The sequence below is a fragment of the Populus trichocarpa genome, chromosome 15, assembly GCF_000002775.5.
Source record: "Populus trichocarpa isolate Nisqually-1 chromosome 15, P.trichocarpa_v4.1, whole genome shotgun sequence".
Taxonomy (NCBI): domain Eukaryota; kingdom Viridiplantae; phylum Streptophyta; class Magnoliopsida; order Malpighiales; family Salicaceae; genus Populus; species Populus trichocarpa.
In genome coordinates, this window is record NC_037299.2 from 5,526,964 (window position 1) to 5,671,142 (window position 144,179).

General features: G+C 37.0%; 2 protein-coding genes and 1 pseudogene across 5 annotated transcripts; 1 reads left to right on the forward strand and 2 right to left on the reverse strand.

Moving 5' to 3' along the window:
- Positions 1–41,245: 41,245 nt before the first annotated feature.
- On the reverse strand, positions 41,246–73,021 carry LOC18105528 (transcription initiation factor TFIID subunit 2). 2 transcript variants are annotated; one of them, XM_024586988.2, is made up of 25 exons: positions 72,794–73,021; positions 72,277–72,613; positions 70,896–71,041; positions 70,734–70,800; positions 67,296–67,495; positions 67,031–67,184; positions 62,206–62,290; positions 61,999–62,090; positions 60,993–61,118; positions 60,860–60,913; positions 60,556–60,621; positions 59,447–59,544; positions 58,308–58,646; positions 58,139–58,226; positions 55,747–55,872; positions 55,609–55,665; positions 55,181–55,260; positions 55,051–55,093; positions 46,227–46,313; positions 45,265–45,354; positions 44,212–44,270; positions 44,014–44,104; positions 43,763–43,928; positions 43,445–43,628; positions 41,246–42,651 (listed from the first exon to the last, which is right to left on the reverse strand). In XM_024586988.2, the coding sequence occupies exons 1-25, from the start codon at positions 72,907–72,909 to the stop codon at positions 41,424–41,426; spliced, it is 4,179 nt and encodes a 1,392-aa protein (XP_024442756.1). In that variant the 5' UTR covers positions 72,910–73,021; the 3' UTR covers positions 41,246–41,423. The 2 variants fall into 2 exon arrangements, with proteins under 2 accessions (XP_024442756.1, XP_024442757.1); XM_024586989.2 differs by lacking the exon at positions 72,794–73,021 and having other exon boundaries at positions 70,896–71,058; positions 72,277–72,422.
- A 14,313-nt stretch (positions 73,022–87,334) lies between these two features.
- LOC18105526 (uncharacterized) lies at positions 87,335–95,289 on the forward strand. Of its 3 annotated transcripts, XM_006374087.3 has the most exons (10): positions 87,335–87,581; positions 87,737–87,859; positions 88,107–88,227; positions 88,814–88,939; positions 89,068–89,177; positions 89,294–89,477; positions 90,470–90,667; positions 93,076–93,300; positions 93,414–93,624; positions 94,870–95,289. In XM_006374087.3, the coding sequence occupies exons 1-10, from the start codon at positions 87,559–87,561 to the stop codon at positions 94,965–94,967; spliced, it is 1,419 nt and encodes a 472-aa protein (XP_006374149.1). In that variant the 5' UTR covers positions 87,335–87,558; the 3' UTR covers positions 94,968–95,289. The 3 variants fall into 3 exon arrangements, with proteins under 3 accessions (XP_006374149.1, XP_024441714.1, XP_024441713.1); XM_024585945.2 differs by lacking the exons at positions 87,335–87,581; positions 87,737–87,859 and adding an exon at positions 88,378–88,426; XM_024585946.2 differs by lacking the exons at positions 87,335–87,581; positions 88,107–88,227 and having other exon boundaries at positions 87,731–87,859.
- A 48,764-nt stretch (positions 95,290–144,053) lies between these two features.
- Positions 144,054–144,179, reverse strand: part of LOC127903950 (uncharacterized) — a 10,084-nt pseudogene continuing 9,958 nt past the window's right edge.

Here is a 144,179-nt window from a genome sequence, read left to right on the forward strand (position 1 = left end):
TCCGAATCTCTTCCAACGCGATTCCTGTCTTTTTAAGTACCAAAAGGATAGGCGCCACCCATTTACTATCCGTGATGGGGTAAATCACTCCTACATAATGGGGAACAATTTGCAAAGCTTGCAAAGCCAATGCTGATCCATGCACATTTTGGGGAACACATATATATGCCTCTCCATCTCTTCTATCTTGGTAAAATCATAGCCATAGCTCAAAGCTACGCTTAATCCATCTTCACTATCAAAATCACAAACTTGCTGCACACACTTATCAACTTGGTCATAACATGTGATAGAATAAACATTGCTATAAGGTTATGTCATTGCATCATGAAAATTAAATTCAATTTTTTCATCTCCTACCTCCATAGACAAAGTATCCTTGCCACAATCAATTTTTATATTGGCAGTTTTCAAGAATGGTTTCCCAAACAATATAGGAGTGTTGTTTGATAAATCACAAGAATCATGTTCCATATCAAGAATATAAAAGTCACATGGAATGCCCAAACTATCAATCTTGACTAGGACATCTTCTATCACACCAAGTGGGTAAACAAAACTACGATCCGCAAGTTGTATTACAATGCTAGATTTATTCAAAGGCTCAAGACTAAGAGAATCATAAACATGTTTAGGCATAACGCTAATGGATGCACCTAAATGGCACAAGACCCTTTTGAAACTAGCATTACCAATAACACATGGGATAGTAAACGCACCTGGGTCTTTTTGCTTCAAAGGCATATTCTTTTGAACAACAGTAGATACAACTTCACCCATACTTACCATTTCATGACCTTTCAGTTTGAAAGCTCTCTTGGTAGTACACAACTCCTTCAAGAATTTGGCATACTTGGGAATTTGCTTGATAGCATCAAACAAAGGAATGTTGAGTTCTACTTTCTTGAAAACCTTTAAAATCTCTTTTTCTTTGTCCTCTTTCTTTGACCTAGAAGAACTCACAAGAAAAGGTGGAATTGTTTTAAAACTAGAATTCATTAAGTGGGGAGTTACCTTTGGAGTGTTGATCGATGTTTCAGTTTGTGGAGGAGGAGGATGTTCCTTCTTTGTACTCAATTCGGTTTCTATCTCTTCTTCTTTCTCCATCTCAATTTGTTTCGACCTTTTCTCTTCAAGTTCTTTCCCACTTCGCAGCATGATCGCACTAACATTCTCTATTGGATTCAATGCTTGGGAGGGCAATTTTCCATTCATTTGTGCTTCCAATTTCCCCACACTTGAAGCTACTTGCCCCATTTCCTTCTCCAAGTTGTGAATACGTGACCTTGTTTCTTGTTGAAAAGATATGACATTTTGTTGCAAGGTCACAGTGTTAGAAGCCAAAGTTTTCATCATCTCATGAAGATCATCACTGGATGACGATCCCATAACATTGGAGTTTGTGAATGGAGGGGGTTGTCTCGCTTGATAATTCTGTTGGGATTGAAATCCATGGGGATGGAACTGTCGGCCTTGATTGCCTTGTTAAGGTGGGTTCCCATAGCATAAGTTTGGATGATCTCTCCATCCGGGATTGTACGTGTTGGAAAAGGGATCATATTTACGCTGGGGTTGTCCGTTGAATCCTCCATCAACTTCATGAACTTGTTCAATGTAATCTTTTTGCATTGTTGGGCACATATCTAAGGTATGTCCTTGTAAGGAACATATGATACAAACTTTCACCTACTGTGCATTTCCACAACCCAAAGAACGCACAAGAGAAGTAAAATCATTAACTTTATTTTCAAGGTTAGAAATACTTACCTCATTTACTCGTTTGTTTGCGAAGTCTCCACACGTGCCAAATTGTTTCGAGTTGGTTGCCATATTTGAGATCAATTGGCGTGAGCCTCGGGTGTCTTATCTACCAATGCCCCTCCACTTGCCGCATCAATGATACTACGGTCAGTAGGCATCAGTCCTTCATAGAAATATTAAATGAGCAGTTGATTAGGTATCTGATGGTGAGGGCATTGAATGCACAGTTGCTCAAATCTTTCCTAATACTTGGAAAGTGTCTCTCCATAAGATTGTCGAATCCCACATATTTCTTTCCTTATGTTGGCAACTCGAGATGCTGGGAAATACTTTTCAAGGAAAATCTTCTTTATGGCATTCCAAGTTCCAATGGAACCTGGGAGAATAGAGAAAAACCATGCCTTTGCTGCCCCTTTTAAAGAGAAAGGGAAAGCTTTCAACTTAATCTGTTCTTCGTCAACTTCATTTGGTTTCATGCCAACGCAAACCATATGGAACTCCTTGAGATGAGTATGGGGATCTTCACCTGTAAGACCATTAAATGTTGGTAGCAAATGTATAAAACCAGATTTGAGCTCGAAGTTTATATTATTGTCGATGTTGATGCACAATGGTTGATTTTCCACGTTAGGAGCAGCAAGTTCCTTGAGTGTTTGTTGTTGTTCAACATCCATGGTGTTGACGCGAGCTTCCTTTCGTAACCTGCATAAAGTGTTTTCTATTTTGAGATCCACCTGCACTTGACTCTGGTTAGTAGAATAGGTTACAGGCATAAATCGTCAAGAAAACTAAAAAAAAACCAGCCACACAAGAGATCGAAAACAAAGCAAATTGTTCGAAAATGCTACGCTAGAAAACTAAAACTGCCTAAAAACCCTAGAAAACAGTAAAATTCGGTTGATACCTAATTCCACCAAAAAATCTATTTTGAACAGTACCGCTGTCGTAAATGAACAGTACCGCAACAAGAAAAAAAATATGTTTCTCTTTTTTTCTTCAGAAAAATAAATAACAATCACAGCAAATAAAGATAATAGAACAAGAATCAACTAAAATTACTTCCCCGACAATGGCGCCAAAAGTTGTTTCGCTGATTAATTACCCTTGCTTCAAACACAACACACAAGATAGTATAGAGCAAGCAAGGGGTCGATCCCACGAGGAAGGTTCAAGTCAGATTTTTATGCTAGGTGATATGCAATTTGGGGGGGGTTTGGACGTTATCTAGGCTAAAGCAAAAGAAAACAGAAAACTATCAAATGAAATTTAATAAAATCAGAAAATTATCAAGAGAACAAACCTTGGTTGCAAGCACACATCCACCTACGGAAATCAGAACTGATCATGGAAACAAAACATCAATTTATATTCTGAATATTTATCTCTTCTTAACATTAGTTAGTTGACGGATCCGCCGTATAACTAACCCTAAGCATCAAACAACCACAATGTCCGCACTACTAATTTAATTCAATGGCAGCCTTAAGAACTAGATAAGTTGATTAATCAAGAAAACATAAATGTCCGCAGTCTATGTTTGATTTGATTGAATGTTCTCCCTAAGATTAATAACGTAGATCCACCACAATTATTAAACTCAGTTGCTTCACAAGTTCATATACCACAACTTTGGTTTTGATATCAAACTTAGTAATAGATTGTTTACAATAATAATTTAGAGTCCGCTCTAACAATTAAAATAAAAAATCATAGGAAAAATAAGCATAGGAGAACAAACATATTCATCATATAAAACTGAAAAGAAAAGGTAAAATAAATCTCACAGTTCTTGAAATTCGAAGGTTTTCGTGTCCTTGCAACCAAGAAAAAAGAGTTTAGCCGTGCATGGTTGTTGAACAACTAATAAAAAAGAAGGAGGAATGCATGATTTTGGGTTTCTTAGAGGAAGGGGGTGTTTTTCTCTTCTTAGCTGGCTGCCCCCCTTCTCTTCTCCCATTCTTTTTATATCCTGGGAAACCCTAGTCTCTATTTTACAAAATAGTCCTCCCTTAAGTAGACAATTTATATTTAAGTAGTTCAATAACTATTTTCCTAAAAAAAAAGAAATAGCCTTGCATGAAATCTTCAAGCTTTGGCTTAGAAGAGCTAAATTGCTGAAATAAAAACTTGGATGTCGGTTTAGATGCTTCAGAACGTAATTTGGACTCGTTTCTTCACGAAACCTGTTTGCTCGTAAAATTCAGTTGTCATCTTTGAAAAATCATATCTCCCTTATATGACATCATTTTTGGCTGAAATGTTTTGCGTTGATAGGCTTTGAGTAAGGAATCCAACAAAATTGATTTTGCATCAATTGGACTTCTGTAGCTCCAGATATTCAAGTCGGAATGGCCGAAGGTCAACACTGACAGATTGCAAGATTTGACTTTGAAGGCTGTGATTTCCATGCTCTTCCTTATTATATTTTCTTGCCTTATATGTCTAGAAATGTATGGATGTTAGCTTTTTAATTCCACCGAAATCACTTCATTTCGATCTTTAAAGCTCACGCTATGCACAAAACATTGACTGACGATCAAATCTGCCAATTACCTCCAATTTACTTCTTTTTGCATCTTTCATCCAAAAGTGCCTTCAAAACATAAAACAAAGAATATCAAGGCATTTTATATATAAAACATAGGCAAAACACTAGTTAAATGTGGGTGAAACTATCGAATAATATGGTTGCATAAAAAACACACCTATTTATAGAGGGTGAAAGAGGGATATTTTATCTCATATGGTGCCAGATCTTGGCCCTTGATTTGACCTGAAAGGATCCCAACCATTGGTTTCAAAGTGGTTATCATGGGCTGTTAGATTTTTTGTAGGAAAAGGCTGGTCATCTTGGCCACTTCGAGGCGGTGTCACAACCATTGTGACATCAATCAGCTAGAACATACCACACTAGGGTGTAGTAAGATGTCAGACCATCGTTTGCATGCACGTTTTGTCAAATTTGGTGGAGAGATGAAACATTAAATGTCTTAGAAAGGAGGCTACTCGAGCAACTTTTCGATGAAAATATGAAGAAAAAGATGAACAGTTAACCCAAAATGGCTCCATTTTGGTAAAGTTCATTTTAATCCTTCAATTTATAATTTCTCTTAATTACACCCTTGATTTATTTAACCCCTAATTTCTCTTAATTCCTTAAGTAGACAAACTTCAATTTCAACCCTGGATTTTAGTGTCTTTTTCCTTTTGGTCATTGGTTTTGGATTTCTTCAATTTAACCCCTAATTGACCATTAAACTTTCACATCTCTTCAATTTCACCCTTGATTTCAGCCAATTGGGTCCCCAGAGTTCGGTGCCTTTTTCAAAATGGTTCTTGACTGTGAATTTCTTTAATTTAGCCCTTAATTAACCTCAAAACTTTGATTTTCTTGCAAATTTACCACTGATTTCAATCAATTGACTTGGTAAAAATTAAATTTGGTCTTCTAAAATTTCAATCTTCTTAATTAAGCTCAATTTAGGCTCCCAAACTTAATTAAGCCCCTAATAAAATTAATTTGACCAATTTAAAGTATAATTAAGTCCTTGCACCTAATTAAGTCCTTTAATTATACTAAAATTAATTCTCAAACATAATTAAACTTTAATTTGGCTCATGATTAAATCAAATTGGCCTATTAAAAATCTAATTATGTTCTTAGGCTTAATTGTTATGCTGATTCGACCAATAATGATTTAATTTTCCCTTGAATCTGCATTGTCTCTTTAGTTTTGGGTAAAATGGGGTACAATTATTTTCCTGATTCCTTCTAAAATTCCAGTTTGATTTTTTCTACATTTGAAATCCTCCCAGCTTGTTTTTACCAAAATACTAGTCTTTACTTTATTTTTTTATTTTGAAAAGAAAAAAGATGAATTTGAGAAATAACCCAGAAATGAGTTATGATATAGTTGACGCCTCCCGTTTACAATGCTTACGATAGAAAGTCTCACAAGAGACTTTACGTTGTAAGCTTTGTAAAAAAGAAAAAAGAATGGTGATAATGGATTCACCATGTTGCTACCCAATTTTTGACCCATGTTTTGATAAATTTTTAGAAAAAAAATCCAAAAATACCGAAAAACAATGAAAATCCAAAAATTAAGTTTTTTTTAATATATTTGCATCGTTTTTTTTAGCATTTTTAGCATCGTCTCAAAAGAATTTAAATTTTCAAAGATCTTTGGAACGCGTTCGACTTTTAACGCGTCATTTTTAAAAATCATTGATTTTCCTCATTGAGTCAATGTTGATATTGCTCATTTTCAAAAAAATACAAAAAAATAAGAAAAATCAAAATTTACAAAAAAAGGAAGTTGAGGGACCAAGTTTGAGACCTAGCAACATTTTTGCTTATAAATAGTAGCCTTCAACACACACAAAAGAGGGGGGTAATTTTGCACATTTAGAGAAAAACACAAAAAACCCTAACCCTAAAATCCATCTCTACCCAACCAGCCGCCCCCCACCTATCCTGCAGCCGCACCCCCCTGCTTGAATTTTTCTCCCCAAAACAGCAGCCCCCGGGGCCATCTCTCTTCCCTCACACCACCGGAGCCAACCAATAAAAAAGGCCGCCGTACCCATTCATTTCCCCCCACAGACCGACCTCCATTGTTTCCCCATTTCCTTTCGCCATCAGCACCAGCGTCTCCTTTCACCGCCGAACACAGCGACATCGCCTCCAAGCCACAGCCACTAGCCACATCTAAGGCCCTTGCTCCTAGCACTTTCCCTTTTCTTCTTGCTCTCTCGGCCAGCCACCGTTCTTCCCTCTCTCGGCCGACCCAGCTTCAACAGTGCCCACAAACCAGCCTCCAGCAACACACCACAGAGCCGTCACCCCCGCTTCCCTCGACCCGCTCTCCTTTGCACAGATCGACCACCAGTAGTTGCGCCGCTGTAGACAGAAACCCATTCGCCAGCCGGCCACCTGAAACAGAGAAGAAGGCGAAACCAAGAGAAAAACAAATCCAAAACGGAAACAAACAGATCCGTGAACAAGAAAGAAAAAAACTAAAATCAACTGCTTGCTGCGTTTTTGGTTGTTTTGCAGGTCACCGCCTGCGTAGGGAGACAAAGAAGAGGAAGACGTTCCCGATCCACCGGTTTTGTTGCCTTCATCGGAGGCAGCGCGTGAACTCACGCGTCGCCAATGGCGGCGGCGCATGGAGCAACGAGCCGCCACTGTTCCAGCACTGTTCCTGCGGTTCCAGAAGGCTTCCCAGCACTGTTATGGATTTTTAAGGAGTTTATTTTGTAATTTTTTAAATTGTTTAGTTGTTGAATTTTTATAATTTGTAGTGTGTATATAAAAAAAGGAAAAAAAGAAAAAAAATATAGTAAAAGTGAAGGTGTGTGTTTGTATTTGTTTTATAGATGTTTTATTTATTTATTTTATGATAAAATCGCAAAGGCAAAAGAAGAATTTAATATTTTGATTTGCTCACGATAAAGGATTACGAACTTATACGTAAGTTGTATTTCTAATATTCAATGAAAAGATAAAATTTTTAAAACTTCTTTAACACATCAAAGCCACGAAGCAGCTTACCTCAGGTAGGGTGCGTTAGGGGTGCTAATACCTTCCCTAACCACAACCAGTCCCTTACCCGTGAATCTCTGACAAGACCAGTACACCCGGGTTTCCTAGTAGCCCCCAATTTAATTACTAGGTGGCAACTCCCAAAGAACAAGCAAAAAAAAAAAAAAGCCAACAGAAGTCGCGCGGGTGACGTGCGACAGAATGACGACTCCACTGGGGAAGATACTGTTTCTAACAATATTGGACTAAGCTTTGCGTATTTGATGTGTTTATGTTTTTGCATTTTTATCTTTTTTTTTTTGTTTTATCCATGCATTTTGTAGAATTGTCTCATGCATCACATGCATTTATTTTTGAAAGCACACACAAGCTTTTAGGTTAGGTGGAGAATTAGCGATCTGCCCTATAACTATTGGTCAGGGTTCAGATATGTGAAACACCCAACTCAAATCTGAGTGCCTGCTTGGTAATGGTGGGTATGCGTACCTTAACCATTTCTCGCAACGCCCATATATTGTCTTTACGAAGATCGTCACTGGACAGATATGAGACCCTTTTAAGACTAGATAGAAAAATCTACCCATGTTCATATAATGAATAGAACTTGTCCTTAGGTTGTATGTGTTATCGTTATTTGCATTAGGGCAAACCCTTCTTGAAGCATCTTGAACTCAAGACTTGTGGGTGACACAATGGTCGTCACTCAGAAAATTTTCATTGTAGAGTTTGGGCAAGAATCACGATTCTTGTTTCATCATACAAGAGTTACGACCATATGTCACCCCTCGAAGGGCGAGTTCATCATATAGATTACATGCTCATACATTTGTCATGCATGCACTCGGATGAAAAGTTGGTTCCCTCACCCGAGGTCTACTATACTGGAAAATAAAGAAGGGGGTCCAATAAGAGGGTCATTGTCTAAAGGAAATTGAGAGCATCAAATGTGAAGTAGCTAAACTCGATCTGCTTGAACAAGCGCTGAACTTCAAGAGTGGAAGGGGAATGTCTGCACAACCTCTTGTGGAAGCACTGTCAGTCCATGTCCCACACAAGGAAAAATAATGAACTCTTTTCTCCTCAGCACTCCACCAGTAGGGGCCATAAACACTGAAGTGGCACCACCTCTCCTTCATTTCGGTCATAAACAGCAACAACGCCTTCAATAATCAACAAAAGACAATCTCTTTTTTGGTTCAGCTGCACTGTTAATTGTTCATCGACTCCACAACTTTCAATAGCACCCAATAGCTGTCAACCTTTCACGCCATGAGCAGAGGCCTTCTTTCCAGCCACATCTGATGTGAACTCCCTTTTCCAGTCCAGCAACACATGATGTTGATCTGAAAAACATGATTTGGCATTAAACTTCAATGTAGCAAAGCTCTCTTTGCAGAGATCTGTTTATGGATCTGCCAGTGGAGAATCCAAGAAGGAATATAGTAGTTTCAGATCATCTATGATTTTTCTCCTACCAGTGTTAGCATTGAAACAGAGAAGTAAAGAGAAGAGACATGCCTAGACTAAAAAACATGAAGAAGAATGAAACTTCAACAGAGCAGAACTCCCTCTACAGGTGTCTGTTTGCCGCACCGTTCAAGAGGAATTGAAGAGGAAATAGAGGAGATTCATGGTCATCATTTTCTCCCTTAGTAGAGATAATGTGTGATTCCACACGTCGGCAGTGGTGGTGTTGTGCGCTACTAAGATTACCTAACAACCTTGAAAGGTTTCCAACAATCCTCAGACAAGTACAACAACATTGAAAGATTGACATGATATTGTGAGGATTGTCGAAGAAATTGAGCAAGCTATAAAGATGGGGAAGATTGAAGGTTATACCATGGGTGCTAGAAAAATGATGAGAGATGAATCAGAAGATGATCCTGAAGCATATGTCAGACTCCAGACTTGTTGCCTCGATTCTGTTAAATCCCATACAACCACTATTTCTAGGTTGTATGGTCCACACAAGAGATGTGAATATCATGGTGGGGTCTTGGGCCATTCACTTGAATATTTGCAAATTTTCAAGAATCGAGACTGGATGATGGTGAGCAAGAAGCAAGTTGAGTTTGTGAAAGATGATGTCATCAATCATATGGTCACCAGAACATCCTTAGATTGACAAAAGATAAAAAATGCTTGGCCAAGCACAAATATTGCAAAAAAAGATGATCCAAGAATGATGCTGAATTGTCAATCATTTTGTTATGGATTTTTGCCATTTTGCATTTTGTTTTGGGGTCACATCTCATCCTTGAACGAAACATGTCTTTCCTTTGTCTTCCTGTTGTTTTGAAATCAAGAGATGCTTCTTTCAAAGGGTATTTTGACAAAATATTTTGATCAAACTCCATCATGCAAAATTAAGGCTAATCAATCTTGAAGATTAAAAGTATTTTGATTGCAGAAATGACTCGATGTTCGTTAAAATGGTATTGGGTGACCAAAAAAATTTTGAGCTCACAAATAAAATTGAACAACCCACCGTGTAGCTAAATTTTAGCAGTATGCATAATGACATGTAGTGAATTCAGTAGTTATGAACTCGCGAATCATGATTCTTATAAGTCCAAATCATTACACTGGATGAGGTCTAAATTTATCGGTTCTAACCGACCTTGCTTGAAATGATAAAAGGCCATCTTTGATATCCCCTCACTTTCTAAAGATATATATCCCTTGTAATCCCCATTTGAGCCTAATAGAATATTTCTTTTCAAAAGAAACCCTGACCAGGATCACACCCCACATTGGGGGCAAATAAGAGATTTTTGTTAGCAAAGATAAGACAATGTTAGAATCAATGGATAAGGGGAAGGCTAAGAACAAAAGTCCAACAATTAAGAGAGGGCTAAAAGAAAGAAACCATAGACTGAGGGCATGTGAGAAAACTTTGAGGAAGGCTAAAAAAAAAGAGAAAGAAAAAGAGTGGAAATTGCCAACACTTAAAGGCAAGTCAAAGATTAAGGGAGGAAAACGCCTATCAAGTCTAGAAAGAGCAAAAGAGGTTTCAATTAAGAAAAGACACAGCATACGCCAAAAGTCAATACTAGAAAAAAATACCGAGTTACAAACATTATCTTTTGGTATCAATGATAAAGCCTTTAATGAGTAGATTGGTTATTCATTAAGGAAGAAGTTGGATTTGCTTTATGATCTAGGTTAAGAGAATTCTGATATTTGAGGTTAACAAGGTTATATGTCACTTTCCCTACAAAGACAACAAGAGAAAGAGAATTGATGAATAGTTGATGTTGATCGTAAGTCTTTGAAACCCTCAAACACCTTTTTGAGCTTGTGAATTTCCCTTTCTTTCATAGTCATGAACCATAGCCTGCATTACATGCTTTTAAAAGCCCTTTTCGATCAAGTAAGCAATCTCAACCGATAAATGGCGCTCTCAAAACTTGAAGAGCTTTTCTATAAGGGTCGTGACTTCATGAATTAAGCTATTGGTTATTATGCATGCTGATAAAATAAGTGCTAAGAAGAGAAACAACCTTTCTTGATAAAGCTTGAGTTTTAGCCTCAGCATCTTGTTTTTGAATTTCATAAAAATGTCATCTCATCACAGACCATAAAAAAGATATACCCAAAATCAGAGTTTAAAGTGGACACAAAGAACTATGGGAAAGGCCATTTTAATCTTACAGCAGGTCGATTTCTGTTTTCAAAATACAAGACAATTAAGGGACTACATTGAATGACATGTGTTGGGTCTTTGACCAAAAAGCTTGATTTTAAAAGATCTTTTCCAAAACTGATATCTCTTTGATTTCATTTCAACAATTAGACTTGAATATACATGACCTTTGAAATATGAGATTTGATTCTAGAACAAGAAAGATTGTCGAACAAATAAGAACATCGATTGAGTCTGCGAAATCCTTGACATGAAATGACATCAACTCTTCTCAACATTCCTTGAAAAGTTGAGACACCATGGGGCAATACAGTGGACTCTAAGAAGGAAAACAAACAGTATTCAGCTCAGCTGGGGGGCAAAGAAAGATGATTAAAAGAAGAATCAGTGAACGGAGGACAATGTGGTTCAAAGAAAGATAATCAATGAACGAACACATTTAGATCACACCGGGGGCAATATTGTTCAAAAACATTCCATGATCTAGTGAACTCCAGCAGCAATTGAAAACAACATTGCACTTGAGGGACAGCTTCATATCTTCATCTTGGGGGTTACCCTTTGAAACATGGCAATGACAAATGTTATCGCATAGTTATAGTTGAATGAATGTTAGAAAGATGCACACTACCAAGACTGACTGTGGGACCATCTGTTTTGGAGCTCAAAGGTGCACTTCATCGCATGAATACGGGTGATAAAATAAACATCATTGATGATGCCAATGCATTTCTTTTCACAATCTGATTCGACAAGATGAGACAAATCCATGGAGAAGAACATTGAGCTTACAACGATGAGCCTTGTACTGCAAGGTACTGCAAGCTATAAGATACATGTCTGGACGACTAGATAGTTTCCAAGAAGACTGGTGATAACATATACTTGAAGAGTATTGTTTCAGCTTGAGGCAAGTTTATGACCGATTGACAATCTTGATGGTTGTTGGCACGATGCGCACAATCAATGAAAGAACAATTCTCAAGATAATCTAGAAGATGAATGATCGGTTAAGTTCATTCATGATGAATCAAGCAACACCACACTTGGGGGCACGATCACGCTTGATAAGAAACGAGAGCAGTAATCATCGAGGACAGCCTGAATAAGCACGACACTTACAGCTGAGTGGTGGCTAGCACACGGATAAGCCAATAAATCAGAAGGACAAAGAAGGCTTTGGAATGCAAACAAAGGCACCTTTTGACGATGGAACATCAAAGAGGAGGGATTTATATTCCAAATCAGGTGAGAATACATGCATGTCATCTAACCTCAAAACATTGCACCATTTGTTTTTGAATTGTTACAGGAAAAATCCTCAATGAGGTCTAGCAAGATTGTGGAAAAAGAAAGAAGCATTGCGTAGATGATAACAAAGAATCGGTTTTGATCATGGAATAAAAAGAAGATGAGATGAACCCTACCATTAGAAAAATCTCAAAGAAATGAAAAGATCAACCTTGCCATCGGTAAGCCCCGAGTTTTCAAATCCTGCGACCGGGAATTATCAAGAAGCACCAAGTTTTCCAGCCCTTCTCCTGTCATCCCTTCAGGACTTTGCCAGGTAAGTCCCATTTTTCACACTTGTCACATGACATCTTCCACTTGGGTAGGTCACCCATTACAACGAGACCACACTTCATATTCATTCCAGCTAGGTAAGTCACCCATTACAATGAGACCACACTTCACATTCTTTCCATCCGGGTAGGTCACCCATTATAATGAGACCGCACTTCACATTTTTTCCATCTGGATAGGTCACCTATTGCAACGAGACCGCTTTTCACATTCTTTCCACTTGGGTAGGTCACCCATTCCAATGAGACCACTTTTTACATATTTTTTAGTTTTGGTTAAAAGGAGGTCGCCAGATGGGATCTCAGGTAGCTTTGGTTAAAGGGAATCGCCAGATGGGATTTCAGGTTGATCGAGCTACACATATTTTCTTTGGTTTTGGTTAAAAGAGGTCGCCAGATGGGATCTCAGGTAGCTTTGGTTAAAGGGAATCGCCAGATGGGATTTCAGGTTGATCGAGCTACACATTCTTTGGTTCTTGTTAAAAGAGGTTGCCATATGGGATCTCAGGTGGCTTTGGTTAAAGGGAATCGCCAGATGAGATTTCAGGTTAACCGAGCTACACACATTCTTTGTTTCGGGTTAAAGAAGGTCACTAGATGGGATCTCCGGTAGCTTTGGTTAAAGGGAATCGCCAGATGGGATTTCAGGTTGACCGAGCTACACACATTTTATTTGGTTTTGGTTAAAAGAGGTCAGCAGATGGGATCTCAGGTAGCTTTGGTTAAAGGGAATCGCCAGATAGGATTTCAGGTTGACCGAGCTACACACATTCTTTGGTTCTAGTTAAAGGAGGTCGCCAGATGGGATCTCCAGTAGCTTTGGTTAAAGGGAATCACCAGATGAGATTTCAGGTTAACCGAGCTACACACATTCTTTATTTCGGGTTAGGAGGTCGCTAGATGGGATCTCCGGTAGCTTTGGTTAAAGGAAATCGCCAGATGGGATTTCAGGTTGACTAAGCTGCACATTTTCTTTGGTTTTGGTTAAAGGAGGTCGCTAGATGGGATCTCAGGTTAACGGAAAAGAAAAGAGAGAGAGAGAGAGAGAGAGAGAGAGAGAGAGAGAAGTTAGGTCTTTAGATGAGTGAATATTCAACAAGTTAGGAAGACAAGAAGACAAGTTTTCTTTACAAAGCTTACTATGCAAAACATTGAGGAGTTTTGCTTCGTAAGCATTGTAAAGAGAGGGCATCTGTTGCTACCAAATTTTTGACCCATGTTTTGATAAATTTTCAGAAAAAAATCCAAAAATAGCGAAAAACAATGAAAATCCAAAAATTAGGTTTTTTTTAAATATATTTGCATCGTTTTTTAGCATTTTTAGCATCGTCTCAAAAGAATTTAAATTTTCAAAGATCTTTGGAACGCGTTCGACTTTTAACACGTCATTTTTAAAAATTATTGATTTTCCTCATTGAGTCGATGTTGATATTGCTCATTTTCAAAAAAATACACAAAATGTAAGAAAAATCAAAATTTACAAAAAAAGAAGTTGAGGGACCAAGTTTGAGACCTAGCAATATTTTTGCCTATAAATAGTAGCCTTTAACACATAAAAGAGGGGGGGACAATTTTGCACATTTAGAGAAAAACACAAAAAACCCTAACCCTAAAATTCATCTCTACCCAACCAGCCGCCCCCCACCTATCCTGCTGCCGCACCCCCCTGCTTGAATTTGAAAACTCGGTGCTTCTTGATTGTAGGATTGACCTGAAAACTCTTCCTGATGACATGGTTGATCTTCTCATTTCCTTGAGAAATTGTTAATGGTAGGGCTTATCTCATCTTCTTTATGGCAGGCTTTTCTTGTTTTTCCTGGTGATAGGGTTTGAACTTTATTTTTCTTTGAGAATTCCATAATCTTGCTGGACTTCATTGAGGTTTTTTCCTGTAACAATTCAAAAAATATTTGATGCAGTGTTTTGAGGTTAGATGACATGCATGCATCCTTACCTGATTTGAAATATAGGTCCCCCCTCTTTAATGTTCCATTGTCATAGCGTGCCTTTGTTTGCTATTCAAAGCCTTCTTTGTTCTTCTATACACTAGCTCGTTCGTGTGCCAGCCCTTCACTCAAATGTAAGTCCAGTGCCCATCATAGGCTATCTAGGATGATTATTGCACTCGTTGTTTATCAAGCTCGACAATGCCCCCAAGTATGGTGTTGCTTGATTCATCATGAAAGAGCTTAACCAATCATTCATCTTCTGGATTCTCTCGAGAACTCTTATTTGATTAGTTGTGTGCATCTTGCCAACACCCATCATAGATTGTTAATCAACCAAAAACTTGCCACCAATTGAAACAATACTCTTTAAGTATATGTTATCATGGAACCATCAATGAACTATCAAGTCGTTTAGACATGCATCTCATAGCTTGCAATAAAAGGCTCATGGTTGTATGCTCAATGTTCTTCTTAATGGTTCCTCTCAGCTTGTTAAAACAAATTGTGAAAAGAAATGCATTGGCATCATCAATGATTTTCATTTTATCACCTATATTCATGCGGTGAAGTGCCCCTTTGAGATTTAAAATAGATGGTCCCACAATCAGTCTTGGTGGTGTGCATCCTTCTGACTTTCATTCAAATACCCCATGTGATACCATCTTTCAGGAGTCATAGCCATGTTTGAGAGGGTAACCCAAGATGACGATATAAAAATGTCTTTCAAGCTCAACATTGTCTCATAGTCAGTCTTGGTGGTGTGCATCCTTCTGACTTTCAATCAAATGCATTATATGTGATACCATATTTTAGGAGTCATAGCCATGTTTGAAAGGATAAACCCAGATGGAGATATGAAGATGTCCTTCAAGATGATCAAGGAATGTTAGTCATTCATATCAAGGATTTTGCAAGCTCGATTGATGTTCTTCTTGTTTGACAATCTTTCTTGTTTTAGAATCAACTCTCATATTTCAAAGATCATATCTATTCAAAGTCTAGTTGGTAAAATGAAATTAGAGATGTCAATTTTTGGAAGTATTTTTAAAAATCAAGCTTATTTGGTTAATAACCCAACATACATCATTCAATATATGCAATCCTTTGATTGTCTTGTATTTTGAAAACAGAAATTGACCCGTTGTAAGATTAAAATAGCTTTTTTTATGGTTCTTTGTGTCAATTTAAATCTTTGATCTTGGTTATATCTTTTGATGGTACGTGATAAGGTGAGCTTATATGAAATTAAAAAAAAACAAGATGCTCAAGTCAAAACTCGATGTTTTATTAAGAAACATTGTTTCTTTTGAGCACCTATTTTATCAGCATACATAATAATCAGTAGCTTAATTTATGAAGCCACGACCCTTATGAAAAATCTCTTCAAGTTTTTTAGAGCACCCTTAATCAGTTCAAATTGCTTACTTGATTAAAAAGGACTTTTTAAAGCACGTAATCCAAGTTATGGTTCATGGCTATGAAAGAAAAGGAAATTCATACGCTCAAAAGGTGTTTGAAGGTTTCAAAGATCTAGGATTAACATCAAATTTTCATCAACTCTCTTTCTTTTGTTATCTTTGTAGAGAAAATGACATATAACCATGTTAACTTCAAAAATCAAAATTCTCTTAACATAGGTCATAATACAAATCCAACTTTTCTTTTGATGAATAATTAATCTAATCTTTTAAAGACATCAGAGGCTTTATTATAGATACCAAAAGACATGTCTGTAATTTTTTTTGGTGTTGACTTTTGGTATTTGTTGTGTCTTTCCTCAATTGAAACTTTTTTTTGCCCTTATTAGACTTCATAGGCGTTCTCCTTCCTTGCCTTTAAGTGTAGGCAAATTTCACTTTTTTGGCTTTTATATAGCCTTCCTCAAAGTTTTCTTATATGCTCCCCAGTTTATAGCTTCTTTTTTTCTTTTAGCCCTCTTTCAATCGTTGGACTTTTGTTCTTAGCGTTCTTTTTACCATGGATTCCATTTTTCTCTTCATCTTTTTCTAACAAAAGTCTCTTATTTGCCCCCAGTATAGGGTGTAATCCTAGTCAGGGTTTTTATAAGCAAGAAAATCATTTTGGCTCAAATAGGGGACCATAAAGGATATATCTTTAGAAAGTGAAGGGATAACAAAGATGACCTTTCTCATTTCAAGCAAGGTCGGTTAGAACCGATAAATTTTGACTTCATCAAGTGTAATGATTTGGACTTGTAAGAGTTATGATTCGTAAGTCCATAATTATTGAATCCACTACCTATCATTATGCATATTGCTAAAACTTAGCTACATGATGTGTGGTTCAATTTCATGTGTGAGTTCAATTTGTTTGGTCACCTCATGTTGCGATTTTAATAAACATCAAGTCATTTCTGCAATCAAAATACTTTTAATCTTTCAGGATTGATTAACCTTAATCGCATATTTTATCAAAAATGAAATGCATAACAACAAAGAGACAAAGAAAAGACATGTTTCATTAAAGGATGAGATGTGATCCTAAAATAAAATGCAGAATAGCAAAATTCCATAACAATATGATTGACAATTCAACACCTTTTTTGGATCAGCTTTTCTAGCAATATCTGTGTTTTTCCAAGCATTTTCGATCACTTATCATTCTAAGGATGTTCTAATGACAATATGGTCGATGACACCATCTTTCACAAACTCAAACTCACCTATTGCTCACCAACCTCTAAACTTGTTTCTTGAAATTCTTGTAACTATTCAACTGAATGGCCTAGGATCCCATCGTGATATTCACATCTCTTATCTGGATTATACCACTTAGGAAACAGTGATTGCATGAGATTTCATGGAGTCAGGGCAATAAGTCCAGAGCCAAACAGATGCTAGTAGACAAACTCGAGTGACAGAGGTATGTCAATCTTTGACAATGACAATTAAGTAGTTAATGTTACAGCGAGACTTAACACAACTAAGGTTTCCCAATTGAAAGTCATCTTCAGATTCATCTGTCATCCTTGTTCTGGAATCCATGGTAGGACCTCCAATTTTTCTCATCTTGATAGCTTGTTCAATTATTTTGGCAATCCTCACAATTTCATATCAATCTTCCAAAGTTGTTGTGGTTATCTGGGGACTGGTGGAAACCTTCTAATGCTGTTAAGTAATCATGGCAGCGCATGAAACCATGCAGCATGGCCATTACCGACACATGGAATCATGCGTTGTCTCTACTAGAGGAGATCTTGATGAATTTGAAACTCATTTGTCTCCTCTTCGATTCCTCACTAACAGTGCAGTAAATAGACACCTGTAGAGGGAGTTCTACTATGTTGAAGTTTCAATCTTCTTCTTGTTTTTTAGTCCAAGTCTGTCTCTTCACCCTACTTTTACGTTTTAATGCTGACATTGGTGGGAGACAATTATAGATGATCTAAAACTACTACATCCCTTCTTGGATTCCCCACTAGCAGAGCCACATACAGATCTCTGTAGAAAAAGATTTGCTACATTGAAAGTCAACATCAACTCTTGTTTTTCAAACCCATATCCTGTTCTACTGGACTGGAATGAAGCTCACGATAGAGGTGGCTGGGAAGAAGGTCCTGACTCATAGCACAGAAGGTTGGCAGTTGTTGGATGCTACTGGAAGGTGATGTGAAGGTTGTGAACAACTAACGGTGCAGCTAAACAAGAAAGGATGTTGTCTTTCGTTGATGACTGAAGGCGTTGCTACTACTATTCATGACTAAAAAGGAGGAGAAGAGGTGCAACTTCGGTGTTGTTGCCGCTGCTAGTGGAGTGCTAAGGAGAAGAGTTAATTATTTTTCCTTATGTGTGGGAAATGGACTGACGGTGTTTCCACAAGATGTTGTGCAGACGTTGCCTTTCCATTCTTGAAGCTTAGCATTTGTTTAAGCTAATTTGTGAGTCTAGCTACTTCACCTTTGATAGTCTCAATTTTCTTTTGATAGGTTTTAATCTTTATGTGGGACAAAGGGTATGTTGACTATTTAGTCTCGAAAGGGTCTCATATCTGCCCAGTGACAATTTTTGTAAAGACAGTTTGGGGGCGTTGCGAGAAATGGTTAAGGCACATATGCCCACTGTTACCAAGCAGGCTATGTCCACTGTTACCAAGCAGGCACTCAGATATTAGTTGGGTGTTTCACGCATATAAATCCTGACCAATAGTTATAGGGCATATCGTTAATCCCCCCACCTAACTTAGAAACTTCTGTGTGCTTGAAAATTTAAGACGTGATGCATGAGGCAATTCTATGCATAGTACTAGAAATTCAATGAATACAAACCATAGTTTTGAAACCCAGCCCGGCCCGGGACCCGGCCGACCCGGGGCTAGAACCGGGCCGAGTTGATGAAAAAATAGGAAAAGTCATGACTCGGCCGACCCGGCGGGTTGACCCGGCAAAACCCGGTCAAAAACCCGGTTGTAACCCGTTGACTTTTGTTTTTTACTAAAACGACGCCGTTTTGAATTTTTTTTAAAATAGGGATTGACTCGGCCGACCTGATGACCGGGCCGGGTTTAAAAACTATGATACAAACGAAATTGTCAACGGAATGTTTCTGTCGGTATTTTGCGGTGATATTTACCGATCGAATTTTTTCCCTTGCTAAAATTATCAGTATATACCGATAGAAACATTTCATTGGTATATACTAAAGGAATCACAGACAGTATATAAAGAATTTTAAAAAACAAATCAATGCGATGACATGGAAGTTTTTGTGGATGATTTTACCGATGGAATTACAGTGGGATTCAAATAGAGATATTTGTACAATGATGTGTCTACTTCACCGACAGGATGGCCGATGAATTTACAGACATGTATATTTCGTTAGTAATTCCATCAGTAATAGTTAATATATAACAGCCATCAACCTTCCCCTCCCCTCCCCTCCCCTATTTCTCCTTCTTCTTCCCCCCTACATCTAAACAACCTCCCCCCACTATTAACAACCCCCCCCCAAAATATCCCCCTTCATCTCAACACAACTCATAGTTCTTTAACTTTTGTAGTCACAACATCCGTGTTCTGATTTATTATGAATTTTAATTTCATTTTTAGTAAGTAAATCTATTTTCTTCTTCTTTTTAACATAATTTTAAAATGTCAATTTTGTTATTGATTGTTTTTTTAGTAAATGTATTTTGTTGGGGTGTTTACTTGTTTTATTGTTTTTTTTCAAACAAACTTGTAGTATGGATTTCTAATTTTATACTTGTTATGTTTTGTTTTAGATTTTATAAAATTGTATTTGTTTGTAAATTGTTGAAACTTATGTCAAATTACCGTCTTAGATGTGTTGTGATGAAATAAATAATGACTTGTTTAACGAGTCTGTTTTAATTTTTGTCAATTTTATTGCCGAGTTGTAATTTCCATAAATTAATGTGTAAAAATTTGTATGTACGTAGATAATTGATAATGAATATTTTAAGAGAAGTTTGAAAGTAAGTTGGATAATCTTGAGCTAAACCAATATTTTTGCAATTTTATTTACTTAACGTAGTTAATTAATACATGTTGTCATCATTATTTTATAGAGGTTCGATAGAAGTCATGGATGATCGTTCATGGATGTATCGAGATTCATCACAAGGATTGTGGAGGATGGATTATTGTAATATGGTTCAGAGTTTTATTAATTTCGCAACATCTATTCCGAGAAATATTAGTGGAGGCGGTATTAGGTGTCCATGCAGGAGGTGTAAAAATAAAAAAGTTTCTTCATCTAGATGTTGTAACGATGCATCTTCTACACAAAGGGTTCATGGAGGATTACATGTGTTGGTATGCACACGGAAAACTATTTGTTCATAACGAAAGGATGGTTGGGTCACCTTCTAATGCTAGCAACGTGCATGGAGTTGTAAATGACAACAGTAATCCTTACAGGAATATGGTTATGGATGCAATGAGAATGAATCAAGGTAATGTCGGTCAAGGTCCAATCGTAGAAGAAGAACCTAATACAGACGCGACCAGGTTTTTTGATCATTTGAAAGATTCTGATGAAACATTATAGGATGGTTGCATAAATCATAGTAAATTATCGGTCGTTGCACATGTGTTCACCATCAAGTTAGATTATGGGTTGAGTGAGGCTGGTTATGACAGAATTGTAAAATGGCGAAAAGCATTTTATCTAAAGGGAACAGGCTGAAATAAAACTTCTCTACTAAATCCATGATGAAACCCCTCGGTTTAGGATACCAAAAAATTAACATGTGTCCAAACTTCTGCATATTGTACTACCTTGAAAATGTTGAGCTAACTTAGTGCATGACATGTGGGCATTCCCGTTACAAACCCAGAACTGACATAGGAAAGACTCTTGTAGTATTTAAAAAACTTAGATACTTCCTAATCACACCTAGATTGCAGAGGTTATTCATGTCACCAAAGACTATTGAGCACATGACATAGCACCAATCACATGATGTGATGGATGGAATGATGGTGCATCCTTCTAACGGTGAAGCATGGAAACACGTTAACAGTGTGCATCCTCACTTTTCAGTTAAATCAAGGAATGTGCATCTTGGGTTGTGTATAGACGGATTCAACCCATTCGGGTCATTTGCTACTCCTTATTCTAGTTGGTTGGTTATACTTATAGTTTACAACTTACCACCGGGGATGTGTATGAGGCTGGAGTTCATGTTTTCATCTACGGTCATACCCGATCCTAACAGTCCGAGTTGGAATATAGATGTTTGTCTTCAACCATTGATTGATGAGCTGACACAATTGTGGTCCTTTGGGGTTTGACTTATGATTTATCGAGAAAACAAAATTTTCTTATGAAGGCAGCTTTGATGTGGACTATCAATTATTTTCTAGCTTATGGAATGGTTTCTGATTGAAGCACGCATGGAAAACTAGCATGTCCATACTGCATGGAAAACAACAAGGCATTCACGCTAACAAACAAGGGTAAAGCGTCTTTTTTTTTACTACCACTAGCGTTTCTTGCCAACAGATCACAAGTACAGAAAAAATAAAAAGGATTTTTTTGTTGGCATAGTTAAAAAAGATGTTGCACCCCCACGTCTTTCTGGTGAAGAATAGCATGATGTAGTGTCAGAGTACAGTGATATTGTGTTTGGTTTCTAATCTGGTAAGTAGAAGTTTCTTGGTTTTGGTTTGACCCATAACTAGGTAAAACGAAGTTTTTTTTTGGGAGCTTCCATATTGGAAGACCAATCTCCTCCGTCATAACTTTAACGTCATGCACATAGAAAAGAATGTGTTTGAAAACATTTTCAACATGGTCATGGACGTGAAGGGGAAGACAAAGGACAACATCAAGGCTAGAATGAATATAGCATTGTTTTGTCACCATAAAAATAAAGAGTTGGTTTTTTATGGGTCATGGGTCGCAAAGCCGAAAGCAAACTTCGCCTTAAAGAATAATCCACAACTACTAGTCTCCCAATGACTTAAGACTCCCGATAGACATGCCTTGAACATATCAAGGTTGGTTAATTTGGAGGAATGTAGATTATATGGAATGAAGAGCCATGACTGCCACATGTTTATGCAAACACTCATTCCACTAGCATATCGTGATTTATTGGCAAAAGGAATATGAGATGCACTAATAGAAATTAGTCATTTCTTTATAGATATATGCTCCAGCAAGTTGCAAACACAACTAATTGAGAGGCTTGAAACGAATATCATCGAGACAATATGCAAACTTGAGATGATATTCCCTCCATCCTTTTTTGGACTCTATAAAGCATCTACTCATACATTAATCATATGAGGCCAAAGTTGGAGGCCCGATCCAGTATAGATGGATGTATCCATTCGAGAGGTTAGATATTATAAATGCAATGTATTGCTAATGTATTTTCATTGATTTTTATAATTTAAAATATTTGTTTAATTCTATGCAGGTACCTTTTCAATCTTAAGAAAAAAGGTTAAGAAGAAGGTGCATGTTGAAGCTTCAATATGTGAGGCATATATTTTTGAGGAGATCTCAATATTTATCTCATACTATTTCGAGCCTCATTTGAGAACAAGAATCAACCGCATTCCATGACATGATGATGGTGGTGAAGTGCCTTTAAGTGGAAACTTGTCAATATTATCCAATCCTAGACAACCCACACCTAAAAATGTTGTAAGAGGAAGATATTTGTCTAAAATAAAATTCAAACAAGCACATAATTATGTGCTATTTAACTGCGATGAACTGACTTTTTATTTGGCAAGTATATATACTACTTAAACTTGGTTGTGAATTGACTATTTATCTATTATAATATCACAAACTCATACATTTTTTAAAACCTTGTAGGCAACATCAACAATATTTACTGTCTAATAACTCACAGTTAACGGAATCTCAAATCTTTTGATTACAAGATGAACAATTTGCCACGTGATTCAAAACACATGTAAGTACTATCACTAACTCATTATCTATCATTGTACTTAATTTTGTTACATAATTCTTGTTTAGTGTTCATTATTGTACTTCATGTACAAGGTTTATCAAATGGGAAGGAATGCTAGTACTTCATTGTCTTTACTAAGCCTGGATCCTGAAAGAAAAGTGAAGTGCTACAACGAGTATTTTGTCAATGGATATGTGTTTCATACTAAAGAATACGGATATGAAAGAAAGACATATAATAGTGGTGTTGATGTTAAGGGATCGACTTGTAGGGAGTTTGAAATTGACTATTATAATAAATTAAAAAAGAGGTCGTTGAATTGCAATATCATAGTGAGTATTGTCACATGTGTGCGGCGTTGCTGCGATCGTCCACTCTCGCTCAAGTATTTGTATCTACCTGGCAAATATGGAGAGACAAGGAATTCTTGTCTTTTATTAGTGGAAAATTAGAACGGGAGTCGCCACCTAGTATTTTGGTCACTAGGAACCCTAACTGGTCTCAGAGATCAAGCACAGAGACCGATTGCGTAAAGGGAATGTATTAGCACCCCAACTACGCTCTACCTAAGGTAGGCTGCATTGTTTGATTGTCTAATGAAAAAATAAGGTCTTGTCGTGTTTTCTAATTGTTGGTCTGTCTATGGTTCAAGAAAAGCCCTTATTTGTAAGGAGGTTCTTAACTTATCGGGTAAAACCTAATCATTCTAACGTCAACAAAAGAATTTAATATCTGAAATGCATCTTACGTATAAGGTCATAACCCTAGATACTAAAAGAAAACAAAATAATTTTTTTTGAAAATTTTAAAATATTGGCCTAGTTCTCGTGACTTTAATAAACTGGTTATTAAAGTCAAAATGCATGCTAAAATGTATTTTTTGAAGTTTTCTTTGTTGTATGAAAATACAATATGATTTTTTTTTTGCTTTGAGAGACTTGGCCGTATGCATGAAAACAAAAACATGTTTTTTTATGTTTTGATGAAAACCGGGTATTTTAATACCGGATTTGTATTTTTACGATATAAAAATTCAAACCAATATTAAGCAAAATTTAGTAGAAAAATACGTGAGGAAATCACAATTTTTTTCGGAAATGTTTTTTTGAATTTTTTTATGGACTGGGCTGGACCCGACTCACTTATTTTGGGTTGCGCCGGACTTGTCAGGCCCAGTGAACAGTAGAGAGTGAATTAATTCACTCTCTATTGTTCACACAGAACAGTGGAGACGGTGCAGCGAAGAAGAAGAAGAAGAAGAAGAAGAAGAAGAAGAAGGAACAGGGGTGGACCTGCGGTGGCTTCGAGGCAGTGCTGCTGGCGGTTGCTGACCGGAGAACAGCTTGGATGGTGGTCGGCCTTTCTTCTTCTTCTCTGTGTTTTTTCTTCTACTCTGTTCTCCTCTGTTTCTGTTTTTCTGTGTTTCTTTTTCTCCCCACTTCTGTCTCCTGCTTCTCCTTTCTTCTTCTATTTCTAATGGTGGCTGCTGTTGTTGGTTGCACTGCTGGTGGCGGAGGAGTTAATGTCGTGGCTCAGTGGTTGTGGCAACCAGTGCTGCTGTTTTTCTCCTTTTTCACATTGTTGCAGCAAGGGAGGAAGATGGTGAGAGGCTGATGGTGGCACTGCTGGAGGTTGCTTCCCAGTGGAGTCGCCATTCTGCTATTATGGTCTGGTTGAAATTAACTCAAAAGCTAGACTCCGCAACGTAAACGATGTCTTTGTTTTCGCCAAGCAATGCCAGCAAATTTATTACACATACACATCTTCCTTTAGAAATGATCGTTCAAGAGTTGATTGATTATCCATTTTAAAAATGAAACCCAGGGGTCGTGTCGAGGTTGTTCAGGATGAGAACGAAGACACAAGTGTGGGAGATGATGTCTTTCAAGTTACTAAGTTGGTTGAACCATATCAATTTGCTCCATTGATTGACTTAGAAAAAAATTCAATTTTTTGCGTCTTCGATAATAGTCTTGTTGATGTTGAGCTGAGGAGTTAAATGTTGTTCTGAGCTTCAATGAACAAGCACAAGTCGATGAAGATGATGATAACAATGTTATCAACGTTGAAGATTGCGATGGAGCTGATGACAATTCAATTGAAGAAGAAGAATAAGAAGAAGAAGATAATTCTAACTAACTATTAGAACATATAATATTTATGGATGAAATTATATACAAAGAAATATTTATTTTATAATTGTTATGTGAATTCCTATTATAGTGTTGTGCGTGCAACTTTCAATTTAAGTATTTGCAGGGCGGATATACAGGGAATACAGACACAATCTGTCATCACTGTGCATATTACCGATGAAAACATTGATGGTTTGTGTTCGTCGGTGTATTCTAGATGTGAGGGAACCAGTGTTATTAAACCCAGCCCGGCCCGGCAGGTCGACCCAGGACCCGGTTGACCCGGTGGCTGGACCGGTTCGGGTTTACTAAAAGAGCAGCTAGGGCAACAGCCCGGTTAAACCCGAGCGACCCAGGCGAGACCCGGTTTTTTTTTTCAAATGTGGGATTTGAAACCCATTAGTATATAACTATATATACTCTATGTTCCCAAGAAAAAAGTCATGTTTTTTCAATGTGAGATAAAAAAACCTTTTGGTTTAAATACTTCAACTTAAAAGGATAACATATTATCTTTTCAATGTGAAATTTGAAGCCCTTTCGTATATATACTCTATGTTCCCAAGAAAAAATTCATGTTTTTTCAATGTGGGATAAAAAAACCTTTTGGTTTAAATATTTCAACTTAAAAGGATAACATGGTATCTTTTCAATGTGGGATTTGAAGCCCTTTCGTATATATACTCTATGTTTCCATGAAAAAAAATTGTGTTTTTTCAATGTGGGATTTGAAACCCATTAGTATATAAACTCTATGTTCCCTTGAAAAAAATCATGTTTTTTCAATGTGGGATAAAAAACCTTTTTGGTTTAAAAACTTTAACTTAAAAGGATAACAAATATCTTTTCAATGTGGGATTTGAAGCCCTTTCGTATATATACTCTATGTTCCTGTCGCACGTGAGCGACGTCGCGGCGATCGTCCACCCTCGAATGTATGGGGGGATATATATATCTGGTAAATATGAGGAGACAAGGAATTCTTTGTCTCTTAGCAGTGAGAGATGGTATGGGAGTCGCCACCTAATATTTTGGTCACTAGGAACCCTAACTGGTCTCAGAGATCGGGTACGGGGATTGGTTGCGTAAAGGGAAGGTATTAGCACCCCAAATACGCCCTACCTAAGGTAAGCTGCATTGCTTGATTGTATGATAAAAAAGCTTAAGGTGTTATTGTATTTCTAGTTGTGGGTCCGTCTATGGTTCAAGAAAAGTCCTCCTCAATAAGGAGGTCCTTATCTTATCGGGTAAAACCTAACCGTTCTAGCGTCTATGTAAAAAATCATATTTTTAACATCAGGAATATGTTTTACGTCTAAATTTGTAATCCCATATACTAAAAGAGGACAAAAAGATTTTTTAGAATTTTTTGAAATATTGGCCTAGTTCTCATGGCTTGAATAAACTGGTTATTAAAGCTAAAATGCATGATAATACATATATTGTTTTTGAAATTTCCTTTGTTGTGTGAAAATATGATGTTATAATATTTATATATATATGTTGGAGAGACTAGGCCGTATGCACGAAAACAAAACATTTTTAACTTATTTTTATTTTTTATGTCTTGACGAAAACCGGGTATTTTAATACCGGATTTGTATCGTTATAGTATAAAAATACGAACCGGTATTGATCAAAATACAGTAATAAAATTACAACAAAATCACATATTTTTTGAAATAATTTTTGAAGAATTTTTATTTTTATTTTTATTTTTATTTTTTGGGCCGGACCTAGCTCGGCCCATGTGGCTGGGCTGAACCCAGCAAGCCTTACCAGGTCGCGAATTATATTTCACGTGAACAGTGAAATAGCATTTCACTGTTCACGTGAATTATATTAGACATGAACAGTGAAATAGCATTTCACTGTTCAAGTGAATTATATTTCACTTGAACAGTGAATGCGAGAAAATGGTCCGCACAGCGACGAGAAAGGGGACAAACCTGGTGGCGGAAACAATGTTGAAGACGATGGCGAACACTCCTAGTGATGCAGAAACAAACCTGGTGGCGGAAACAATGTCTTCCGGTGGTTCTGACGGTGGTTCCAAGCGGCGGCTTCTCCTCCTTTCTCCTCTGTTTCTGCTTTTCCTCTGTCTGTCTCTGTTTTTTTTTGCTTCTTCTGCTTCTTCTCACGGTACAGGGCTGTTATCCATGACGGGGAGGGAGGCAGCAGCTGGCAGTGGCTCTAGGGTGGCGCTGGTGGCGGCGGCCTGGGAATGGCTTGGACGGTGGTGAGATTTTCTTCCCTTTCTTCATTGTGTTTTCCCTTACTCTGTTCTCCTCTGCTTCTCCTTTCTTCTTCTGTTTCTCACGGTGCTCTTCCCTCTCGCGGTGGTTCTGCTGTTGTTTGGCAGCTTTGATGGTGCTGGTGGCAATGGAGAGGACGCCCGATGACATCAGCTGTTTTCTTCTTCTTCTTCCCCTGCTGCTCGCGAGGCAGGCGCTCCCTTTTTCTTCAAGCAACAACGCCGAGTGGGAGGAAGGTGATGAACTGCGGCAGGATGGTGGTGGCGTTTGGCAATGCTGGTGCAGTTGGCGTGTTACTGCAACTGCTCCTCCTCCTAGTATTGCTGCTGCTGCTGGGATGGAGGAGATGATGATGGCGTTGGGAGCGTTGGTGCGGCTCCTGGTGTTGCTACTGCTGCTGCTCTTCTCCTGGTGTTGCTGCTGGGTTCCCGCTCCAAGTGGCGTTGGTGTCGCGGCGGCTGGCTGTGGTTGTTCTTCCTCTTCTCTGCTGCGTTTTGCGTGGTTTCTTTCCAGTGGTGGTGCCGCTGTTATTGGCAGTGTTGATGTGTTTGTATTTCCCTCCCTTTGTTTCAAAGCTTCCCCGTTTTCTCCCCTTCTCTTTTTCTATCTCGTTTCCTCTCTTCCCATCCTCTCACAGTAGCTTTCTTTGTTTCAAAACTTCCCTCCCCTTTCAGTTTCAAAAGATCCCTCTCTCTCGTTCAAAACTCTACCTCTCGTCCTTCCCATCTCACCCCCCCCCCCTTTTCTCTTTTTCTCCTCTTTCTTTCGGGGCCTCTCCTTTTTATAGGGGGGAAAGGACTTGGTCCCTTTTGCTAGTGCGCCTTGGGAGCAAATCATGCTGCGGCTGGTCGGCCATTGGGCGTGACTGTCGAGGTTCGGCTCCCTTGATTTCGGCAGGGCGCGCGGCGGGTAGAGGAACAGTGTCAAAACGACACTGTTCAAATTCTTTTTTTTATATATATATTTTTTATATTTGTGGGGACCCAAAAATGGGTTACAACAGTTCCCAAGAAAAAAATCATGTTTTTTCAATGTGGGATAAAAAAACCTTTTGATTTAAATACTTCAACTTTAAAGGATAACATAGTATCTTCTCAATGTAGAATTTGAAGCCCTTTCGTATATATACTCTATGTTCCCATGAAAGAAGTTATGTTTTTTCATTGTGGGATTTGAAACCTATTAGTTTATATACTCTATGTTTCCAAGAAAGAAGTTATGTTTTTTCGATGTGGGATAAAAAACTTTTTTGGTTTAAATACTTCAACTTAAGCTTAACATAATATCTTTTTAATGTGGGATAAAAAAAAAATTAAAATATTCTTTTAAACTTCATTGTTTACAATATGTATAACTTATATTTACATGGATTTTTTCATATGAAATATTAAAACTTTAAATTTTTTTTAATTTTTCCAGATTGATCCGGGTTGACCCGAGTTGACCCGGGTTGACCCATGAAACCCGGGACCCGGCCCCTTGGCCGGGTCAACCCCCGGGCCGGGTTTAATAACTATGGAGGGAACTGTTCACATATCATGTCGGTGATGTCAATTAAAGTCCTCTGAGTCAGTTGCAGGTTAACGATGGAATTACCGACGGACCACCGATGAATTGCGTAACCCAAAGCGCGGGTAATTAATGCATCTTTGATCGTGTGTACTATTTAACATTAGCGAGGGAATTACCGATGGACTGTAAAAATTCTGGAGGGTTTTTTAAAAAAAAAATTAGTGCGAAATTAAAATTTCAAAGTGAATTTACCGAGGGAATCACCAACATATCAATTAAAATTAATATTATTTCATATTATGTCGGTGATTTTATCGGTAAAAACACAATATAAAACCCATCATCTTTTTTTTGGTTTATTAACAATATATTTTTGTTTTTTCTTTTCTTTTTGTATTGTACGTAGATAAAGTTTAAAAGTAAACACACCATTAAGGTAAGCATTTTTTATTCCTAAAGCCTATAGTTGTTTTTGTATTAATTTGTTGCCTATTTTATTGTTTTTATTGCAATAATGATTAATTGTTTTTTTTTAACTGTTATTGTTGAATTTATAGTATAAATATTAATTGAATATATAGGAATAAATTTTATTTTTTTTCTCTATTTTATTGTTAAATTTGTATAGATGTTAGCTTATATACATGATTTTTTTCTCTATTTTATGATTAGAAACATTATATTATCATGTTGAAAATGTGATGAAATTGAATAATTCAAAATTTCTGGTAGAAATAAAATAAAATCAATTGGATTGTGGCATGATATTTTGAATATTTGCAGGTTTCAACATTTTGGGTAGTCTACATTATAGGGGATGTGCTACCGAATGTTTTTTAAAAAAATCAAATTTGATTATGTAATTATACTTCAAATAGCAATGATGATGATGTGTCATTAGGTGCCGACCAAGAATAGACATTTGCGTCGACTCATGATGTTGCCTCTTCCAGCGCGGTTCCACAACATAAAGGCAGTATCTCTTCACAGCGGGGTCAATTCTCCAGCAAGTACGAGGCACATTGGAAGGACAACCTTTCAATGTAAGTTTGTTTTGATTTGAATTGGTTTGTGTTTAACAATTTGTGAACAACTAATTAATATTTCATTAATTTTATCGATTTTCAGGTTGACAAACATTGAAGCAGCCTGAGTAATAATATCGGCGTTTAAATCATCGATGGAGATTCCATTGTTTCAATAGAGTCAGGTTTCCAGACATCCTGATTGGAAACCTTATATCGATGCATGGTCTAGAAGATTTAAGGTTAATGTTAACTTAAAATTTTAACTATTTTTTAAATTATATTGAAATTATTGATTTATTTTTAATAAATTATTTATACAAGGAACAAATTCGAGTGGCATAGCGCAAATGACAATGTTGCGAGGAGGGTGTAGGAGAATCACGCTGCAACTAGGTAACATCGAAAACAATATGATATATATATATATATATATATATATATATATATATATATATATTAAAATCTAATTTGTAAGTAACTTATATAAAATACATTTGTATCATGTAGGCTACGTGACTTTTGGTATAAAGCACAGAAAAAAGTTAAAAAAATACACCAGAGATAACACTCTACCAGGTTGATAACACTTATAAATTAGATTTTAATATATATACATATATATATATATTAAAATCTAATTTGTAAGTAACTTATATAAAATACATTTGTATCATGTAGGCTACGAGACTTTTGGTATAAAGCACAGAAAAAAGTTAAAAAAATACACCAGAGATAACACTCTACCAGGTTGATAACACTTATAAATTAGATTTTAATATATATATATATATATATATATATATATATATTAAAATCTAATTTGTAAGTAACTTATATAAAATACATTTGTATCATGTAGGCTACGTGACTTTTGGTATAAAGCACAGAAAAAAGTTAAAAAAATACACCAGAGATAACACTCTACCAGGTTGGAATGACGTGGTGGTTTGGAGGGATTTCAGGTCACCATACATCCTAGAGGATATATGGGTGCAGTATATTCAGCACGTGATGTCTGAGCGGTTCACACGATGCTCACAGTCCAATGTCGAGAATCGGAACCGACAAAATCACGATTCGGTTACCACACACATCGGCGGCTCCATTCCGTTCATTGCACATGCGAAGTGAATGGTAAAATTAATTTTAATGACATCTATCTCATCTCACTGAAAATTATGAGCGAACTCTCGGTGGATTATGAACAACTCCGCCAAATGGTCATGGACATGAGATCACAGATAGGTGGTACGCGTGCGTCCCCTATTTGTTCGTATGGTCCTGGGAACAACCAGCCTCCTCCTTCTCCTCCTCCAACTCAACCATTTTTCTAGTTTAATTTTTATTTGTGCAAATAAAATTGTAATGAATATATGGATTTTATATTATTCAAATTTATTTTTACATATTTCAATTTTATACAATTTTATTTGTTTAATTATTTTCTTTTTTTATTATTCTATACAATTTTATATTAATTATTCTATAAATTTTATTTTTAAAAATATTTTTTAATTATTACAAACGGAGTTACCAACGACGTCAATCCATCAGTATTTTACAGAGAGTTGGAAAAACTTTACTGCATATGCCACAATCACCGATGGACTAATTTTATCGGTGATTTATTGATGGGAATACCGACAGACTAAATTCATCTGTATTTTCCAAAGAGATGGGAAAAATTTATTGCATATGCCATAATCATCGACGAACATATGCCGATGGAATTATTTAGTCAGCATATTTCCAGTGGGTAATTTTTCTTTTGGCATGTATTTTATGTCTGTAAAACCATCGGTTATAACTTTTTTTTACCGACAGAATTAACGACAAATTATAGAATTACCGACGAATGTTATACCGACAGAGGCATTCCGTCGGTGAATTTGTTGATAAATGTTTCACCAACAGAATGGTAATCTCACGCCGATGGAAAAATTCGATCGGTAAAACTGTCAAATGTAGTGACAATGCATGAACAAATATGTACAGAATTTAAAGCGCATAAGCAAATAAATAAAGGAAATGCATATTAACAAATAAACACACAAACCCAACAATAAAATACAATAATTAGACAAAAACAAAGCTTAGTCCACAAGGTCCCTAGTGGAGTCATCATTCTATCACGCATGTGTGGCATTGCGGCGAATGCGTCCACTCTCATGGTATCTAGGTATCAGAAAAATTGGGAAATGGGTTAGACAAGGATTTCTTGTGTTTTCTTAGTGGAAAGAAGGAATGATCGCCACCTAGTATTTGGTTACTAAGAACCCTAACTGGTCTTAGAGATTGGGCACGATGACTGATTGCGTAAAGGGAAGGTATTAACACCCCAAATACACCTACCTAAGGTAAGTTGCTTTGTTTAATTGTCTAATATATGCTAAGGGGTTATTGTGTTTTCTAATTGTTGGTTTGTCTAAAGTTGAAGACAAGTCCTCCTCGATATGGAGATCCTTATCTTAATGGGTAAAACCTAATCGTTTTAATATCGGAAAAAAGAAGTACTAACTCTTATTTAATATTAGAAATATTTTTTATGTATAAGTTCGAAATCTCAAATATTAAAAGAAAACAAAATAATTTTTTTGGTATTTTTGAAATGTTGGCCTAGTTCTCATGGCTTTAATAAATTGGTTATTAAAGCCAAAAATGCATGCTAATACATATATATTTTTGATTTTTTGTTGTATGAAAATACGATATGATTTTTGTATCTTTGAGAGATTTGGTTGTATACATGAAAACAAGACATTTTTTGTTGTTTTTCCATATAAATGTTTTTGCAATATTTCAGAGAAAACCAGGTATTTTAATACCAGATTTGTATCTTTATAGTATAAAAATACAAACTAATATTAAGCAAAATTGATATAAAATACACGGGAAAATCACAAATTTTGAAAGAATATTTTTGGAATATTTATATAAGGGGATGGGCTGGCCCAAATATATGGGTTGAGCCCATCCTGGCTGGGACGAAATTGACCTAGAAGAAATTGGGTTAAGGTCGGCCTAAAGGAGTTGGGGTTGGGTCGAGGTCGGCTTAAAGGTGTTGGGTAGCATCGGCCCAGAAGAGTGCTACGTCAGTTTCGGCCTAATGATATTTTTCTCTTTTTTTGAACTGAGTCGAACCCGACCAACCATTTCAGTCTGGGCCGGCAATGTCCGGCTGTAAACCCCTGCATAAACATAGGATCGTAGTAAAAAAAAGGAAAAGCCTCGATGAGTAATGGAAACTCAATATGAAAATAAATGAATATATAGTAGAAAAAAATAATAATAAATGCGATATGTAAGGGAGAGAATAAGCTCCATAAATAAATTTAAAGGTATGGTGGAAGTCGAAATAAGAGTTATGAATTTTGGATTAAAATTTGTAATGTTAGCGAAACCGAAGAAGAGCCTCATAGGATAAAAGGATTATTTTTATAAATCAGTGACGGATGGGGTAATATTGAATTTAATGAGTAAAAAATTAGGAAAAAATTCATGATGTTCCAAGTGAATAAATTAAAGCATGAAATTCGGGTTTTGACGTGAAAGACACCGACTGTCCAGTTTTACGGTATCGATTATATCTCTCAATCTAACCGTTGGATCGGGCTGAAATTTTAGAGAGACTTTGTAGACTTACTATTTTATCTGAGCCTAACATTTTAGAGTAATCGGATTTCAGAAATATATATAAAAACTAACGATGGTAAGAAAACAAAATACAGAAATTTACACATTGACTCATTAAGGGTATTTTGTAAATTGGCAGAATTTCACTAATCCTCTCTCTGATTCACACTGGACAGAAGAAATAAAAGGGGAGAGAGAGAACCATTTCAAAAATCCTTCATTTTGAGAGCTTACAAACACCTTCCCAAAGAGTGAGTTAGAGTTTTACGAGTGATTTTTGAACGAAAAAGTGTTGGGCCGAAATTTGTGAAGGGAAAACTTGTTTAGAGGAAAGGAGCTTGAGTGATTAGGTATGGGTTCTTGAAGAAGAAGAACAAGCTTGAAGAATATATTCTCAAGGGCACTCCAAATTGGGTATGAACTTCAAAGAGTGAGACATATTCTTTAACCCTTTTCTTTATTATGTTGGTTTTGGTGAGTAATTTGGAAGAACCCCAAATTTTAACTTCTAATGTTCATACATAATTTGGGGGAAATAAAAATTATGAATAAGGGTGAGAAATAGAGGTCCATTTGACATATAAAATGTTGGAAATTATGAGAAATTGATGATAACAATTGGGTTCCAAGGCCATGTAAGTTTCGGCCAAAAAGGGAGGATAAAGAGGGGACTTCTCCAATTTAATCTTTATTGCTTACATGTTGAAAAGAATAGGTATTTGATCATTTTACATTTTAAATGTATGCTGAAATTTATTGTATAAGACAAGTACATTTAGAAATTCTTGTGAGCATATATGTTAAATGTTAAATTAAGCAATGATTATGTGAGAAATGTTTATAGCTTGCATTGATTGTTAGGAAAGTGTTTCCATGTAAATTCTTACTTATGTCATGAATGTATGTTGAAGTCAATGGTTATAAAACAAATTAAAAAGAATGAAAAAGGGAAACTTGAGGTGTAAGAATGTTATAGTGATAAATTGGTTGTTAAATATACAAATTCAAAACAGGATAGTTTCGTTGGTCAGGACTCCCACTAATATTAGACATCGAAGATGAAGAAATTTGCCACACATTTTCATATAAAAGTTATAGATAAATGAATTAGCTAACGTTTGAAATTTATCTTGTCTCAATTGGAGTTATAGAACTTCAGAAACAGGTAAAACACCGTTGAAAGGTCAAACTGCTCGTAACAGGGCAGTTTCGTTGGTCAGAACTCCCACTAATATTATACATCAAAGTTGAAGGAATTTGCCACACATTTTCATATAACGGTTGTATAGAAATGAATTGGCTAACTTTCGGCACTGGTATTACCCCCATTGGAGTTATAGAACTCCATATATAGGCAAAATACCGAGAGGAGATCAGGCTGGAACTTACTGGATAGATTTGTTTTCTAACTTCTAGATTGGTTTGGTATTTGATATTGACAGATTATGATGCATATTCCTTTATGAAAGTTATAGATAAATGTGTTACCTTTTAATTGACATAAATTGTGCTTTATTTGGAGTTATAGAACTCTATATATGAGCAAAATACTGAGAGGAGGTCAGGCTGAAACCTATTAGACAGAGTTGTTGTCTAACTTCTAGTTTGGTTTGGGATTTTATATTGATGGATTATGATGCATGATCCTTCATAAGATTGTAGATAAATGTGTTACCTTTCTGTTGACACAAATGTTTGCTTTATTTGGAGTTATAAGTCATAGCACACCTAATGACGTTGACGCAAAACTGAGTCATAAGACACTAAAAATTATTAATGAAAAATAGAGTTGTTTGAACATTAAATGTTAGTGTAAATGAATGCTAATTTAATGAAATGAAGTGATAAATAAAAAGAGTTTATCCATGAACTTGTTTTCGAAACTAATTGGGCATGTGAAATAATAGATGTGATGAAAGAATCAGAAAAGGGGTTTGAGTGTTGATTCAAGATGTTCTACTGGAATGTAGGAGAAGCATACAGAGTGGGACCCGACTTCTCAAGTGCAAGTATAACAGGAGTTCAAGGTAAGGGTCGCCCCCTTACTTCTTTAAATTGTTTAAATTCTTGTAATGCTAGTATGTGATAGACATTATGCGAATTTTGTACTACTGTGTATCATGAGAAATATTACTATGTGAACATTGCCTACGAGCAATATAAATATTGTTGCGTAAAACTTACCAACAAGTAGGAGAAATATTATTATTGTGTGAATGTTGCCAATGAGTAAGAAATGTTATTACAATGTGAATGTTGCCTACGGGTAGGGAAACAAATACTAATTATATGTGAATGTTGCTTACAAGCAGGAGAAATAATATTATTATATGAATATGTCCACCCGGTGAATATGACTAAAGAAAGGAAAGATACAATGAAACGGACATGGATTTGAAATCTAAATTTTGGTTGTAGACTCCGGGATTTGGAGTTTGGATATGGTCTATATTATGTATATAAAGAGGAAAGAAGAAGGAAAAAAAACAGAAGAAGAAGAAAGAAAACGATCGCCTATGGACTTGATTAGGCGACCTCGAATAGGGGCGGCTAATGATGTTAACAAATATTGTTAACATCGGCATGACCTTGATGGAAATATAATGAATATCACGAATAGTTAATGATACTGACGAATAATGTTTGTATCGGCAAGTTCATAATAACTTGATTAACTTCCTAAGGAGGAAGTTAATGGTGTCAAGGGAACTTGGCATCAGCATTTCCGAAAACATCTCCAAGTGATGGAGAGTAATTAATTGACTATTTCGGGTTGGAAATAGCTCAATGGCATCGATCAATTAAGTTGGTGCCGACATTGCTAAGGAATTGATTAGTCTATCCGGGTAAGGGTGACTAATGACACTAATAGAAGTTATTAGTGTCGATAGCGACTGCCTCAGAATTTGGGGCGAATAAGAAAAAGGGTAAATCAGACAAAAGTTGATGTGTGATAATCGAAAAGAAAACCATAAGTAGGTTGTGGAAGGATAAGCATTAAATGTAGTAAAGGATCTTTTTTTGCGGATCAACTATGATTATGCCCTATCAAGTGGGTACATATATGCGTAGTTACATGTGGTTGTGACCCTTCATTATCTGGTTGTATTTTATTTATTTAATGTAATTATTATCTTATTTTGATGTTGCAGGTCTTTCTCATTCCCGTCAGGAGTAGTGTCCTAGATGTCTAGTTCTTTTGTATGAATTAGGGAATTAGCATTTCCAATTCCTTTGTATTACTTAAGGTTAGCATCCCTACTTCTTCTGTGTTAACCTCAGATGAAATGGAAGTTGCTGTATATTCTTTAGATAATTATATGACAGGAATGATGTTAGTATTCCTTTATCTTAATCTTAGAGACCTTCAAGATTTTATGCTCGTAATATTAATGTTATTAATCAAGTTTGTGTTGTAAATTATATGTTTAAAATGAATCCCTGGTTTTGCAATATATTATGATTAATAATAATTATGGTTGTGATGCGATATGGATATACGTTGATGATGGAATGAACATGAGATATGCACAAGATGAGTTGTCGATAACTTGGGACCTCCCGGTATAGGGGAGACCCTGTCGTTATAGTGTAAAATAAATCCAAAAAAAAATTACCCGTATTTTTTTTACGTACCAAATTGTAGGAAATTAATTATAAATGCTTACAAAATCGTCAGGCGTTACATCGGCCCAGAAAACAATGGAGAGACTCTTCATTGTTCACATGCAACGTGAACAGTGGAGAGGGAATTATAATTCAGTCTCCACTGTTTACTTGCAGGAATAGTGGAGGAAGAAGAAGAAGAAGGTTGACCTAGCAGTGAGGTTCGCATCGTTGCTAACGTTGACGACGGCTCATGGTGGCACTGTGTGGCGACAAGCGGTGGTTGCTGCCTTTTTTCTTCTTCCCTGTGCAGAAGCACAAGTCTCTGTTTTTTCTTCTCTTTTCTCTTTTTGTTTGTTCTTCCTCCCCTCTGGTTTTTTTTTTTTCTTCCCTACTGTTCTCTCATTCTCTTTTGTTGTTCGTCTCCTTCTTTCTCTCTTCTTTTTGTTTAGTTCTTTTCCTTCCCTCTCCTTCTTTCTGTTTTTTCTCAGTTATCTCGTCCCCTGTTCTTCGTCTACTTTTTCTCTATTTTTCACCTCTCAAATCCCCTCAAAATTTCTCCTCCTTAGCTCCTCTCTCTCCGTGGTGGTAGGCTATGGGTGTGGGTCTTGTCAGTTTTTTGGTTTTTGGGAGAGGGAGAGAGACAAATGCAGGGGAACAAACTTCTTCTTCCCCTACCTCTATACGTCTAGGGGAAGAAGATGGCAAACAGTGTCATCAAAACAGCAATGTTTGCTCCCTTTTTCTAGTGAATAGTGCATGAAACGACGTCATTTTGCACAAAACACGTCGTTTCATTTAAAAGCAAATGGCGCAAAAAAAGTGTCAAATTCCAAATAAGTCCTTAATTTTTTATTTGTTCAATCAAGTCCTCAATTGCAATTTTGATTTTAAGAATCAATTCAATTGCATCCCTAAAAAATTTAATCGTCAGCCATGAAGTTGCGTCTTTTTCACTTTAGTCCTTGGTTTTGAATTTGTGTATTTTGACCATCAATTGATCAACAAACTTTCAATTTTTTTAATTTGACCCCGATTCAGTCAATTTCAATCCCTCTATTTACGCGTCTTTTCCAGTTTGGTCCTTAGTTTTGAATTTTTTCAATCAAGTCTCTAATTGCCCATGAAACTTCAATATTTATGCAATTAAGCCCCTGATTTGACCAAATCAACTCTTAAAAATTATAATTTGGCCCCTGAACTTTAATTTCTTCAAATTAAAGCCCAAATTGACTTAAAATCAATTTTTCTTGCAATCAAACCCTCCATAAATTCAATTAAACTTTCAATAAAATTTAATCAAATCCATAAACATTTGATTTTGAATTTTTCTTCCTCAAATTTGAATTTTTAACAATAAGGTTTTTATCAGTAAAAAATATATTGTCAAATTTCAATCTTAATATTTTTGAACTCTCTCAATCAATCATTGTTATTTTTTGTTTTTTACCGACAATTTTGTTTTTTACATGTATCTAAAAATGAGTAACAACACACATTGTTGATTGTAGTTCATTAGCCTGTGACCTGTATATTCCTCAAATCCTGCAAGTTATCTCAATTCTCAAGACTCAGGAGATTAAATTCTGAAAAGACTGTAGGTGTTCAATGAACTCCATCTCTCTATGCCGCGCGAGAGAGCTTTGCTGGTAGGGGCCATGACACAGAAGTAGCAGCTCTCTTTTGACCGACTGTTTTGTTACTAAAACCAAATCCAAATCGAAGACCAAGATCCACAAACAGAATCTTTGATCTGCAGCTAGGGGTTTTTTTCTCTGCTCTGGAGACCCTATTCTTTCACCTGTCAATTTTAGGCTGTGGCTATAGCTACTACATTGATGGCTAAAAACACAGTTGAAATCGAGGTTGCAAATGTTACAATAAAAACAAACCAGAAAAGCTTGAAAAAAAAAAAAGCTTCTCGGCTTTTTGATGTAGGCCATACAAACGCACATTCAACTTTTGGTTACCAAACCCTTAATTAGTAAGTAAATAGCGTGAGTTGATCACCTTAGCAAGCAAAAGACTGGATTCCAATTCCCCCAACCTCCAAAATGAATTACCTCTTAGATAAGTGGACACTAAATCTTCTTAATGTCAAGCAGACTGATTCGGTTGTGTTCTTCTCTGTCGCTACACTTCAAACGGGAAAGAAATGAAGCCTTGACGAAACGCCATGTCTAACCTGTAAACAAGTACACGTATGTGTTCTTGTGCTAACCAAATTTGCAAGTTTTGACCATGAGTACCGGGAACTAGTTTGACTCCAAAAATCATACTCCCATGAACCTTTATTTGGCGCAAAAATTGTTAAGCTCTACAAAAGCGAAGCCAGCTTCATGAAAAATAAGTAGGTTTCTGATAGCATTTGCGCTAATCATATACATGAATCACCAGTTGTGTAATAACAGTGAAGTGACAAAATGTCAATCATGTGCTTCATTGAAAAATCAGGGCGGTTATAACATTTACATCCTTCTAAATGATGAAAGCAGGTATGGATGGGTAGAAAAGGATGAAATGAGGGGGACAGAAAATCTTAAGAGAGGGTATTTTCCCCTTTGTTGGAATGGGAAGCAAGCACATCACAAAAAGCATCTAGGAGGTGTTGTTCATCACATATGGTTATCTTCCCAGCAAAATCCATTTTATTCAGGGTATGGCACGTCAATCCATCCACTTCCCGAGTTATCAAAGTTCTAGTGCACGAACAAAAAAGGTTCTAGTGCACTAACAAAAACCAGGACAAACCCTTCTAGGTCTAAGACGGCAATACATGCCCTAAAAATTCAATTTTTTATTTATTAAAAATTAGTATTTATTTATATTTTGGATCGTTTTGATTGCTGATTTCAAAAGTAATTTTTAATAAATAAAAAATTGAATTTTAATACATTTCAGCACAAAAAACACTTTAAAAACCAACCACAACCACACTCTCAAACAGACACTAACTTTTACAAATAAATTACCATCCGCAATTAAGCATAACTATATCTAAATCATAAATAGTAGGGGTGTTCAAAATAACCGAGAAAACCGATAAAACCGAAGAAAAATTAACCGAAAAAACCAAACCGAAATGAAAAACCGATTAAACCGATTTTCAAAACCATAAATTTTAACAGGTCCGGTTCGGTTTCGGTTTTGAACCAGAAACCGGACCAAACCAAACCGGACCCACTAAACAATTAACAAAAATTTATGGTATAAATAGTTAATTTGCAACCTAACTGGCTAACCCTAATAATTAACATAACCTTCCTACCTCTCACAAAAAAACCGTCTCCTTGTCTAGAAAAATTCCCAATCTTCCTCTCAATCTTCCTTTCCCAGTTTCCTTTCAATTTTCAACTGCACTGCTATCTGTGTTTCAGCGTTTAACAAGCAAAGCCCTGCCTGCCTCCTCTGCTTGGTTCAACTTAAAAATCCTACAAAAGAACCTGCTCCAAAAACTCTCATCATCAACTTTATTAGGCACAACCTCGCCATAAATCTCCCTGATCACCCGATTTTCACTAATAAACCTCTCAATCTCCTCCTTTTTCTCATCAATCACAAAACCCCTTGATTTCCATTTCTCATAATCCTCCTTATCCTCAGGTTCACTACAGTAAGTATCGAAATCACATTGCAATGCACGCACTTGAGCATCAAAACGACTGTACTGTTTACCCAAACTACTTCTATTGATATTAGTATTAGATAAGAGTAAATCACGATCATGATCATGATCAGAGGCTAACATGGAGTCTTTACCTTGAGAAATGATCTGGGCCATTGATTTCCACATGGATTAGGTTTCCCGGTTTTTTGCCAAAAAATCGGATTTAACCGAACCGGACCGGTTCGAACCAGTTTTCGGTCCGGTTCAGTTAATATTTCACAAAATTAAAGTAATTCGGTTCGGTTGGTTTTTTTATTTTAAACCGAACCGTGAACACCCCTAATAAATAGTAACACCAACTACAGAGACCGCGAGTGAGATCAGAGAAATTTGACGGTGTCAGGCTATGGCAGTAGAATCCAATAAAAATAACTTTCACAACCAACACGTTCCAATCCCTTTCTAGTATCATGGATACAGATAATTAATGCATTACCTCAACTAAGTTAGCTCCTAATAAATTTTAAGCCACTGGAACTAAAAAGGAAACAGAACAGGCAAGTCTAAGTCAATGCTTGAAAGCTTCAAAAAATAAAAATCAAGCACAAATTGTTTCAACAGAGATGGGTTTCGATTACATTAATACCCAATTCCTGACATGGACAGACTAAAGATCCAAAAATTCAGAGGGATTCCATCTGAGCAATTTCTACGAGGAAATAGCTAATAACTTCTTACAGCACTAACTGTTAAGTGTCCTATTCTTAATTTTAATTCGAAATTTGGGAACAGAAGTACCTTCTGATGGCTCAGGCTTCGTTTCAATGTTCGTGGCCACTGCTTTGGATTCACTGGGTTGATTTGGTTTCAATGGCACTGTTGCCAACTTAATAGTAGGCTTCTCATTCTTACCTGGCAGCTCCACTGATGTAGCCTTTGCCCCACCACTCAGCAACTTTGTCATCTCCTTTTCTTTCCTTTTCTTCTCTTTCTTCAACAGTTTCCTCTCCAAATATTCAGGATCATCACGGTGCCCCTTGTGATCTTCCCGCTTCCGCTTCTTTTCCTTATCCTTCTTCTTCTCCTTTTCTTTCCCTCGAGAAGAAGATGCCATGATACCCAATGAACCACCATCAGGATTAACTCTTTCAACTGAGAGGGTTTGTAGACTAGCAAACCTTTGTGCATCAGTGTCTACAAGGTTATCTTGCATGACTCTAGGTGATGATGGATCATCAGGCTGAGGGTGCATAGAAACTTTACTTGATTCAGCAGTGCACTGGAGTTCCTTTCCAAAATTGTCACCATCACTTGCTAATTTTGCACTGCCAATGCTAGCACTCATCCGAGAACCATGGTCAAGACACGAGTTGACTTCCTCGAGATTTTGGTAGCTAATACTCACAGCTTCAGTTGAAATCCTCTGGGGTGCATCCACAGAAACAGAGCTGCTGGCCCCACGATCAGTTTCATGGTGCCCACCTTGGGATCTCTCAACATTTTGAATATCAGTCTCCTCAGCTCTACTGGAAGCAGCAGAATGTTTGACTCTGATCTTAACAACTGGCCGTCTGCGCTCATGGCTGTTGGAGATGTTATCTTCTTCCTTTGAAGCTACTGGGATGTCTGTTTCCTTTGAAGCTTCAGGCACAGCTACTTCTTCTGAAGCTTCTTGAATGGCCAGATCCATCTTCTGTCTATGATTGTTGGAAATCGTATCTGGATCATTGGGACCTTCTGGAATGGCCATATCCATCTTATGTTGATCTTTGTTGGAAATTATATCCGCTTCCTTTATAGCCTCTGGAAAGGCAAAATTATCTTGTGCAAGTTTTGGAATCTCCATAGGAGGTTCCAGGGGCTTTGTTTCTGTCACAAGACCTGCAAAAATATTCCTTGGATCACTGCAAGTTTCTGAGTCGCCAATACATAATGTTCTATCCCTGGGAATTCCATAAAGTGTTGCGGCCCTGAAAAGGAACAATTAACGTTAATATATCAAAATTTTATTTCCGATGTAAATGCACCCAACACGTGCACACACATGAATTCTAACAATCAAAATAAGAATAGCTCCACTAAAAAATTTCCCTTGACCAAAATGGAATCTTGAGAACATATTAATGAGGATTTTGAGCTATCATGAACGACAACTACAACCTGGTTGAAAAACTTTGTCCGTGTTTAGTATTGTGGTGAATGATGCTTTTTAAAAGTGTTTTTCGCTTGCAAATGCATCAAAATGATTTTTTTTCAGAATTATTTTTCATTTATGATATCAACACATCAAAACCATTGAAAAACATTAAAAAAAAAATTATTTTGATGTTTTTTCAAGTTAAATGCACTTTTGAAACACGACTAAACACGGTTCTAAATGCAAAAACAAACAGTGTGCATCCCTAGTCATTTACCCAATGATTTTAGACTTCATGGTGTTAATTAAAATGTGGAGTAACCAGCACACTATATTTATCACATAAACAAGTCATTGAGAGAGTTAAATTTATTTTGTGGTTCACTATTCATGGGTTTGGAGTAGATATACCCTCACTTTACTGACTTTGAGATTAAGAATACAAGGGAAGCAATAGGGTGCCTAGCTGACCCTGATGATTTGGTTGGGTTTGGATCCTGGCTGGCAACAATTATGAATCTTTACAAGCCTACTAAAATGAAGTTAGGCTGGGCTGGACAACCCAACCTGTATTGACTTCTATGACTGACAAACCATAACTTGGAAAGGAAGAAATCAGTACTCACCTTCCTGCAAGGATTTGTAAAATGCAGAACAAGTGATGCCGAAGAATGGTATTGTTGAATCCGATATGACCTTCAAGTAGACGAATCAAAGCCAAGAGAGTTGTACACTTGATAGCATCTTCAGAATCAGATTCATCTTGTATCTGACATAACCGCATGGCATGTGCACCAAGTTTTGCCTGCCCTGCAACCAAGTAAAGAAGACCCCTTATAAAACGCAAAAAATAAAGCACAAGGACACCATGGAGATAAATAAAACATGCAAAAGAACCAAAAAAAACTTTTCTTTCTTTTTTTTCCATAAAAATAATGCAGAACCTCTTAATGACGGTTCTTCCTCCAAATATGTGATAAACAATGACAATGCTGCATCCATGCCTTTGCAGTGGAATTCCAGATCAAGGAGTGCTCTACTGGCTTCAATTCGAATTTGCCATATTGTCTTGAAATCCCGAAAAGGTTTAATAAGTTCAAAGACATGATCCTGCAGCAAGTAATGAATGGTATGTATGAATGAAGAAATGTTTAGAAAGCAATCCATGATTCGATTGAATGAGTAGAAAACTTACATGATGAATGGATCCTGAGAGTTTTAATGCAATTTGTGTCAATGTTCGAATACAGCTGATTGTCAAGATCCCATTATAACTCAGCATCAGCCTAGCAAATAACACATTAAGAAATATTCAATCACTAACAAGTATTTTCCAATAAACTACCTATCAGAAAAGACATAAATATATCCCACAAATTAGAAGCCAATGCACCTGTCAAATTGTAAAAGACAGTCAATTCGCTTGAGAAGGGAGGACAGAAAGAGAACAGTCTGCCAGGGGTTAAAGAAGCAACAAGAGTTAAAGCCCTCAGAATTGTATATGAAGGCAGAATGCAAAACTTAACAACATATAGGTATCAAATATCTCTCTACCCAGACATCAAACACAACTTCGATGCCAGATCAACTTATGTATTGAACTTCCAAACTTAGGAAAACCCAACAGTTAACTTTTAAGCCCGGTAGAAAGACAAAGAAATGCAAATGTTGTTGTCATCTGACATAAAGCATCAAATGGAAGCGTAAATGGTAGTCTCAGTCATTCATTATTAATGCATTTGAAATGGACATGCAGCATAGATTTTTTGGCTACGGTGATACATCTTTGGTGTTTGTCATGTGGTAGCAGAATCTATGTTGACATTTTATGTGAAATCAGGGAGAAGGATTGTCACGTTTTATGGCAATACAGTCTGCAAATTTTTGGCATATTTGGTTGGAGAGAAATGCAAGAGTTTTTGCGAATCAATATACTCCTAGAAATTTGATATGTGAGGACACACTTTTGGGTGGTGCTTTAGGGGAGTATCCTTGGCTGATACTCAGCAGGCATGGAGTGCCCTATATGTTTTCTGTTTTGTAGCTTTCTTTCCATGGTGGATAACTTATTCTCCATTTTGACTTGGAATTCTTACACATTTTCATTAATATAATAATTTATTTTTTCTGCAAAAGTGGAGGCATGGAGAAATATAACATAGCTGCTTCTCAGAAGCTCCCACAAGTCCATGACCAAGAATTCCAATCTCATCCTTCCATAACTTTTCTTTTCCTAAGAACTTAATACATTTGTGACTAAAATATAGTGAGAGCCCAAAGAGAGACAAAGCGTTGCGTCAAACACGCTCAAACGAACAAAACAGAACACACCGAGGGATTAAAATAACAGGTACTTAAAAATTTATACAAGGCTGAAAAGTAACACCAGAAATTATGTATTGTCAAGAGTCAACAAATTATAGCATGTGAGAAAATGATGAAAAACCTGTTGCCCAAATTCAAGTTCACCAACTGACTGGACCAGTGCAGCTAACCAGAACACATCAGAGTAAGGATTTCCAGTGTTATCGTTATACTGCCAGACACAACAGAACCAAATCAAATCTGGTTGAACCACTGAGCATATCCAACAAGTAAAGAGAAGAAACAAGAGAAGAACTAAATAACAGGGCACTCAAGACCCCAAAAAGAGCAACTACTATGCATGGATTATACATGGGCTTTCGAAGAAAAATGGCATGCAATATGCTGATATCTAGAGAATTTTGGTGGCGAGATGCAACAAATCAATGCAAACAAGAACATGACATTGGATAGGGCATTTTGCATGCCTGAACTTTAAATACTGATGAAGGAAGAGAAGGCTCTCTAAGTTCAGGCAATCATTGACTGCATACTGACCAAAGAATGGGCTATAAGAACCCCCAGGATTAGCTAGTGGCATTGTTGCACTCCACATTTCCCTCCCCTTGCAATCCTTGCTATAGTATGATTCAAATATAAGAATGCCAAGGTTAGTTTTGGCTAGAGAAGATTACTGTTCAGTGTTATGTTATTTCCATTGACAATTCAAATTGTGATCTGGTCAGACTATCCATTCCTTGGCTTAAATGAAAGAACCTCCAGCGGAGGACAAGCAAGGATACCAACCCACCACACTTTTATTGGTAAACACTACAAAACACACAATAGCCTGTTAACCTCCTGCCCAAGTTTTCACTTGCGATCTATAGCAAGAATCTGCTCATCAATTTTATTGATACACCACTACAAAAGTCAATTGGTAAACATGCTAGCAAATAACAAAAATAACCCCCCCCCCCCAGCTACCATGCACCATCAATCAAGGAAAACCAAATATTTTTTAACAGTTTCTCACATTGCAAATGATAGAGGGTGAAAAAAAAAAGCAAATAGGATTCAAATTGATGCTAAGGAAGACCCTACCTTCAGAAGTTGCAAAATAAATTCAACAGCTTCTCTTGGGCTTTTCTTATCTGCAGCCCTGACCTTAGCAACAGCATGAGGAATTGCCTGAATACAACAAAAACAAATGGATGCTATAAGTCTTCACACGGTGAGGAAAAGTCTAAAAGAAAGTAACCTTACTTTATTTCTGGGGAAAAAGGAAATACTATTGAAAGAAAAATTTGAATTGAAATTTGTTTCTTTTATAAAACAAATATTAGATATAAAAAGAAGCCATTATCAAGAAAAATAAATGAACTCATCAATCAATCATCAGAAATTAAAAGTAAAAAGAACACAGAAATTAAGTTTGGAGAATAACAAGTCATTTTTCAACAACCGAGCATTAAAATAATAATGCACCACATAGAAGTTAAGTTTTGGAGAATAATAAAAAGAACACGTCAATCAATCATCAGTTTTTAAAATAAAAAAAAAGAACACAAGTTAATTTTGGAAAATAAGAAGGCATTCTCAACAACAAAACATTAAAATAATAATGCACCTCAACCTCTCTCAAATAACATGTTACGCAGCATATAGCGAAGATAAGACTATGGTTCTCAAGCCCTAAGATTACAGACCTAACTATAGAGAAATCTAATAAAACTTCTCGGATATTTTTATTAAATCTGAATAATAGTCTTAATCTCTAAAATAAACTAGACATTCCTATTTATATTAGTCTTATAATCCTATCTATGAAAGGATTCCTAATTAAGACTTTAACTAATTAATAAAATTCATCTACCATTAGGATATCTAAATAATAAAATACTAATTAAATTAAAAGTTCTAAACTAAGTAGAAAATAAATAATTAAAATCCAAAATTAACTAGGAAAATAATTAAAACAAGGTTTCATATGAGATGCTTCCGGGTTTCTTTGCGAGTTTCTTTTTAAGCTTGGCCTTGTCAATTATGTAAACAAACCCTTGGGATAATTGTTTTACATCAATCTCCCCCACTTGAGAAAAACTCGTCATCGAGTTGAGTTTAATAACTAGAAAGTACTTGTAAAGGTCAGCAAGATTGAAGGTCTTTGATATGCTCATAATGTCTGAAAGATCAATAACATAAGCATTATCATTGATTTTCTTCACCACCTTGTATAGACCATACTTCTTCATCTTCAGCTTATCATAGATGCCTACTGGAAACCTCTCCTTGAGAAAAGAAAATCATCACCATGTCTCCTTGAAACAATTTAACTTGCCTATGCTTGTTTGTTGTGTGCTTATTTCTAGCAACTAAGTATTCTAGTTTCCTCCTAACCTCTTGATAATAGCTTGCAGCAGTTCAACCAAATTCTTTGCTAACTTGCTAAACCCAGTAGCTTTGAGCAAAGAATGTAGATCGAGTACATGATTGGGAGGCTTTATTTACACAATCTCAAATGGTGTCTTACCAGTAGCACTATGATTGGAATTGTTGTCACCAAATTTTGCCTCGACCAATGCAACATCCCACTATTTAGGCTTATCTCCCAAATGCTATGAATTAGATTGCCCCAAGTTCTGTTTAGAAACTCTGTTTGGTCATTAGTTTGTGGATGAGTAGTGCTATTAAACTTCAAAGGGGAATTAAACATCTTCCACAAAGTTAGCCAAAAATGACTAAGAAACCTTCACACATGATGGATTTTAGACATGATGGATTTTGGAATATCATGTTACCTCAATTATCTCCCTGAAAAATAGTCTAGCAATACTGCTCGCATTCGTAGTCTTCTCACAATGTATAAAATATGTCATCTTTAAATATATATCCATAACAACAAAAGAAAAATCCATTCCTCGCTAGGTTCGTGGAAGACCTAACACAAAATCCATGGAAATATCTCCCCGGATATAATTAGGTATAGGTAAAGGCATGTATAAACTAGGGTTTCGTAATTACCCCTTAGTTGTTTAACAAGTAAAACAGTGTTGAAAAAATTTGTTTGCATTACGCTTGAGCTGAGGCTAGTAATACTCATCCTCCAAAGCCGGCACTGTCTTGTCTCTTCCTCTATGACCTTATAATCCGCCACCATGCAAGTCTCAAATCAATTTATCACATAGGGATTTGCAAGGGATACACAATCGATTACCTTTCATTAAGCAACTATCATGTATATAGAAATCTCCTTTAGCTCGACCATTAAAACACTTCTCCCGTGTCTCCTGAAAATCAGCATCTTCAACGTACAACTCCTTCAGACACTCAAAACCAAAATCTCACTACGAAAAGTGATTAGTTTATACAGGCCTTCACCTAATGAAACTAAACTTCAAAAGGAATGTAATCCACCTGGACATCGTATCCATACTGATTTTCTTTGACAATTCAAAGACCTCAAAGCTTCATGATTTGAATATAAGATAAAAATCTCTGTTAATCAAATAACACTCCTTAATTTTCAAAGCCCTTACCACAACATAAAGTTCTTTATCATAGGTAGTCCACTTCAAGCGAGCTTCATTCAAGTTCTCAATGAAAAGGTTGTAGGATGTTTCTCCTAGGAAAGAACTCCAACGCCCACTCCATATGCACCACATTCAACCTCAAACAACTTGTCAAAGTTGGGTAAAGCAAGCATTGAAGCATTCCATAGCTTATCCTTTATTAAGACAAAACTTTGTTCTTCCTCACCCCCACTAAAACATTCTTTTTTTCAAACATTCAGTGATTAGTGACACAATGCTATTGAAATTCTGAATAAATCTCCAATAGCCAAGCCATAACTCCGCACATTACTAACTATCTTAGGCGTGGGCCAATCACGAATTGCCCTCACTTTCTCCTAGTCAACTTCAACTCCATCAGCTCCTACAACAAAACCCAAGATTAAGGTACACTTTTTCAAGTTGACATCTAACTTATTTTATAGCAGCAATACCTCTAGAACACTCTTTAAGTGCTCAATATGATGTTTCATTATGATCGAACACAAGGATATCATCATAATAAACCACAATGAATTTATTTGTAAAGGTCAAAAAACCTGGTTTATCAGCCTTGTGAATGTGCTCGGTGCATTCGTTAACATTAAAGGCATGACTAACCACTCATACAGCTCATCATTGTCTTGAAAGTTGTTTTCCATTCATCCCTTGGTCGAATCCGAATCTTAAGTCAATCTTCAAAAAAACTATTGCACCACACAACTAATCTAGCATGTCATCCAATCGTGGAATTGAAAACCTGTATTCCATAGTGATTTTGTTAAAGTAACGAATATCAACATACATACATCAACTACCATCCTTTCATGTCAGTAAAGAAGGGACAACACATGGACTTAAACTCTTTTTAATCAGCTCTTTCCTCAACAATTCTTCTATTTTCACCCTTAAGATTTCCCTCTCGTTTGGGCTCATTCCATAATGTGGCAAATTCAAAAGACTAGCCCTTGGTTTTAAGTCAATTTAGTGTTGGACATCTGTTGGCTATCACGCATGAGAGGTATCTTATCTGGTAGCTCATCTGGAATAACTTCCTCAAACTACTGCAATAGAGGCTTAATAGCTTCAAGAACCTCTATTGCCTTGTTGCCTTGTCAACTACTTCAGACAACAAGGACTTCACAATTAAAGCATGTACTTTCTTCATCTCCTTTATATCTGTCTCAATTTTTTACAAAGATTGGGTAATAGTTAGGATTGCTTATCCTCCAGCCTTTCAAACTTGCAGTTGGGAATTTCCATTCAAATGCATCAAAGTAAAATTAATCTCATCCTTAACAAACCTATAGATGTTTTCTCATCCCTCATGCCATGCATTTACATCATAATGTCATGGCCTACCAAACAACAAGTTACAAGCATTCATGTCAACTGCATAACAATAAACTTTACATCTTTTAGTTGCTTTTACCTTTGGTACCTCTTTAATCCAACCTACAGTGCATGGTTTAGGATGTTTTTCAATATTCAAACTCAATTTTAAATGCAAAAAAAAACTTTACATCTTTCAATTTTAAATGCAGTTTCCTTACCAATAATATTCTCATAGCTAATGTGTCAATAGAAAGGCTGAAGTCAAGCATACAACTGTAAATGCTTAAATAGGAATATAAATGCGTAAATGCCTAAATAGGAATATAAATGCTTAAATAGGAAATTTACCTTACTATATTTAGCTTCCCTCTTTGTAATTACTATGTACAGCACAACTTTTTCTATATAATGAAAGCCTAGTCGAAAGGTGAAGGTAATTCAAACAAATCTGTTATGGTATCAGAGCCTCTCTCGTAGAATTCTTAAATCTTAGTCCTTTTTTTTCTCAATCATAGCTTCATGGAAAAGTCAGATAATGTTTGTGTCAGATTTACTGGCAAAAATTATGTTGTTTGGGCATTTCAGTTGGAGATCTTTCTCAAGGGAAAGGAGTTATGGGGCCATATAGATGACAGCAACAAAGGAGACTTGGCTGTTGAGGGATCTGTTGTTGCTAAGGCAGCATGGGCAGCCAAAGATGCACAAATCATGTCCTGGATTCTCAGTTCTATGGAGCCACATCTGATCCTGTCTTTGCGTCCTCATAGATCAGCAAAGACTATGTGGGATCACCTCACACAAGTCTATAACCAAGATAACAATGCTAGGCGTTTTTAGCTTGAGTTGGCTATTGCCAACTATACCCAAGGAGATCTCTCTATTTAAGATTACTATTCTGGATTTTTGACTTTGTGGAATGACTATTCTGATCTTGTTACAGCTAAGATTTATGCAGGAGTGTTGGCAGTGCAGCAAGTCCATAAGATCAGCCAACGAGACCAATTTCTGATGAAATTGCAACCTGAATATGAACCAGTTCGCGCCTCTCTAGTCAATCGTGATCCTGTTCCATCCTTGGATGCTTGTTTTGGAGAACTCTTGCGTGAAGAACAGCGTCTCCATACTCAGACCATTATGGAGCAGACAAGAGTTGTCCCAGTTGCTTACAGAAAAGGGAAAGGCCATGATATAAGCAAGACACAATGCTATAATTGTAAGAAGTATGGCCATATTGCACCTCATTGTCCAAATAAGTTTTGCAACTACTGCAAACAGCCAGGACACATTATTAAAGAATGTTCTATTCGACATCCACGCCTCAACAAAGCTTATCACACTACTGTTACCACTGCTGGTCCTTCTGCTCCACAGACTCTTGCTGGCTCACCTATCTCACAGCCTCCAACAAATTTATTAACCAGAGAGATGGTGCAAGAAATGATTGTGAGTGCTTTCTCCACACTTGGTCTTCAAGGTACTGGTTCTTCAACTCCTTGGATCTTAGATTCAGGTGCTTCCAATCACATGACAAACTCCTTTGGTGGCTTAAGTAATATCCGAAAATATTGTGGATCCTCACATATTCAAACAGCTAATGGCAATGCTCTTCTCATTGTAGCTGTTGGTGATATACCTCCTTTAAAGGATATTTTTGTCTCACCTAAGCTTGCTGTAAATCTAGCTTTTGTAGGTCAGTTGGTGGACAATAACTGTGATGTATACTTTTCTAAACATGGCTGTATTGTACAGGACCAGATGTCGGGACAGCTGATAGCGAAGGGGCCTCCTAAGCACGGACGTCTATTTTTCATCCATTTTCATGTTCCATGCACCTTGGTTCCTTCCTCTATTTTATCTCTCTTTTGTACTGCACCTAAAGTGTCTAATGAAGTTTGGCATAAGCGTCTTGGTCATCCAAATCCTAGAATTCTCTCCCATCTGTTGAAATCTGGATTAATAAACAATACATTGCATTCCTCTTCCAGTATGTTCCTTGATTGTGTCACATGTAAGCTTGGCAAAAGTAAAATATTACCCTTTCCCTCTGAAGGCAGCAGAGCCACAAACCTGTTTAAGATAGTTCATAGTGATGTCTGGGGAATTAGTCCTATCCTTTCTCATGCAGGATACAAATATTTTGTAACCTTTATAGATGACTACAGCCGTTATACATGGGTTTATTTCTTGCGGAACAAATCAGAAGTTTTCTCTATGTTCAAGCTGTTCCTGGTACTGGATAACACTCAATTTTCTGCCACTGTTAAAACTCTTAGATCAGATTCGGGAGGGGAGTATATGTCTAATGATTTCCAATCTTTCTTGCAATCTAACGGTATCATTTCTCAACGCTCATGTTCCTATACTCCTCAGTAAAACGGAGTAGCGGAACGCAAGAATCGCCATCTCTTGGATGTGGTCCGTACCTTGCTCATTGAAACTTCTGTTCCTCCTAAGTTTTGGGTAGAAGCACTCATTACAGCAACTTATCTAATCAATAGACTTCCTTCACAAGTCTTGGGTCTAGAGTCTCCATATTTTCGGCTTCATCATTGCCATCCTATATACACCAATCTTCACACCTTTAGGTGTGTATGTTTCATGCATCTTCAAACAGATCTGTTATGATGTCATCAATAATAAGGTCAAAAAGCTTATGTATTGTGCACTTAGTACCAAAAACTTGTGTCATGTCTCATCAACTTTTGGTGTCAGCAGCAATCGTCTCACCACATAGGCTTGACCATCATCATCCTCCTACTCACCCTCACCATCAGGTTCACATCACTCTTTCGAATACAATTTTATACCTTCTCTACCCTTTCAATCCTCACATTCAACCATGTTCATAGGCCTCCTGAGAGAACATACATCGGATATATTCTCTTCCTGATTGCATCTATGACACTTTATTGGAAGTGGCTTAGCATGGGGATTATCTCTCTTTTGGTTATCCATGTTAGGAATTGCTTGTGTCCTATTTTATCATAGCCAGAGCCAACAATAGCTTGCTTGGATTGACTATTTGTCTTACCCTTCACAACACCATTAAATCAAGGCTTTACAATAGGAACCCTCTTTTGATAATCAAATCTCATATCAGTTTCATCTTGCATCAACATCTTTTCCATTAAATCCATATTTCATGCATCAGTAACATTCAACAGCATTTGAAGCTCAATTTTATTTCCAATGGCAGGTTTCAGCCCCTCTACCTATCTAGCAACATCTTGCCTATCAGTTTCATGCAGATTATTTCGCTCAACTAAGTGCAAAAATTACATTGTATATTCTTACACAGTTCGGTAACCTTAGGAACACCTCTAATACTTATGGATCAAAAGTTAATCATACATATTAAAATCTACCTCTCAACAATTGCTTCATCCGCTCCCAAGTCTCAACAGGTCTTCTACCCTCTCACCTCCAAGAGGTTATCCCACCAAACTAATGCCCCATGCTTCAATTTAAACCCTGCAATTTTTATCATTCTCAAATCTAAAATTTCCTTATATTCATAAAACCGATCACGTGTAGCTAACCACTCTACTCCTAAATCACCACCAAAAGAAGAAATCTCAACTTTCATACAGTAGTCTTGATCATACATATTATTTCTAGCAACCTTCATCTCAATCTTCTTCATCAAATGAATACCAAAATTCATATTGACCACGACGATTTGCACGAAATAGTTCAGGTACAGGTTGGTCGCGAGCATCATCCTTGGAGTGTGCCTCTCTTCTGCACTGGTTCATGTTTACACGCAGCCCTAATACCTTGAGCATGGTTGTAAGGTCATCAAATATGGCGTTGATGTCACCAAACTCAATTTGCACTTGCACCTCTAACGCTGATATTGTTACCGAATGGCAATCTAACTAATCCTAAAAGGCTTGCATCCCCTAATCATTGTTACGGAGATGGTTGCCTCCAATGATTCTCTTCACGGTTCGCCATTGATCCAAATGTTGATCCGCTCTAATACCACTTGACACGGCGTATGGCAAAGATAAAACTAGAGTTCTCAAGCCCCAAGGTTATAGACCTAACTATAGAGAAATCTAGAGACAATTCTCAAGTATTTTTATTAAATCTAAATAATAGTCTTAATCTCTATAAAATAAACTAGACATCCCTATTTGTATTAGTCCTAAAATCATCTATAGGAAAGGATTCCAAATTAAAACTTACATAATTAATAAAATTCATCTAGTATTAGAATTCCTAAATACTAAAAAACTAATTAAATTAAAAATCATGAGTTAAATAGAAAACTAATAATTAAAACATGCAAACAATAACTTCAAGCTTCATATGAGATACTTCCAGGTTTCTTTGCAGATTTCTTTTCAGGTCTATAAACTCTTGGGGTAATTGTTCGACTTCACATTTGTTGCAATAGTGCTAACTTGTGCATGCTTGCCTCAAAAAAAGAAAAAAGAAAATTCAATATAGAATCTTAAATTGATGATGCCAATATAAAAAGCAGTGTTTTCTATTTGATTTTCTAAGTTGGGGTCAATTCTGTAATTTTAAGATCTTCAGAAGTCATTATGTAATTTCATTTTCAGTAAGGTATTTTTGTGGTCTTAAAAGAATTGGCCAGTGCACTACTTCACCATTACAGTACTAGCTAGCACCACTCAAGGTACTCTCCTAGGTGCGCATCTTTAAGGCACCTCCTTTATTGGGATATATTGGATTATAGGTTATGATCCCATATTTTGATATATGACGGAGTCGTATACGAGGATTGCAGCTTCTCTTATTTGTGATGCTTTAGAATTCCTAGGAGTGATTTCTAAGAACCTTGTTGTGGTGCTAGGTATTTCTTTTATGTAGTTCTTGATTTTGTTTACTTCCCAGAACATAACCTAGCCTAACTGCCTAACCTATAAAAAATTCCCAAGCTTCCAAATCACCAAGACAACTATAACTTGTATACCTTTAGTTATTTAGGTGTTGTATTCAAAGATTCCTGCATCACACGCACACATCAAATCTGACACAAACTCAATACATATCCTACCTCATTGCATTACCTCAAGAACAAAGTACTCGGGAAAATCATGAAAGTCATTTGGCCTGGCAAGGCAGGAGACAAAATCAGTTAAGAAGGTGTTATTCCAGCATGCTTGCCAAAAGTCAGACCACAAGAGTTAAGAATCTCACTTGGGGAGTCCAATAGCTGCATCAAACCTTCGACTTTTGTAAAATTTCACCAAATGGAGTAAGCCAGCCCAATCATTTTCCTGTTAATCCATAAAAATAAAAAATAAAAAAAACACTTCACCCAACTACCTTAAAACAATCATGCAAAATATGTCTTTATGATCCCTAAGTTCAAGAAAGTTCAGGTGGTGAATCGAAATGCATCTTTACAAGAAACATATTTAGGTTGCTACTAAAAAGTGTTTCTGATTATGGGATTTAAATTTAGTACAATAAATAAAGTGTGTTTGAATTTAAGAACAGAAGCAAACACCAAACTAGGGAGAGAAAAAAACACACCCTCTTTGCAAATAAGCTCGGAATATGTTCCATTAATGATAAAAAGTTCTTGATATGTATACAAGGAGCGTGGAAAGTGGCTACAGTACCTCAGAAGCAGTATTAGCCAATGCAAATGCAGTCTCAATTCGAACTCTCCAGAAGGCCTTGTCAGAACAAAACAGCATTGAACTTTTCACATTCCATTCAAAACATGAATCAAAATCAAGCATGAGAGAGAGCAAAACCTTGGTGTCGTTGAGGAAATTATTCATAGCATTTGTAACAGAAAAGGAAAGTTGTGGTAAAGTTTTTAATGCTGCAATTGCTTGCGCCTGTGCAACAACATCTTCATCCCTCTCTAATTGATTGATCTGATTTACATTACCAACTTTTACAAGGTTATTTACCAATTGATATACAAAGCAGCTGCTACAAGAGAATTTTATGGAGCAACAAGAAAAGCAACAGAATCAAGTAGAAATGTTCAAAACAAATTAATACAAGCACAAAAGTAACTCATATAAATGACTTCATGCTTAGGGCAATCATCTTGTATCCTACAAAAATAAATTTTACATTTTACTATTTACAGATAAAATGGGTATATATAGTTCCTCACATGTGCATAAGCATCAATCATGTGATAAACTATCAAGACTTCTCACCACATCTATTACTCAACTGAAAAAGGATCCAATCTATATTTATGAAAGTTGTTGAGTGTGGCTATATGATTGACAAGTGACATTATGACGTGAGAGTTTAGATTTGTGGTTGCTTCCTTTATATGACACATGAAAGTTTGAATTTGTGATGGATCGATAGCATACTGGTTATTTATGAGACTTTTAAGAACAATTTTATTGTATGCTCTTGTAATAAACCTTATAGTATGTGTTTTATAAGATAATCTTTTCAAGATGGGATAATGTCTTAATTTTGATATGCAAATTTCAAATGTCATATGAGAATGAGTTGACTTATTGTATGAAGATTTCACGTACAATGTCTAAATTCTAAAAATGTTTTTCAAATATTCAAATAATATTAAAAAAAAAAAAACAATCAAAAGTAATTAAAAAAATAACATTATTACAGTATTAACACATTTTTTCAGGTAAATTTTAAAATATTACAAGAAAATTACTTAAATGTTTTAAGTAATATTAATATTAGATATAATTGTATGTAACCACAATGATTTGGAAACCAAAAGGATACTCTTTTTTAAGGATGCTTTATGAGAACACTAGGTTCTTAAACCAGTTACTTCGATGATATCTAGTAGAATTCTATTTTCTTTTAAATTCTTATATACCATTGGACTTCATAATACCTTATGAAAGATATTTTTTTCTGAAAAGACAAATAATTTATAAAAAATAGACTTCAATATCTAAGCAAATTTCGTATTAGACAATTAGGTATGTTCCTAATTTGATAATATTTTAGAGAGAACTGATTGGAATTGATAGTTTTAGGATTATAACTCCTGGTTTCATAAATTAGTTGTATGTGTTTTGCATAACAGAATTCAATATAAACTACTCACATTAATTAGTATTAATTTAATGCATGATAATAGCCTAACATTATTTCTCTACAACATTTTTATTTTATATACTGAACTTTTTTTTCCTATTAAACAATATCTGCATGAACCAGGGCGTGAGCCATTATCCTGACATTGCATATCCTGTTAGCATTGTGAGCCAATTCATGTCTTCCCCACGAACCACCCATTGGGCAACCTTGGAACAAATTTTGTGTTATCTTAAAGGAGCTCCAGGGCGTGGTATATGGTATAGAAATCATGGTCATGCTCATATTGAATGCTTCTCAAATGCAGATTGGGCAGGTTCTAAAATTGATAGAACATCTACTACGGGTTATTGTGTTTTTGTTGAGGGAAACTTGGTGTCATGGAAAAGTAAGAAGCAAAATGTAGTCTAGTGCTAAATCAGAATATAGAGCCATGGCACAATCCACGTGTGAACTTTTATGGATACAGCAGTTGCTTAATGAGATTGGTCTTGGTAGTTCACTACCTATGAAGTTATGGTGCGACAATCAAGCTGCTCTTCACATTGCATCAAATCCAGTTTTTCATGAAAGGACTAAGCATATTGAAATTGATTGTCACTTTATCCGTGAGAAAATTCAGCAAAATTTGATCTCTACCAGTCATGTCAAAACTACGGGGCAATTGGGTGATATCGAGCAGTCCTAGGATTGAATATATTTGTAACAAGCTGGGCATGATTAACATATATGCTCCAGCTTGAGGGGGAGTGTTGTAAATATAGTAAATCAATTACAGGATTGATTATTGTTCTAAATAGAGTAAGTCAACTATAGGGCTGTCAGTTATAGGGCTGATTGCAGGGCTGATTTATATGCATTCAATTATAGCTTGATTCTAGGGATTTAGATTAATCCTAGACCTGTATATATACATATTGTACTCATGCATTAAGAATAAAAGAAATATCATTTTCATACTCTAATAATTCTACAATAGCAAAATGAAATTCATTTGCTTAAATCTATCAACTCACATTGACCACCATCAATTACCTATACTTATAATATGCAAATACATGCGACATTTCTACTAAAAGAGCCAGAACATCTTACCCACATCTGTATAGGCTGATTAAAATGAATTTCAGCAAGATATTCCATTTCTGGGTCTGCCCTAATCCATGACAACGGGGATTCCAAACTGAAAGGAGAAGAAATGAACACAGTTAAAAATATATGAACTACGTCCATCAAGAAGAATGCCCATCAAGTAATAATATACCTGGAGCGCATATCTGAAGCAGGTACATCACCATTTTCATCAAAGCCATCAGGTTTTGAACTCTTTTTAGGTTTTTGGAAACGTCTGGCTGCAAGCTTTGAATGGCACTGTATTTCCAATAGCTGCCACATTTCTCCAGCCAAAGGTAGAACCGGATGGTCATACATGCCATCAAGTTCATAAACTCTGATACTCATCATCCCTGGCCATCCAATATCACCCTCCCGGTTTTCAGAATCAAGGTTAAGGAAAGATGCATTTGCATCAGGTGCAGCTGTAAACTCTCGAAGCACCGCCAATTCAACCATATTTTTCCTTTTGTTATAAGAGAACCCCATCCTTTAAAAACAAATCCAAAAAAAGAGGCACATTTAAGTAAAAAAAAAATAAAACACCTTACATGCAGATAGGTATTTGGAATTGCACTATTCGCAAGACAAACCATACAATTCAAGACAGTTTGCACTTAGTGTATTGTACAATTGAATCAAATCACCAAATCAGACATTGATAAGGCAATGCAGGCAGGAAATGAAAGTTAATTGATCGCAATAACGGGAAGAGATAACCAGGAAAAAAATCATGAGTTTCTGAATGGCGGCTCCAAGTCATCAGAAGAAATAGAGTAGAGTTAAAGTATAGAGAGGAAGCAGATTGCATGAAAGAAACATGAACCCAACCCCCTGCTTGAGAGAACTTGATATCATTCAGTGAAAAAAGAAGATGAATGTTGTGCGGGAGACAAAAAGAGGTCGTTAACAGTGGGGGGTAAACAGAACAGATGCTAACAATATTTTTGTATTATAACTGAAAGGCTTAATATTTCAACAACTTAGAAATTAGCTTTTGGATGCATTATGCACTAAAGTATCAATGAACAATGTCTTAAGTCGTTAAGTATTTGCTGAATTTTATCAACCAAGTGATTATAGAGGAAGTGATGCATGTTTTGATCATGTTTTCTTCATTTTACAAGTGTAACATGTCATCTATCATTTCTAATGTATTTTTCAATTGTCTCTCAATCTTTCAATTCACGATGTGAAACAAATTATGATTCTATAAATGAGCTTTCCAATTCAAGAGTTGAATCATGGTTTGCCAATAGACAAGCAATATGTAGATCACAAACCATATACCTTAGCACTGGACATCCACAAGAGCAGACCCATCGCAGGAAAAATTCTTTCACAAATGGGCGCTCAAGATTTCCAACCTTAGTAGCGAAGTGCCGGAACTGCATCTCACAATAAATGAAATTAAAATAGAATGAACAATATGGTAGCAAAAATCTGCAAAATTCACAAGAGTAACATATAAAATGTAAATACACTATGCAGCAAAAATTAATAGATTATTTACCTTAGGAAAAAAAAAGTTTCAAAATATGTAGTTAGGCAAATTGTGAACCTACACTATAATCCTTTCTTTCTTCTCTTCACTAATTTGTTAGCTTTACAGTTAAAAGAAGTATTACTTGTAATAAGAAGAGGAGCAACGTACACATCCTGAAACTAAAATCAAATACATCTTTCTAGTAAACAAGCACAATTATTCTATAATTCAATCAAATACTTTTGAGGCAAAGTATATGCATGTATACCATCTAAAAAATGACCTTTTCAGTTGGACTTCAGCATTAGGTGAACTAATAACCAAGGATAATGTGATAAAATGACTGTAGCAGTTGAGAAATGTTGTTTTTGTTGATACAATTCAAGACAGTGAATCACTCGCTTCTGCATTGTACAGTTGCTAGTAAAGAGTGTTGTTTGGTTTCTTACTCTCTGTCAATTGGATTATACTCAGGCTGACTCAAAATTCTGTCGTGCTGGTAAGGAATGTTCGATAAGCAAAGAGATGTGCCACACAAAAAACTATTATGCTGTATTGTATATGAACTATCTGGTTTGAGGCAGATGAAAGTCTTTCTAAAAGGTTTAAATCTCCATATCCAAAGGTTTGAAAAACAATTTTCACATCATTAATGGATTGGCTTCTTCAATACATTGATTCTTATCCTATTGAAATTTTACAGAAAGCCTGAATTTTTAAAGCTAAATTCCTTTGCTATCTGGAGGCATCTATTGTTTACTCCAGTATACTTCAGCTTTCTAACCTATCATTATTTAAAGAAAAAGGTTGAACATATGCGTTGCGCACTACTGTAGTAGTAATTACTAAAATATAGAGTAAATCCTCAAAATGGAAAATTTGGAATAGAATAACTATGGCAAAACATAATCACCTCCTTTGTACTGAGTGATCTGACAGGGATTGTATCTCGAGCCCGGGAAATAACCTTTTGCAAAATCTGCATTTCAAAATAAACAAAAATATGGATAATGGAATCAGTAAAAAAAAAAAAAATCACACTCCATAAATAACCAATGCCATACATTTTTCAAGAAATCTCTACAAAAATTGATATCAATGAAAACACAAAGCATCACTTTTGAGTTCAAGTCATCCATCTATAAACAATAAAAGTCGGGTGATATGCCACAAAACATTCATGTATCAACCTAAAGTGCAAGCAGCTAGATCTTTACCTTGCGGAAAAACTCTGGACCCATTTGCTTTTCCAGCATTTGCAATATTGCCACCTATTGAAAATCAACCAGTCAGCCTTAAGGAATGCATATGAAAGTTCCTTATTTAAACAAAATATGGAAACAAACTTACAGACTTCCAAGATCTTATTTTCCCATAAAGACCAATTTTATGGGTTCCATGCAATTCCTTGCAAGAAGCAGAGAAGCTCAAAGCTGTCGCACCACTATCATCTACCTTGCAAACAGCACAATTAGCCTGCACATCCAGAATATAATGTTCACTTGCATCTTTAAAAATGAAAAATAAACATCGACAATCAACATTTTGCAGTTTATATCATTAGGAGAAGACAGGTTGTAATTAAGATGAAAGAAGAATTTAGAATAAACGGAAAGCAAAACAAGTTCTAAAGCATGAGAGAAGTGAAGAACATGCCTATCAAAAGAGACAAATCTTCCAACAGTCTCATTCTAGATCAAATATCATGAGGGAATGAGAAAATTCTTCTACCTTAGTTATGCGGTTATTTTTTATATTTATGGAATATGGAAGGCCTCGGTTATGTGGGTAATTTTGATATTTATGGAATATGGAAGGCTGAGATAGGATTTTTAGTTAATAAAGAGCTGAAAAATGAAAACACCAAAAGGGAGATACAACATTAAAAGTATTAGGATTTCTAAATAGTAAAATACTAATTCAATTAAAAGACTTAAGCTAACTAGGAAATATTAAAGCATCAAACCATGAGATATGGAAAAGCCTCTCTAGACCATTACACATATTGTGCTTAAAGAATTTGTTGTTTTGATAAATGATAATACCCAGACTCAAAGAATCCATGCTCACTAATGACACATCATACCACCATATAAGAATTGCCTGAGTCCATGCAAACAATACATGTATGAGCTTCATAAGGAAGAAATCAAAAGCTTGCATGCGTCCATGCAAGCCAAGCCAATAGCAAGAATTCAAAGTCAAGTACACCAATGAGATACACCTCAACATAAAAAAGAAAAATATTATAAACAATGATGGTAAATCAACATATAAGACATCTCTCCATGGCAATGACCACTATTGGATAAGCAATTAGCCTATCCACCAAATTAAACACTTCAAATGTTCTAACCTTGTATCTGCGATAGCGAGCTTCATTATTTCCTAAAAACTTCTTTATAAATAACTCTGTCAAAAAGCCAGCAAGCCCATCCAGAAGCCATTCTGACAATAAGCACCAAACAAGTGAGTCTCAATAAAATAATTGGCATTTTTCAAAATTCATACAAATTGTTTAAATTTTAGTCAAGTACAGGGTGCCATGTTTTACCAGACTTACCATCATTAGGTTCCTCGGGAGTGACATATACCCCAAACCATTGTTTTGCGAGTGCAAAAGCAAGTTTAATGCTAGTGTCTATGGCCTATCACAAAAACAATGGTGAAGTTTGAGAATGCAACACGTCTACAACGAAATTAGCATGCAAGACAGCCATTGACAAGAGACAACAAATAATGCTCCCAATTTACATTTTATGCATTAAACTTTGCATAGAAGTGAAGTTTTAAATAATTAATTTCTTACCTGAGCATTAAAAACTTATTAAAAAAGAGGGGGAGGGGGGATGACGAAGCTCATGCGTTAAAGTTCAAGTTTACAGTTTCCTATTCTAAATTCTCTTTCACCTTCATGCCAATATTGCAATATTTTCTTCAATATCTGAATAACATCATTCACATTAAATTCACAATCTCATGTAGTGTTCCCAATTTATGTAAACAAAATTGGGAGAAGACTGTAACATTCTTTATAGATATTAACAGATTTATTTTACAAAGATGTATCAAGTCATTAACATAAAACACATTATTCCTTATAGAACATTTTTACAACCTCTAATCAAACACCTTGCTGAAAAATCAGCAAACATGGAGCAACTCACGTAGGTTTTCTTTTAGGTGAAAGGTTTTTTAACATAGAAGAGGTTATTATCATGTTTGTATGCAAGAGTGAGTTAGTGAAGTGTTCAATCAGGAAAAAATCCTCCACGATATCAAAATATTCTCAAAATGAAAGTCTGGGCAACATTTCAGCCCCACTATTGCTTATTCAAAAGCCCTTTACTAGACTCCATTAAAAGGTAAAACAAAGCATTCTATCAACTTTTTTGCATGGTAATAAAAATGATAAAGACAATAGAAATAGAAAACCCAGTTATCAACAGGTCCTCTAAGAAATGAATGAGAGCAAGAAACCTGTAGATGAATGAATTTCCATGGGCTCTAACAAGAATGATAGCAAGTCTAACCTAGACATCCAATCATTGGTTTAAGTTTCATACTAGTTGCAATGACCTTATGCTATAAAGTGTCAGTTGTTGAGTGTCACCTTCTAAGTCAAATTAGCGACCACATATAGATTCTTAAATAGGGATAAAATGTTGCAATCTCAAGCCTAAATAAGACCGATCCGTCTCCCTAGTGGTTAGGAGGGGTGATTTAAATAGCAATAACATATATTACTACTACAAAGATGAGCCATTGTCATTCATGCACATTGCATGCAGATAAGGAAGCAAAATATGATAGTAAATCATACCAATACTAGCAAATACAAATACTAATACTAATACTATGGCTGACATTATATAGAAAAAAAAAAAAAGATGTCAAAAGATTTCCTAGTGAGAAAGAAATATTCTTTAAAGGCACCAGCTTCCCTTTAACTAAACCTCTCTCCCCTATATAATCCTGTAAAAGCATATGAACCACCATTATTGTAAGCAAAAAGGAGAAATGATCTCTTTACACATACCTCTAGATCAAGTAAACCAAGACATTAGTCTAGCAAGAAAATTGTAGTGACTCAATTGCATGACTTTTCTAATCCAGCTTAAACATCAACTCTTTATAACTATCCCCATTCCGCCATCACTATGTTCCCCACCAGCTACATATAAAATCCACCAACCAACAATAAAGCCACTGTATAAATGACACATAACTCACTAAGCACTACACATGGTCAACTAGCCAAGACCTATCCAAGATCTTTAAGCAGTCATATAACCAAAATAATCCAGTGGGGAACATAGTAACGAAGGTAGGAGTAACACTTATCAACTGCTAGAGAAAAATTCATGAAAAAAAAATTCACAAGATCATCTTCATTGATTTTAATAGTTTTAATTAAAAAAACAAAGAAACCATCCAGGCTAAGAGCTCCTTTGTCAACCCCATAACTATCCATGTTGCTTCCTCATCCTTAAACTACCAATCCAGCCAAGATGTGCTCTCTAGAGAAAGAGTACCATAACCCAGATCCTTAATCTTTTAGATTTGAGAGCATATTCCTTAGCATAAACAATTTCATTTAAAAGAAGGTAAACCCATAACATCTAATAAGGGTTCCTAAGAATCTTCCAGACAGTAAAAGTTCGAAAAAAAGGAGAAAAGAAAGGTAAAGTCGAAAGATTCTTTCATATATCAACAAAATGTTGACATCAACCAGACCTTGCATGATTGCTCAATCCAACTAACACCCAAGGTATGAAAGGAGAAAGTTTCTATAGTGACATTATCAGCATTCAAGTGGGAAATCACTCAAGATGCAGGGATAACAAGACTCTTCAAATGTTAGAAAGGAAAAATCAACCCTTCAAAGGTCTGGACCTTGTAACATTGTTATACAAAGATCACTCAAATACCAAGGTCCTTTCAACTACTAGACATCTTTCATCCTAGCTTCAAAATACTTTGAGAGATAAGAAATCACTCTTCCAGGTAAGAGTAGGAAGCAATCTAAGCTCTTGTGAACTACTCCAGGAGCCTACCAGAGGGGTATTAGAGTCGGAGCGCATATGTCTTCTCGGGAAGGATGTATTCAAAAAGGGACCTTGATGATGAAGGAGGCTTGCCCTCACTACCAACCCATCTTCTTCTTGATCTTAGTCTTGTTGTCTGGCCAACAGAGAATGAAAAGGGAGAAACTTTCAAACCTATAACTTCAAGGCACGAGCCTAACAAGTTGACCATTACTCTACCCCACTTCTTCTCTTTCTAATAGACAAAATAACTTTCTTCTCTTTCTACGCACAATTGAGCAAAAGAACAAAGATCTGAAAGCTCTCTTTATCAGTCAAATAGGATCGTAGGTGTACAGTGATCAACTTCACGAGACCACTTATGGATCTATTCAAGGCTGACGCTCTATTGGGCGCAACTTTCTAGATATTGATTTCTGACTAATTAGATAGACTCTTGTCTATTCTTTCTTCTCTTAAGAGATTTTATTGATAGATAGGCTAGTGTAATGTAAGCTCTCACACAAGACAAAGAGCAGCCTTCCTTGTGCTTGGTGTGCTCTTCCTTAAAAAACACCCAAAATAAGGCTTTTTTGCATGTTAATGCCTCCCTCTAGTGCCCATTGATCAAAGTCCCAAGCTTGGGAAACCTTCCCACATTATTGTCTTTCTCTTTCTTTTCAGCTGGAAAGATGCAATGCTTCAAAGATGTCTCACACGAGACCCCTTTATCAACCTAATCAGCTTGCACCTAGAATTCAGACTAGCCCACAATCTCAAAGCCTCCTATCAGAGTCAACCCATGTCACAAACCAATCCCTTTCATCAAGGGAAAGACCTTCATCAATTTAGCACTACCAAACTACAGCCTCTACTCAGATAGGTCTACAGGCGAATTCGTAGTTTTGGCAACAAGAAATCCAGTAAACCATGCTTCTACCTCGGCAATGATTGTCCTTGTCAGATATAGGCTATGAGGTCAATGAAAGGCAATAGATATATCTTGTTCATCAACCAATTCTGAAACCAAAGAAGAGTAGGTTCCTATAGGTAGTTGGAGGCGTCTTCTTTGAACTAAGAGCTTGGTGGATGAAACGAGGCAAGAGGGGCAGTCTAGTTTCCTACCTTTATTTATGCTAACCGGAACTCTGTGGTTTCTCACTATATTGACTAGCCTGACTAGCTTAAGAATGGGAAGGCTTTGAAAGACCATTAGCTGGTTTATGGCATCAGGCTAGCTTATGAAGAAGTCAAATCAGAGTTGTCCATGATCAAATCTTCTCATAGCAATCCAACCTTCCTTCGCCCAAGAAGGGTGACGGTTGTTGCCTGCCATGTGGAGCTTTGAGTCCATTCCTATCTAGCTTTGAGCCCAAAAGGAAGGTGTAGGTAGCATAGTGAGATGCTTCATGCAATTGCATAAAAGACTACCTAAGCTCAAGCAACGGATACTACATACAAGTGAAGAAGATCGAGCTCAAGCTACAAAACTTATTAGGAATTGTCCAATTCAATGAATTCCAAGGTCAAAGGGAGAGTCACGAAGTGCTATTCTTCGATTAGGTATGATTCAACTTTAACCTTCCCAAAGGGATCAATGGTATACCAAACGAACAGAAATTGCTCAAGTTTAGTTTTGTTAGGGTCGATAAAACCTAAAGGCAAGATGAAAAGATACGACCTTGAAGTGTCCATAATCTTGAAGCATTATGGGATGCTTATGATTTTATAAAGAGGCTTGTTCTAGCGCACTATGATTTTTCAGCCTTCACTAGTTGCGTCGATCAGTCGATTCAATCCATGGCATTCTTCTTTTATACAATAGTATACCTACTTGAGATACGCTAACACGAAGGTTGCATAGCCTAGTGAGATTAACAAACTCCTTTGGATCTTTTTGTCTTGGTTTTGAACAACTAACTAGTAGTACTCTTGTAAAACTTCTTTAGTTCGCAAGTTAAGTCCCAATACCTTTTCTTTTTTTCTAATAAACGTCCCATTATCATTTTTAAAGGGCTAGAAATACAAAAAAGTCTAACAAGCCATAGACACTAAAAAGTACAATATCATGTTAAAAAAAAGGCATAAATAGTTCAACATTAGCATGATAGGATAAAGATCAAAATGAATTATGCCCAGGCAAGTGAGAATTAGTTTACATGGTTGTAAATAACTCGTTGGCCTTAACATTATTATCAGCATGATACATGTTTTATGTTTCAAATAGGCTCCATATTTAAACAGGAAAATAACACTTCTGACAATATATTTAAACATAAATTACACAAAAAGTACTCATGGGACTATTTGCATGGGATATCCAAAGTGTGCAAGATCTAGAAATTTAGTAAGTGAACAAACCTGATCAATAACCGTCTCATCATATAAAACTTGAGAGCTAAAGACACCCATTGAAGCTCCCAGATTTGTTGAGGATACAATCATCTCAGGAGCTAAAAAAACTTGTGTGTATGACCCAAATGGAAATTTTGCATCAAGGTATTCTTCATAATAGCTGTTGAAAGTATATTGCAAGTCAATAAACAATGCAAGCTAATGTTCAGAATATCTATTTCAACTGTCAAAACCATTTGAAAACAAGAGTTAGATGGCCAAGATTACAAACTTGAACGCATTATGAAAAATTTTGATGGTATTCCGGAGCTTTGACAAATTAGATGGCAAGCACATGTGTGATATAAGAGCAACATGCGGATCAGGAAGTATTTCAAATGGTGCAACCACCAAAGATATCCATTGAGCAGTCACAGGAACATCTAATCTGTAGACAAATGTTTTGTGAGGAGGATCATCCTTGCTCAGAACCTGCAATATGTTAGTTAAAATCAATAAAAACTAAAAGCCGAATACATGTCGACAACCACATCTTTGCTCACAACATCCACAAGCATGATACTCATTCTATTATTAGGCACTCCCAATGCAGCACTCCCACACTCACACACTACCCATGGATCTCACTTTTATGTGAGTGAGGGAGCACTAAACCAAGAGTACAAAATACTATAAATTCAAAAAGCATTTAACTACATCAAAATTGTTAATAATATGTATATGGATAAAGTGGCAATAATCATCAATGTACATCCCAAACTCCAAAAAGAGTGATTTAGAGTCAAATCTCATACAACCAAATTAAGTCTTCAACTAAGATTATGACAAAAAAAACTCGTGATCTAGGATTGTTAGCAACTTATATCAAACAATTTTACTCACAGCCAAAAGAAAGAAAAGTTGCAAAAGTCTACACAAGTGCGCTAAAGGCCAAATAAAATTTGGAGCTAAACTTTTTAGGCAAGTGTAAGATGAGGTTTAGTTGTTATATAACATTCTTTCCAAACAAATTTACAATAATTCAAAGGAATCCAAATTGAAGAGAATCAATATGCTTAGTCATCATGGTTGAGTAAATTGATAACTTTCTTGATGCTTTGCTACCCATCTCGGAAATCATATTTTTTTCCATTGCTTTCATACTATCCACATGTAAGCAAGCATCTAGAAGAACATCTTACCATGCATCTCAAACTGAAAATTATCACATTCTTAACCATACAATTAACAATTCCTAACTTTTTTCTCATCTAAAGTAGTTAATAACCTTTCCTCTTCAATGAAAATTATTGCATTTTTCCCACTCATCCAAATAGGCCACCTAGAATAAAATTTTGACCCTAGTAACATTAAGATTATAGTCCTCAGATGTCATTTCAACTTTCATTCCATGTGAGTTCATATCTTTTAAAGCATTTATCTCAACAAACTTCACTTTCAACAATCATTCCCACTTTCATTCTACATGAATTCATATTTCCCACTTTCATTCTACAAGACTTCATATCTTTTAAGACTACGGAATTGATCTCTACCAACTTCACTTTCATAGATCCCTACTTTCATGTCATATGACTTCTTGTCTTTGAAGACAAATGCATATATCAAATTCTCGATATACTCAACCAAAAAACATTCTTAGTAGTACTGAAATACACTAGGTAATTTGTTAAAGTCAACAGGTAGAAAAATGTCGACAAGGCACCATTCCATCATGTTGCTTTTTTTCTAAAAGAACAAAATAGGTGAAACAGATAATACTCTAGCACTCCGATTCATATGCTGAATTTATGAGAACTACCTCCACAATTCATTTCACATATCCAGTTTGCTCTCTCAATGACCTGGTTGCATTCAATAAACATGTGTATCTTGAACACGAACTACACCATTAATTTTTCTTTTCAAAGACATTGACACATTCATCAATTATACACTTTATTCGGTCCAGGTATTTAAACTATTGGAACTCCAAGTTAGTGTCATATTTAGCTTGCAGCTTGCAATTCCCCCAATCTTCTGCTCTCAAGAGTTAAAGGTCCTTGCTTGTGAGAGGACATAGAAAACATTCCAAAAAAAGATCAAGCAACCTGACTCCATTAGACAAATAACAATTTGCAATGTCTATACTAACAAGTCCTAGAAAAATGTGTGCATTGCACCCACATATCATATATACATCAGTACATGTGTGTGTGAGCACCCACTAGTTCATAATGATAAATATTTTGAAGAAAAAAAGAACACAGCGATTGCATAACCTAAATGTTAACTACTACACATCAAACCTTTCTTTTTTACAATGATAATGCCTATTGGGTGAATATGGGCCAAATTGGTGAAATGCACTTTATCACAAGCTACTTTCTCTAGTAGCAAGTTAGCTTGCGCTTTGTTATCGGGTTGTAACCAACAAGCCATGATCACCGTGCAATAACACCTATCAAAGGACCTGTAAATGTTAGGCAATAGGCAATAACTCCTTTACTTCTTCTTTCATCTTTTTCTTTTCAGGTAAATCGATGTCAAATAAAAAAGGTAAAAGGCAAAAGAAAAAAGTCACAAGTCACAAGTCCTTTTGAGATTTTACTATAGGTCAAGAAGGGGGAGAGGCAATCTTCAATTTGCAAAAATTACCTTCCATTTGGCTATTAACTGAGTTTTCAGGAAATATTGTTAAGCCATAACAATCAATTTTTTTGTCCTTACCAAGGCATTACCACCCAACCTCTCAAGTTAAATCTAAACTAAACAAAGCCTCAACCCCAAGGATGCATGCAGTGAGTGTGAATTGAACCTATCCCTGCAAATGATGCACCAGCATGAAATCAAACCGGTTTGTAACATGGATGGTATCCCATGAATTGGAAGACTAACAACTAATGCAATTCCCAAAGGCAGTGAAACTAGAAACAAGATTTTGCTAGAGTTATGCCAAGTAATCATTGGTTAGCAATGTAATCATTGGTTGGGTTCTTTATCTCCAAGTGCCAAAGTACAGATTTAAAAGCCGATAGATTAGGAGTTCAAACACTCTAACTAAGCACCTTTACAACTAATGCAATTCCCAAAGGTAGTGAAACTAGAAACAAGATTTTGCTAGAGTTATGACAAGTAATCATTGGTTAGCAATGTAATCATTGGTTGGGTTCTTTATCTCCAAGTGCCAAAGTAGAGATTTAAAAACTGATAGATTAGGAGTTCAAACACTCTAACTAAGCACCTTTAATTGGGTGCCCTAAGTAAATGTCAAAAAAAAAACCTTAAGGAATGCCCTTCAACCAATATCATTTAACATGACAATTGAGCTCATAGATTATTTTTGAGCTCATGTCCCTCCACACCTTCATGTTTATTTGTGATGCAATCAAGAATCTTATACGCAATTGCTTGATGCAATCAAGAATCTTATATGCAATTGCTTTTGCCATTTCAAATTAAGGATTTTTCAATGAAGCACTGTTGTGCCATAAAACTACGTCTCAATAATGTTTGGTCACCGAATAGCAACATTCTTTTAATACAGGATGTTGATTGCAATTTATTAGAAGTATCAAAGAGTTTGTAAGAATTTAAAATTCTACATCTTTTTGGCTAAAAGTCAGCTGAGTCAATTATGAATATGAATACAGTTCAGTAAAAGCACTCAGAAAGTATAGGGTTTGAGACAATATTAGTAGTCCAAATACAGGGATATTATTTATCTCACCTGATATAATAAGCTTCCAGTACTAACAGCAACAAGATTATGGGCAACTGTAAACTCCAGATCATAACTGCAAAAGTAGCCAACTAAATTAGTAGATGGACCTATAAATTGCTAAATTTATAGAACTTTAGAAAAGAATGTCAGGAATTAAGTAGGTTATACCAGCAACGCTGAAATCCTTCATCCATACAAGGGAACCAGCAACGTGCACGCCTTATTTGGTTATCAGTATGTACCACTTCATTGTCAAAATGAATGCCCGTCTCTGCTTTCTCTACCCAATAATTAATGCGCACCAATTTTACATTCTGCATCCAACATGAACCTACATGAGAAGCCACAAAGGTGTAAACCACATTATGACAGCTCATGCTGAAATATTATCATATAACATAGAGCTTTGAGCCTTCAACAATATCCAATCAAATTTAGTTACGCTCATAGATAAGCTAAATATCAGGACACACGTAACCATTTTGTCTATACTATTATATTTCATAATGTGAGATCTAGTTAAGGAATAAATTAAAGTAAAAAAAAAAAAAACTTACGTTAATTGCATTTACAAGATATTTTAAAAGTTTGAAAGTCTAACCTATTTTCTTAATTTTCATAAATGATTAACTGCCCATTACAGGACATGTTCATTTATGTATTCCTATTTCTTTGACATTTGACAGAAAAGAAGCTTACAATGAAAACACTTATAATGTAGATTGGAGAACCAATGAGTATAATTTTAAAAAAAAATTGAAGAAAAAGAATTAAAGCATTTTTATAGCCAAAGTAGAAGATAATGAATTCTATTATGCGCTAATGCTCTATTTACTTAAAGGAAAAATCCTTAATCCTCCTTTTGAAGAATTTTTATATTATATATATTATGGGTATAGAGATTTTCAACTTATGCTCCTTCATAGCTTTGTATTCCTAAGAATTCAAAATGATGCATACATGTGAAACTTATGAAAAAGGCTTGATATTTAGCTTCATTTAAATTATTTAACAATCAATCAAAAGTAGTCACATGCCATCATTCTATCTTTTTTATAAAAAAGACATCTCATTAAGTAACTGGCAAAATGTTCTTAAAGTAAGAGCAAACATCAACATCGGGAAGAAACAAACAAAAGGAAGCTAGAATAAAAGAACTATCCACTCTCTCTACATATTTGCTAAGGAATCATCATCAACACTAAAACACCTGCGAGCATAAGAACATTTGTTCTCTAATCACCAACCAGCCATAATAATTCATAGCAAAGAAGTTCCGAAGTTCCCCACATTTTAATTCCATTTTTTTCCGCACAAAATTTGACATTAAAATTCAATTCCAACAACATTACTCTTCTTGTGTAGTCATAGATAATAAATTTCTCAAATCAAAAAACACACACACATACAAAAGCACTCTGCCGCTCACATGCAACAGCATCTACTTATAATTAAGCTAAAATCCAATCTAAATTTCCTAAAAAAACCAGAAAAAAATCAAAATATTCAAACAAGACGCATTTGATTTGAATAGATTAACCACAGGAACCTGCTTAGGTTCACCAGAAAATGGCACTCCATTCTCCAAATTCACAATCTCTTGCACTTCATTTGGAACCCTAAAAGCTTTACAACAATTAATTAGCAAATTCGGAACACGTTCTCTCTCCAGAGCCGATAAATACACAGCGCCAGCAGCGTCAGCAGCCGAGCTAGGGCTCGTAACTGAGCTCCATCTCTTTTCACCATCCACATTTTGTTGCTGATGTGGATAATATTCATACTCAGTAGCTTCACCATCAACAAATACACTCTCTATTCCTAAATTCTCCGCATGTAACCCTACAATTCCTATATCCGGCACCGCAATTTCCAACTCAGTGTAACTACACAAAAAAAAATATTTGTAGGAAATCATTAGCTCATTTAAAAAAAGAGTTAATCTAGTATAAATCCCTAAAGTTGAAATTTTCTATAAATTTTAAATAATCAGGAACTGAAAATGAATAAAAAATACCAAAACAGAATCATTTATTAATAAAACAAAAAGGAAAAAGGAAACAGACCCGTAGATTTGGTGCTTGTCGATGTCGATAGAGAGGCAGAGTTTCTGGTGACGAACTACGGCACCGGAGTTCTCAGGCTTGGCGTCTTCGTTTTTCGGCTTACGAGGCTTAGCCATGGCTTACGTGAGCTAGCCCGCTGGATTTCTAAGATAGAGAGGAGTTGGCTTGGCTTTATTTATAGAGGAGGAGGTATGTGGGTAGTTCTCTGGTATTGCAGTCAGCGTTGGAGACGATATGCCCTATGTTTGATTTTTAGATCTGGATCGTACATGTGAGGAAAGGATTATCTAACGGTGCATGTAGTTTTTTCGTAGCATTTGCTATGTTAATAAGTTTTTTAAAATAAATAATTATTTTAAAATATTTTAAAATAATATTTAATAATTTAAAATTTTAAAATTAAATTAAATTAAATTTTTATAAAATAATATTTCTCTACATTTCCAAAAACTAACTTTATTGATTAAGGTCGTGGCGTGAGACTAGCAAGGGGTACTAGCATTCTGATATGCCTTTACTTTTTCTTTTTTTTTATTCATTGTATTGATTTTTTACTTTATGGTTTGTACCTGTGCTTGTGAAAATCTATCAATTAAATATTTTTATTAGGTTCGTTATTAACTAGTTATTTAATTTATACTGGATAAATGTTTTTTGAAAAAAAATATATAAGCTTTTTAAATTTAGTTCTTTTAATTTTAATTATAAATCATAACGTCTATAGATGCATTTAATTAAATACATCAATAATCATCTATATTAATAAATACAAAAAACAAAATATTAAAATGTTTATTCAACTTGTATCACTATAGGTCGAATAATTTTTTTATAATGAAAAACATTAATGTGTAGGTGTTATTAGAATGTTTTTTCACATCAATTAAAAAATATAACCGTAAATGTTAATGCTTACATATAATAAAATATAGTGAAAATTATATGCATTAAAAAAAAACATGTAAGATCTCAAGTTAATTTTTAACATAGCGGGAAAATAAAATAATTTTGCAATTACTATAGTAAAACATTATTTTTTTAGTCTTTGTATAATGATTTTTCAAAACAAAAGTGTAAAGAAAAAAAATAAATTACAAAAGAATAAAGATAAAAACAAAAAAAAATGTATAAATATGCTAAGTGTAGAGTGATAAATATTTAAAGTGTAAAAAATATAAAATAATTTTTTTCTGACTAAAAAATGCAAAGAAAGAAAAGGAAAAATTACAAAACAATAAAGATAAAAAACAATAATAATAAATTAGGTCAAGTGTAAAATAATAAAAATATCAAGTATAAAGAGAAAAAAAATAAGAAAAACTTTTTTTATAAAATAATCAAAAATTATAATTTTGCCACCATTACAATAAAAACAATTGACAAAATTTTATAATTATACTATTTCTATGTGAAAATATCATTTTTTATTATATTTTCCTTACAATAGGTGTAGATTAGAGGTGAGAAAGAAATATGAGAAAACAATTAAATAAAAAAATTAAAAAAATCAAATAACAAAATTAAATTAATCAATTTAAAACAAAAAATTCTAGTTTAGTTTCAATTATAAAAATTCTGATCGTGCCACTTTAAACAAAATTAAATCGAGTTAAAAAAATAAGTATAAATATTAAACTTTCTTCTCACCTTAAAGGATAAATTAAACTCGAATCTCCCTTAACCTTTCTCTCAGTCACTTTGTCTCTTGTATTTTCAAAAATCAAATAAAAAGTTAATTATTAGGAGTATAGTTCAACTAGTTAGGTTTTAAATTTATTCCCTAGAAATCACTAATTTAAGTTCAACAAACCTCAGGGTCATTAGAGACTTACATGATTGTTAACTTCAGGATTCATGGAATTAATTAAGGTACACGTAAACTAACTCAAACATCCTAGTTAATTAAAAAAAATCAAATCTCAAGGTATAACCTGCCCAAAAGCAGCAACCGCTCCACACAAGCTCGAACGTCTGTCTCTCATTCTAAGCCTTCATTGTTGGCTGTTGAATCCCCTGATTCTTCCATTGTCCCCAAGTAAGCATGCCTCTTTCTCAATTTATTTTAAATTTAATTGGTCCCTCTTTTGGGAATTTTCCTGCAGGTAAATAGATAACCCATGCTGTTATATTCTCTTTGTCTCGCTCGGATAAAAAAAGAAGAAGAATAATTAGTAAATAAAGATAATGTTTTGGTATTCAAGATAATTTGTTAATTATCTTGATTTGGTATGATCATAAACATATCGATTAGATTCAAGATACATCTATTATTGCATAAATTGCACCTAATATATGATTTGTGTGCTTGGTTAATTGGTCTCCTTTGTTTTTAATTTTATGTGGCTTTGCTTGTCTTATATGCATCTCTTTCTCTACGTTGTTCATTTTGTTTTTTTTTTTTTGTCCTAATTAATGTTGTTTTAACATAATTTATTTGATGAAAATTGGAAGGACGTGAAGAACCTAGAGATACAAAAGAGAAACATGAACAACAACAAGATAGTTTTAAAACCAAACCATATACACAAGCAATCTTGTTTCTTTTTAGGTTAGTTTTCTTTGGCTATATTTATTTCTTGGAATTCACTTTCTGGTATATCACTTTCTAAACTTTCCTGTATTTGTTTGTCATTAGAAAAGTTGATCAATGGAAAACACTTTCCAGTTAAAGGCAAATTTGACTTGGTTTCCAAGAAAGTGTTTTCCTGGAAAATTTAGGCGGAAAACATTTTCCGGAAGTTGTGAAAAATTTAGAAATGTCATATTATTTGCTGATTATATCAAATTTGGTCCTCAAACTTTTGATTGCTATATATATTTTATTTTGAATATTTATTTTTCAATTTCATCTCTTAAAATTTAATTTTTATATTAACTTTGGTACTTATTTTTATAATTGTTATTTGCTTTTCCCTTATCATTTTTTTATTGAAATTTTTTATGTATCAAATTTGGTCCTCATTCTTTTTATTGTTACTTATTTTATTTGAAATAATTTATGAAATGTTAATTATTATTATTTTAATTTCTTCATCTTTCATTTTTTTTTTAGATTTGATCTCTATTATTTTGATTATTATTTATTTTATTTGAGATAATTTATGAAATTATATTTTTTTCAATTTCATTCTCATTCAACTTTTTAATTTGTAAGATTTGTTCCTCATTATTTTAATAAACTTGAGAAAAATAAAACATTAATAAGTTATTTTCCAGCTCATTTTCCATGACATAACCAAACACTGGAAAATGTTTTCCAACTTATTTTTTATTACACTACTAAACATCCAAAAATAATTCACTTTCCCGGAATTCACTTTCCAAAAGGAAACTACTTTCCAGCAAACAAATGGGGCATTTATGTATTTCTGTTTTCTTGCAGTTCTTGTTAAACCAATGAGATTTATCATGTTACTAGCTATGTAACCTACGCTCCGTCGCGGGTTAAATATTTTTATTTTTTATAAAAAATTATTTGTGTAGATTTTTTCAATGTATTTTGATAGTTTAAAAAATATTACAAATCAAAAAATATATTTTCATGACAGCCATAATTATCATTGGAAGTAGGGCCCACCTTCAATGGGTCATGCTTCAGCTAGGGCCGCCACTATTAGGGTGTACTGGTCACCTAGACCTACTATCATTGGATTTGGCAACAGTGTCAGACCTAATAAACTAGGGCCTTGACAAAAGGATCCAATAGCTTGATATCTATCAAAGCCCAACACTGCTAGGCAACAGGACCCAGCATCATTGGGTCATGCTTGGCAAAAGAACCCAACAATTGGGTATCCATCTAGGCCTAATGATGCTATTTACATTTAAATTTCTCGATCAAGAGAATCGTGATATAGTGAAATGCACTGACAACATTTTCTTTCTATTATGTTAAAAATTAACTTGAGATCCTATGTGTCTTTATTTATTCATATGATCCTTGATTTATTTATTATATGTAAACATTGGTCTTTTTATTCACATATATATTTCTTACTCGATGTCAAAATTTGTATTAACTACATGTACTAATTCATTCTTTTATGTTAGAAAAAGTATATTTGACTTGCAGCAAGACGAGTTGAATAAATGTGTTAATATTTTTTTTACATTTATTGCAAAATATAATTCTCAATTAATTTATTTAAACGCATGTATAAGCCTTTTGATTTATGATTATGATTTTTTTAGTCAAAAGACACATTTAAAAAGCTTGCATATTCTTTTTTTTTTTTAAGGAAAAAAATTTATCCACCCCATGACAAATCTTGAATCAAATATCTAGTTTAGCATCCTAAAAGCTCTTTCTATTATATTATGCAACAATGATTCATGTTATTTGACTTGCAGCAAGATGAGTTGAATAAATGTGTTAATATTTTTTTTTACATTTATTGCAAAATATAGTTCTCAATTTATTTCTTTAAATGCATGTATAAGCCTTTTGGTTTATGATTATGATTTTTTTAGTCAAAAGACACATTTAATTCTTTTTTTTTAGGTAAAACATTTATCCACCCCATGACAAATCTTGAATCAAATATCTAGTTTAGCATCCTAAAAGCTCTTTCTATTATATTATGCAACAATGATTCATGTTTATCTCTCTTTTTTCTCCTATACAAAAGTCATTTAAATGGCATTGTTCCATGTGATAAGGATCTAAAAATTGAGCATTTAGATAACCAACATTTATGAGATAATCAATAAAAATCTATTGAGCTTAATCTTTAATTGTAGATCAAGATACAAAACAATATGGATTGAACAATGAAATAATTATTTTTCCATTCTCAAACAAAATTATTAGACTTGCTATTAGGAGTATTATGGTTTGTTACTCAAGGTCTATTTGTAAGTATCATATTGATTGAGGGTATCTTAATTTTTTTTCATATTTTTAAAAAATAACTAAATTACCCTTAAAAAAATGGTTTTTTTGGGTTTTTACTTTTTTTTTTTAAATAATGAAATAACTAAATAATCTTTAAAAGCAAAATTTTTTTAACGGGCAACCATGTGCTTTTTTATATACTTTTATCTTGATTTTTTTTGTTATAATCAAGTTGTTCAAGGAAAAATTTGGTATTTTAATAAATATAAAATATTATTAAATAAAATATAGTTGGTGCGTGAGGCTTTGTTTGAAGGTCAAATGTTGACTCTTACGGTGGTGTTTGAATCACCTTAGCGACTCTTCTGTCATTGGGCAGAACGTGTGGCCAACAAACCTTTGATTTAGTGTCGACGGTCTTTTTTCGCCCCTTAGTTTCTCTCTCCTTCTTGATTTCCATGCTTGACCCTCTATATTTTCAAGACAACACTTCAATTTGTTTTTTCTTCATATTTGGTCATTGATGTTTTGATTATTATTTGTTTTATTTGAAATAATTTATAAATTTTGATTTTTTTTTCAATTTCATCCCTATTCAATTTCTTCATATGTTATATTTGGTTTCCATTATCTTGATGGCTATTTATTTTATTTAAGATAATTTTTTTAAAAAAAAATTTCACGATTTCACCCCGTTTAGTTTTTTTTTATCAGATTTGATCCTTTGTATTTTGATTGCTATTTTTTTTACTTTGAGTTTTTTTTTAATTGATATATTTTTTTTTTCAATTTCATCATTCAACATTAAATTAATTGGGAATTGAGCTTCTTCATTAAGTCTAAGTCTAGTATTTCACAGGTTGCAATTTATGGAGATTAACACAAGTTTAGGACATTTGCCTAACTTTTCTTATTTTTTTCCCTTTTTTAAGCTCAAATTCTTTTAGTTTCATCCTTTAGTAATTATCCAATTCGAGATTGGGCTCCTTTAATTTTTTTTATTTGTTTTTATATAATTTATAATTGATTCTAAAAATAATTCTAGTTATCTTAGGTCTTTTTATTTGTAGTTCTTTGTTAAATTTAGATTTTTGAAAATATATTTTAAATTAAATTAAATTAATTGATTAAAAATAATCATGAGATGTTCACTTCATGATATTTTTTTAGCTTGCTTCACGAGACATTGCTTTGACGGCGCATTTGCCTTTTCTTGGTGTGTGCAACCTTTCATAATGAAGTTAGAACTATCTCAATGAGCTCTTTCTATTGGTGGTCCGGTGTCCACAGTAGAGCGACAATGAGTCTTCAATTGACTTTTATTTCTTCTCCTCCCGAATATGATATTGGCAGCTCATTTTTTATATTTAATTATTGCCAAAAAATTTGTTCGTTTTATTTGCTTTCAGTGTTTTTTTAATCATATTATTAAATTAGTCAAGTTTATTGAACTCAATCAAGTTAATAACACGGGTCTCATATTTTTCGTACTTCTTTAAAAATATTGGTTTCGCTTGAACATCATTTTTTTAAGTTAGGGGAAATTTGCAATTTGACTAAAAGATGTGGAAAAGGTTATATTCACTCAAACCCATGTTATTATGGATTGCAATAGTAATTAATAATTTTCTTTTCAATTTGTTTCTTTGAAGTTGCATTTATTTGAAATTTTACTTGACTATTCATTTTGGATGCCTAAATTATGGGATCTTGGGTGTTAGAAAAAAAGAAATTGCTCAGTTTATGTGTGTATGTGTGGTGTAAACTAATTAAATGAAATCTTAATGATTTGGAATAATTGGAGGTTCAGGGATCAAATTTGAACAATAGGCAAATATTCAACCATTTTTTCTTTAAATAATCATGGATTGGATTGCATAGTTAGGTTAAAGATCAACCCTAATTTTTTTTATCACTCAATTTTTTTTTAATTTAATCCTTTTAAATTTAGTTTATTTGGAATTCAACTTAATAGTGTTTTTTGGCTGCTTAGAAATGGGGATCCCATTGTATTAAGAAAAAACTCACAATATGAGGAAAGTCTTGTTCACCCACACTCATGTTACTATGAATTACAATAGTACTCCATAATATTTTTTTTCACTTTAGTCCTTTGATTTTCTTTATTTTGATCCCTCAATTTTTTTTCCTATTTGTTCCTTTGTAGTTGCATTTATTTGCAATTTGACTTGGCTATTTGTTTTAGATGCCTAGATTATAAGATTTAGGGGTGTAAAAAAAAACAATTGTGCTTAGTTTCGACCAATTAAAAGAAATTTTGTTGATTTGAAATAATTGGATCCATAAGGAACAAGTTTGAACAATAGGCAAATATTCAGCCCTTTTATCCTTAAAATAATCAAGGATTGAATTACTTGATCAAGTAAAAGATTAGCCCTAAATTTCTTTGGTCACTCAATGTTTTTTCCAATTTAATCATTTTAAATTTTGTTTATTTGGGACTCAACTTAACAATGTTTTATGGTTGCTTAGAAATGGAGATCCCGCGGTGTCAAGGAAACAATGTTTTTTGGTTGCTTAGAAATGGGGATCCCGCGGTGTCAAGGAAAAACTCTAACATGCGGTTGATGCTCGATTTCACAAAATAAAGTTCAGTTGTATTAGGCTAAAATAATTAAGGCCCGATGGACCAAATTTGAAAATAAAAAAGCAAAACAGGGATTGGGGTAGATAGTTAGAGAGAAAGAAGTTGGCACATGTGGTGGAAGTCATCACTCTCTAACGACATATACGGCTTCCTCCAGTGTTAGACCATTATTTTCCTTCTATACGCGTTTAGGCAAGCCCTTCCTGATGTACAACATGTGTCAATGCTCAACTCACACATCACTTTTACATATTACAAAATATCAAATGTTCAAAATAAATCAAACACTAGTAATCTAAATATACATAGCAATGTCTGAAAATTACAAAAAAAATAAATAAATCCTCGGGAACAGCGCTGGAACAGTAGCGGCGCGTCTTCTCCACGCGCTGCCGCAAGAAAGTTCAACAAACAGGGGGGTCTAGAACGGTTTTCTCCTCTCTTCTCTTCCCTACCCGTGGTGGCTTTCACAGTGACCTGCAACAAGAAAAAAGGAACACAAGCAGTCTGTTTTAAGTTTTTTTTATAGATCCGTTTTCTTCTGCTTTCCATTCGAATCTGCTAATATGGAGTCGGGTTTAGTGCACGCGCCGCCGACAGGCTAGATGTATGGATGGCTAGATCAACGACTTCTCCTCTCCTCCTTCATTTCTACACCGGCGATGTCGCCCACCACTGCCATGGCTGGGAGATCGGTACCCTTAAAGTCTCGATTTTATGCCCCTTCTACTGTCCTTTGGCCTCCCTTCTTATTTCTTCATCTTCCCCGCAATGAGCTGTTGTTAGCAGCGGAGAGGAAGGAGGGTGAGGGGACTGTTGTTGTGTTCAGTCCATAGGAATGGTTGGGTCAGTGGAGAGTCGGGAAGTGAGGTTGTTTTGTGGGGGAAGACCAGCCTGGGTTCTGTAAGAGAGGGAAGATCTGTGGCCGGGAAGGGCAAGGTCTGTGGAAGTGGGGGTGTTCGGGTGACTGGTCTGTGGGAGAAGGAAGGAGCTGGTCTTCGGGTGCTGAAAAATAGCGATGGGGAAGAGAGTCCCTCTATGGTTCTAGGAGTTGGGGAAAAAGAAAGGGAAATGGGGCCGGTTTGTTGGCTGGGACTTGAAGATGAGAGGAAAATGGGGGGAACGGTGATGGCTGGTTTGGCAAAGGAAGAGGGCTTCCTTCGGTTTGAGAGAGAAGCAGAGGAAAAGAGGGAGCGGCGGCCCGGGAGAAGAAGGAAAATCTTTAGGTTTAGGTTTTTTTCTTTTTTGTGGTTCCCCAAATTCCTCAATTTTTTCTCCCCCCACCTTTTTTTTCACTGTAGACTGGTATTTATAGGAGAAGTGTGGCTTGGCCACAATCACATTGGTCCCTCAACTCTTTTTTTTTTGTATTTTGAATTTATTTTAAAAACAAACAATACCAACGTCGACTCAATAAGAAAAATCAGTGATTATAAAATTAACACGTTAAAAGTTGACCATGTTCAAAATACCTTTGAAAATTTAAATTTTTCTGAGATGATGTTGAAAATGCTAAAAACGATGCAAATATATCAAAAATACATTTTTTTGGGATTTTCATTATTTTTTTCTATTTTTGGTTTTTTTCTTAAAATTTATCAAAAACATGGGTAAAAAATTGGGTAGCAACAGGATGGTTGGGAGTTAGACTTCATTTTTTGTTTTTGCTTTTTATGGGGTAATCTCATTCCTATGACTCGGGTAATGAGTTTAGTTTGGTTGTAATTGGATTTTATGATTTTTTCTGATTTTTTTTAGTAAGTTATCTCGGTCTAGTGATTAGGGTAGTGGGTTTGTCAACTTAACTTGGGTTAACTCATATTTTTTTTTTTGTTTTTCTTTTGAAATTGTTTCTTTTCGATTTCGTCCTTTAATTGTAGGTTAGTTGAGAGCTCAACCTTGAATTTGTTTTTCATTTTTCTCTATATTGAGTAATCTCATTCTCATGACTCAAGTCACGAGTTTAGTTTGTTGGGCTTCATTTTTTTATTTGCTTTCTATTAAGTTATATTGATCTTATAACTTGGGTGACAAGTTTGTCAGGTTAACCTAAGTTAACATGCCTATTTTTCTTTTGAAATTATTTCTTTTTAAATTTCATACTTCAACAACAGGTTGGTTGAGACCTGGGTGTCGTCATTTTTCTCAATTTTCTTTCTATGGGGTAATTCAGTTCTCATGACTCAAGTAGCGGGTTTACCTAGGTTAACTTTAGCCGAGTTTTTTGTTATTTTTTAAATTGACTTTTTTTTCCATCCTTATATATTTGGCTTATTCTGCATTAACCTTATATTTTTTTTTATGTTTTTTAAGTAATGATTTGACTCGTGTTATGGAGTTGGTTGAGGATTTAATAATGATTTAAAATGAAAAAAAAGTATAATTAATATAAAATTAACAACTTTTTAAGTCATTAAATTACTATAAAATTGGATTTCTTACATTACTCAATGATGGATGGTTTGTCACCGATGATTTTTTTTATTTTCTCTTTTCTTCTAAAAAAAATAAATTTTTATCCTCTTTAGTTTTGGTGTTTCAATCTTAGTCTTTATTTTTTTTATTTCTATTTTTTTTCTTGACCATTTTAAAAAAGTTTTGTTTATTTTCAATTTAATTATTCAATTACAATTTGTTATAAATTATCTTTTTTGATCGGTCCATATTCTTTGATTTCTAATTTGTTTTTCTTGGTCTTTTTTTAAAGTTTTATTGTTTTCAATTTCATCATGAAATCAAATTTTATGGTGTATTTTTTTATTTAATCCTCACTCTTTTGATTTTTTACTTTTATTAAAATTATTTTTCTTTCCAATTTAACCCTTCAATAAAAATTTTTTTTTGCCCTTTCATTTATGTTTTATTTTAATTTTCACATTTTTTTTGGATTCTTTTGGTGTAATTAATTGTTTTCTCGGTTTTATCATTCATGATTTTTCCATTTACGGTATTTCTAGTATAATGATGTAAGGCACGCGTCTGAAATATTAACGCGGGTTTACATATTTTTCAGTTCATTTTCTTTTTCAACTTAATTGTTCACCTTTGTTTTTTTTTTTAAATGGTTTTGTGGTTTTTCTTAATTTCTTTTTTGTCGGGTTATCCCGATCTCATAACCTGGACTACAAGTTACTCTATGTTGGCTCGCCCTTTATTATCTAGATTACATATTTATGATGCAAACTCGAGTTGAGTCATGTTGTTTTTCTTATCCATTTTCGTGTTTACAATGTTTTTTTCCCTTTAAGTTATTGTGATCTTATTTTTTATAAAACTTTTTGTTTCTTTATTATTGTTGCCTATTTTCATATTATGTAATTAAAACAAAATCAACTTATTAAATCCGGTCAAGCCTGTAACTCGAGTCATTTATTTTTTTTAAATGCATTTGCGACACCTAAATTATCTATGTCTTTTTATTATTTTCTTATTCTAATTTTATTTTTTTATTTTAATTGATACCTATTTTTTATGTCTTTTTTTTTAAAAAATTATTTATTTATGTTTTGATTAATATCCATTCTCTATACTTTTTTGGTTTGCTTATTTAGCTTGTTTTGAATTGAGTTTTTTTTTTTAAAAAAAATTGTTTCATGTGTGTTTATTTTTTGAAGATATTATTTTGATTCATCTGTATTTTTGTTTTGTTTTATATAGATGAAATTTATTTTAAAAAATAAAAAATATTTATTTTTAAATAATATTTCTAATATGTACAACCTTGTATGATATTTTTTTTATTTAATAATTTTCTCGTGTGTGTCTGTTTCTATTATTTTATGATTGAATAAGAAAATCATTTTAGTAAACAAATTCATTAAAAACAATTAGGTAAATGTCCTATGTTGCTGGATCAAATATTTTAATTTACATCTACTTCTTAATTTTTTCGATTTCAATTTTAGTTATAATTAATGATATTGTTTTCACTTATTTACACAAATAATTATTGATTTATTTAATTAAATGCTTGTGTAAGCCTTTTGATTTACACTTATAATTTTTAATGAAAGAAAATGCATCGAAAAAGCCTATAGGGCGTGGAAAAATCATTGTAGCACAAAAAATAGTTTATTATGGATTGTAATAGTTAGGGGTGAGCAAAAAAACCAGAAAACCAATTAAACCGAGAAAACCGGAAAAAAAAACCGAAAAAACCGAACCGAAATTTTTTTTTTTTTGAAAAAACCGGCCGGTTCAGTTCGGTTTCGGTTTTATAACCAAAAAACCGAACCGAACCGAACCGAAACCGACAAAAAACCAGAAAAAAACCGAGCCAAACCGGAAAAACCGAGCCAAACCGAAAAAAACCGAGCCAAAACCAGAAAAACCGAGCCAAACCGGTTTGAACCGGTTTTTGCCCTAAAAAACCGAACCGAACCGAACCGAAACCGGCCAGTTTGACCCAGTTTCGGTTCGGTTTTGGTTTTTTTTCAAAAAAAATTTTCGGTTTGATTACTTTTTTTGATAAAAACCGAACCGAACCGAAAATGATCACCCCTAGTAATAGTGAATTGATGATTTTTCCCTTCAACAAATCAGTCAAGAAGACTAATCTCAAGAATAAAATGATCTTTTTCATGTGATTCATTTGTCATTTTTTTTCAAAAGAGGTACAAAGGTCTTTGCAAAATTTTTTAGAACAATGAAATATCTTTATTGCCCTTATAAATAAAAATAAGATAATTGGTTGTTACGAGAGTTTTTGAAAATTCACATTTTTTTCCCACAATGAATTTATTAAATTACTCTTGAATTCAAAATTAATTAAAATTTATTTTGGGATCATCATCTGATTTTTTCATTATAATCAGATTTGTAAAGAGGTAAATTGATCTTTTATTATAATTAAAAAATATTAAAAATTCAAACTTGTCAAACATGTGCCTCACATGCGGAAACACATGAAAGGAGCCACGAAGCTTTGGCGGCAGCCGGCATGTGAAGAGTTATCCGATGCTGAAAAAATTTCTTCCTCCTTCTTAGTCGATTACTCAAGGCGTCCTTTTCCTTCATAGGTAGCGTGTGTTGGGTTTTGCTAGATGGATTGTCGTTAGAGCTATTTTCTCTTTTCTCTCTCTTCCCTCAAAATTCATGTTTGACTTTTAAAATTTCAAGGTACCCCCCTTAGTTAAGTATATTTGAGTATTAATTCTTATTTTTTTGATTTTTTTATTTTTATCATTGGCCCTTTTGTTAGTTATTTTTTTTCAATTATATCCTTCAATCTATTTTTTTTTTTAAAGTTCGGTCATGATTCTTTTTTTTCCTTCAACTTTTTTTCTCTCTTTTGTAAACTTTCAATTATTTTCAATTTTATTCTTTAATCAAAAATTTTAATTTGTTATTTTTTTAATTTGTTTCTCATTTTAAGATTTCTTCTTTAATTCTTCTGTGAAATTAATTTTTCTTTTCATTTTAGCTGTTCAATTCAAAATTATCCATGCTCTAATTTGTTTTTTTTTTCAAATTTGATCCTCGTTCATTTGATTACTATTTTTTCATTTGAATTTTTCATTGATTTTTTTTTTAATTTCATTAGTTGACATTTGATTTATTGAAATTTGAGCTTCATGATTTTCCGGTTATAAGTTTTATAAGCTAACACGAGTTCAATTCATTTTTTTTCTAGACTTATTTTCTTTTTCGATCTCATTACTTAATAGTAACTCTTTTTTTTTTTTTGAAAAAAATAGGCTTCATGGTTTTCTTCTTTTTTACTTTTATAGGATTATCCTGATCTCATGGTCTGGTCTGTGGGTTTGACGGTTTAACCTAGCTTGAATCATTGTTTTGGGTTTTAATTATTTTTTTCTTTGGATCTTTTTGTGTGATTTTTTAAATTTTATTCTTTAATATTTAATTTGTTGAGAATTGATTTTCGTGATTTGTTTATGTTTGATGCTTCCGATCAAGTGGATCGGGACATGAGTTTTATATGCTAACAAGGGTTGATATTATTTTTTTGTTTGACTTTTTTTTTCATCTCATAATTTGATATTGTTATTTAATTGAGTTTCATGATTTTCTTCCCTTTTGTTTATGTCTAGTTATCTTGATTTGTTTGTCTTTTTTTAATTTTATCATAATTGAAATTTAAAAATTAAACTTTGAGATATTTTTAAATTTTTTATTTTTGATTAAATAACTCGGGGTCAATGATTAAATGCGTAACACAAGTTAATATCTTTTTTTTTCCGGTGCATTTATTAAGGCTGTGTTTGTTTCCGGGAAACCATTTTCCAAACTTTCCTGTGTTTGTTTGCCATTAGAAAAGTTGGTCAACGGAAAACACTTTCCAGTCAAAGGAAAATTTGGCTTGGTTTCCGAGAAAGTGTTTTCCTTTTATTTTGGGCGGAAAACACTTTCCGGAAGTTGTGAAAAATTTAGAAATGTCATATTATTTGCTGATTATATCAAATTTAGTCCTCAAACTTTTGATTGCTATATATATTTTGTTTTGAATATTTGTTTTTCAATTTCATCCCTTAAAATTTAATTTTTATATTAATTTTGGTTCTTATTTTTATAATTTTTATTTGCTTTTTCCTTATTATTTTTTAATTGAAATTTTTTATCTATCAAATCTGGTCCTCATTCTTTTGATTGTTACTTATTTTATTTGAAATAATTTATGAAATGTTAATTATTATTATTTTAATTTTATTCATCTTTCAATTTTTTTATTTTTTAGATTTGATCTTTATTATTTTGATTATTATTTATTTTATTTGAGATAATTTATGAAATTATATATTTTTTTAATTTTATTCTCATTCAACTTTTTAATTTATAAGATTTGTTTCTCATTATTTTAATAAACTTGAAAAAAATAAAACATTAATAAGTTATTTTCCAGCTCATTTTCTATGATATAACCAAATACTGGAAAGTGTTTTCCAATTTATTTTCTATTACATTATCAGACATCAGAAAATAATTCACTTTTTTAGAATTTATTTTTCAAAAACAAAAATACTTTTTAATAAACAAACGACATTTAAACTTTTTTTTTTTCAAAACCATGGCAGAGTTCGGGTCAAAACTAGTTAATAAATTCGAAGAAAGCCCCCGAGGTACGACTGCATTTATAAAAATAAACGAAGCACATACAGAAGTGAAAAAAGAGTAAAAACAGGACAAATAAAGAAATCAGTCCTTCCCCCCTCCCTTCATCCCATTTCTACGATCAATCTCTACTATTCCTCTCAAACTGCCACCACTACTGCCTCTCTCTCTTCGTCTACAAGCAACTTCACTTCCAAAACCAGTAGCACTTGAAAATCAAATCATTGAACTTATGAAACCCTAAAATTCGTCAACATGAGTATCGAGCCTTTCAATAGGTAACCAACTCGTTGATTCAATAAAACTTAATCAGTACATAACTAGACTTAATTACTAACCGTATAAAATTTAATTAGTACATAACTCGACTTAATTACTAACTGTTTTCCTTTCCAATTTCAATTTTGTTTGTCAAAAAAACAAAACAAAACAGGCTTGTGAAGCTTGCGGCTCGAGCATTTTATGATGATATAACAACAAAAGGAGACAATCAACCCAAAACGGGACGGAGTGATAATAGGGGCATCGCTGTAGTAGTGCTTGACGCTCTCACTAGGTGCAGCTTCTCTCGCTTTCTCTTGTAATTGATTTTGAGCGTACTTGTTTTCATTTTACTAATCAGTTTAACTTTTAGAAGTAGAAGTAACTTTTTTTTTCCTTAAATTTTTGTGAACTTTTTTTTTGTAATTAATTAATATGTGATTTATAAGGTCATGTGTGTAGATAATAGTTTGGGGATTGACTTAAGGTTTTAGTGTATTTTAATATGGTTAGTTGTGATTGTGATATATATTGGATCACAGACGACAATGGGTAAGGGAAGAAGATTTGGCCAAGGAGTTGAAATTACACTCGAAGCAACTTCGTCGGACTCTGCGGTTTTTCGAGGAAGAAAAACTCGTGACCCGGGATCATAGGAAAGAGGTTGATGTTTTACTTTGTTTGCATCAATTTAGTCTGGTTGATAGACTGCAGGATAAAAAAAGTCATTAATTGTTGGAAATCTGGAATTAAAGTTTGTATTTTGATGTGCCACTGAAGCATTTTATTTCTCTTTCTTTTTTCTCGCCACAGAATCCATTCCCGAACCATGTTTATTGAAGTAATATTTGCTAATAAGGAAGTACAACTTTGCTCTTTTCTTGTTTTTTCTTATTTAATTGTTTTAGATTTCAGCCTTATTTTCCTTTTGTGGTCATTATCCTCATGTACAGTGCTTGAGCTAAGGAAAAAGAAGAGAAGAGAGGATTTTTAGGGCCTAGGGATACATTTGTTATCTCTCGCATGAGAGGCTTTTTTTGTGTTTTGAGTTTCCAATTGTTGAACTTCCTAGTTTCCTCTTCCAATAATCTAGCCCTGTCCTCACAGTCCAAGTTTTTTTGCCATTTATTAACAATGAACAATCTTGGTGGAAATTTGTGCTTCTTATTCACAATCTTAGATGCCATCATTTGATTCATTAAGGATATCTTTCCTCCTGCGTTATTGTTAGTCTTTTGGTTTGTCACAGACGGCTAAGGCTGCGAAGATGCATAATGCTGCAGTAGCTAACACTACTGATGGGCATAGAACCAAGGAGGGAGATGACAAGATCAAGATGCACACTCACTCTTATTGCTGTCTAGATTATGCACAGGTTCTCTCCCTCTCTCTCTTTCTGTGCGTGCATGCACACTCAATATAGGAACCTTCATTTGATCAGCTTTTTCACTGTATTATTTTACCAAATGTTGAGCTGACTTCTTTACAAATTTTGGATTCCAGATATATGATGTTGTTAGGTACAGACTGCACCGCATGAGGAAAAAGCTGAAGGACGAGTTGGAAGACAAGAACACTGTTCAAGAGTACACATGCCCCAACTGTGGAAGAAGGTATTTATTGGTGTTTTTTTTTTGTTCTCATTTCTGTCTGTTTTATTTTGAGAGAGGATTTGTCTCTATCTGTACATATGAGGGTATTTGTTTTTTGTTTGATGTCATATAACCAGATACAATGCTTTGGATGCTCTGCGCTTGATGTCTCTAGTTGACGAGTACTTCCACTGTGAGAATTGTGATGGGGAGCTTGTAGCTGAGAGTGACAAGTTAGCTGCCCAAGAAGGTGGAGATGGAGATGACAATGCTAGGAGGCGGAGGCGTGAAAAATTAAAAGACATGCTTCAGAAAATGGAGGTAGCTATTCATTTCTATTATCTTGTTTGTTCAGGATGCTAGCAATCTTTTCCTTTTTAAATGCTACTTATTATTAATGAAAGCTTGTTATAGAGTTATAGAAGAGGTTCTTGGCAGAAGGTTTGTCATTGAATAACAAAAATATATCCTTTATTACTCTTTGGTATGGTTGGAGTTATTTTATTAGCTATGCCATATCTTTGTTTCTGTATTAGTGATGCAGGTTCTATGCTGTGAAGCTGAGCAAGTGGCCATATCTTTGTTCCTTTATTACTCTTTTTTGGTTTTTGGTTTTCTTTTTTACTCCTGGATTTCTCCATGAACAGAGAGCATATGGAGATCCAAATCCTTTATTTTACTCATAACTAAAAGAATTTCACAATGTCATAACAATGAGGATTTGACTTTTGATGTTTTTCCTAGGCATTATGAATGTTTTCGAATCATAAAATCTGGGCATTTTTGAAACCTAACTCTTCTTTTTCAGACTTACCATCCCCTTTTCCTTTTGGTTTTCTTTTCTCAAGGTAGTTTTCTCTTGTATATTCCTTTTGTGTTACATTTAGATAAGCAAAATTGGTGTTTAATGTTCGGTACATTCACAGTACCTCATCTTGGTTGATTAACTGGGTTGCATCTTGATAACATGTTTGATGTGCTTATTGCATGCAATAAAAAAAAACAAAATACAAGGATGGACTTCTACTACATTCTTAATCATGCTTATGACAGGATGTGGTGTCATTGTTGTGAGAAAAACTAGTTGACTATTCTGTTCTCATATGCACATAAGAAAATGCAGGTAGATTCTAAATCTGGAATTGTGCACAGCTTCTGAAATCGTTGATTTGCATATTTCAAGAATGTTTTGTTGGATGCTACATCATTCCAACTCTTAATGTCATGTGATATGTGAACTCTTGCTCTCTTTACTGCTTCTGTATAATTTATAGGTTTATTTTCTCAATGACTGGACAAATTGAAATGGCTAGGTACAACTTAAGCCATTAATGGCTCAACTTAGCAGGGTGAAAGATTTACCTGTCCCTGAATTTGGGAGTCTTCAAGAATGGCAAATTCATGCAAGTGCTGCTGGCCGTGCTGCAAATGGTGATTCTAGTTACAATGATCCCTCCAGATCTTCTCAAGGGTATGGTGGAACACCAATGCCATTTCTGGGAGAGACAAAGGTAACACTTTTCTCGGTCCATCCTACAATCGCTCTTTCTGCTTGAAGTTTGAGTGCAGAAAATATCTGCTGTTACTCATGCAGTGTTTTTTATAAACTATAAGGACTTTTTATATGGTTTCCTACACTAAAATTTATGTAGAAGTTATTTTCATAGAGATGATACTTCTACCAGGGAGCTTTAACGCCTCTGGTGTACCCAAGCAGCACTACACCTTTCAGAGATCGTAAATTATTGCCATCCCTAATTTTCTAGGGTTAGCTTTTTGCATGAAGTTAATGGACAAAAATGGTTTAGCATAAGCTAAGGTATTGCTGCACTTTGGATTTAACATTGTGCCTTTTAGTAAGCCATCAATTTTAATTTAATGCACCAAATAGATGAAATTTAGGCTAGAAGGTGAATGGGGTGTTAGGTAATAAGCATTTTGAATCAAACCAATTCACTGCCTTCTAGGCCATGAAGGAGTTGGGTGCTTCCCTCATCTGTTAAGCCATAGCTTTACATGTGAAAACTCCATATGATCTAAGCTAGGTTAGTTCAAGCCTTGGTGGTGGTAGCATGACAAGTTTTAAGGCTATAAATTAGGGTCATATTTCAAAGAGTTGATCAAAATCATAACTCTCTCAAGCACTCTGTCTATCATTCACTGATCTCTTGAATGTGGATGGTACCTTGCCAACCACGCAGACCTTACTGTTTCTCTCAGTCTCTCTTTCAAGAAAGGGATCAGTGTTTTTTCTCTTCTAGCGAGTCATAACTTCACTTGTCAAACCTTCAGTCCATCAACGGTAGGTTAGTTCAAGCTTTGGCTCTAGTGTGAGAATGGAAGAATCATTTGCTCCAACTTGTAGACTTTACTGAAAGTTCTTAAGGCAACTAACGTAATCTTGCATGCTAAATTTATTTGATAAAGTGTTTTGGCTTATCATCCTCACCTGGATGTTACCTAACAAACCAGATTAGGTGTTTTGACCTATTGTTTTGGGTGTTCACGACAATAATTCAGTGTGAATTTTTAGTAGTATTTTTGGGTTTGTTGATCTTTATTTAATGAGTTTAGGTGGTGTTTGAGCAAAAAAGATATGTGCCATGTACAATAATGTATGGTATTGTGTTGATATAATCCATGAGAGGCGTGTAATGTACAAACTCCCTTCACTTTGCCACCACTTAAACCTTCATACATATGGGAAACGAGTTGAAGCTTTTGAAAGTGGTATGGATATGATGAAATCACTCCTTTGAACTATCTGGCTTGTGATGTGATTATTTAAGGCAATCTAGAAGTTTGATATCAAATGTGATAGTTGAAATGGCATGTATAATATCTAAATGGTAACTTTCCCAATTGAAAAGTTGTTAGTGCTTTGTTTCGGTGAAGTTCATCCATACTTGGCTATGATCGGTCATGAAAACATCAGTTACAGGTGTTATTTTGACTAGCACATTTGACATGCAGCACCGAGTTGAATTTAATGCATCAAAGAGATGCCAATTGAGACATGACCAGGTTTGAGAAAGGCATACTGCAGACAGGCTGGTTTACTTTATAAATTTGGCGAGATAAAATGGAACCATTTTTGTCAATAGTGCCCATTTTGTTCAGTTATATCATGGGCTTGTTGTTGACAAAGTTGATAGCATCAGTGATGATGCTCTATTTGAATGATGCCTTCTTAGTACAGGGATGCTGAATGTGTTATAAACTGCTGTCCCATCAATGTGGCTGGTTAAAGTGATATTTTGAGTTGACTGATTAATTAATTCCACCAAATAGATATATTTAGGTCTAAATAACTCTTTCAGAGCATTTCATACTCTCTTTTTACAGTGGGAAATCAATGCTGATGATACTAGGAAACATTGAGGGCAAGGGCAAACTGTCTCCCTCGCTAACTGTAGAGAGATCTATTACATGTTTCTCTTTCATAAATAATTGGTTGTATTGACATTAATGATCCATTTCAAATGGTCAGTAAAAGGATCATGGAACCAATGTTCTATATATCATGTGTGCTTGTCTCTGTGTGTGATAAAGGAAAAGGACAGCTCTACAAAAGGGAGGGTAAGTCGTAAAAAAAAAAAAAAAACCCCTCAAAGCTGTAACCAATGGCTGTGTCAGATGTAATGGACATTCTTTGAACTCCCTTTTTGACAGGGTCTTTTTTTTTCCCTGTTAGGTGATTCAGTTCTTTTTAACCTTACCTTTTTTGTAGGAGTTTTTTTTTTCTTTTTTCAGTCTTCTGGTTACATAGAAAATTTTCTATTTACCATGCTATGGCTAATCATTGAAATTTGTTGGGTCTTTGTTACGAACACTGGCCATGTAAAAGTTTCTAACATCAGCATTTGCTTCGATATTGGATTAAATTATTCACAAGCTATAAATTGCTAAACTTTGACAGGTTGAAGTTTCGTTTTCTGGTGTTGAAGGCAAGGAGGATCTCAAATCTGAAACTGCAAGTACCGGTCTGAAAGTTTTACCACCATGGATGATCAAGCAGGGAATGAACCTTACGAAAGAGCAACGTGGAGAGGTCAAGCAGGGGTCTAAGATGGATGACAGTTCAGCAGCAGCAGAGCCCCCAGATGACAAAAAGATTTCTATTGAGAATGATGACAAGATAAAGGTCTCCTGCATGATATTATATTTGCATGTTCTGATTTGTTATACATGGTTTTGCTTCCTCTTTTAACCTCACTTTATTATCTTTTGACTTGGCTTCTTCTTTTCAAATGACAGGATGAGTATGTTAAAGCTTATTATGCTGCTCTGCTTCAGAAACAACGAGAAGCAGAAGAATCTGCTGAGAAACAACAGGAATTGTTACAGACATCCATCTCCAATGGTTTTTCCAAATCATCTTCTGATCGTCAAGTGGGCATGAAATCCAAACGCGAGGAGGATGATGAGCCAGATGATGATGTTGAATGGGAAGAGGCTCCAATTGGAGGTATGTCTTATTTATCAATGGAATGGGATCCTCTCCAATCCTACTAGGGACTAGGAGGCGTGTCAATGCATCCTATGCATGCTAGGAAGTGGCATCCTGCCCCTGCATTTGTTGTGCTTTACATTGGTGAAAATTGTTATTTGTTTTTCTTTAGTTAATAGATGAACAATAGTATTCCGAGACTAAAAAGAATGAGTACAAATGGAAGTTAAGACATCCTCCTTGAGGAAAAAGAAAAAAAATCTCAACTTATATAAAAGTGAACTCCAATTGTTTTGCATGCTCACTAAAAACGCCGCACATTAAGTGTGCATGTTGGGATTTGAGTTTTCAAAACCATGGTTTTAAAAAAAGCAGCAGATTGTTGCTTCTCCAAAACCATATGTTTTGAGTTTTTGGGATTTCAAAACATGGTTAAAAAGATAATCAAATATCCATTTTGGGATTCCAGACCTGCCTTTTGGCTCAAAACTTGATCCTAAACACACTTTAAAAAGCTGTGAAAGCAATACCAATCATATTATTGTGGAAGCCCTGCATCTCCAAAGCATCTGACCTTTCATCTCCAAAGACCAATGTATATTGTATCAACTCCAGGCTATAGGGACAGATTACTGCAAATTCACATAACCTATTCCAACCTTATGCTATTGAGCTACGGGAGGAAATATGATTCCCTGTTTAGTTGGCATTAAAACACATGATGCATGCATATGTTTAAGATGCATTTGGCACATATGGAGATAGATTAGGAGCTTCCCATTTTTTTATCCTTCGAAGAAGATATGTACTTCCATATTTAGGGTATAACCTGGTTTCATTTATAATGAAACCATTCTGGCTTGGCTTTGTAAATGTTGTAACGGGTGAGGTGGGACAGCCAGTGAAAGATTTTGGAGGCAGTTATTTTAGGAATATATTTAGGTTTAATTAGTTTCCTGATAACATTAAAGACTGTTTAGTATGTTTTCCTCTTCCTATTTCTATTTGGTTTGGCACCCTTAATATCGCCCTACCCAGACATTCAAGTCACATTTTGAATATTGATTAATCAAATTAATTCAGGGTTCTCTTGTGTTTTATACATCACCTGGACTAAAACTAAAATTGCAGAGACTGAGCCATACCAAATTTGGCGGCTTGGGAGTGCAGAAAACTTTTAACTTCATAGGTTGTTGAAGTTTTTCTTCTTCCGTTTGAACTCTTCTCCTCCCAGTTCATTACTTGTTGTCTACAATACTGCAGGCAACACAAGTGAAGGTTTTAAGGTTAATGACTTGAATGCTGAAGCTCCTGCTTCTGGAGAGGATGACGAAGATGATATAGACTGGGAAGAAGGTTGAGCAAACACTGCTTTTGCATTCCCCATCAGCTTAGGCACCATAAAATTGTTGTAAAACATATGATGTTCAAGTTGGCTAAAGTTTACCTGGATATGGTTTTTTCTGTAGATTTTTGTTTTGATTGAACACTAAAGAAGCTCTAGACATTAGTACTGAAAACAACTGCAAGAGCTGATCCTTGCATGATGGAGAGGACCTCTGTGTCAAGTGGTGGGACTTTCGTGTTCGTTTCAGCAGTTCATGTAAAACTGCATTACATTGTATATTGGCTCTCTTGGTGAAAGCTGAAACTGTGAAAGACATTTCCAAGTGCTTGAAGCGATCATTTCGCATTCACCAACAACTAGCAAATTGTGAGAGTAACTTTGATGGCCATGGGTGCCATGAAAAGGGAAAAAGAAAAGAAAATGAAGGAATGAATGAATAAAGATGAAAACTTCGATTAGCTTGTAGAACCAGGGAGGGGAGAGGACGGACCCCCAAATTCATTTTCTAGTTTAAAGGGGAAATATTTCCATAACTTACGAAGGGAAATTATTAGTATTGCTATTAATATGATTAGTAGTTTAATTGCCATTCCAGTCATTTGTGTTCTACTGGATTCACTGTCAGCAAGTTCATAATAGAAAATCCACTCCTTGGAAGTTCAAATGTGCACGACAAAATGCTAACCAAAAGGGTAATAGTAAGTTAGTAAACTCCCCACCAAAAACAAATTGAGCCCCTTGGATAACATTTGAGTTTTGGATATCTGCAAGTGCATAGACTATCACAAACACACTTGTGTTTATAGTGGGTGTCTGTGGTTTAAAAAAGTGCATGGTTAGGTGGTTGACCATGGATGCATCATAGTTGGTAATGATCATTTTCTTTTGATGCCCAACTACTCCTGAGAACTTTATGTTACCCAAAATAGTGTGTTAAATCGGATGGCCAGTGTTGTTCACTATCGGTATGGTGAGCCATCTCAGGCCATCCATGTGTCGGAAAGTAGACATGAATGAGGAAATTAGTGGTGCGGTGAACTTCAAAATTATCTTCATGGTTCCCCAAGGCTTGCTTTAATTTCTCAAATTTCAAAAAGGCATTGAAGTCATTACCACTTCAGGAATATATGGAAAGTATCACAATTAACCAGAAGAGGGGAGAGAAAGATTGAGGAAATTAGTTCAACCTGCCTTTGTAGCTGGTGTAAGAGCACACAACCATACTGGGTCCTTGTCCTCATGTGAAAAATATTGAGTGAAGGAGGTTTTAACTTTTATTAGTTGAATGGTGCTGCCCTCCCCGTACATAAAATTTAATCCCATGTAGAATTGAACATGCATATCTATGATCAAGAGTAGTGAAAATGAGGTTTTGTTATTAAATGTTTGGTATGCTGGACAATATTGATTGGATTAAATAGAACAGAACAAAACAGAACATGACTGAACAAATAACAATCTTGTCTTGTATTTGGTGTGCTTCGGACTGAACATGAAATTTGTTTTATTTTATATTTGGTAGACAATAGACAGAACTCGGCTGATCTATACCTGAAAGAGTTTGGGTTTAAGAAAAAATAGAGAAAAGATTAATTTGACCTTAGTTAAAAACCTGGGTTGAACTGCGACCTAGTCAACCTGAGATAAAACAAGTGGAAAAAAAATCTATTGACCTTTTTTTTTCAATTTTTTTGGTCAAAACGAGTGTCGTACCCTTTGCGAGAGTGCGGCGTTTCGACGACCCTTCCTGGGTGGGTTAAGAGGTCTTTGGTTGGATAAGGAGGTGCCATCTTGTATTATGGTTACTAGGAATCCTAACAAGTCTTTAGAGATTCTAGGCAAAGGGACTGGTTGCGTAAAGAGAGTATTATGGTTATTAGGAATCCTAACTAGTCTTTAGAGATTCTAGGCAAAGGGACTGGTTGCGTAAAGAAAATGTATTAGCACTCATAATACGCCTTACCTGAAGTAAACTGAATCATTTTTCTTTGTTTGTGGTTGCTATGGTATGATGGTGTTTCTAAATTTTATCAACCTACTATGACAAGTTTGCTACGATAAACAAACCCTGGTGTTCTAGATTAAGAACTTGGTCTAAAAGATCCCGATTTGAAAAGATATTAGAAGAAAGTAAGCTCATTCACAACTTCTGTGCTGCGAAGGAACTGAAGTTAGAAATCCAAAAAAATTTGGTGACTATTGAAATTTCACTTTTCCTTTTGGTATTTCAAATGTCTATGATTTGTACCATGAGACATAGGTTGAAATATCATCATTTATCGTTGAGTTTTTTTTCAAACAAACTTGAACTTTGGGTACCTTCGCATCTTCTTTAGTAATATTTCAGATAAAAAACCCCTTGTAGGTTTTTTTTTAATCTTTATATCAGAAGTGAATGAGTTATATTACTCCATATAATATGTTGGATATTAACCTCATATAGGTTTTAATCTTTATATTAAAAGTGAGTAATAGATTTTACTAAAAATGAATTTTTTATATTTTTTGAAATACAGGCCACAATCCTTTGGAACTTTACAAACTTGTTGTAAAATCCATGCAATACTTTTTATATTTTTAAACATGCAAAAATATTTATTGATTTGTTTTTCCTAATTTTAAGACATGCTCCAAAATTGTTTTAGGATTTTTGGCTATATGCAAGGAAACCTTTTATTTATTTATTTTTTAAAATATATATATTTTTATTATTTTTAAGGTTTTGTTTGAATAAAAAACATTTTTTTAAATAAAACTGTCAAAATAAGCCCAAGGGCATGTTTGCCAAACACGCCCTTAAGCAAAAAATTCCTTTATCGTTGAAAACCAAACAAGGCTTTACACAAATGACCCGAACTTGACCCAATCAGGTTGATCTGAAATCTTTGGTTTTATTATAAACCGAACAAAAAACACTAGTTTAACCTGAAAAACAAGCCAAAATGAAAAACCAAAACATAAAGCAGATCAAACTTGCAAAAGAAAAAAAAAAGATAAACATAAGTTTTTTTTTTACCAAAACAGATCAAATGTAGAAAAATCAAGAACACGAAGAACATTAAAAGTAAACCTAGCCACATGACTCTCAAGTCCGACCAGATACAACAAAATCAAAGGCATAGACATATTGTAAATCATTCAAGGAACAAGAATCAATCATAAAAAAACATTGATTATCAACCCATAATCATAATTTTATCAAAATAGGCTTCAATTTGAAAAAAGGAAACTTACGATTATAATGACCAAACTATTGTTTTTTATTCAAATAAAATGCAGGTTATCAATGCACAAGGTCATATGAATTTGCAAGAGCAAGGATTATGGTAAAATCAAGGCCTAAAAGATGCATGTAAGACAAAGTTCCTTCCAAGAACTCGAAAAACAAAAACCCATAAAACCCAGAAAATGCACAATTATTGCCCATCCCTAAAAAATGCATTTTTGACCTCTAAACCCATTACTTTCGGTCCTAACTAACCATATACCAATACCTAGCATATTTGAATCAAAATAACTAACAAACAACATCAAAATCATGCACGAGGTTTCACTTTTCAAAACTGCCAAATTAAAACAACAAGTATATTAAAAAATTTGAGGTTAAAAATTGACATTTTAACACTCTATAGGACTAAACCAAAACCTAGGAGCCAAGAACATGCATTTATCAAACAAAAAAAACCTACTACCACATTCAACAGATTCAAAACATATTCCATTTCATCAAAAACAATCATTTAAACATCTTATAAACATCCAACAACATAAACAACCACCTTAAAGCAAGATTAAACAAGAAAAAAACAATATTTTTATGCATTAGTCAAAATCAAAACTAAAAAACATTAGAACACTAAAATAAGTTCAAAAACATCATTAAACATGTAAAACAAGCTAGAGGTGTTGATGCAGACCTCTTGATCACGCAGTCAAACAACCCACAATGTAGATGATACAACTCCTAGAAAGCCAAGAAATTAGGTTTGATATGAATGTGACACAATTTAAACTTGTCTCAATGCACTATCACTATTGTAATAAGAAACCGTCACCCAATGAATAATGATGTTTTTAAAATTCTTTAGAAAACTCCACGCTTTTCTAAGGAACGGTCTCAATATCAGGTGACCTACCCATCTTAAAATTCTTTAGAAAACTCCACGCTTTTCTATGGAACGGTCTCAATATCAGGTGACCGGCCCATCTTAAGATTCTTAGAAAACTCTACGCTTTTCTAAGAAACGGTCTCAATATCGGGTGACCGGCCCATCTTAAAATTCTTAGAAAACTCCACGCTTTTCTAAGGAATGGTCTCAATATCGGGTGACCTGCCCATCTTAAGATTCTTAGAAAACTCCATGCTTTTCTAAGGAATGGTCTCAATATCGGGTGACCTACCCATCTTAAAATTCTTAGAAAACTCCACGCTTTTCTAAGAAACGGTTTCAGGTGACCGGCCCATCTTAAAATTCTTAAAAAACTCCACGCTTTTCTAAGAAACGATCTCAATATCGGTTGACCGGCCCATCCTAAACTTCTTAGAAAAACTCCATGCTTTTCTAAGAAATGGTCTCAGTATCGGGTGACCTGCCCATCTCAAACTTCAAAAGAAAACATCTTACCTCGAGGAAATGAAGCAGTGCTGGTTCACAATTCCTATCCTTTTCCTTAGTTCCGTTGACCTGAGATTTTGTACCTTAGCGGTTTTCCCAAAAACTTGGAACTATTTTGGCCTTTGTCACACCTTCTTCTGCTAGGTTAGTGTTATGACAATATGGCATGCATGTTTTTTGTTACCTATTTTGGAAACATAGGTCCCCCTTTCTGTTGTAGACTTATTAAGCTCCTATTTCCATTTGTTTGTCCGACTCGTCCTCTTGAAACGGAATATGCTCCATGCATTATACTTCCTATCCTCTTGGTGAAGAAATCTCTGGTTCCTTATGGGGAATTTTCTTGCTCCATTGAGTATTGTCTTTTATTATTATTTTAAAAGGAAAACTCAAAAGATTTGGTTTTGTTCATGAAAACTGAAACTTTCAATGCAATTAGCAATTCTTATAAAAGATACTTTTTTAGAAGTTTTTATGATGATACCCCTTTGGGCTTTGGTTCACTATGGACCCTTATGTGCACTTTGTGCACTTCTTGCCCCCAGTGTGGTGTGCAAAAATTATGTTAAGTTTAGATTTGATTTGGTTCTCTCCAATTGATGGAGTCATCTCCTTAGTCATGCGTAAAAAAACAGTTCTTTTAAGTAAAAGATTTCAAATGCTATGAGATCATACGTTTTATGAAAAAAAAAGGTTCTTTACAAAGAGAATTCATGGCCGAACTTTATTTTATTGACTGGGAAGCATAGTATTTCTTTATAGAGTCAGCATTCATAGGTTTAACTAGATCTTCTCCATCCATTCTCGATAACAATAAAGCTTCTCCCGAGAACGTTTTCTTTACCACCAAAGGGCCCTCATTGTTTGGCGCCCATTTACTGTGATCTTCTCCTGGTAAAAGGCAACATTTTCTTTAGTACAAGATCTCCTTCGTGGAATCCTCAAGGTCGAATCTTCTTGTCGTATGATTTGGCCATCCTTCTTCGATAGAGTTGATGATGACAGATTGCGGCTATCCTCTTTTCACTGATCAGATTTAGCTGTTCATATCTAACCTTTACACATTCCACCTCTTCTAACTTAGAGTCTACCAAAACTCTTAATGAGGGGATTTCCACTTCTAAAGACATCACGTCCTCCGTTCCATATCCCAAAGTGTACGGGGTGGCTCCTGTTGAAGTTCGGACTGCAGTACTATATGAATTAAGAGCAAATGGCAACATCTTATGCTAATCCTTATAGGTGACTACCATCTTCTGAATAATCTTCTTAACATTCTTGTTAGCAGCTTTTACCGCACCATTCATCTTTGGCCTATATGGCGAGGAATTGGAATGCTTGATTTTTCATTTAGCACAGAGTTTTAGTATCATCTTGCTATTGAAGTTCTGGGTATTATTAATCTTTTCTAGTGGACCATATCGACAGATCAAATCTCTTTCCATAAATGTTTTTCACCACTTTTTGCCTCCACGTCATCCAAACATCTCAATAAAGTTTCGTCAAATGATTTCTTATACAAAGTTTCTCCATCAAGATAGAAATCCATTGCCAACCTCCTCAAAGTCTTCTTGTCAATTTTGGATGCCCCCATGGGATATGTCTGGTTTTGGATGAAATTCTCGATATCATAAAACCAAAGGTTTCCATCTATTTCTCTTTCAACTAAGCAACAATGAGCTGGGTTATTTCTGATATCAATGTGTACCGACTGTACCTTGTGCCTAAAGTCTATTCTAGCCATAGGAGCCAAAGCGTTAGTAAAATGGTTTCCTTCCCTTCCTAGATGGGTGAACTTTATTTCCTCAAATTCTCTAGCCAATTTAGACATGTATTCTTGGTAACGTCTCAACTTCTTGTCCTTGGTTTGCCATTTTCCTTTCACTTAGCAAATAATCAAAATCGAGTCTCCATACATATCTATCTTTCTAGTATTCAGCTTCAATGCCACCACTAAAACGAGAATGCAAGCTTCATACTCCTATGTTGTTATTGCACCCAAACTGCAACTTAACTAAAATCAAATGCTACTTTTCATTAGAAGAGATTATCATTGCATCAACTCTGTTACCACATATGTTTACGGCACCATCAAAGTACATAGTCCACCAATCTAATTTCCCTTCCTCATCTGAAAACACATCTTTATAAGTAGGTACTGCTTAATTTTCTCAAAATCTTCTTCACACTCATATTCCAAATTCTGAGATTCTTCTTCCTTAACAATCGAAGATTAGGTCACAAGTCATGGTTAATTGGGATATAAATCGAGGAATGTAATTCAACCTTCCCAAGAACCTTCTTACATCCTTCTCAGTCTTGGGAGTTGGCATAGATTGAATAACCTTTACTTAACCAGGGTCCACTTCTATCCCTTTGTCACTCATCTTAAATCCCAACAACTTCCCTGATTTCACCCCGAATGAACACCTTGCATGGTTAAGCCTCAACTTGTACTTCCTTGGTCTTTCAAACAAGTCCTTCAATATTTGGACATGATTCTCTCCCTCTCTAGATTTAGCAATCATGTCATCCACGTATACTTCAATCTCTTTATGCATCATATTGTGAAATAGAGTTACCATAGCCCTTTGGTAGGTGGCCCCAACATTCTTTAACCTAAACGACGTGACCTTGTAATAAAAGGTTCCCCATGGTGTTACAAATGTTGTCTTCTTCTTATCCTCTTACACTATTTTTATCTGATTGTAGCCCGAAAATCCATCTATAAAGGAATATGTGGAGCTACGTGCTACATTGTCAACTAACATATCTATGTGTGGTAGATAAACTCTGATTTTATCTTCCTTTTTGGTTAATACCACTATGTTGGACACCTATTGTGGGTTTTTGGCTACTTCTAGAGAACTGGTGTTCCATTGCTTTTCAATTTCTGTCTTTACTTTGATTAAGACATCCAGATGGATTCTCCTTAACTTTTGCTTAACTGATTTGCATCCTTCTACCAGCAGTACCCTTCGTACTACAATATCCGTATCTAAATCGACATATCCTCATAATACCAAGTAAAAACATCTACATAATCTCGAAGTAACCAACTCTTCTATTTCTTTAGGAGTGATCATAGTCCCTATCTTTAATTTTTCTCTTATTATTTTTTTTCATTGCCCACATCTATGGTTTCAAGTTCCTCTCTAGCGGGTCTCCAAGCTTGTTCATGTTGTCCTATTTTTATCCCATTCTTCCTCTTCTACAGCTACTATGTACTCTTTAAAGTTTGGCCATTCATTCTTAGTGTAAAGTGCAGGTGTTTGTTTTGGAAGATCCATTTTGAAAACGGAAAGTGATGTGTAAAAACATCAAGATGAACTTTTGAAAATGCATCATCCCATTAAAGGGAAAAAGTTGTCTCAAAATATTTGCTCGAGCAAACCGATTAGGTGCGCAACATCATTTCAAATTCCTTCAAGCTCTTTTTGGTACTAAGTGTGACCTTTCTTCATTTTTCATCATTTTCCTTAGTCAAATGTTGTGGATTCTAGAAGGGGGACCTATGTTTCTAGGTGTGCAGATGCGTGCATAGATGTATAAGAAAATGTATGATATAATGCATGATTGTGATAAGAACGTATTTGTATATTGGGTATGGATGCAGCCTTCTTGTGAACGAATAATAGACACCACCTTATAAACATAGGTTCTCTTGTCACATTGCTTTGCTAGGAGTACTGCCTTTCAAGTCGTTTGCTTGAATCATATTCACCAAGAGATAGATTTTGCATAAGAAGATGGGTCAACGCCCTTTTCATTAATGCTTGATAAGTTTATTACATTTATAAATAAAAAGGAAATACAACATATTAATCCCTTTCCTCCACAAAATCTCTAGCCTAAGGTAAAAAGGCAAAGCCGCGGTTCTCAATCTTCCCTAGAAAGACATCGGTTTCAGCTAGGCTTCGGCGATAGCGAATGATGTCCCCTCCCACATTCCGCGCATTGATTCTAATAATTCGAGCATGTGCAACAGCTTCGTCCATTTGCTCATCTGTCTTGGTCATCTTTTCTATGAGCAACATATTGGTTCTGTTCAAAGCAATGTTGTTGGCGTCAATTTGATTCTTGTGTTTTTCTATTGCTGCTAGCTTCTCGTCCAAATACTTCACCTTTTCACATTCCTTGTCAAGTTTTATCCTCATAACTTTTATCTCATTCTTCTTAACCGCTAATTCTGTTTCAACAGCTTCCAAACCTTTCCTTTTACTTTCTTCTTTTGCAATCCCCATCGAACAGCTTTCCAACTCCATATATTTCTTGTTCAAATCCTCATACTTCCCAATCCTATCCATCAGTTCGAACTGGACTTGTGCAAATTTTTCTTGGAAATATTCTGCACTTCCTTAGCAATCATTAAAGTCAATCTCCATTACTTCAAGTTCAGAGCAACTTTGCATCCAATCCAAACTCATCCCTCTTAGCTCCTTCGCACTTCTTTCCCTAGCAATCTTCTCCTCACCCAGCTTTAACTCAAGCTTTGTTATTCGCGCATCTCTAGATTGTATTTGCTCATCTAGAAATGCTCTCCTTTTATCTTCTTTTAGCATCATTTCTTCCAACGTTGCCTTGTCTTTTCTGCTTTTGCTCAACTCTATCCGAAGTTTTTCCATTTGTCTTCTCAACTCCTCTTCATTATTAACCCTTTTCCTCTTAATAGGTTCTTCTACAGTTTGGGGAGATTTGACTCCTACACAAGGCATGGCTGAAGCTGCCAAGTCTCTCCATCTTGCATATGCTTCACTTGCACTTGGATCCTTTAAACCTTATATCTCAACCAAAACCAGATGCTTCCAATCTTGTTTGATGATCTCCAAAACTTCTTGTGCAATGGGATCTTTGAACAAACCAAAGAATTGAGCAATTCCCATAGTCTTTGGAACAAACTGCATGCCCCTAAGTTGCCTTACGACCAGGGCAGGAGCATAACTCACATAGCCTGTAATCCCCATCAATGGCACCCAACGTCTCTGTCCACAACTCATTAGGATTTTCACTGTCGTTACCCATGGGGCTCTCCACTTGAAATCACTATTAGGCAAACCTTCTAATTTGTCAACCCAACCTTGGTTGTCTAGATCTCCCCATTCTTCTTCTTCTACTAACTTCAGGGGTATTTGGGTGAACCATAAAAAATTATTGAAGACAGGCCTTTTTTGTTTCAATATGGCTAACCATCCAGATATACAACAATTGCGTGCAACATCTCATTGCTCCTTTTCCGGTCCTCCTACAATGATTAAGCGTCAAGATGGTTTCAACTAAAATAGCAGCCACTGGATTGATTTGTGTATTCTCATACTCTACATAAGCAGCAATGACCTCCAAACTCACTAAACCCGTCTGACTTGGGAACAACACGAGGCCAAATATGCCCAAGGCAATCAATCTCTCTTTTTCTAATCCTGACTTCTTTTCCAGTTCAATTTCTAGCATCCTCCATTTCAGACCGGTAGCATTCTTTTCCAAAAACTTTTCCAAGTTGGAGATTTTGAACAGTTTTGACAGTTCGGGGATGATCTTGTCAGATCTCAAAGGCAAATAAATCCGATACAGATTGTTTGGAAACTCAGTCAACATCCTATATTCCTCCATAGTGGGACATAGGTCTATGCTTCCAAAAGAAAAACACCGATAGTCTGGATCCCAAAAATGAACTATGGCTCGTACTGCTGGGCTTAAAACTTCTACCCTTGCAATTTCCATCAAACGTCCGTATTTACTAAAAAATGCATCCTTATCCACATTCTGAAAGTGAGTTGTTAACTTGTTCACCTCATTCATAATGCAATTCAGGTTCTTGATTGGTGACAGTTTCTTAGCATCGCTTCTAAGGCAGTTTCCTTCAGTCAATTGTGACAGTTCATAATTTTTCCCATATTCTATGATGGAAAATTTAGCAATGGTGGCCATTTCGTTCACAAGTCCTGCAATTCAAAATGCCTTGGGGTTAGACTTGTTTTGATGCAAAAGATATTATGGATCATACACCCTAAGGATAGGTTCTAGTTCCTTTATGTGAGACACAGGGTAGGTTTACTACCTGGTCTCTAAAAAAAGGGTCTCTTGCTGTCCCAGTGATCGCCCTCGTAAAGGCAATATGGGGGTTCAGCAGATAGTGGGATGACACATGTACCAATCACTATCAGTCTAAACACTCAACAAAGAGTTAGGGTTCACACAAACTTAAACCTTGACTCAAGTCATAAGGCAAGCTGCTAGTTCCCCACTTAACTTAAAGTTAGATGTGTGTGCCCTCAAAAAGATAATAATAATAAAGTGATGCATGACTATATCATGTATGACAGAATGTAAAGATGCATGCTAAAGCTTTTAAACAAAGTATCATTCATATAAGAAAACAAAAACCAATAACACATAGCATAAACAAACAAATTACCAAGCCTAGTCCTAAGTCCCCAGTGGAGTCGCCATCCTGTCGCACCCTCGCGACGATCCTCGATTGATTTCGGGGTCTTTAGTTTTATTGTGAATAAGGGAGTCGCCACCTAGTATTATGGTCACTAGGAAACTTAACTGGTCTTTCAGAGATTCTAAGGCAAGGGACTGGTTGCGTAAAGGGAAGGTGTTAGCACCCCTAGTACGCCCTACCTAAGGTAAGCTGCTTGGTGTTTGGTTTGTCTTATAATTGTTATGGTGTTGGTGTTTTCTAATCTCATCAGTTTTTCTCGGTTTGATTCCAACTAAATTTATTAAGATAGAAATCCAAGGAGATTCCATGTGCTTTACAAGCTCATTTTTCCCTTGGTATTTCAAGAGTTTGCGACTCGTAAATCGCAAGGAGGAGGGACAAAAATTTAGAAATCTAGGGTGCTTTAAAAAACCTATTTTTTTGTCTTAGTGTTTTATACTCTCACGGCTCGTAAACCGTGGAGTAAAAAATTGAAATGTCCTCGATTATAATCAAGGCTTCTTTCAAGGATGTGTGCGGATTTATTATTCCTAGAAAATTATTTTGGATATTTACCACTCCGGGTTTCTTTATCCAAATATTAACAGTGAATAATAACAAATTATTCCCAATAATATTTTGGATATTCGTCCTTTAAGGATTTCTTTATCCAAACATTAACGGTGAATAATAGATGAATTCCCCCCAAAATAAGATTTTTATATTTTTTGGAATATTGGCCAATACCCTTTGGAGTTTTACAAACATGTTGTAAAATCCAGAAATGCAAGAAAATAATTTTTGTGTTTAAGAAATCCATGCGAAAATACATTTTCAAAACTTCAAATATTTGTTTTTTTAGAGGAAATTCAAAAAAGATGTTAGGGTATTTGCCGTATGCAACACACAAAAAACATTTTTTCTTTACTACAAACACTCTAGTGCTTAAGCATAAATGATAAACCAGTGCACACTTTTTTATAACAAACAAACTCCACTGCTATAAATGATAAACCATGCTTGTACAGGGATGATGCATTCACACGCCAAGACATTATTCTGGAGGGAAAAAAAATTTAAAGAAGACCCGGCTACTATTCAAGTGAATTATATTTCACTTGAACAGTACAAACACAAAGGAAAATGCATGCCAAAAGGTGAAGAGAACATACCTGGAGGCAGACGAAGGAGCTGCAACGCTGTTGAAGGCTGCTGGCGAGACTATCAGTGTTGTCGTCTGTTCCAGCTCTTTCTCCCCTATTCTCTGTTCGTCTCCTGAGTTTTAACTTCTGCAATCTTCGTCCCTCTCTCTCTACTAGTTATCTGCACTTTCTGGAGGCAGACGAAGGAGCTGCAACGCTGTTGAAGGCAGCTGGCAAGACTATCAGTGTTGTCGTCTGTTCCAACTCTTTCTCCCCTATTCTCTATTCGTCTCCTGAGTTTTAACTTCTGCAATCTTCGTCCCTCTCTCTCTATTGGTTATCTGCACTTTCTTCTCCCCTATTCTGCAGATTTTATTTTGCAGAAAAGGGAGCAACCCGGAAAGCAGTCCCTGCTTCTTTTCTTGTTTTTCTTCTCCTTTTTTCGCCTTGGTTTTCTTTCTTTTTTATGCTCTTTTCTTGCTCTCTTTGCTGCCCCCGTTAGGTCATTAGAAGGGCTTATATATAGTCTAAATATGTCTCTATTTAGGAAGGATTCAATGCATTAATCCTAGGACGCAAATCCCTACTAATTTTAGTAAAAAAAACGCAAAAAGAAAACTGCAATATTCTGATTTTGTGTTGGTGCTTTACGTCTGATTTCTTTCCAGTTTTAGAGGATGGTGTGGCTCTTTTCTTTCCTTCCATAGGGCCAGCTGCTCCCTTTGAAATGAGGCAACAAAAACGTGGTCTTCAGCTCCAAAAATCAGGCGTGATGAGAAAGGAAAACAACAGAGAAAAAAGGAAAGAAATCAGATGGAGGGTGCAGCTGTAAAGTCTTATTTTCCTTATTCGGTGTGGTAAAAATCCTGTCGTTTATGATGATCCAACTCCCCTCTCCAGCTTTCAATATCCTTCTTCAATTCAATCCCTCATTTTAACACCTTTCGATTCAGTCCTTGGTCCAAAAAAATCCTTCGAATCAGTCCCGCGAACTTGGGCAAAACCTCTTCTCGCGGCCAGGAATCCCTGCTTTCAACACTAGATATTCAAACGAGAATATCTTGAGCTTTTGATATCGAAATCAAGCAATTCAAAAGCTCAAATTCATCTACGTGTCCCAGACTAAAACTTTGATGAAGGATTCGAAGTGAGATAAAATTGTTTTGGATAACAGAATCTGGCAGGAATCTGGTTGGTCAAAAAAGGATCTCCGAGTCTAATTTAGAAACTGACAATGCCGAGAATCCTGATATGACTGAGAGTATGATCTAAGAACAAATCAACAAAATTTGTGACAGAAATAGAGTTTTTAGTGCAAAACTTGGGTCAAGATCCTTCGCACGGTAGAAATCTCTGCCTTCACGTTAGATATTCAAACGGGAATATCTTGAGCTTCTGATATCGAAATCAAGCGATTCAAAAGCCTAAATTTATCTACGCATCTAGGACTACAATTTTGATGAAGGAGTCGAAGTGAGATAAAATCATTTTAGAGAACAGAATCTGACAGTAATCTAGTTGGTCAAAAATATTCTTGATCTGACAATGCTGAGTATCCAAATCTGACTGAGAATCTGTCCTAAGAACAATGATCCCTAGGACCTAATAAAGGTGTACGTCAATTTTTCAACATATCATGAGTGACAAAATATACCTAGGATGGTCAGATATCGTACGAAACCGAGTCAGAATCAGAGCCTAAGTTGGAACAAAAAATTACGACAACAGCATAACCATTTTTTTTAATGCAAATTCTGAGGGATTTATTCAACCTTAAAGACCAGATGAAAAAGGAATGAATTTGACATTATGAAGACTTCTGATCAATCTAAGAAAACCTGACGATTTTGGCAGCAAAGGGGAAGGATAAAGAGAGCAGAAAACAGCTCAAACAGGGTTTCGAAAAAATATTTCTGTCATCTGCTTTTGTTAATCTTCCAGCAAACATGGGGTCCAAAAATGAGTTTTTTTGTAACATTTATGTTAGGAGTAATTCTTCTCAAGCCATTACTTCGATAAAACTTAAATCACACTTACTAAAAGACAAATTTTACACAAGGTTGGTCAAAGCCATTTTCATTAATAATGAAAAGTTCATTACATTGTTTTGGAAAGGAAATACAAGAAAAAGAAAAGGTACACCGGTCTTTCTCTTCAACCACATCTCTAGCCAAAGGTAAGATAGAAAATTCATGGTTCTCAATCTTTCTAAGAAAAGCATTAGTTTTAGCCAGGTTTTGTCTATAGCAAAAGATGTCCCCTCCTATATCCTGAGCGTTGGCCTTATCAATCCGGGCATGTTAAACAAATTTGTCTATTTGCTTATCCATCTTGGTCATTGTTTTCTATATAAGTAGCACGTTGTTTTTGTTCGAAGTATTGTTGTTAGCATCAATCTAGTTTTATGCTTTTCTAGTGTTGTTAAATTCTCACTCAAGTGTTTTACCTTCTCTCGTTGTTTGCTAAGCTTCACTCTAAGCACCTTGACTTCATTTTTCTTAGTCACTAGATCCACTTCAACAACCTCGACCCTCTTCCCTTTTAGTACCTTTCTTGCTTCGCTAGTTGGCTTTTCATCATCATATATTTCTTATTCAGCTCATCGTATTTCTCAATTATAGCTACCAATTGTGTTTGAACGTACACAAATTTATCTTGATAATATTCAGCACTTCCTTAATAGTCAATGAAGCAAACCTTAATGCTTCAAGTTTAGATAAACTTTGCATCCAGTGCATCCCCATTTCCCCTCTTTCTTTTTTTAACTCTTCTGAAGCAGCCTTCTCCTTGCTCGGTTTTAGAAGACTGCCTGCACAGCTGACGCCTGGATTCGTCAGCGCACACATCCCCTGTTGACTCTGAAATCATCATTGAAAATCGAGTAGTTACCACCTCACAAATCATCAACGAGACTGCCTCTAAAGCTGAAAACTGGATTCGTCAGCGCACACAGTCCCTATTGACTCGAAAATCGTCATCGAAAACAGAGTTGCTGCCGACTCAGAAATCATCAATGAAACTGCGTCCCCATCTAATGCGTGGATTCGTCATTGCTCATAACCCTAGTTGACTCTAAAATCGTCACTGAAAACCGAGTCGCTGCCGCCTCACAAATCATCAACGAGACTGCCTCCATAGCTGAAGACTAGATTCGTCAGCGCACACAGTCGCTGTTGACTCTGAAATCGTCATGGAAAATTGAGTAACAGACGACTCTGAAATCCTCAACAAGACTGCCTGCACAGCTGACGCCTGGATTCGTCAGCGCACCCATCCCCTGTTGACTCGCAAAATAGTCATCGAAAACAGAGTTGCTGCCAACTCAGAAATCATCAATGAAACTGCGTCCACAGCTAACAGGTGGATTCGTCGGCGCACACAACCCTAATTGACTCTAAAATTGTCAATGAAAACTGAGTTGCTGTCGACTCAGAAAGCATCAACGAGACTGCCTCCATAGCTGTAGCCTGAATTCGTACGCACACACAGTCCCTGTTGACTAGACAATCATCACCGAAAGCTGAGTTGATGCTGACTAAAAAACCATCAATGACACTGCTTCCACAGCTGACGCGTGGATTCGTCAATGCACACAGTACCAGTTGACTTGGAAATCGTCACCGAAACCTTAGTCGCTGCTGACTCAGAAATCGTCAATGAAACTGCTTTCACAGATAACGCGTGGATTTGTTGGCCCATACAGCCCTAGTTGACCCTGGAATTATCATCGAAAACTGAGTTGCCGCCGACTCAGAAATCTTTACCAAAATTGCTTCCCAGCTGACGCCTGCATTCGTCTGCACACACAATCCCTCTTGACTCTGAAATCATCATCGAAAACTAAGTAGCTGACGACTAAGTAATCATCAACGACACTGCTTCCACAGCTGATGCCTGGATTCGTCAGTGCACACATCCCATGTTGACTCGCAAAATCGTCACCGAAAACGGAGGCGCTGTCGACTCAGAAATCATTAATGAAACTGCGTCCACAACTAACACGTGGATTCATTGTTGCTCACAACCCTAGTTGACTCTGAAATCACAGCCGAAAACTAAGTCGCTGCCGACTCAAAAAGCATCAACGAGACTGCCTTCACAATTGAAGCCTGAATTCGTTCGCGCACATAGTCTCGATTGACTCGAAAATCGTCACCGAAAGCTGAGTAGCTGCCGACTCATACAACCATCAACGACACTGCTTCCACAGCTAACGCGTGGATTCATCAGCGCACAAAGTCCCTGTTGACTCCAAAATTGTAAGCAAAAAATGAGTTGCTGGTGACTTAGAAAGCATCAACGAGACTGCCTCACCAGCTGAATCCTGGATTCGTTCGCGCACACAGTCCCTGTTGACTCGAAAATCATCACCGAAAGCTGAGTAGCTGCCGACTCAGAAACCATTAACGACACTGCTTCCACAGTTGACGGGTGGATTCGTCAGCGCACAAAGTCCTAGTTGACTATCAAGGACAGTGTTTCCACAACTAACGGGTGGATTCGTCAGACGCACAAAGTCCTTGTTGACTCGGAAATCTCAAGCGAAAACTGAGTAGCTGCCGACTCAGAAACCATCAACGACACTGCTTCCCAGATGACGCCTGGATTTGTCAGCGGACACAGTCCCAATTGACTTGGAAATCATCACCAAAAACTGAGTAGCTTACGACTCTAAAATCGTCACCGAAACGGCTTCCACACCTGATGCCTGGATTGGGCATCGCACACAGTTCCAGTTGACTGGGAAATCGTCACTGAAAACTGAATCGTTGCCAACTCGGAAATAAACAACGAGACTTCCTCCACAGCTGAAGCCTGAATTCGTAAGCACGCACAGTCCCAGTTTACTTGGAAATCATCACCAAAAACTTAGTCGTTGCCAACTCAGAAATTGCCAATGAAACTGCTTCCACAGATAACTCGTGGATTCGTCGGCCCACACAACACTAGTTGACTCTGAAATCTTCATCGAAAACTGAGTCGCCACCGACTTAGAAATCATCACCGAAACTGCTTCCCTAGTTGACGCCTGGATTTGTCTGCGCACACAGTCCATGTTGACTCTGAAATTGTCATCGAAAACTGAGTAGCTGACGACTCAGAAATAATCAACGAGACTGCCTGCATAGCTGACGCCTGGATTCGTCAGCGCTCACATCCCATGTTGACTCGCAAAATCATCACCGAAAACGGAGTCGTTGCTGAATCAGAAATCGTCAATAAAACTGCGTCTACATCTAACGTGTGGATTCATCGGCGCACACATACCTACTTGACTCTGAAATCATCACTGAAAATCAAGTAGCTGTCGACTCACAAATCATCAACCAGACTGCCTCCATAACTGAAGACTGGATTCGTCAGCGCATACAGTCCCTGTGGACTTAGAAATCATCACCAAAAGTTGAGTAGCTAACGACTCAAAAATCATCAACGAAAGTACTTCCACAGCTGACGCGTAGATTTGTCAGGGCACATAGTCGCAGTTAACTTGGAAATCATCACAGAAAACTTAGTCGCTGCAGACTCAGAAATCATCAATGAAACTGCTTCCACATATAACATGTGGATTCGTCGGCGCACACAACCCTAGTTGACTCTGAAATCGTCAACGAAAACAGAGTCTTTTTCGACTCAGAATTCATCAATGTTACTGGCTCCACAACTGAAGGTTGGATTCCTCAGCGCATACAATTCCTGTTGACTCAGAAATCATCACAGATAGCTGAGTAGCTGCCAACTCAAAAACATCAACGAAATTGCTTCCACAGCTGAAGCGTGGATTCATCAGAGCACGCAGTCCCAGGTGACTCGGAAGTCGTCACTGAAAATTGAGTCGCTCCCTACTCAGAAATCATCAACGAAACTACTTCCCCAGCTGACGCCTCGATTCGTCAATGCACACATCCCCTGTTGATTCCGAAATCGTCAACAAAAACTGAGTAGTTGATGATTCAGAAATCATCACAAGACTGCCTCCACAATGGACGCTTGGATTCATCAGCGCGTACAAGCCTTTTTGACTCGGAAATCATCACAAAAACTGCTTCCCCAACTGACGCTTTGTTTCGTTTGTGCACACTGTTGTAACCCAATTTTTGGCCCATTGGCTTTTAATTTAATTTTTACAGGGTTTAAAATGTAAAATTAAAAGATCAGAGATTTATTTCGATGAAAAGTGTGATTTGTGAACTTGTGTGAAAATTAAGGTCTACAATGTGCTTTTGTCATTCTATCCCTATCTTCAAGATAATCCCTATCTTCAAGATAATGATAGTTATCCGCTTTCAAATTTGATTCTTAATCAAATTCAAAATTCAAAAAAGAGAATGAGTTTGATTGAAACTTGGTTTCTCACACGCGAAGAGACTCTGGCACTATAAATACAGATCTCAAGGTATGAAAAAAGAAAAAGATAGAGAAAAACCCTAAAAGAAGAGACCCCAGAGGAGGCCATTACCAGAAACCCTAAAAGAGAGAAACATAAAAAAAATGAAGGGGGCGGCGAACCCTATACTAGCCGCCGCCCCCCTCAACCCTTTTTTTTTAGCCCAGTCTCCCTCGACTTCGCCTCCAGCAACCGCATGCCTAGGTAAGTTTCCTTCCTTCCTTGCTAAAATAATTAACTGGTTACTATTGCATGCATGCGTGAACCTTTCACACATGGCTGGGCTAGATCCAACCCAAAAAGAAAAAAAAAGAGAGTGGGTCGGGTTTGGGCTTTAGGCCTAACCGACCCAAATTGTGTTTGCTAAGGGTGTGCTTGGCAAAACACACCCTTATGCCTTGGCCGTAATTTTTAAGTCCATTCTAATTTGATATTTGACCAAACGATCCCCTTTTCGATAATAGAAAATTCCAAAAATATTTGGGGCCTTCGTTGATTTATTTGTGAGCCCCTCGCACTTTGTTTTATTTTTTTTCTTTGTGTTTGTATTTTTTTAGATGTGCTCAATCTGTGGACTATTATTGTTAAATGCAAATATGTCGTGCAATGTTTTTTTTTTACTTCCATCTAAAAAGGGCAAATAATAATAAAGGATAAACAAGAAAAAATGACGTAGAAAATTTCTTCTTCAAATTCATTTTTTGCGAAAATATTCATTGACGCTAGAGTCAGGAGTATCGTATTTTTTGGATTTGTGCGATATTTACCAATGCTAGAGTTGGAGATATTTGTAGGAATTGTTCACTAATGCCAGAGTCAGGAACATGAAAGGAAGAATAAAAAAAAGAGAAAAAGGAGAACAAATTCTTAGCAATTTTAGACAAAACCAGCAATGCAGTCTGCCTTAGGTAGGACGCTTAAGGGGTGATAGCATCTTCCCTTTTGCGTAACCAGTCCCATACCATAGAATCTCTGTTGACTAGTTAGGGTTCCTAGTGACCATAATACTTGGTGGCGACTCATTGAACAAGACGTTTTCCCCTAAAAGAACAAGATGCCAAATATCTGTTCTTTTTCTATATCGAGATACTTTTTTAATTGGTCGCCGCGATGTCCAGGTGTGACAGAATGGCGACTCCATTGGGGACCTTAGGACTAAGCTTTGCTATTTGTCTTTTTATTGCTAAACAATATTTGTCATACCGTTTTTTTCCCTTATTGTGGTTATGTTGAGTTTTATCATGTTTTTATTTGTTTTTGCTCTTTTTATTGTTTTAACATGCATAGCTATTCATGTTTATCATGTATAAATATTGGATATGGATCTAAGGCCTTCACACATCACTCATCTCATTTTTAAAATACACATGATATCAACTTTAAGATAAGTGGAGGAGTAATGGCACCCCAATGGCTTTAGCATGGGTAAGGCTCGCGAAACTATCCAACTCTCGCATGATTGTTTGCTCGATAGTGGTCGATATGCCGAACTGATATTACTCGGGGCCTCTATCTTCACGCTACTTGAAAACCTCATATCAACCTTTCGAGGACGATCACTGAGTATGCGAAAGACCTTTGAGACTAGATAGCAAAATTACCCTAATGCATTTAATGACTAGAACCTACCTTTTAGGTTAATCCCTGCGTAATTTCACTAAGATAAGCTTAAATGTGTAAGCATCCTTATTACAAGGCTTTCTGGTGACATAATGACCGCTATTCCTAAGATAACAACTGTTGAGTATGGACTCGAGTCTGAATCCTTGCAAATGACCGAGGGAGACTGCCCTAGACTGGATTTCGGTGAGATACCGCTAATCAAAGACATTAGACATATAATGAAAGACACCAAGAATGTGGTTGAAAGCTCAGATGACAAAACGCTAAACAGATCTCCTCTCGGCATTGTAATGAATATCAGATTCGGATCTGACCACACATTTAAAGAATAACGATCGTTATGTCACCCCTCAAAAGGCGAATCCATACCCAATATCTTGTATTCATCTTCATGCATGTTTGAACATACAATTATGAACTGTCATAATACCGCACACCAGGTGAAATATAGGTCCCCCATACCTATAACACTCGACTGCAAAAAAAAAAAAGACAAATGGAAAACAAAAAAAAAGCCCATTAGGAAGTCCAACACCGAAAAGAGATGGAAAGTCTTAGAGAAGAAGTGCAAGGCTTACTAGCCTACTTGAACAGGCCTTGAGATCTAAACCTGAAGAAGCAAAATTTACAACTCAGCCTGAACCTATGCTCGCAAATCCACAGAATCTGAGGGCAAATGAGGTGTCTCAACAGGCTATGTATTCCTAATTTGCTCAACCAGCATATCCCATAAGAACGTCATCTACCATTGACCTTACAAAGAAGGAATCTCAAAAGAACAAGATGGTAAAAAAAGATGGCCTGGACTAATGGGTTGCCTTGGAACAAAGGCTGATGGCATTCGAGGGATCTACCCTACTTGACTATATAAAGGTTGCTGAGATGTGTACCTAACGTAGTCATTCTTAAGAAGTTTAGGGTGCCAGAGTTTGTCAAATATACATGAACTTAATACCCTGTAACTCATCTCAAGGGATACTGCAACAAAATGGTTGAGGTGGTCCATGACGAGAAACTGTTGATTCACTTCTTTCAAGACAGTTTTAGTGACGTTGCTCTTACTTGGTATATGCGGTTGGACAATACCAAGATACAAAAAAATGGAAGGACTTAGTTGATGCCTTCATTAGGCAGTATAAGCTCAATATGGATGTGGGCAATGATAGGTCAAACTTGCAAACTATGGAAAAGGACAACAAGGAGTCTATAAGAGAATACACTCAAAGGTGGCATGAGACTGTCGCACAAGTTAATCCTCCTTTATTGGAAAAGGAGATGATCAATTTTTTTATCAACACTTTCAAGGCCCTGTACTTTGAATACCTGGTTGAAAGCTCTGCACAATATTTTTCTGACTTGGTTCCTATAGCTGAGAGGATCGAACAAGCTATCCATTTAGGAAGGGTTGGTGACTCGACTGAGAAGAAAATGTTTCACTAGGGAAAAGAAAGAAACCGAGGTTCATAATGTGAAAGGTGGTTACAAAAACTAGAGAAAGAGCTACCAAAACAAAGACATCTAAAGGTCACTCGTCTTGAAGACGAAGCTACAGTGTCACTAAGCCAAGACTGATCTATGTGTGACCTTAACTGACTATTGGAAAGGTGCCCCTGTCAAGGAATTCAAAGGAGAGGGATGGTTGGAAGATTCTAGAAATTCCAATCGATGATTACTAAGTGTTTAACCCTTTTATGTGTAACCTTGCTAGTATAAGTCTTTGTTTTTATCCTTCAATTGTGTCTCTTCCTTTGATTTACAACCAAAATATCCTGAAAGGGGTTCCCTCTAAGAACTCACAAATACACTTTTGAAGCCTCGCGTGACCTCATAGATGCAATTCATCTCTTTTACCAAAATCAGTTTCCTTATTGGAGTTTTGAAAAATTGAACTTGCATTTTGATTTCAAAAATAATTTGGTGTTTATTTAAAATAATATTTATAACATTCTACTTGTAGAATGACACATGAATCAAGCAACTCCTTCATTGAGGTGACTAAACTCTGAACCAAAATGCACGAATAGAAAATGAACCGTCATCCTCACACCATGACTCTTGAAACATGTTATTTTAAATGTATGAATAATGGTATGTAGTAAACGCATTGCTCATAGACTCACGAAATGCATCTCTTTGCAAAGACCAAACCATCACATTGGACGAGGCCAAAGTTTATTGATCTTAACTGCTTGTGTTTGAAATGAGTAAAGGCTATCTTTGTTATTCCTTTCACATTCAAAAAAGTATATCCCTTGCAGTCCCTTTTTGAGCCTGAATAATTTTTCTTTCATGAAAAAACCCAACTAGGATCACACCCCACACTAGGGGCAAGTGAAAATTTCAAGGAAAAAAGATGAAAAAAACCGTGAGAAAGCCGAAAAGGCAAAAGAGCCCAAGAAACTCAATGACTAGGGGGCATGCCCAAATCACAAGAAAGAGTGATAACCAAGATAAAGTGAGTATGCCCTAGCACAACAATGAAAAAGCAAATCAAAGAAGAGCGGCGAAAGAAAAGATGAACAACACAAAGAGTCGAACTGCTGATAGTGATCCTTAGTCTTTGAAACCCTGAAACACTCTTTGAGCCTTATGATCTTTTCTTTCATAACCAAAAACCTCAACCTACATTACGTGCTTGTAGAAGTCCTTTCTAATCGAGCAACCAAGCAACGTGGGTTAATAAGCAATTCTCTCAAAATGCAAAGAGTACTTCTTTATTACAGTCATGACATTGAGAACAAGTTATTCATTATTATTCATGTTGATAAAATAAGTGTTCAAAAAGAGACAAGTTTTTCTCAAACAAAACCTCGAGCTGTTTCTCGAGCCCTTCACTTTGGAAACCCATAAGAAACAGAAGGTCACCTCATGATGTACTTTCACCAAATACTATATCGCCAAATACAAGAGCAAATAATCTCTTTTCCAAGAAAAAACCAAGGAGTTGCAAGATTTCAAAAGCAAATGCTTTTAAACTTACATCAAAACAATTTTGTTTTCAAAATGCAAGATTAAGATTTCAAGATTCATTCTGGACAAATATTCCTTCACCAAACTGAAAATGAGAGAAATGAGAAAATTGTTGCTTAAAAACCATTATTTGGCAGAGTTGTTGACAAAGCACACCTAAGGGCAATGACCAGTACAAGGGGGCAACATTATGTTTAGAAAGAAAAATCGATTCCTTCTAGAAAAAAGATGAACATTTTGTACAACAAGACAAGGGGGCATCCTGGTTTATAAAAGGCAGCTTGATCCTTTCAAACAAGTGACAACGAATGTTTTTAAAAGTGAGATAGGGATTAATGAATGATCCTCTCAAATTATTTGACGAGACAAAAAATCTCTAGCAAGCAAGTGGGTCACGATGGGCACTATAACGGCTAAGCTGTGTAAACGAATCTGGGAAGAGACTTACATGAGCCAACTCGAGTAGGCTAGAAGCTAAACGACGAAGATGACCCAAATAAGAGATAGCAAGTCGTCATCAATCAAACAAAAAGATCAAGAAGAAATGAGGGCCTATATTTCAAATCAGGTAAAGATGCATGCATATCATCTAAACTTTAAGACATTGGACAACGAGTTTTGCAAACTTCGCAAGAGAAATCTCTAACGAGATCCATCAAATGGAAGGCCACCTTGAAAGGGCCAAGTTTGAAATTGCTTTTGGAAAATTTTCACCTTTGAGAAATTTTAACCTGGGTAGGCCGCCCACTAGAATTAGGTCACAAAAAAAAAAAAATTCTCTCTTTTTCCACCACCTTTTCTCAACCATCCAAGGTAGTGCCTTTCCTAACCCTACCTTCTTTCAAACGCGCCTTTGAGCCCTCGCTTCTTTTCGAGCGCGCCTTTGAGCCCTCGGGCGGGTCACCTGGAAAAATGAGACCACTCGTGAAATCCTTTGCGTTGCTTCTTCCTATCGGGCTGGTCGCCTGGAACAATTAGACCACTCGCAAAACCTTTTTCGCGTTTTATTCTTCATCGGGCAGGTCACCTGGAAAAATGAGACCACTCGCGAAATCATTCGAGTTTCATTCTTCATCGGGCAGGTTGCCTGGAACAATTAGACCATTTAAAAAAAAAAACCCAAAAAAAAAAACAATAAAAAATCAATAAAAAAAAAGAAAAAAAAAGGAAAAGAGGAAGGGTTTTCACAATTATTCTTCTTTACAAAACTTACTATACAAAGTCAAAAGAAAATAAATTTTCTAATGCATTTGCACCGTAAGCATTGTAAAGAGGGGACAACTGTTGTAACCCAATTTTGGCCCATTGGCTTTTAATTTAATTTTTACAGGGTTTAAAATGTAAAATTAAAATATTAGAGATTTATTTCGATGAAAAGTGTGATTTGTGAACTTGCGTGAAAATTAAGGACTACAATGTGCTTTTGTCATTCTATCTTTATCTTCAAGGTAATCCCTATCTTCAAGATAATCTCTATCTTCAAGATAATGATAGTTATCCGATTTCAAATTTGATTTTTAATCAAATTCAAACTTCAAAAAAGAGAATGAGTTTGATTGAAACTTGGTTTCTCACACGCGAAGAGACTCTGGCACTATAAATACAGATCTCAGGGTATGAAAAAAGAAAAAGATAGAGAAAAACCCTAAAAGAAGAGACCCCAGAGGAGGCCATTACCAGAAACCCTAAAAGAGAGAAACATAAAAAAAAAGGGGGCGGCGAACCCTATACTAGCCGCCACCCCCCTCAACCCCTTTTTTTTAGCCCAGTCTCCCTCGACTTCGCCTCTAGCAGCCGCACGCCTAGGTAAGTTTCCTTCCTTCCTTGCTAAAATAATTAACTGGTTACTGTTGCATGCATGCGTGAACCTTTCACGCATGGCTGGGCTAGATCCAGCCCAAAAAGAAAAAAAAAAGAGAGTGGGCCGGATCTGGGCTTTAGGCCTAACCGACCCAAATTGTGTTTGCTAAGGGTGTGCTTGGCAAAACACACCCTTATGCCTTGGCCATAATTTTTATGCCCATTATAATTTGATATTTGACCAAACGAACCCCTTTTCGATAACAGAAAATTCCAAAAATATTTGGGGCCTTCGTTGATTTATTTGTGAGCCCCTCCCACTTTGTTTTATTTTTTTTTTCTTTGTGTTTGTATTTTTTGTAGATGTGCTCAATCTGTGGACTATTACTGTTAAATGCAAATATGTCGTGCAATGTTTTTTTTTTACTTCCATCTAAAAAGGGCAAATAATAATAAAGGATAAACAAGAAAAAATGACGTAGAAAATTTCTTCTTCAAATTCATTTTTTGCGAAAATATTCATTGACGCCAGAGTCAGGAGTATCGTATTTTTTGGATTTGTGCGATATTTACCAATGCTAGAGTTGGAGATATTTGTAGGAATTGTTCACTAATGCCAGAGTCAGGAACATGAAAGGAAAAATAAAAAAAGGGAAAAAGGAGAACAAATTCTTAGCAATTTTAGACAAAACTAGCAATGCAGTCTGCCTTAGGTAGGATGCTTAAGGGGTGATAACATCTTCCCTTTTGCGTAACCAGTCCCATACCATAGAATCTCTGTTGACCAGTTAGGGTTCCTAGTGACCATAATATTAGGTGGCGACTCCTTGAACAAGACCTTTTCCCCTAAAAGAACAAGATGCCAAATATCTATTCTATTTTTATATCGAGATATTTTTTAATTGGTCGCCGCGATGTCCGGGTGTGACACACACAGTCCTTGTTGACTCGGTAATCATCACCGAAAACTGAGTAGCTGACGACCCACAAATAATCAACAAGACTGCCTCCATGGCTGACGCCTAGATTCGTCGGCACAAAGATCCCCAGTTGATTCTGAAATTGCAAGCGACAACTGACTCGTTGTCGACTAAGAAATCATCAACGAGACTTCCTCCACAACTGAAGCCTGGATTCGTCCACGCGTACAATCCCTGTTTATTCAGAAATCATCACCGAAATCTAAGTAGCTGCCCACTCAGAAACAATCAACGACACTGCTTCCCCAGCTGACGCCTGGATTCGTCAACGCACATTGTCCCACTTGACTCGGAAATCCTCACCGAAAACTGAGTCCCTGTCGACTCACAAATAATAAACAAGACTACCTCCACAACTAATGCCTGGATTTTCTAGCGCACAGATCCCCTATTGACTCCAAAATCACAAGCGAAAACTGAGACTGCCTCCATTGCTGAAGCCTGTATTCATCAGCGCACAAAGTCTCTGTTGACTCGGAAATCATCACAGAAAGATGAGTAGTAGCCGACTCAGAAATAATCAACGAGACTGCCTACAGAGTTGACGCCAGTATTCGTCGGCGCACATATCTCCTGTAGACTCTGAAATCATAATCTAAAACTGAGTAGCTGCCGACTCAGACACCATCAACGACTCTTCTTCCACAGTTGATGCAAGGATTCGTCAGCGCACAAAGTCCCTGTTGACTCTGAAATCGCAAGCGAAAACTGAGTCGCTGCCGACTCATAAACCGTCAAGGAGACTGCCTCCCCAGCTGAAGGCTGGATTCGTCTACGTACACGGTCCCTGTTGACTCCGAAATCATCACCGAAAGCGGAGTAGCTGCTGACTCAGAAAACATCAACGACAGTGCTTCTAAGGCTGATGCGTGGATTCGTCAGCGCACAAAATCCCTGTTGACTCCGAAATCGCAAGTGAAAACTGAGTCGCTGCCGACTCAGAAACCATCAACTAGACTGCCTCCCCAACTGTCGCCAGAATTCGTCCGTGCACACAGTTGCTTTTGACTTGGAAATCGTCACCGAAAATCGAGTCGCTGCCAACTCGAAAATTATCAACGAAACTACTTCCCCATTTGACGCTTGGTTTCGTTTGCGCAAACAGTCCCTGTTGACTCGATATCGTCACTGAAAACTTAGTAGCTGCCGACTCAGAAACCATCAACGACACTACTTCCACAGCTGACGCGTGGATTCGTTAGCACAAGAAGACCGTGTTGGCTATAAAATAGCAAGCGAAAACTGAGTCGCTGCCAACTAAGAAGCCATCAACGAGACTTCCTCTCCAGCTGAAGCCTGGATTCATCTGCGCACACAGTTCTGTTGACTCGAAAATCATTACCGAAAGCTGAGTAGCTGCCGACTTAGAAACCATCAACAACAATACTTCGAAGTCTGACGCGTGGATTCATCAGGGCACAAAGTCCCGGTTGACTCGGAAATCGCAACTGAAAACTAAGTCGTTGCCGACTAAAAAACTATCAACGACATTGCTTCCCTAGCAGACGCCTGGATTCGTCAGCACACACAGTCCCTGTTGACTCGGCAATCGCAAGCGAAAATGGAGTCGCTGCCAACTCGAAAATTGTCACCGAAACTACTTCCCAGCTAACGCTTGGATTCGTCTGCGCAAACAGTCCCTGTTGACTCGGTATCGTCACCAAAAACTGAGTAGCTGACGACTCAAAAATAATCAACGAGACTAACTCCATAGTTGATGCCTAGATTCGTCGGCGCACATATTCCCTATTGACTCCGAAATCGCAGCCGACTTAGAAAGCATCAAAGAGACTGCCTTTAGAGCAGAAGCCTGGATTTGTCTGCGCATACAGTCCCTGTTGACTCGAAAATCATCACCGAAAGCTGAGTAGCTGCCGACTCAGAAACCATCAACGACACTGCGTCCACAACTGATGTGTGGATTCGTCAGTGCACAAAGTCCTTGTTGACTCCGAAATCGCAAGCGAAAACTGCGTAGCTGTCGCCTTAGAAACTATCAACGACACTGTTTCCCCAAACGACGCCTGGATTCGTCAGCGCACACAGTCCCACTTGACTCGAAAATCATCTCCAAAACTGAGTCGCTGCCGCTTAGAAAGCATCAACGAGACTGCCTCCATAGTTGAAGCCTGGATTCGTTCGCGCACACAGTCCTTGTTGACTCAGAAATCATCAACGAAAGCTTAGTAGCTGTCGACTCAGAAACCATCAACGACATTGCTTCCACAATTGTCGCGTGGATTCATCAGCGCACAAAGTTCCTGTTCACTCAAAAATCGCAAGCGAAAACTGAGTTGTTGTCGACTCAAAAACCATCAACCAGACTACCTCCCCAACTATCGCCTGGATTCGTTAGCGCACACAGTCCCTGTTGACTCGGAAATCGTCACCGAAAACCGAGTCGCTGCCAACTGGAAAATTGTCACCGAAACTACTTCCCCAGCTGACGCTTTGTTTCGTCTACGCAAACAGTCCCTATTGACTCGGTATCGTCATTGAAAACTGAGTAGCTGACGACTCAGAAATAATCAACGAGACTAACTCCACAACTGATGCCTGGATTCGCCGGCGCACATATTCCTTGTTGACTCCGAAATCGCAGCCGAAAATTGATTCACTGCCGTCATAGAAAGCATCAATGAGATTGCGTTCATAGCTGAAGCCTGGATCCGTCCGTGCACACAATCTCTATTGACTCGGAAATCATCACCGAAAGCTGAGTAGCTGCCGACTCAGAAACCATCAACGACACTGCTTCCACAGCTTACGCGTGGATTCGTCAGTGCACAAAGTCCTTGTTGACTCCGAAATTGCAAGCGAAAACTGAGTAGCTGCCGATTCAGAAACTATCAACGACACTGTTTCCCCAGATGACGCTTGGATTCATCAACGCACACAGTCCCACTTGACTCAGAAATCATCTCCAAAAACTAAGTCGTTCACGGTTTTGAAATTGTCACCGAAACTGCTTCCGTAATTGATGTTTGGTTTCGTCTGCGCACACATTCCCTGTTGACACGGTAATCGTCACCGAAAACAGTGTAGCTGACAACTCAGAAATAATCACCGAAACTGCCTCCACAGCTGACTCATGGATTTGTCAGGGCACATAGTCGTAGTTGATTCGGAAATCACAGGCGAAAACTGAGTCGCTGTCGAATCAGAAAACATTAACGAGACTGCCTCCATAGTTGAAGCCTGAATTCGTCCACGCACACAGTCCTTATGGACTCGAAAATCGTCAGCGAAAGCTCAGTAGCTGTCGACTCATAAACCATCAACGACATTGCTTCCACAACTGTCGCATGGATTCGTCAGCACATAAAGTTCCTGTTGACTCCAAAATCGTAAGCGAAAACTGAGTCGCTGCCGACTCAGAAACCATCAACGAGACTGCCTCCCCAATTGAAGCCTGGATTCGTCCACGCACACAGTCCCTGTTGACTCGGAAAACATCACCGAAAGCTGAGTAACTGCCCACTAAAAAACCATCAACGACAGTGCTTCCAAGGCTGACGCGTGGATTCGTCAGCGCACAAAGTCCCTGTTGACTCCGAAATTGCAAGCTAAAACCGAGTCGCTGCTGACTCAGAAACCATCATGTAACATCCCCCATTCTAGGATAAAAATAACAATCTAATGTCAACCGAAAAACAGAGTAATTAATATATATATATATATATATATATATATATATATATATATATATATATATATTTTCATGGTTTTTGTATTAAAATCTACCAAAATTTAGACGGAGTCCTCCCTATACCGTAAGGTCCCAAGTTATCGACATGTAACCTATTTACACTTCTAATAACTCGCATCTCATAACTTAATCCCGACCCAATCATCTTGGGTTTCAATTCCACAAATATTCTCACACCTATCAACCACAATATTTATGGATGGATAAAAATATATATATAAATACATAGACATGAAATATGGTTATATGAACTACAGAGTTAAGTTCATTCAATCAAGTTTAAACATTAATTATGCAAATTAAGTTATATAAACATTTTCATATTTACAAAATATAAGGGTATACGCCCTAGAACCTAAATTACAAGAAGGGAACATTAGCTAGGATCTACTCCTGTCGTGCATGCAATGATCCTGAAACAAAATACATTTTATTGAAAGGTGAATATCACATAAACATAACAATATGAATATCTAACAATTTCAATAGGGTAACATGCATTCATATTTTGTTCACTTCTCCCTTCTGGAGTTGTAGAACTCTTATTCAAGCGAGATTAGTCTCGTTGGAAAGCTAAGACATGAGGCTACAAGTTCTCTGAAGGAAGGAGAACCCAATTCTGCCTGTAAGATAGTTAAAATTGCTCATAAACAAACATTTGGACTGTTACTGTCTCGTTTTTGAACTGTTACTGTTTGACCTCTCCTCAGATTTTTAACTATATCTGGAGTTATAGAACTCCGATTCAAGCGAGATTAGTCTCATTGGAAAGCTAAGACATGAGGTTACAAGTTCTCTAAAGGAAGGAGAACCCAGCTCTACCTCTAAGACAGTTAAAATTGCTCATCAACAAACATTTGGACTGTTACTATCCAACTGTTACTGTCTCGTTTTTGAACTGTTACTGTCTGACCTCTCCTCAGATTTTTAACTATATCTGAAGTTATAGAACTCTAATTTAAGCGAGATTAGTCTCGTTGGAAAGCTAAGACATGAGGCTACAAGTTCTCTGCAGGAAGGAGAACCCAGTTCTGCCTCTAAGACAGTCAAAATTGCTCATCAACAAACATTTGGACTGTTATTGTCCAACTGTTACTGTCTCGTTTTTGAACTGTTACTGTCTGATCTCTCCTCAGATTTTTAACTATATCTAGAGTTATAGAACTCAAATCTATAATTTAACATCCAAGCATCAATTCAAAATCGACTTTAAAATGACTCATAAGACCATGTTTAGAATACCTTACCCGATACGAATCAAGGTTCTCCTCAGATTTTTAACTATATCTAGAGTTATAGAACTCAAATCTATAATTTAACATCCAGGCATCAATTCAAAATCGACTTTAAAACGACTCATAAGACCATGTTTAGAATACTTTACCCGGTACGAATCAAGGTTTCGATCCCTCCTTTTCTTTCTAATGACAGTCGCCCCTTCCCCTCTTCTCTTCTTGTTCAATTTTTCTTGTTAATCCCTTGCCTACCAGTGTTTATTCTACCTATAACCCTTAATCTTGGATGAGTTCTTGAAATTTTGGTGTTTCTCTCTTGATCTATAAAAATGGATACAAAAACTCCCTCTTTTCTTTCTTCACGATAGCAGCAAATTTGTTTTTGGTGAGAAGAGGAGTATTTATGCTCTATAATTATTCTTATTTGTATTTAGGCCCCATTTTCTTTAAGTGTATTCGTTTTGCCCCCACTTCTTTTTAGTTTAGTTTATTTTCTTTAATTTAATCCAACCTTGATTTTCTCGGGATTTACATTCTCCCCTTCTAATAAAAAATTTCGTCCTCGAAATTCAAGTTACGTACCTATGTCAGAGAATAAGTGCGGAAACTTCTCCTTCATCTCAGATTCTCTTTCCCATGTTTCTTCTTCTATTCGAGAGCTTCTCCATAATACTCTCACTAAGGGAACTCTCTTATTCCTCAACAACTTCTCATCTCGATCTAAGATCTTGACGGGCTTAGTTTTCATGGTTAGATCCCCTTTAATCTTTATAGGAACTTGTGGCAATACCCGTGAGGGGTCTATCTTGGCCTTTCGCAACAATGACACATGGAACACATTGTGAATCTTATCCAAATATACAGGCAATTCTAATCGATAGGCAACTGACCCGATTCTTTCCTTAATCTCAAAAGGGCCAATATATCTCAAGGCTAATTTCCATTTTACTCCAAATCTAATGATGCCTTTCCAAGGAGCCTGATGTAACCATATTATTCGATAGTTTCACCCACATTTAACTAGTGTTTTGCCTATGTTTTATGTATAAAATGCCTTGATATTCTTTGTTTTATGTTTTGAAGGCACCTTTAGATGAAAGATGCAAAAAGGAGTAAATTGGAGGTAATTGGCAGATTTGACCCTCAGTCGATGTTTTGTGCATGGAAATATAAGTCAAGAAAAATAAAAAGACAAAGAGCATGGAAATCACATCCTTCAAAGTCAAATCTCGCATTCTGCCAGTGTTGACCTTTGTCCATTCAAAATTTAATATCTGGAGCTACAGACATCCAATTGCTGCAAACTCAATTTTTTTGGATTCCTGACTCAAATGCCTACAAACGCTCCAAAATTCAGCCAAAAACGATGTCATATGAGGGGGATATGATTTTGTAAAGATGACAACTAAATTCTGCCAGCAAACAGGTTTCATGAAGAAACGAGTCCAAATTACATTTCGAAGCATCTAAACCGACATCCAAGTTTTTATTTCAGCAATTTAGCTCCTCTAGTAAATCAATCCAGAAGGTCAAGGAAGGCAGCCACCAACCTCAAGCCACCAACCTCAAACCACCAACCACAAACCAGCCGCTAGCCGCCTTCACACTACCACCACCTATTGATGTTCACACTTGAACTTTGATTTTCTTACTTACAATTTATGTATAAATAGGCAGCTAAGTTTATGCTATTAAGAGAGCCAAGAGAGAGGGAGAGAGAGTGCAGTAGAATCAAAGAAAGAAGGGTGGCAGCCATAAGAGAAGAAACACAAACTCTCCCCTCTACAAACTAGAAATAATGCTTTCTTCTATTTTTAGAAGTAGTTGTTCAATAGATATGCAAGGCTAAGCTTGTTTTCTTGGTTGCAAGGACGCAAACACCTTCAGATTTCAAGAACTATGAGATTTATTCTTCCATTTATTTTCGGTTTGTATTATGAATGAGTATGTTTGTTTTCCTATGCATATTTCCTATGATTGTTTATCTTAATTGCTAGAGCGGACTCTAAGTTATTATTGTGAACAATCTATTGCTAAGTTTGATATCAAAACCGGAGTTGTGATATATAAACTTGTGAAGCAACTAAGCTTGGTAATTGTAGCGGAACTACGTTATTAAACTTAGGGAGAACATTCGATCAAAGCAACACAAGCTGACAACTTGGTTGTTAAGATTAATGAATTTATCTAGATCTTAAGGCTGCCATTGGATTAAATCATTAGTGCGGACACTGTGATTGTTTGTTGGTTAAAGCTAGTTATACGGCGGATCCGTTAATTAACCAATGTTAAGAAAAGATAAAAATTCAGAATATAAACTGGAGTTTCGTTTCAAGGATCGGTTCTGATTTCTGTAGGTGGATGTGTGCTTGCGACCAAGGTTTGTTTTCTTAATATATTTCAGTTTCAATTGATTTTGTTTACTAGTTTAATTTCTTCCATAGTTTAGATCATCACAAATCAAAACTCCCCAATTGCATAATATATAGCATAAAAATCTAAACTAAACCTTCCTCGTGGGATCGACCCCTTGCTTGCTCTATACTATCTTGTGTGTTTTAAGCTAGGGTAATTAATTTGTGCGACCGCGACATCACAACAGAGCCACCTTCAAAAATATTTTATCCCCCACTTGGAATTCCAAGGGCCTTCTTCGGCTATCTGCATAACTTTTTTGTCTATCCTAGGCTTCCTTCATCCTCTTTTTGATCACCCTCACCTTGTCAGTTGTTAGTTGCACCATTTCAGGTCCCAAAAGCTTCCTTTCTCCTACTTCTTCCCAACAAATTAGGGTATGACATTTCCTCCCATACAATGCTTCATATGAAGCCATACAAATAGTAGTTTGATGGCTATTATTATAAGTAAACTCCACCAATGGCAAGAGATCCTCCCAATTCCCTCCAAACTCCAACACACAGGACCTCAGGAGATCCTCAAGAGTTTGAATGGTCCTTTCAGATTTACCATCCATCTGAGGATGAAATTCCATGCTCAGATTCAACTTTGTCCCCATTGCCTGTTGTAAGCTAGGCCACAATCTCGATGTGAACCTTGGATCCCGATCCGATGTAATTGAAACTGGCACTCCGTGAAGTCTGATTACTTCATTTACATACAATTTTGCCAGCTTATCCACCGAATTAGTCATCTTCATAGGCAAAAACAAAGCAGATTTTGTTAGTCGATCCATGACCACCCATATGGCATCATTCCCCTTCTTTCCCCTGGGTAATCCCATCACAAAATCCATAGAAATATCCTCCCATTTCCATTCCGAAATTGATATTGACTGTAATTCCCCTGCAGGTTTTTGGTGTTCTATCTTTACTTGTTCACAGATCCCACAGTTCGACACAAATTCTACTATTTCCCTCTTTATATTTGGCCACCAGTAGTATTCCTTTAAATCCCTATACATCTTTGTACTCCCAGGATGAGTAGCAAATCGAGATTCATGAGCTTCTCTTAATACTTCATCTTTCAAAGTCCTATCCTCAAGCAAATAAATTCGCCTACCCATAGTTATTAGCCCATCGGATACCATTTGAAATGATGTCTCTATACCCTTGTTTACCCTTTCCTTGATCTCTTTTACTTTCCCATTTGCCTGTTGAGCCACCAAGACCTTGTCTCGAAGCACAAATCGGATCTTTAACTGAGCTAACAGTGATCCCTCGGGCCCTACACTTAGCCGCAAGCCCATTTCCTTTAATTCCACTATACTTTCCTGTTCCTTAAGCTCCATATCATTCATCACTGTTTTTCCCTTCCTACTCAAGGCATCGGCTACTACATTAGCTTTACCAGGATCATTCATCACTGTTTATTCATGGTTTTCATAATAAAATCTACCAAAATTTCGACGGAGTCCCCTCTATACCGGAAGGTCCCAAGTTATTGACATGTAACCTATTTACACTTATAATAACTCGCATCTCATAACTTAATCCTGACCCAATCATCCTGGGTTTCAATTCCACAAATATTCTCACACCTATCAACCACAATATTTATGATATACATTATATAATAAAATATCATTATGGATGGATTAAAAATATACATATAAATACATAGACATGAAATATGGTTATATGAACTACAAAGTTAAGTTCATTCAATCAAGTTTAAACATTAATTATGCAAATTAAGTTATAGAAACATTTTCATGTTTACAAAATACAAGAGTATACTCCCTAGAACCTAAATTACAAGAAGGGAACATAAGCTAGGATCTACTTTTGTCATGCATGCGATGATCCTGAAACAAAATATATTTTATTGAAAGGTGAATATCACATAAATATAACAACACAAATATCTAACAATTTCAACAGGGTAACATGCATTCATATTTTGTTCACTTCTCCCTTCTAGTTTTCATTAGAATCTCTTCCTTATTCAACTATTAATAACCGTTCCCTCTTCTACTATTAACCTCCATTCCAGACTTTATAAGATCAAACATGATTATTTTTGTTTAACACATTACCGATACCAATTTCACTGGTATCATCATCATCACCCCGTAGGAGTCGATGCAAGGTGATCCCCTTACCCGGGATCCTAACATACACTAAATGTATGCTAGCCAAAACATGGTGATCCCCTTACCTGGGATCCTAACATACACTAAATGTATGCTAGTTAATACATGTTTGATCCCCTTACTCGGGATCCTAACATACACTAAATGTATGTTAGTCCAAACGTGGCGATCCCCTTACTCGGGATCCTAACATACACTAAATATATGCTAGTTTACGCCTTAAATCACACTTCTCATATTTCCTTTGTCAATGATAATTTCATCACTTGGCAATTCACACAACAACCTTTCCCCTTGAATACACATACATTCAGTAATTCACATTTCACATCGGTAATATATATTAAATCATGGAATTTAACTGAAGGTATAGGTGCGATTCACCTACCTACAATAACAGCTCTACTCATGCTCCCCAACTGCTGCTATTGCACCACGCTTGTGGTCCCTCCTGCAAATCACATGTTCATCTCATAGATTTTCCTCACTCAAGGATATGTTTTATAATAACCATATCAACAACCAATAAGTCTTTGTGCCCTGACGAATCCACGCGTCAAACTTGGAAGCACTGTCGTTGATGGTTTCTGAGTCTGCAGCTACTTAGCTTTCGGAGATGTATTCTAAGTCAACAGAAACTGTGTGCGCGGACAAATCCAGGTTTCAGATGGGCAGACAGTCTCATTGATGGTTTCTGAGTCGGCAACAACTCAGTTTTTGCTTGCGATTTCGGAGTCAACAAGGTCTTTTTGCGCTCACGAATCCACACGTCAGTTGTGGAAGCAGTGTCGTTTTCGGTAATGATTACCGAGTCAATAGGGACTATGCGCATAGACGAAACCTAGGGTCAGTTGGTGAAGCAGTGTCGCTGACAATTTTCGAGTCGGCAGCGACTCATATTTCGGTGACGATTTTCGAATCAACTGGGACTGCCTCCCCAACTGAAGCCTTGATTCTTCCGTGAACAAAGTCCCTGTTGACTCGGAAATCATCACCGAAAGCTGAGTAGCTGCCGACTCAGAAACCATCAACGATAGTGCATCCAAGGCTGACGCGTGGATTCATTAGGGCACAAAGTCCCGGTTGACTCGGAAATCTAAAGCAAAAACTAAGTCGTTACCGACTCAGAAACTATCAACGACACTGCTTCCCTAGCTGACGTCTGGATTCTTTAGCGCACACAGTCCCACTTTACTCAAAAATTGTCACCAAAATCCGAGTCGCTGCCAACTCGAAAATTGTCATCGAAACTACTTCCCCAGCTGATGCTTGGTTTCATCTGTGCAAACAGTCCCTCTTGACTCGGTATCATCACCGAAAGCTGAGTAGCTGCCGACTCAGAAACCATCAACGACAGTGCTTCCAAGTCTGACGCGTGGATTCATCAGGGCACAAAGTCGAGGTTGCCTCGGAAATCGCAAGTGAAAAATAAGTCACTGCCGACTCTGAAAGCATCAACGAGACTGCCTCCACTACTGAAGCCTAGATTCGTCCGCGCACACAGTCCTTGTTGACTTGAAAATCGTCAGTGAAAGCTTAGTAGCGACGGACTCAGAAACCATCAACGGCATTGCTTCGACAGCTGTCGCGTGGATTCATCATCTCACAAAGTCCATGTTGACTCCAAAATCGCAAGCGAAAACAGAGTCGCTGCCGACTCATAAACCATCAACGAGACTGCCTCGCTAGCTGAAGCCTTGATTCGTTCGCGCACACAGCCCTGTTGACTCGGGAAACATCACCGAAAGCTGAGTAGCTGCCGACTCAGAAACCATCAAAGACAGTGCTTCCAAGTCTGACGCGTTGATTCGTTAGGGCACAAAGTCGCGGTTGCCTCGGAAATCGCAAGCGAAAAATGAGTCCCTGCCAACACAGAAAGCATCAACGACATTGCCTCCACTGCTGAAGCCTAGTTTCGTCCGCGCACACAGTCCTTGTTGACTCGAAAATCATCAGCGAAAGCTAAGTTGCAGCCGACTAAGAAACTATCAACGACAGTGCTTCGACAGCTGTCGTGTGGATTCGTCATCGCACAAATTCCATGTTGACTCCGAAATCGCAAGAGAAAACTGAGTCGCTACCGACTCAGAAACCATCAACGACACTGCTTCCACAGCTGACGCGTGGATTAGTTAGCGCAAAAGACCCTGTTGACTTCTAAATTGCAAGCGAAAACCAAGTCGCTGCCGCCTAAGAAGCCATCAATGAGACTGCCTCCCCAGCAGAAGCCTGGATTCGTCCGCGCACACTGTTCTGTTGACTCGGAAATTATCACCGAAAGCTGAGTAGCTGCCAACTGAGAAAAAATCAACGACAGTGCTTCCAAGGCTGACGCGTGGATTCGTCAGGGCATAAAGTCCCGGTTGCCTAGGAAATCATCTCAAAAAATTGAGTCGATCACGCCTTTGAAATTGTCACCGAAACTGCCTCCCCAGCTGAAGCCTTGATTCATCCGCGCACACAGTTCTTGTTGACCTGGGAAACGTCACCGAAAGCTGAGTAGCTGCCGACTCAGAAGCCATCAACGACAGTGCTTCCAAGTCTAACACGTGGATTCGTCAGCGCACAAAGTCGCGGTTGCCTTAAAAATCGCAAGCGAAAAATGCGTCGCTGCCGATTCAGAAACCATCAACGACACTGCTTCCACAGTTGACGCGTGGATTAGTTAGCGCAAAAAGACTATTTTGACTTCTAAATTGCAAGTGAAAACTGAGTCGCTGCCGACTAAGAAGCCATTAATGAGACTGCCTCCCCAGCAGAAGCCTGAATTCGTCCGCGCACACAGTTCTGTTGACCCAGAAATTGTCACCGAAAGCTAAGCAGTTGCCGACTTAGAAACCATCAACGACAGTGTTTCCAAGGCTGACAAGTGGATTCGTCAAGGAATAAAGTCCCGGTTGACTCAGAAATCATCTAAAAAAATTGAGTCCCTCACAGCTTTGAAATTGTCACCGAAACTGCTTCCCTAATTGATGTTTGGTTTTGTCTGCGCACACAGTCCCTGTTGACTCGGAAATCACAAGCGAAAAGTGAGTCGCTGCCAACTCAGAAAGCATCAACGAGACTGCCTCCACAGCTGAAGCTTGGATTCGTCCGCGCACACAGTCCTTGTTGACTTGAAAATCGTCAGCGAAAGCTTAGTAGCGACGGACTCAGAAACCATCAACGACATTGCTTCGACAGCTATCGCGTGGATTCATCATCTCACAAAGTCCATGTTGACTCCAAATCGCAAGCGAAAACAGAGTCGCTGCCGACTCAGAAACCATCAACGAGACTGCCTCCCCAGCTGAAGCCTTGATTCGTCTGCGCACACAGTCCCTGTTGACTCGGGAAACATCACCGAAAGCTGAGTAGCTGCCGACTCAGAAACCCTCAACAACAGTGCTCCAAGTCTGATGCGTTGATTCGTCAGGGCACAAAGTCGCGGTTGCCTCGGAAATCGCAAGCGAAAAATGAGTCGCTGCCAACTCAGAAGGCATCAACGACACTGCCTCCACTGCTGAAGCCTAGTTTCGTCCGCGCACACAATCCTTGTTGACTCGAAAATCATCAGCGAAAGCTAAGTTGCGGCCGACTAAGAAACTATCAACGACAGTGCTTCGACAGCTGTCGCGTGGATTCGTCATCGCACAAATTCCCTGTTGACTCTGAAATGGCAAGAGAAAACTCAATCCCTGCCGAATCAAAAACCATCAACGACACTGCTTCCACAGTTGACACGTGGATTAGTTAGCGCAAAAGACCCTGTTGACTTCTAAATTGCAATCAAAAACCGAGTTGCAGCCGCCTAAGAAGGCATCAACGAGACTGCCTCCCCAGCAGAAGCCTGGATTTGTCCGCGCACACTGTTCTGTTGACTCGAAAATTGTCAACGAAAGCTGAGTAGCTGCCGACTTAGAAACCATCAACGACAATGCTTTCAAGGCTGACGCGTGGATTCGTGAGGGCATAAAGTAATCATCTCAAAAAATTGAGTCGATCACGCCTTTGAAATTGTCACCGAAACTGCCTCCCCAGCTGAAGCCTTGATTCGTCCGCGCACACAGTTCCTGTTGACTCGGGAAACGTCACCGAAAGCTGAGTAAGTGCCGACTCAGAACCCATCAACGATAGTGCTTCCAAGTCTAACGCGTGGATTCGTCAGCGCATTCGTTAGGGCATAAAGTCCCGGTTGACTCAGAAATCATCTAAAAAAATTGAGTCCCTCACAGCTTTGAAATTGTCACCGAAACTGCTTCCCTAATTGACGCTTGGTTTTGTCTGCGCACACAGTCCCTGTTGACTCGGAAATCACAAGCGAAAAGTGAGTCGCTGCCAACTCAGAAAGCATCAACGAGACTGCCTCCACAGCTGAAGCCTGGATTCGTCCGCGCACACAGTCCTTGTTGACTTGAAAATCGTCAGCGAAAGCTTAGTAGTGACGGACTCATAAACCATCAACGACATTGCTTCGACAGCTGTCGCGTGGATTCAACATCTCACAAAGTCCATGTTGACTCCAAAATCGCAAGCGAAAACAGAGTCGCTGCCGACTCAGAAACCATCAACGAGACTGCCTCCCCAGCTGAAGCCTTGATTCGTCCGCGCACACAGTCCCTGTTGACTCGGGAAACGTCACCGAAAGCTGAGTAGCTGCCGACTCAGAAACCCTCAACAACAGTGCTTCCAAGTCTGACGCGTTGATTCGTCAGGGCACAAAGTCGCGGTTGCCTCGGAAATCGCAAGCGAAAAATGAGTCGCTGCCAACTCAGAAGGCATCAACGACACTGCCTCCACTGCTGAAGCCTAGTTTCGTCCGCGCACACAATCCTTGTTGACTCGAAAATCATCAGCGAAAGCTAAGTTGCGGCCGACTAAGAAACTATCAACGACAGTGCTTCGACAGCTGTCGCGTGGATTTGTCATCGCACAAATTCCCTGTTGACTCTGAAATGGCAAGAGAAAACTCAATCCCTGCCGAATCAAAAACCATCAACGACACTGCTTCCACAGTTGACGCGTGGATTAGTTAGCGCAAAAGACCCTGTTGACTTCTAAATTGCGATCGAAAACCAAGTCGCAGCCGCCTAAGAAGGCATCAATGAGACTGCTTCCCCAGCAGAAGCCTGGATTTGTCCGCGCACACTGTTCTGTTGACTCGAAAATTGTCAACGAAAGCTGAGTAGCTGTCGACTTAGAAACCATCAACGACAGTGCTTTCAAGGCTGACGCGTGGATTCGTGAGGGCATAAAGTCCCGTTTGACTGGGAAATCATCTCAAAAAATTGAGTCGATCACGCCTTTGAAATTTTCACCGAAACTGCCTCCCCAGCTGAAGCCTTGATTCGTCCGCGCACACAGTTCCTGTTGACTCGGGAAACGTCACCGAAAGCTGAGTAAGTGCCGACTCAGAAGCCATCAACGACAGTGCTTCCAAGTCTAACGCGTGGATTCGTCAGCGCATTCGTCAGGGCATAAAGTCCCGGTTGACTCAGAAATCATCTAAAAAAATTGAGTCCCTCACAGCTTTGAAATTGTCACCGAAACTGCTTCCCTAATTGACGCTTGGTTTTGTCTGCGCACACAATCCCTGTTGACTCGGAAATCACAAGTGAAAAGTGAGTCGCTGCCAACTCAGAAAGCATCAACGAGACTGCCTCCACAGCTGAAGCCTGGATTCGTCCGCGCGCACAATCCTTGTTGACTTGAAAATCGTCAGCGAAAGCTCAGTAGCAACGGACTCAGAAACCATCAACGGCATTGCTTCGACAGCTATCACGTGGATTCATCATCACACAAAGTCCATGTTGACTCCAAAATCGCAAGCAAAAACAGAGTCGCTGCCGACTCAGAAACCATCAACGAGACTGCCTCCCCAGCTGAAGCCTTGATTCGTCCGCGCACACAGTCCCTGTTGACTCGGGAAACGTCATCGAAAGCTGAGTAGTTGCCGACTCAGAAACCCTCAACGACAGTGCTTCCAAGTCTGACGCGTTGATTCGTCAGGGCACAAAGTCGCGGTTGCCTCGGAAATCACAAGCAAAAAATGAGTCGCTGCCAACTCAGAAAGCATCAACGACACTGCCTCCACTGCTGAAGCCTAGTTTCGTCCGCGCACACAATCCTTGTTGACTTAAAAATCATCAGCGAAAGCTAAGTTGCGGCCGACTAAGAAACTATCAACGACAGTGCTTCCAAGGCTGACGCGTGGATTCGTCAAGGCATAAAGTCCCGTTTGACTGGGAAATCATCTCAAAAAATTGAGTAGCTCACGACTTTGAAATTGTCACTGAAACTGTTTCCCTAATTGACGCTTGGTTTCGTTTGCGCACATAGTCCCTGTTGACTCAGAAATCACAAGCGAAAAGTGCGTCGCTGCCGACTCAGAAAGCAACAACGAGACTACCTCCACAACTGAAGCGTGGATTCGTCCGCGCACACAGTCCTTGTTGACTTGAAAATCATCAGCAAAAGCTCAGTAGAGACAGACTCAGAAACCATCAACGACATTGCTTCGACAGCTGTCGCGTGGATTCATCATCGCACAAAGTCCATGTTGACTCCGAAATCGCAAGCGAAAATGGAGTCGCTGCCGACTCAGAAACCATCAATGAGACTTCCTCCCCAGCTGAAGCCTTGATTCGTCCGCGCACACAGTCCCTATTGACTCGGGAAACGTCACCGAAAGCTGAGTAGCTGCCGACTCAGAAACCCTCAACAACAGTGCTTCCAAGTTTGACGCGTGGATTTGTCAGGACACAAAGTTGTGGTTGCCTCGGAAATCGCAAGCGAAAAATGAGTCACTGCCGACTCAGAAAGCATCAACGAGACTGGCTCCACTGTTGAAGCGTGGATTCGTCCGCGCGCACAGTCCTTATTGACTCAAAAATCATCACCGAAAACTGAGTAGCTGACGACTCAGAAATAATCAACGAGACTAACTCCACAGCTGATGCCTGGATTCGTCGGCACACATATTCCCTGTTGACTCGAAAATCGCAGGAGAAAACTGAGTCGCTGCCGACTCAGAAAGCATCAACGAGACTGCTTCCTTATCTGAAGCCTGGATTCGTCAGCGCACACTGTCCCACTTGACTCGGAAATTGTCACCGAAAACTGAGTCGCTGCCAACTCGAAAATTGTCACCGAAACTACTTCCCCAGCTGACGCTTGGTTTAGTCTACGCAAACAGTCCCTGTTGACTCGGTATCGTCACCGAAAACTGAGTAGCTGACAACTCAGAAATAATCACCGAGACTAACTCCACAGCTGATGCCTGGATTCGTCGGCACACATATTCCCTGTTGACTCTGAAATCGCAGGCGAAAATCGAGTCGCTGCCGGCTCAGAAAGCAGCTATGAGACTGCCTTCACTACCGAAGCCTGGATTCATCCGTCCACGCTGTCCCTTTTGACTCGGAAATCATCACCGAAAGCTGAGTAGCTGCTGACTCAGAAACCGTCACTGACACTGCTTCCACAGCTGACGCGTGGATTCGCCAGTGCACAAAGTCCTTGTTGACTCTGAAATCGCAAGCGAAAACTAAGTAGCTGCCAACTCAGAAACTATCAACGACACTATTTCCCTAGATGACGCCTGGATTCGTCAGCGCACAAGTCCCACTTGACTCGGAAATCGTCACCGAAAACCGAGTCGCTGCCAACTCAGAAAGCATCAACGAGACTACCTCCCCAGCTGAAGCCTTGATTCATCCGCTCACACAGTCCCTGTTGACTTGGAAAACATCACCGAAAGCTGAGTAGGTGCCGACTCAGAAACCATCAACGACAGTGCTTCCAAGTCTGTCGTGTGGATTCGTCATCACACAAAGTCCCTGTTGACTTCGAAATCGCAAGCAAAAACTGAGTAGCTGCCAACTCAGAAACCATGAACGAGATTGCCTCCCAAGCTGAAGCCTTGATTCGTCCACACACACAGTCCCTGTTGACTCGAAAAACAACACCGAAAGCTGAGTAGCTACAGACTTAGAAACCATCAACGACAGTGCTTCCAAGTCTGACATGTGAATTTGTCATGGCACAAAATCACGGTTGACTCGGAAATCACAAGCGAAAACTGAGTCGCTGCCAACTCAGAAACTATCAGTGAGATGCCTCCCCAACTGACGCCTGGATTCGTCCGCACATCCAATCCCACTTGACTCGAAAATTGTCACTAAAAACTGAGTGGCTGACGACTCAAAAATAATCAACGAGACTAACTCCACAGCCGATGCCTGGATTCGACGGCGCATAGATCCCTTGTTGACTCCGAAATCGTAGGCAAAAACTAGTTGTTGCCGACTCAAAACCAATCACTGAGACTGCCTCCCCAACTGAAGCCTCTATTCATCCCCGCACACAGTAGATGTTGACTCAGAAATCATCACCGAAAGCTGAGTAGTTGCCGACACAAAAACAATCAACGACACTGCTTCCACAGCTGACACGTGGATTCGTTAGCGCAAAATGACCCTGTTGACTCCGAATTCGGAAGCGAAAACTGAGTCGCTGCCGCCTAAGAAGCCATCAACGAGACTGCCTTACCAGCTGAAGCCTGGATTCATCCGCGCACACAGTTCTATTAAATCAGAAATCATCACCGAAAGCTGAGTAGCTGCCGACTAAGAAACCATCAACGGTAGTGCTTCCAAGGCTGGCGCGTGGATTCGTCAGGGCACAAAGTCCCGGTTTTCTCAAAAATCGCAAGCGACAACTGAGTCACTGCCGACTCAGAAACTATCAACGACACTGCTTCCCTAGCTGATGCCTGGATTCATCAGCGCACACAGTCCTACTTCACTCGAAAATTGTCACCGAAAATCGAGTCGCTGCCAACTCAAAAATTGTCACCGAAACTACTTCCCCAATTGACGCTTGCTTTCGTCTGCGCACACATTCCCTGTTGACTCAGTAATCGTAACTGAAAATTGAGTTGCTGACGACTCATAAATAATCACTGAGACTACCTCCACAGCTGACTCATGGATTTGTTAGCGCACACAGTCCCAGTTGACTCGGAAATCACAGGCGAAAATTGAGTCGCTGCCAACTCAAAAAACATCAACGAGACTGCCTCCACAGCTGAAGCCTGGATTCTTCCACGCGCACAGTCCTTGTTCACTCGAAAATCATCAGCGAAAGCTAAATAGCGGCCAACTCAAAAACCATCAACGAAAGTGCTTCGATTGCTGTCGCGTGGATTCGTCATCGCACAAAGTCCCTGTTGACTTCGAAATCACAAGCAAAAACTGAGTCCGTGCTGACTCAGAAACCATCAACGAGACTGCATTCCAAGCTGAAGACTGGATTCGTCCCCGCACACAGTCTCTGTTGACTCGGAAATCATCACCGAAAGCTGAGTAGCTGCCGATTGAGAAACCATCAACGATAGTTCTTCCAAGGCTGACACGTGGATTCGTAAGGGCACAAAGTCCTGGTTGACTTAGAAATCGCAAGCGACAATTGAGTCTCTGCCAACTTAGAAACTATCAACGACACTGCTTCCTTAGCTGACGCCTCGATTCATCAGCGCACAAAGTCCCACTTGACTCGGAAATCGTCACCAAAAACCAAGTCGTTGCCGACTCAGAAAGCATCAACGAGACTGCCTCCCCAGCTGAATCCTTGATTCGTCCGCTCACATAGTCCCTGTTGACTCAGAAAACATCACCAAAAGCTGAGTAGGTGCCGACTCAGAAACCATCAACGACAGTGCTTCCATGTCTGACGCGTGAATTCATCATGGCACAAAATCATGGTTGACTCGAAAATCACAAGCAAAAATTAAGTCGTTGCCAACTCAGAAACCATCAGCGAGACTGCCTCCCCGACTGACACCTGGATTCATCTGCACGCCCAGTCCCACTTGACTTGAAAATTGTCATCGAAAACTGAGTGGTTGACGACTCAAAAATAATCAACAAGATTAACTCTGCAGCCGATGCCTGGATTCGATAGCGCCTAGATCCCTTGTTGACTCTGAAATCGTAGGCGAAAACTTAGTCGATGCCGACTCAAAATGAATCAACGAGACTGCCTCCCCAGCTGAAGCCTGGATTTATCAGTGCACACAGTCGCTGTTGACTCAGAAATCATCACCGAAAGCTGAGTAGCTGCTGACTCAAAAACCATCAACGACACTGCTTCCACAGTTGACACGGTGATTTGTTAGCGCAAAAAGACCCTGTTGACTTTGAAATCGCAAGCGAAAATGAGTCGATGCCGCGTAAAAAGACATCAACGAGACTACCTCCGCAGTTGAAGCCTGGATTCGTCCGCTCACACAGTTCTGTTAAATTAGAAATCATCACCGAAAGCTGAGTAGCTGCCGATTGAGAAACCATCAACGGTAGTGCTTCCAAGGCTGACATGTGGATTCGTTAGGGCATAAAGTCCCGGTTGACTCGGAAAACACAAGCGACAACTGAGTCGGTGCCGACTCAGAATCTATCAACGACACTGATTCCCTAGCTGACGCCTAGATTCGTCAGCGCACACAATCATACTTGACTCGAAAATTGCCACCGAAAACCGAGTCGCTGCCAACTCGAAAATTGTCACCGAAACTACTTCCCCAATTGATGCTTGGTTTCGTCGGCGCACACATTCGCTGTTGACTCGGTAATAGTCACCAAAAACTAAGTAGCTGACTCCTGGATTTGTCAGCGCACACATTCCCAGTTGACTCGGAAATCACAGGCGAAAAGTGAGTCGTTGCCGACTCAGAAAGCATCAACGAGATTGCCTCCACAGCTGAAGCCTGGATTCGTCCGCGCACACAGTCCTTTTTGACTCGAAAATCATCAGTGAAAGCTAAGTAGCGCCCGACTCAAAAATCATCAACAACTTTTCTTCCACAGCTGTCGCGTGGATTCGTCATTGCACAAAGTCCTTATTGACTCCGAAATCACATGCAAAAACTAAGTAGCTTCCGACTCAGAAACTATCAATGACATTGTTTCCCCAGATGACGCCTAGATTTGTCAGCTCACACAGTCGCAATTGACTCGGAAATCATCTCCAAAAACTAAGTCGCTCATGGCTCTGAAATCATCACCGAAACTACTTCCCCAATTGACGTTTGCTTTCGTCGGCGTACACATTCTCTGTTGACTCGGTAATCATCACCGGAAACTAAGTAGCTGACTCATGGATTTGTCAGCACACACAGTCCCAGTTGACTCGGAAATCACAGGCGAAAATTGAGTGGCTGCCAACTCAAAAAGCATCAACGAGACTGCCTCCACAACTAAAGCCTGGATTCTTCCGCGCACACAGTCTTTGTTGACTCGAAAATCGTCAGCGATAGCTAAGTAGCGGCCGACTCAGAAACCATCAATGATACTGCTTCCACAACTGACGCGTGGATTCGTCATCGCACAAAGACCCTGTTGACTCCGAAATTGCAAGCAAAAACTGAGTCCCTGCCGACGCAGAAACCATCAATGAGACTGCCTCCCCAGCTGAAGCCTGGATTCGTCCGCGCACACAGTTCTGTTGACTCGGAAATCGTCACCGAAAGCTGAGTAGCTGCTTACTCAGAAACAATTAACGACAGTGCTTCCAAGGCTGACGCGTGGATTCAACAGGGCACAAAGTCCCGGTTGACTCGGAAATCACAAGCGAAACCTGAGTCGCTATTGACTCAGAAACTATCAACGACACTACTTCCCTGGCTGACGCCTGGATTCCTCAGCGCACATAGTCACACTTGACTCGGAAATCATCACCGAAAACCGAGTCGCTGCCAACTCAAGAATTGACACCAAAACTACTTCCCCAGCTGACTCTTGGTTTCGTCTGCGCAAACAGCCCCTGTTGACTCGGTATCGTCACCGAAAACTGAGTAGCTAACGACTCATAAATAATCACCGAGACTGCCTCCATACTTGACTCATGGATTTGTTAGGGCACACAGTCCCAGTTGACTCGAAAATCACAGGCGAAAACTGAGTCGCTGCCCACTTAGAAAGCATCAACAAGACTGCCTTCACAACTGAAGCCTGGATTCGTCCGCGCACACAATCCTTTTTGACTTGGAAATCGTCACTGAAAGCTGAGTAGCTGCCGATTCAGAAACCATCAACGACACTGCTTCCACAACTGACGCGTGGATTCGTCAGTGCACAAAGTCCTTGTTGACTCGAAAATCGCAAGCGAAAACTAAGTAGCTGACGACTCAGAAATAATCAACGAGACTAACTCCATAGCTGATGCTTGGATTCGTCGGCACACATATTCCCTGTTGACTCCGAAATCGCAGGCGAAAACTAAGTCGCTGCCGACTCAAAAAGCATCAACGAGACTGCCTTCACAACTGAAGCCTGGATTCGTCCGCTCGCACAGTCCTTATTGACTCGAAAATCATCAGTGAAAGCTAAGTAGCGGTCGACTTAGAAACCATCAACGACACTGCTTCCACAACTGACGCGTGGGTTCGTCAGTGCACAAAATCCTTGTTGACTCGAAAATCGCAAGCGAAAACTAAGTAGCTGATGACTCAGAAATAATCAACGAGACTAACTCCATAGTTGATGCCTGGATTCGTCGACGCACATATTCCATGTTGACTCCGAAATCGCAGGCGAAAACTGAGTCGCTGCCGACTCAAAAAGCATCAACGAGACTGCTGTTGGGAACCCTAGCGGAATATAATGGTATTCGCGACACCAAGATTAATCTAATCCAAGTTTGTTGAGATTTGAATGAGCTTATTACAATGGAAGACTTGCTCCAAGGCAACAAGACTATAAACCAACTCGATCATAACGCCTACATCTGGAGACAAGCAAAAAAAGTATAAATTCACAACAAAGAATGGTCAATTCTTTGGAGTTGAAAGTTCAATCAAGAACCAAGATTGAGCAACCAAAAGTCGGCTACAATGCTGAAAAGATCATCAAAAGTCTGACCTAAAATTATTCCTAAGGAGTATTTCAACTCCAAGCCGAAACCCTAATTTCCCTAATGGGTCTCATATAAACCCAATTTAAATAATAATCAACCCAAGCTAAAACTAGCCCAAACTAATTAAAATAAAAAAAATAAACAAGTCTAAAACCCAAACAAATTGTCTCCTCTCAAAATAAATAAAGTTTGATAGCCCAACTAATTAATTAAGACAAGTTCGTTGTTTCCGCATTCTGTCTGGCAGTAGCAAGGCCCAACTTAAAATGGATGGTTCTCTCTCGTCTTAATGAATTAGAAGGTGTTCCATATACCGTTGGAAAGGTATGGAAGTCTAGTTTCCATCCCAACTAGAATCACATCAAAATTCGATTTGTAGCTCTAGTTATGACCAAAAGAGTAACGAAAGGTTAAACTGTCTAAATCTAGTCTTCTGCACCCAATCCTTGTGTAATGGTACTGGTTCCACCAACAAGCCCCTCTTGAACATGAATCAATTAATCAAGGCTTGCTCTTTATTATTACAAATCCTTTTTAAGTCCACCTTAGCCCCTGTATGTTGAAGAAGTCCATTGAAAGCTTCTTTGAACTTCTTAGCCCTAAGCCTAGTAACTGGACCAACTGGAACCTCCAATGGATCCTTTGATAGTTGGATCGCATCATCCCCTCACTCCTCAAAAGGATTCGACCTCGAATCATCACCTATATCAAATGAATAAAGATCAGAAACATTGAATGTAGCACTAACACCATACTCACCTAGTAGATCCACTTTGTAGGCATTATCATTAATCCTTTCTATGATCTGATAAGGACCATCTCCTCGAGGCATCAACTTTGATCTTCTTTGTTTAGGAAACCTTTGCTTCCTCATATACACCCAAACCCAATCACC

Excerpts from the sequence above, each read along its gene's own strand:
- LOC18105528 (XM_024586988.2), bottom strand. The coding sequence starts at position 72,909 with ATGGCTAAGCCTCGTAAGCCGAAAAACGAAGACGCCAAGCCTGAGAAC. Across the intron at positions 62,091-62,205 it reads TCCCGAGGAACCTAATGATG|AATGGCTTCTGGATGGGCTT; the intron begins GTAAGTCTGGTA and ends GCTTATTGTCAG. Across the intron at positions 58,647-59,446 it reads TGTGGATGTCCAGTGCTAAG|GATGGGGTTCTCTTATAACA; the intron begins GTATATGGTTTG and ends TTGTTTTTAAAG.
- LOC18105526 (XM_006374087.3), top strand. The coding sequence starts at position 87,559 with ATGAGTATCGAGCCTTTCAATAG. Across the intron at positions 87,860-88,106 it reads GTGCTTGACGCTCTCACTAG|ACGACAATGGGTAAGGGAAG; the intron begins GTGCAGCTTCTC and ends ATTGGATCACAG. Across the intron at positions 89,478-90,469 it reads ACATGCTTCAGAAAATGGAG|GTACAACTTAAGCCATTAAT; the intron begins GTAGCTATTCAT and ends TGAAATGGCTAG.